The 107410-nt window shown below is 39.7% G+C and overlaps 2 protein-coding genes across 3 annotated transcripts; both read right to left on the minus strand.

Annotated features, from left to right (window-relative positions):
• Positions 1 to 3534: 3534 nt before the first annotated feature.
• Positions 3535 to 85672, minus strand: dnah7 (dynein, axonemal, heavy chain 7). Its single transcript, XM_029458692.1, is given in 67 exon segments — positions 3535 to 3770; positions 6269 to 6372; positions 7117 to 7294; positions 9452 to 9604; positions 14922 to 15152; positions 17221 to 17358; positions 18113 to 18298; positions 19262 to 19423; positions 19627 to 19827; positions 19925 to 20086; positions 20356 to 20532; positions 20621 to 20713; positions 23549 to 23743; positions 24023 to 24149; positions 24944 to 25279; positions 25385 to 25518; positions 28710 to 28900; positions 30577 to 30731; positions 31764 to 31927; positions 33157 to 33342; positions 33697 to 33877; positions 34360 to 34706; positions 35162 to 35492; positions 35714 to 35943; positions 36205 to 36450; positions 36608 to 37234; positions 37928 to 38147; positions 38287 to 38413; positions 39336 to 39504; positions 39727 to 39882; positions 42341 to 42538; positions 43442 to 43549; positions 43551 to 43664; positions 46212 to 46343; positions 46543 to 46719; positions 48821 to 49003; positions 53545 to 53694; positions 56164 to 56412; positions 57071 to 57169; positions 58021 to 58233; positions 58517 to 58644; positions 59251 to 59353; positions 60309 to 60477; positions 61803 to 61912; positions 62003 to 62215; positions 64134 to 64274; positions 64482 to 64680; positions 67366 to 67559; positions 74267 to 74453; positions 75844 to 76211; positions 76361 to 76501; positions 77560 to 77739; positions 78269 to 78415; positions 78676 to 78900; positions 79048 to 79126; positions 79386 to 79513; positions 79834 to 80106; positions 80649 to 80828; positions 80980 to 81163; positions 81998 to 82117; positions 82867 to 82992; positions 83218 to 83290; positions 83375 to 83555; positions 84134 to 84197; positions 84791 to 84974; positions 85137 to 85233; positions 85556 to 85672. Coding segments are annotated over 67 exon segments (12000 nt in total). The 5' UTR covers positions 85625 to 85672; the 3' UTR covers positions 3535 to 3563.
• Positions 85673 to 88007: 2335 nt separating this feature from the next.
• esyt3 (extended synaptotagmin-like protein 3) lies at positions 88008 to 104747 on the minus strand. Of its 2 annotated transcripts, none has more exons than XM_029458340.1 (23): positions 104144 to 104747; positions 102984 to 103025; positions 101698 to 101832; positions 100931 to 101007; positions 100708 to 100777; positions 100525 to 100614; positions 100385 to 100440; positions 100141 to 100261; positions 99442 to 99618; positions 98226 to 98308; positions 97840 to 97888; positions 97466 to 97555; positions 96859 to 96921; positions 96705 to 96764; positions 93473 to 93544; positions 93127 to 93213; positions 92364 to 92513; positions 91817 to 92151; positions 91584 to 91682; positions 90489 to 90620; positions 90227 to 90335; positions 89599 to 89648; positions 88008 to 88231 (listed from the first exon to the last, which is right to left on the minus strand). In XM_029458340.1, exons 1-23 carry the CDS (start codon positions 104486 to 104488, stop codon positions 88192 to 88194), a joined length of 2532 nt encoding a protein of 843 aa, XP_029314200.1. In that variant the 5' UTR covers positions 104489 to 104747; the 3' UTR covers positions 88008 to 88191. The 2 variants fall into 2 exon arrangements, with proteins under 2 accessions (XP_029314200.1, XP_029314201.1); XM_029458341.1 differs by lacking the exon at positions 104144 to 104747 and adding an exon at positions 103362 to 103419.
• Positions 104748 to 107410: the final 2663 nt, after the last annotated feature.

Consider the following 107410-nt stretch of genomic DNA (forward strand, 5'->3'; position numbering starts at 1 on the left):
TGGAATAAACCCTTTTAGAGCTGCAGCTATTTGTTGATTAATAATTGAATATTAGAAAACTATTTTGAGAATCGATTAATCGTTTAAAGTAATTTTTAATGTAAAAATGTCAGAAAATGCTGTTTTCAGCCTCTCAAATATGGAGATTTCCTGCTTTATTCTGTTTTATATCATAATGAATTGAATATCGTTGGGTTTTTAGCTGACCGAACAAGAAATCACCTTGGACTTGAAATGAACGGGGATGGACATTTTTCACTATTTTCTGACATTTTCTTTCGATTAATCTAGAAAGTAATGTGAAAGTTATTTGATAATGAAAATAATAGTTGTTTGCAGCCCTTTAGCTCATGTTCCTTTACCTTCAAAATGTGTCAACAACTATAAGCTGCAGTGTCAAAATAGAAAAGTGTTCCCCCGGCTTAATGTTTTCTGCTGCAACGTTCTCCATATATCACTCCAGAGTTATGTTTTTATTGTTTATTAAAAATAATGAGGGATGATTAAACCTTTTTAGTTCATAGTGTTAGCTAACACAGCTGCCAAAGCCTTTACAAATCAGACCTTTGGTTAGAAACTAGATGTCCAGAGGACACGCATCCTTGTTAGGCCTTAACATTTTTTTTATCTTTCTTTATAAGAATCAGCAGCTTCAAAATGTGAATTAAGAAAAAAGAAACTAGCTCTTCTTGTCTTCATCTACAGGCGTTGTCGTTTACTAGATTTATTTAGGGTGCCTCTTTGAGTTCCTAAAAGGTGATTCGTCCCGTCGGACCACCCTGCAGTGGACATTTAATTACAGTAGGATTTTAAATTGTCACAGTAATGCAGATTTTCTTTTTATGTACTGTAAATACATGGAGTCTTATAGCATCAGTAGTAAAAAAAAAAAAAAAAGAAGCTATTTTTTGTTGCTGCTAAATAACAGTTTTGAAGGTTCTTCTGTCAAGGAATCAATTCCCTTCCTGACGATCTGAGACCGCCCAAGCAGAAGACACAGGAACAGTTTACTGTGTGGCAGCATTCCCTGCACTTGTAATGGATCAATCCATAGGACAAAGATTATTATTATTATTATTATTATTATTTTATAGTTTGTACAAGCATTCCTTACATATGTTTCTGAGGGTGTACATTAAAGTCACTCTGCTGACTGTGCCAAAACTGGCCCAAGTGGATGTTCAGTGGCTGGTGCTTGACACCCCTCTCCCCCTACATTCCATCAGCTGTCCTGCGGCTCACATGCTAAGCTAGCAAGCCTAGCTCCAGCAGCTGGAGCACACAGACTGTGTGTGGCTTCATTTATCCTGTCACTGTGTGACATCCATCATCTTATGTCTCAACTGGCTGTAAATCATCGTTGGTCACATCGAACCCGCATCACGCATGCAGCATGAGTGAAACGGTACAGACATGGTCTTGAGTGTAAATTTGTTTTCATTCTTTGTACTGCAAAGTTAAACTATTGACAACTTTTGTTACTATTTAAATGAACTGTGGCTCATGAGGACATCTTTGTGGCATAGTGTAACCGGTGTTATGAGGAGGTGTGAGAGCAGGTGTGAGAGCACAAAACTTATCTGCTTCACTTCTATCTTTTTTTACAGGCATTGTATTATTTCATCTCGTGTTCACCAGGACCTGAATGTATTTGCATCTGTTCTTACACCCTCAGTCACACCTTCTGTCTTAAAAATAGTTCACTTTAAATGTATTCATTTGTTTACTACAACATTGGGTTTTTTTTCAAAGATTATGGGTACTTTGTTTGAAATATTATTTCTCTTTCGAGTTCCTGTATGTCTCTAATAAATAAAATATAAACGGTACTGTCAAATGTTTATAATAGTCCATAAGACTTGAGACACTATGCCCCAAAGAACAAGTCTCTTCACTGCTTATCGGGTAAAGAATTGTCTGTAAAATGAAGGTCCATGATTTGTTCTCATTTTTGCTTTGTTGTATGTTTGTTTAGTAATCTGCATACAAAATGCAAAGTGTGACATCCTTGCTGTTCGCCTTGTCTGTGCATTCTCCCTGTTACGAAGGAACAATAAACTCTGAAAAGATCTCTGATGGTTCTGCCGTATGTTACAGAGATGACTTGTGCAAAACTACGACAGCGTTGCACATCTATTAGTAACCGCTGTAGCTCCTCTTTCCATTCGCCTCCTGTTCTAGTTAGCATCCTAGATCAGCAGGTTTAGCAAAGCTGATTCTTTAATAAACATGGAGGCTCAGTGAACATACATTTAGAAACAAAATAAACGTGTAAGGTGCTGCTGAGTTTCTGTAGCACCACGGCTGCCATCACGCTCTAACTCGTCTGAAACAAGGACATGGTGAAAGCTGTTATTGGTAATGTGTCTGCATTACTGTTGTGTCTTCAAACACCAACGCTCACATGCTAAGTGCTGACTACGGTATACTTCAAGGTTCTCTACAACCGACTAAATCATCACAATACTTTAATACTTAAAGTCCCCAGACACAGGGCTCCTACATCTCAAAGCAAGTTAGATTCCAGACTTTCTGAATGCCACTTACAATGAAATGTAAGACCAGCTTTACAATAACCAACATTAAAGTAGAAAAACGACATGAGTTAAGGACATTTTTGCCCAATCGTATGTGTAACATAAAACATGACAAGTTGCCAGTTTTCATAGAATTTGCACTTCACCGTGTCGTCGCTAGCTAGCAGACGATGTTGTTGGTTCGGCCGTTAAGGCGAGAGGCATTCGGTAGATTATTTTTAAAATTAATTAAATCATTTTTACATTTTAAATTGCAACGTCAGAATTTTTTTTTAATTAAATCCTACTTCCATTTTTAAGACTTTTGAAAGATTCATTTAAGACACTTTAATGCCAATTAAGGCCTAATTTTTAGATTAATGAATTTAATGCCTTTTAAGACTTTTTGAGGATCCGCCGGAGCCCAGCTGTGATTAATATGTTGTTTAACATAAGTTTCCCACATAAAAAGTAAAAAAATAAACTGAAGAGGGGCTGGAAGCTCATGCTCTCTCTCATTGAGAAACACCATACATATTTACAGATGAGTGTTGTGCTTAAAATCAGGGACTAGAAGATCACAATAGTAAGTGTCGTTAGCATCTTGTATTTGCTTATGATGTTTGTTAGCTTGTAACTGGAAGTAGCTGACAAAGCATTAGTGGATGTCAAAATTTTTCTTCGATGAGGAAGGACGCTCCAGGGTTAGGGTTACATCCAAAAACGGCACACAAAAACATGTTTGCTGTCAAAACGTTCACAATTCTAATGAATTCTAATGTGAACTCCCGCTCTCTGTGCTGACAAATCTCCGTTGGAGGTTTCAGGTTTCTTTGCCGGCACTTGTGTATTAAACAGCTTGCTATCATTGCTATTGTTTTAAAACAGAACTCTAGTCCAAACCATTGACATGGTCACCCAAATATTATTACCTGTCACTGTTATACTGATTTAGACTTGTACGTCCTGCATAAAAGAGAGACTGTGTTTTCTTTTCACTCTTTTTTAATGACCTGTCAGTGCATGTGTGTGTGAGACAAACGGAGACTAGGAGCTGAGCTGGCAGAGCAGTGCTACGCCTCGTCTGATCCAGTGTTCAGCGGGCACGTCGGAGTTGAGCGTCATGGCGATGACATAGTTGGTGGAGTGGCCGGTGGTGGACAGGGTGCCGCGCCGCTCGCTGGTCTTGTAGACGGGCACCACGTAGCACATCCTCTGGGGGATGTCCTGTCGTTTGAGAGGCTTCAACCACATCTGACGCAGAGGGAGGAACGAGGAGACAGACGGGGGTCAAATGATGGGGATTTTAAAATGTAAGATGCAGCTGCCACATTTGCCTACTCTACCTCAATTTGCTACTTTAGCAAACAGTCACTGTCATTTAAGAGATGTTTTACATTCAAAAGTTTTGACTAGTGGAATAATTGAACTGACAAATTAAATGTTCTATGTCTCTGCTGACGGACAACAAATGTAACTCTTCATTCTACGATAGACGCATGATGATGGGAGTGTTTGTTGTCAAAGAAAGAAAAAAGATCAAAGTTCAAAGGTCAGGACATGAAATAGAGTAGAAACTTATCTGAATCTGCATTTCTTATCCAAACATTATCTTACAAATTGAAACTTTGGAGACCAAAACTTATAAAACAATAGCATTAACAAGGAAGAGTCCCCCTTGGGCTATTAAGAAGTCTTGGTTATGCAAAAAGGATAAACTGGGCCACTCAAAAAAACATCTTTAAAAACAAAACAAAAACCAAAACAGTTTGTTGAGTTGCAGCCAGAAAAGTACTCATCAAGTTCCATAACGGGTGCTTCTGTGAAGATTTGCATTTCAAAGCCAGCCTCTGTTATGATTTTCCACCCCACATAATAATAAACACATTTTTAATTAAGTTCCCCTCTTGTCAAAAACTGATTCTGTTAATAACTTGCCCTGAAATGTCTGAATATTAAGAAAGTTGGTCTTGTGCATGATTCATAATCCCTGAATGCATTGAGAAGAAGCGAGAACAGAGGGGGAAGGATAAAAGAGGGGAAACTTGATCAGCTCTCTGCCACTGGCACTCTGTTCCTTCACCCTGTCAGTCTGCTTTCACATCTCATATGAAGCTCTGTTAATAAATAAAAGGATGAGAGAGCAAAGGAGCTACAGTTGGCTTCCTGCAGGCACAATGTAAAAAAAAGAAGCATCATGTCCAGAGAACAAGGAGCTGTGAACGTCCTCCTGGGTGGAGCCGCTGCAACAGGATGGTGCTTGCTGTTCACTTTCTCCTCGGAGACTCACAATATTGAACATTTTTTAAACAGCCGGCTCGTAGGAGTTTACAAACTGAATAATGATGGAATCTGCCCCATTTTCATAATTTGATACGTGAACAGATATCATTTTTTCCCCCTCTCTTGTGATGCCCAGAGTGATTCACAGGAGCAGAATCAATAAAACTCCTCCCCTCAAACTTTATGTAAGAATGTTATGCAACAAGGATTTGTTTTTGTTCGACTGGTTGCCTGCACTGTCATGTGATCTCACATGAATGGCTTCATAGTTTCAGTTGCAGTTTGAACCCATGTTGTTGTTTCTTTATTGTCCCGTTTTGTTTTTTGTCGTTTGTCCTCGTCTTACTTTGTATAAGCTCCCCGTACTTACACATGTTCTGAAATCACTTCATTGAACAATAACAAAGTAATAAAAATAAAAAGCCTTAATAGTTTCCCATACTGAGGTGTTAAACCCTAAAAATATTAAAAACAAAAACCCACACATCTCAACTCTCTGAGTAATAAAAAAAAGTGCACTAATTCCAACTCTATAATAATCATACAAGAGATATTAAAGTATCAAACTGACAATCTTGTCATTTAAGAATACAGAAATACAATCTCAACGGGGGATTCTTAATCCTCAAAGGATAAACATGTACGAACTGTAGATGTCCAAATTAATTGATGCATTAATTGGTCATCTGTATCTCAAATATTTAAATAAATCAGTATGTTTCTGTATTTATTTTGGTTCCGAACCTTTGCAGCAATCTCAGATTTGTTCAGGGATTGAAATAACTCTGGTGTTGTTCCAACTGATGCCTCTACAGTTGCGTAGTGTTCCAGAAATAAAAGTCTCATTCACAACAGCCAATGTTCCATGACTCACAGTTATAGTACTTGTACAGTTGGATCAGCATGAAACTCTGCAGTTGAATTATTAGTGCAAAAGATTAACAACTGCTTTAGATAAAAGGTCGAAATCCAGACCATCCAGTTTTCAGCTTAAACAAATTCACTTTTAATGTCTGGGTCAGTTTTGGATGATTTCAGCAACTATGGTGCTGTGTTTTATTAACAACTGCAGTGAAAAGGTGTTTTGAATTCACTACAGCTGTGATTAACACTCTGACTGTGGACCGTCAACCGAATAGTCCGTCACTTTTCGACTCTATTTCAGGCAGTTGGAGATACAATCAACCAATCAACGCTTCTGCATAGCTTGCTAGGTACATCCATGTAATACTAAAATAGAAAATAGATAAATGGCCACAAAAATAGTAACAAACGTGGATGAGATCATTACTGGCTACGGATTGGTCATTGCACAACAACAAAATAAGAAAAGAAGTTGGCAAACATGCACACAATGTCAGGTTGAATGAATGAAGGTGAACAAAATGGCTAATTTAGTCCGTTTATCAGGCTTTGTGTGAGGATTCTTAAAATCAGTGTTCTAATCAATATCTGTGCTCCTCACTCACCACAGGCATGGGGTCGTGCAGCACTTTGGGGTAGGACTCAGCGAGAAGTTTTGTCTTCCTGTCCCAGCGGGCACCATCCAGAAACAGACCTCTAATATATACACCTGAGTGTCACACACACACACAAACACAGACATAATTGAGAAGGAACAAGAGAAGTTACTATGATATTAATGAGCAACTACGTTCTGCTAACTTTCCATAAGCTCTAGTTATGGAGGAACACTGTGACTTTGATGCTTGTTGGCTTTTCCAGCAACCGTAAAACTTTATGACAATAAATAAAGCATGTGAGCTCTCCTATTAATAGCAATTCTGAGATAACTGACTGTCGGCCTCATGTCTGTATCACACACCCAAATGCACAAACACACTCTCAGATTTGTAGCTTGGCAGTATAGGCTGTGTTGGTGTGACGGGGCCCCAGCTGGGGACTGATTAAGGGTGAGACTCTGATGTAGAATTTCACAGCAGAGCTTGAGGCACAGCGAGGGGCTGACGCAGGCCTGCATGCACGAGAGGCAGGGAGGCTTTGAGTCGACTTACTTTAGCACTTTACACTCTTTTATGTACAGTCAGTTTTTGTTTCTTCTCTTTCACCCACTGCTTATGCTCCTCTTTTCATCCCCATGTACCCTATTAATCTCTTCTCTTCTCCTTCCCTCTTCAAGTGCTCTCTATCTTCCAGGCGTGTTTTCTCTACCTTCATTAAACTAGGAGATGGTGTAGTAGAGACATTTTATTCTATCAAAAGCTATCCCAATATCCTGCTTTTTCTATTAAACTATCATCCTTCTTTCTCCATAAAAACACTGTATCTTCTCCACTATCCCCGGTTAGTATCATACCATCCTCTGGGGGCCGTTTGTATTGATGGTCATCCAAAACCTGAAAGTCGAAGCCGAGCAAGTCAATAGGGATGGTGTGTTTCCTGGCATAGTTCTGCTGGCTGCCTGTGAGGAAGGCCTGGGTGAAGAAGAATCCTGATACCCAGAATACAGCAGGTGTGCCCTTGTCATACCAGTCCTGAAAACACAGCAGAGAAGAGAAGATAAGTGAAGAGAAGAGAAGAGACGACGATAGAAGAGAAGAGATGAGAAGTGAAGACGATAGAAGTGAAGAGAAGTGAAGAGAAGAGAAGAGAAGAGAAGAGAAGAGAAGTGAAGAGAACAGAAGAGACGACGATAGAAGAGAAGAGACGAGAAGTGAAGACGATAGAAGTGAAGAGAAGTGAAGAGAAGAGAAGAGAAGAGAAGTGAAGAGAACAGAAGAGACGACGATAGAAGAGAAGAGACGAGAAGTGAAGACGATAGAAGTGAAGAGAAGTGAAGAGAAGAGAAGTGAAGAGAACAGAAGAGATGACGATAGAAGTGAAGAGAAGTGAAGTGAAGTGAAGAGAAGTGAAGAGAAGTGAAGACGATAGAAGAGAAGAGAAGTGATGACGATAGAAGTGAAGAGAAGAGAAGTGAAGATGATTGAAGTGAAGAGAAGTGAAGAGAGGTGAAGAGAAGACGGTAAGAAGTGAAGAGAAGTGAAGTGAAGAGAATAGAAGTGAAGTGAAGAGAAGTGAAGAGAATAGAAGTGAAGAGAAGTGAAGTGAAGTGAAGTGAAGAGAAGTGAAGAGAAGTGAAGACGATAGAAGAGAAGAGAAGTGATGACGATAGAAGTGAAGAGAAGAGAAGTGAAGATGATTGAAGTGAAGAGAAGTGAAGAGAGGTGAAGAGAAGACGGTAGAAGTGAAGAGAAGTGAAGTGAAGAGAATAGAAGTGAAGTGAAGAGAAGTGAAGAGAATAGAAGTGAAGTGAAGTGAAGAGAAGTGAAGAGAATAGAAGTGAAGTGAAGTGAAGAGAAGAGAAGAAAAGAGAGGAGAAGAGAAGTGAAGAGGGACATTTATAACAAAAACCTGGCTTTTGTAGATTGTTCAGATGGTTGAGTTTGGTTAAGTTTATGTCACCAAATTATTTTTTCAGTTTAGTATTTATACAGGTTAATCCATAAAAATGCACACATGTACTAAATACCATGTTCACCATGTTAGTTTAGCGTGTTAGCATGCTAACATTTGATAATTAGCACTAAACACAAAGTACAGATAAGAATGTGTTTAGTTTTGCAATGTGGTCAAACAGTATTAGACAAACAGCAAGGAAACAAAGGACAAACAGATTTATATTCATAGATGACGACAGTGAATTAGTTAATCACAATCTCTATTATGTCCAGGAGGACTTAATAATTAAATCCCATGACACAGCATGTGGATTTAAGTACCCACAAGCCCAAAACCATGCCAGCTGGAGGCCTTATTTTGTTCAAATGTTTAAGTTTGGAGTGAGTAATGTAACATTCATTATATTGATCACTAAAGCAAGGATGGACCTGTGTAACATACAGCGTTTATACTTCCAGCCTTTGTGTCCTGAACACACTTAGAGGAAACTGATGTTTTTCCTTCTTAACTAATCATTTCCCCTTTCCTATTTCATGTGATACTAGCCCTTCATCACTGAGGCCACATATGGGTTTAGAGACTTGTACTGAAGAGTCTATGAAGTAGTTCTAGAGTGTGTGGTAGCCCAACACCTTACTTTAGGATTGCATTTTTCTATCTATACAGAAGCTATTATAACCAGAATGAGAAATTAGCAAAAGCACTAGCCAAACTGGAGAGTATTTCTTTATTGCAAGAAGAGCAAAGAACGGCACTGAAGGCTTTTCTATATGGGAAATATGTTTTTGCTCTTCTCCCGACTTGCTTCGGGGAGAGTTTGATTTACCAACCGTCAGTGGTTGACAGATGTTCACATTTTAAAAGTTAATTTACGACGTGAATTGTAACATTACCCAAAACAAAGATGGGAATTTGTTTGTGCAGTCGAATACGTAACAGGTTTTGAATGTTTAAGCAGTGTTTCCATGTTGTTGTTTTTTCCGTGTTAGTGACATTGCGATATGTAGGCCCCAATCTGACCCTGCTGTAAGAGATTACAATTACAAAAGATTAAAATGTGTCCTTTTTACAGTGAAAGGACAAATGTAATCACATAAACACATTATTCTATCTTGTTTCTTTCTCCACATTTCTGTTTTAATTGCCACCTTTTTCAATTTACTTTGACTATCTCCAAATTCTCCTTTTGTTTTTCAGCATCTGATTTTGAACAATATGGTACGTTTCTGTACCTGTAAGAACTTGAGTCGCTCCAGAAAGTCATTGACGTAGCTTCCCAACGGTTTGAGGCTAGGGTAGGACTTCTTCATCCACATGCCCGGGATACGACCCGTCAAGATGCTGCTAACAACCTCCTCCAGCTCTGCAGACATCACCACCAGCCCCTACATGTCAACACACACATACAAAGACACACATTCAACTCACAAACACATGATTAACATCTGCAGTACTTGGAAATGTGAAGTTGTTCTTGCCCTTTTCTGTTCCAACACTGACTTGAATATTGAGAGAAATTCAAGCTTGTCACTTAAAAACCTCTCTGTGGAAATAGGTGACAGACAGCCACAAAATGGGAACTCTTATTTTCTCTGTAGGAGGCCTTTGATATAGTATGAATGATGTGCTCATTCCTCTTCCTGACTCTGTATGCTCTTTCCACTTCAATCCCATGAGACTGGTGCATCTCAGGAAGAGAGGAAATGTGAGTGGGGTGTTTATTAAATGGTATAAAAAGACACGTGTATGCTCAGGCATGTTCTTTTTAATTTATTGAATGTGGTGCAATTAGGAGTGCAGTGCTAAACATATTCATGCACATATGTTCAGATGACATTCTGTTTGGTCTTTAGTTCACAACACTATGAACTAAATGATTACAGTCTTCTCAGTCTAATGAGGCTTGGCATGTGCAAAATCTCCAAACCTCTAAGTCAGTGATTATCTATCTATTATATTTCAGTAGATACTCTCACATCTGTAAAGTGTTTCTCTTGGTGGCAATAAAAAGAAAGCACTGATTCAATTATGTTATGGCTTTAAGATATATATTTGGAAGTCTGCTAATTGTCTTATTGTCGAGAGTCTTGGGCTCATCCCGCGCAGCAGTTGCTGCCAACTACTTAGGCACTCTCCCTCTTGCATTTCTTTTGGATCCAATGACTGCATAACAACGCAAGTTTCAAACTATTGCTTCAGAAATGTGACATCATATAATACACATGCTCATATTTTTATCTCTAGGGATGGCAATGGCTGTCAGTCGGTTTGCCACTTTGGTCCAGCCTGAATGTCTCAACACCTATCGGATTGACTCCCACACATCTGGTTCAGACACTCATGGTGCAGAGAGGATAACTGTAGCGATCCTTACGTTCAGCCTCAGCTGCCTTTTTTTGTGTGGTAATATCAATTGTAAATATAGCTACTACGATTAGTCTATCAATAGATGTCTCAACAATACAAATAACTGGGAAATATGTTTGATAATTGATTAATCGTTAAAGTAATTTTTCATGAAAAAGGGCAAAAAATATAAGGGTTTCCTGCTTTTCTCTGTTTTATATCATATTAAATTTAATATCTTTGGCTTTTGGACTGACTAGACCAGGGGTGGGGAACCTCCAGCCTCCGGGCAGACCATTTGGTCCGGCCCTCGAGGTCATTCGTAAAACGCACGCAAAGAAAACCCACTAGAAAAAAACTAGACTGCAATATTTTTAAACGGGCGAATGACTGTTTTTCCTGGCCAAGGTCATGGTCCTTGAACACAACACGAGCGGAACGTGTCATCATGTGGTCACGTCATGTAAAAATATTAAACGAGACTGTCATTAACATTAGTGAACGCAGCGTGGCGAGTGTAAACAAGTGAAAGGTGGATGCGGAATGTCGCACAAACGATTATTTCTTTGTGGAAGTAAAAGGACAATGTGCCTAGTTTGTGTGGACGTATTTGCGGTGATGAAAAATAATCTCGAGCGTCATTACAGCACGAAACATGTCAAACTGCACGAGCTGAAAGGACGAGTGCGTTTGGATAAAGTTAACGCTCTTCGGCGGAGTTTGACCCAACAAGCAGCTCTGCAGAGCGTAACATACAAACATGGAAAGATAGACCACCACACCAAGAACAAATTATTCCACCACTGCCATTTACTCAGTTTATTTTCTATCAACCACTTGGTATTTATATTATTTTTTATTCTATTTGTGCAGTCTGTGGACTAAGCAAAAGGAAATGTTATGAATACATAATGACACTGCACGTTTCTAGCAGCGTGGGCTCAGTTTTTCTCAATGCTACAGAGGATTAGAGAACTTTCTATGAGAAGGTCAAGAGCACTAGTTAATGATTTAGGTGGCTACTTCATCCCTGTCCTTCTAACAGGGTCAACAACATTTCTATCATGTATCCATTTCAGTTGCCTTTACCGAGCGCACACTCAACAGCGCTTGTAAGATACGAAACAGAGTAACATTGTCAAGGTGAGGACTCAAATGCAAGACGAGGACATTAACAAAAAGAGGGCTTTATTCCAAAAAGCTTTACAAAATAACAAAAAAAGGTAAACAGTAAACTGAAAAGACAAACCAGGATGACACAGGGAGCACGAGGAGACACTTAGATGACAACACTGGAAAAAAGAGAGAGATAGATAGATAGAGATAGATAGAGATAGATATAGATATATATAGATATAGATATATATAGATATATATATATAGAGATATATATATATAGAGATATATATATATATAGAGATAGAGATAGATATATATATATAGAGATAGAGATAGAGATAGAGATAGAGATAGAGATAGAGATAGAGATAGAGATAGAAGATAGCTCTATCTCTCTCATCTATCTCTCTCTCATCTCTCTCTCTCGTCTATCTATATATATATATATATATATATATATATATATATATATATATATATATATATATATATATATATATATATAAATAAATAAAAATCAAGACTGACAGAACCCCCCCCCCCCCTCTCAAGGGATAGATCCCAGACATCCCAAAATTCCAAAAACAAGCAGGGTGGGAGGAGGGATGCCGGAGGAGGGTCTAAGGCCCGCAGGAGGCGGGGCAGGAGACCGCTCTGGAGGACGGCGAGGCGGACAGAGAGCCTGGGCTGGATGCGGCTGGAGCCACTCAGGAGGCCGGTGCGGAGGCCGGGCAGGATGCGGGCGGAGCCGCTCGGGAGACCAGGCTGGAGTCCGACGAAGTAGTCGCTCGGGAGGCCGGGCTGGAGTCCGACGGAGTAGTCGCTCGGGAGGCCGGGCTGGAGTCCGACGGAGTAGTCAATGGGAGAACAGGGGCTGGGGTCTCGAGGAACAGAGGGAGCACAGGGGCTGGGGTCTCGAGGAACAGAGGGAGCACAGGGCCTGGTGTCTCGAGGAACGGAGGGAGCACAGGGCCTGGTGTCTCGAGGAACGGAGGGAGCACAGGGCCTGGTGTCTCGAGGAACAGAGGGAGCACAGGGCCTGGTGTCTCATGGGACAACGGGAGCACAGGGGCTGGGGTCTCGGGGGACAACGGGAGCACAGGGGCCTCAAGGAACGGAGGGAGCACAGGGGCTGGGGTCTTGAGGAACGGAGGGAGCACAGGGGCTGGGGTCTCGAGGGGCCGCTGGGGAAAAGCTGGGGTCTTGAGGGGAAGCTGGGGAACAGCTGGGGTCTCGAGGGGCAGCTGGGGAACAGCTGGGGTCTGCAGCGGTCTGGCATCAACTGGAGCGGATGTCTGCAGAGATCCGGGAGCAGATGTCTGCAGAGATCCGGCAGCGGAAACAGGGGGCTGTCGCGGCCCAGCAGCAGAAACAGGGGGCTGTCGTGGCCCGGCAGCAGAAACAGGGGGCTGACGCGGCCCGGCAGCGGAAACAGGGGGCTGACGCGGCCCGGCAGCGGAAACAGGGGGCTGTCGCGGCCTGGCAGCGGAAACAGGGGGCTGACGCGGCCCGACAATAGAAACTGGAGGCTGTCGTGGCCCAAAAGCGGAAACAGGGGAATGCTGCGCGCCGGCAGCAGAAACAGGGGGCTGTCGCGGCCCAACAGCAGGAACAGGAGGCTGTCGCGGCCCGGTAGCAGGAACAGGAGGCTGTCGCTGTCATGGCTGGGCAGCAGGAACTGGAGGCTGTCGCGGCCCAACAGCGGAAACAGGAGGCTGTTGCAGCCCGGCAGCGGAAACTGGAGGCTGTTGCAGCCCGGCAGCGGAAACTGGGGGCTGTCACGGCCCGGCAGCAGAAACAGGGGGCTGTCGCGGCCTGGCAGCGGAAACAGGGGGCTGTCGCGGCCCGGTAGCGGAAACAGGGGTCTGCCGTGGTCTGGGTCTCTTGCGCCGAGACCTAGTAGTCCCCTGGAGACTCCAAGGACCTCCCAGGGCCAGGCGTGTGCCCAGGAATGGCTCAGGGACTGGGGTCTGGTGCAGCCCGACAGTAGTAGGAGGCTGCCGCAGCGCGACTGGAGAAGGGGGTTGCCGCAGCTCGGCAAAAGGAAATTGAGTGGAAGGATCGGCAGGGTTAGGCTGGCAAGGTGGAGTGTCCACAAAATCCTGAAGCCACTCAGGTAAAAGGCTCTTCAACTCTGGCTTCTTAGCAACCTCTTTTCTCACCAATCCAAGCGCAGCCTGTTGTGTCCTCCAACAGGGGTTTCGCTTCCACTCACCAAACATTACAATTAAAATGTACATTAAATCATAGGTCTCCTCGTCCATGACATCTGCTGAGTCTATGTTTCTGGTCAGATACGAAACAGAGTAACATTGTCACGGTAGCGAAAAGGTGAGGACTCAAATGCAAGACGAGGACATTAACAAAGAAAGGGCTTTATTCCAAAAAGCTTTACAAAATAACAAAAAGGTAAACAGTAAACTGAAAAGACAAACCAGGATGACACGGGGAGCACGAGGAAGCACAAGGAGACATCTGCAAGGGTGACACTTAGATGACGACCTGACAAGGAACACTGGGAAAGACAGGAATATATACACACAGACACTAATGAGGGGAACGAGACACAGCTGGGGAGAGAGGCTAAAACACAAGGGCAAGGTGAACGGACACAGTAGGAACAAATCAACAATCACAGGGAAAACACACAGACAGGAAGTACAATTAGACATGACATAAGGGGGAGTGAACACTTCAAAATAAAACAGGATATACAAAAATCAATACTGTGACATACTGTACATAGATTTTCAGTAGGAAGCAGTTATTCTTCCACAAATTGCCCTAAACTTTCACAATTACTCTCCGAGTGTTTCCTTGTAATGGGAAATGATGGTGTTAGATTAGAGCATTTGGATTGTTGTGCTGACTGCCTATAGTATCTGTTTTCTGAGGATGTATCACCGGAGTTTCCCCTGTAATCATTCAGCAGAGGTGTTCTTCCTCTGATGAAATATTGCTTTTGCTGCACAGAAATGTGAAATCAATGACGATGCATCATTTGGCCTAACTGTTTATCCAAAACAAACACATTTAATGTAATTACAGTGCATTTGGTCATGCATCACGCTATAAGTATCCAAATATTAAGGATCCCTGAGAATGAGACCACGATTGGGTTTAAAACTAAACGACTTACTGCCAACATGAATTTGAGGGGATCCGACTTCACATCTCACGTGGATAATGTATTTTGTCATGTTTTTAGATCCAACCCCTTGTCCCCTTGCTGCGTACCTTTATGGCCTTCTGAATGTTGATGCAGGACTCCCGGATGGCGCAGAGCAGGTTGTTGAAGCGGCCCATCTCCTGCGCCAGCACTGTGTTCATGCTCTGATTATAGCTGGTGGGAAAGTGCCGCATCACTGCCTCCAAGTCGAAGTCTGCAGGCAGCTTGCTCAGGATGTCAGCTGCCACATCAAAGACCATGTCATCTGAGGATTTGGCGTCTCCGCCTGACGAGCGGGACTGATCAGAGACAGAGAGCGACAGAGGACGGATGAGAAAAGGGAAGCAGGACTTGTGACTCTGATCGGTTGGACAGTTCATCAGTTTCGGGAGGAAATTATCTTTTGACGTCTTTGACTTGTCAAATTATGTATTCCCTTTGACGGACTTCTTTGACTTGGCGCTATTTTGATCTAGAAAAAGCCCCTGATGTTAAGAGGTTCTGACTTCTGACTTGACATTGCTTATATTTCATCATCTTTGTGCTGGATTGATTTAGATTCATGCTTTCAAATGGACACAAACTGAAGCAGAACATCACAGTCATATGATTTACCTTCTAATTTGACCTTCCCTTCCTTAATTTGTAGACATTTCTCAGGCTAGCTTCAAGCTACCACCATAACACCACGGATGATGAGATCATAAGTATATACTTACTGCAATGCCTCTTTGAACGAACACACACAGAGCCTCAGAACACGGAAGGCTTCACAACATTTTGTCCAATTTCTTCCACACAGTCATTTGACACAATCTTATCAACAATTCTAAAAATCATTCATGCTGATAATTATTCACTCTAATCTGTGATTCTTCCGCTTTCCTCTCATCTCAACTTGCACCATTTACCTATCTGATGCTCAGTCACTAGCCAGCGGTAATGGATAATCATTGGCTAATGGCATCGGGGTTACAGTAGGGTAATGACAAATAGCTGTTTCATTCCATTTGAAGCATCTCCCTGTTTTTCAGTCATTGAGACTGATGGGACCGTATTAGATGGTAATAAAGTCCACACATGACTGGAGCCATTATTAATCTTGTTGAAAGGAGTTTATATGAATAAATGCCAGACTTCATTGAGCTCTAATTTTAACTAAATAATTTTCTATTTGTTTGTAGCAAGCCAGGTCTGTAATATATTTTTGGTGTTTATGACACAACACTATATTAATATCTTGAAAAGAAATATATAGGGTGGGTGCACATACGTTACTCTGGTCCAGTTCCAGATGTAGATCACTTAAACTTAACATCAAGTTTAATTCCCACAGGGTTTTGGCATAGTGAGAAATGTTTGCTAAATGAGAGGCACTACTCTGTATCTTAAAATAAATAGATGGATACACAGTTAAATAAATATCCCTTCACACTTTCCAGGAGAAGCCGTACTTTTGTCATCTTCAAGTAGGTCTCGATGTGAAATCCCTCTAAGATATAATCCTCAACAAGCTAACCAAGTCTAGCTCTACGGAGCTGAGATATAATGATGTGGGATCACACGGCTCTGCCAAAGCCATTTTTGTTTTTGTTCTTTGAGAAGTCTCTACAAACAACTGAAATATTTATTTATAATTTTCTCTGTAATTAATGTTGCATCGTACATTCTAATGTAGGGCAATAAAATATTTAATGCTGGCAAGGACACTTTTAAAAGACGGAGGAAGCTGGGCGGAAGAAAATTGATGTTGTGTGCATTTATTTAAGACAGTATTCCAGTGTCTAGGTACATGTGTTTTAATGAGTGTCCTCCAGTCGAGTTGTTTTGTGTGTGTCGTGTATGTGCTGGGTAAGAGCTGCCTACTATTTGAAAATCTGCCAGCTGAGTAGTGACACTCCAACTGAGCATCTGGGATGTTGGCCAAGAGCGGGCGCATTGGTTTCGGAAGCGACCCAGGGTTGCTTGCACTGAAGATCAGTGAACTATTTATTTTTTTCTTCACCTGTACCCATGCCAGGCCACAGTTTTTGTTTCGTGCCTGATATTTCTTGCCCAGTTTTACAGTCATAATCCTCCAGGTCATTTAACGGTATAATAATGAATTCAGGATCACATTGCAGCATTTTATTCTGGCCCTCTGTCTTCCTTATAATAACAAATAGCATTAAATAAGAAATCTTAGCGGTAAACTTCATATTCAGAAATGACAACGTCTCAAAATAAATACTTTACAAGTGATCTCAAAGCATTACACTGTATGTGTTTGTTTGTGTGTGTGTTTCAGCACTAGTACATGCTTGTTATTTAGCTCCTGACAAACAGTAAATCAATATGATACTCTGTGTTTGGTCCATGTGGATTTACCTGTGTAAGCAAGATGCTGTTAAACAGTAGTTGTGTCTCAGCCTGGTCCTTAGTGATATCTGCGTTGGCGTTCATGCCAAAAATCTCCGGTGACGGGTTGAGTGGCAGCGACTTGGTGTATTCTATGTAGCTGTTGTACTGCAATCAAAGATGCAGCAAAGAGAGGGAGAGGAGCGGAGTGAAGTAAGAGGACACATTTTTAACGAAACATCTCAAGTAATAACACTCATTGAAAAACAAGTCGGGTCCTCAGATTGCTGACATTTATTATAATGAAATGTAAATGTTACTTCATGAATAAAAGATGTGGTTGCAGGGGGGTGCAGCACTCGAGAACAAAATGCCAAATAAAATGGAGCGCGCCATAGATTGCACTTGTGTTAACAAATATATCAACCCTCGCTGATGGTGGTCGCCTGCTGTGCCTTGTTACACACATTTTATCTCCTAATGACTTTTTAAAGGTAGCTTAACGATAGCGCTAAGCAACTGAGTCCTGTAATATGCTTAGTTTATCAACAAACACATTAAAGTGAGTTTAACTTTTCTTGAGTTTTTAAGGCACTATCGGGTACATAAGGAGCTCTTTCAGCTGTGCTGTTCTAACTGAAGGAAAGCCACATTGTTGGAAGACATTTAAAAAACACTTTTGATATTTATATTTAAATAGCCTGCTGCCGTGTACTATATCTCAAAAAGGTTAAATTGTTGTGAATACAACAGCTACCCTACTCACTGTATGCAAATAATCATTGACAGTTAAAGAAAATCTGCATTTCTTAGATAAGGAAAGTTAAAATGAACTATTTTACAGTGAATAAAACCCTTCTTAATTCTAAGACTGGTGTTTGAAAGGAGTTACAGCGATTTTGTGTGATTTTCAGTTTCTCACATCCTCCTCAGCTGGTGCGTAGTAGAGCCCACTAGGATCAAACTTGTAGTCTGGGTCCTTGATGACCTTTGAAGTGTAGAAGATGGAGAGGATCGTGCGCAGGGTCCTTCTGTCCCAGTCATCGGTCACACGGCCTCCATAGTTGCACTCGCCAGTCATGTAGCGGATGGCATCAAACGGCACTTCCTGCAGCAAAGCAGAAATTGTGCATTTTAAAAAGGAACATAAGAATAACCATACGTTAGGATTTCATGATGCAGTAGGAGTCTTGAGAAATGCATGATTTCAACGTGTGTATCTTTCTTCCAAAAGAGAAAACCTGGCTGAAATGCACTTCACGACCTGGACTTGAAATGGAAACTGATGTAATAGTAGGAGGTGAAATGGTGAGGTTGTGGACATTGTGACATTTCCTGGAGTAGGAATTCGTTTACAAATTCAGCAAGCGACACTTGGTTGAAAGATGAAAATGTCACTCCCTTCAAAAAAACATATCCTCAGTAGTATTTCTACTACTTTTTATCAGCTACAGCGGAGGAACTGGGGAATTGTGGAGGGTTGGAGTGCTATCTGTTTGTGGAAAAATGTCAAGAGGGTTTTTGAATATGGCTGATAAAAGAGGACACTTGACTGAAGAGGAAGCCACTTGTAAAAGCCTGCATTTCTATTATGGGCTTAGATATTGCATATACACGTATGAGTGTGGAGTATATGCACCTGGATGTAAAGTCAGAGTTTTACTTGGCAGAGATATACAGTTAATGGGAGTATTTGTAAATTATGTATGAAAAAACAATGCTGTGTCCGTATGCACTAGCCTGCATCCCACACCGTATGCAATATGGGAAACATCTGATATTGTTACTTCAGACTATATAAGAGACCCGGCACTCTAGTTTTTATTTTTCTAGGATGGCAAAGCCATGACCGTACTCTGCGTCTGATGACTCGTTGCCTTGCTTGGTTGGATAGGTTGGGTTTAGGCAACGACAAGTGAGCTTAACAATATCAGGGTAAGCCAATCAGAGGCTTCACTTTTCAGACCTGGAGGTTGCCTCTTGGCTACTTCCATTGAGTAACATGAAAGCAATACTATGATCAATTTATTAAACATAAAAATAATTTGTGCAAAAATAAAAAAATAACTACCTCATACTGTTCAAGGAACATGTGTAGCTGCTGTACAGAAATCCGGAGGTCGGTCTCATTGAACTCATATGGAATGTTCCAGCCTAAAGGACCAAACTTCCTCCTCTCCTGGGTCAGGGCGTGGAAGAAACACAGGCCGTACAGTAGTTTCTTGAACGCAGCCTGAGTGGTGGATGAGCATAAATGGAAGGCGCGGTCTTAGATCAATAATTAGATAAACAGTGGTGGGCGTTTAGTATTTCAACAGGTCATACAAAAACATTCTGCACAGTGGGGGTGACAACAGACACAAAGGAGCTGAGGACACCCACTGATAGATATGCACAGCAAGCCACCTACACATTCACATGCACGCAAACACTGACCGGCTTGCTGCTGCTGCCAAAAAACTCCGGGTCAGAGATGGGGTCCATTAAAAAGCAGCGAGCAATGTTGGCGCGGAGGCCCTTCGGAGCCTCATTGGTCATCTTCACCCCATTCTGAAGCACTGCCACAGGGAAGGTGGGAGACGGGTAGCTCGTCAGCCAGAGCCTGAAGTCTGGGTGGGTAGTGTCTGGGTCCAGCTCCTGCTCACAGCCACAAGTAAAACAAATAATGTATTGGAAGACGTGTATTTGCGCAGTTGCCCTCTGGGGTACAGAAAGCAAGTGTGTGTGTTCCGACCTCACAGACTCTCTCCAGCGTTGACATCCATGACGTGGCCAAGTGGCAGTTCTGAAGAACCACCCAGGTGCCCTCTTTAATGGCCGTCTCGATCATACGCATAGCAATAGGACCCTGGCCTTGGCCCAGAGAGAGGGAAGTCAGCTTGTTACCTGAAAAGCCCTGAGGGATAAGAACAGCCGTGTGCACACACACACACACACACACACACACACACACACACACACACACACACACACACACACACACACACACACACACACATATACGCTTAGGTAGCTGCTTTCAGACCGGTAAGGAGACAAAATAATAATTTGTGCTTTTTAGACCTGTGTGGGAAATCTAGAGGATTCACTTTCCCTCTTTCATTTTCAGTTTGTAGACACAGCAGGCTTCAAAGCTGCTGAAATTTCCCAGGTGTCTCTCAATACCTTTTCATCTCCGAACTTAAGCAACGCGGCCATGGGGTCCGAGCCGGGGGAGAGGATGAAGATTAGGGGGGCACAGCATTGGCTATCAACAAAGGCTTTACTCAGGTTAAAGGGCGGCGCTTCGATGAAAGGACGACCCAAACTGTCCGAAACAAATTCCTGCACCATAGGAACAACCTGGGGGATCATCAATAAATAAATTGAGCTACAATCATAAATCTAGCTACAACAAATAGTATCCTATCAAAACAGCACATGAACTGACCTTGTCTGGTCTGAGACAACGGATCACCAGCATCCTCTGAAACTGGCTCAGCTTCTCTTGCCACTCATCAGGGAAGGGAGTCTGATGGGGGCTCTGCAGATATACACAACACAACCCATATTTAAATCAGACTTCACATAAATATCTAGGAATTACTTTAAATTCCACACTGGAGAGAAGATTGTGCTGTAATTATGTTGCCTAAAACTATTAACAACACTAAAAATGAAAAATAAATGTCTGTTAGGTCACTATTTATTGCCTAATAAGGAAATTGATTTCTCATTAGTGAAAGTGATTGAGTTTTTGCTCCACTGATTAAAGTATTGCAACATTTTTATATTTGCAGTATTACGAACGGAAGAAACTCCATAATAAGTTACTGCTAATGCAAACTAAACAGTTTCTACTGCTGCAGCTTTACATCAAAAGCTTTTAACTGGCCAAACACGAGTTGACTTTTATTATGAAGTAGTCACAATGTGTTTGTCATTCAGCTTGACACTGACCACTATCGTTCATACAAAACAAGACTACGGTTATTTTGGGAATTTTTTTGACAGCTGATTGGTTTGAAACATTACAGGTAGTAATGGCAGGACCAACCACAGTGTATGTTAGAATACAACATGCAGCATAATGTGAGGGAAGTTCTGTGGTGGGGTTGCATTGTATCGAGCTGTTGCAAGATTAAGCTATGTAATTAAGCAAACAGAGGGGTAATCTGTAAAGTGAATGGGGAGGAAAGTAATGAGGGGAGAAAATACATATTTATAAAAAAGCATAGACTGTGGGAAAGAAAAAAGGAGAAAGAGGTGGTGAAACAGAAACGCCACTGGGTAGTGGGTCAGTGCAATACGTTTGATTTATTTGTGGAACAAGTTTACCAGAGGAAGTGGGCAATGGCAGTGGGAACTTTTGGAATTATGTTCCCCCGGCTATTTGTCGGGAGACTTCTGGCTATGTGTGTTGGCAGGTGCTTTGAGACGGATACACCTATTTAGAATCTCCTGGGGATTCTCCGTGTGTACAGGGGTGTGTAAGCGTGTGCAAGTGCCTGTGTGCTTGATTGAACAGCTGTTCTTGCATCAAGATTGAATAAATGTGAATTCTACAACTGGAACAAACTTGATATAATTGGATAGAAGTGTTGTGGCTGATTATGTTGATTATAAATCAAAGATGGTGTGTGTGCGTGTGTGCGTGTGTGTGAATGTGTGAGTGCGTGTGTGTGTGTGACAGCAAAGAGACAAGCATGTGCGTTGCACACAAACATGTGTTGATGAAACAGCTGTTCTTGCGTCTAGATTGCGTAGATGTGACTGGCACAACAGGAACAGAAAAGATTTAATTAGATAAAACCTCAATTTTTAGATTCTTTATAATTCAAAGATAGAGAGGGAGCGTGTGTGCATCATCCACACCTGACAGGCAAATTACTCTCCTCCCACTCTCTTTCTTTCCTGTCCCGAAATAAAAAAAACGTATTCAGTCTGTTATTTAAAAAAGAAAATGAAATAAGAAGTTGAACCTTAAACTTTGGGGGATTTGGATCACCGACTAAGCAAAGAGTTAAAGATGGAGTAAAGACATATAGAATGTGAATTTAAATACAATTTAAACAACTATTACAAAGATTATAATGTAAACAGGTCTGCGTGTTGTGAGCTAACCAGCTGAGCTGCACAAACCCACGGGAAAATAGTTTTAACCTCTTCACTCTGCCCTTGTTTCTCATCCCACCCCGCACCTCCCCAACACTGTTTTAGTTTTTTCTAGATTTTGTTTGTGTTCCAGGTTTTATCAGAAATCTTAACCTAAGTGCAGTCAGAGCGAGAGTCGCCACTAAGTTATGTGCAGTCAGCAGTGAAATGTTACCGAGTACATTTACTCTTTACTTAAATAAAACTTTGAGCTACTTTACTTGAGTGTTTCCATGTTATGCTACTTTATGCTTTATACATTATACTCAATTACATTTGTGTTCCTATGTTATACTTTTTACTCCACAAGATTTATAATAATAAATCATGTATTATTATATATTAAGGTACCCATAGTAAATAAGAAATGAGTGTTTCTTACAGATTAATGCATTACTATTATAATCCAGTGATATATATTATGGGCCATCCTGCATAACGCATACTTTTACTTTTGGCACTTTAAGTATATTTTGATACTTATGTACTTTTATTTAATCAAGATTTTGAATGAAGGACTTTTACTTAACAAAGTATTTCTACCCTCCATATCTAAATCTAGTTAGTCCTATAATCTAATAGGGCACACTTTAAAAAGTCATGTGTAAAAAGAATCATCTGAACTTCGAGCTAAGTAAATCAAAGCTGTACACAACACCTAACACCTACGGAGGCAATGATGAGACATTTGCTCGCATCAATTGCTCAAACTGGTGCTAAGTCATTTTTCCTAAGATTGTGTGTGTTAATATAATAATAGGTCTTAATATCCAGACACTGTATGTTGGCAAAATCACCTGTAAAAACCCTGTATATCTTTAACATTTGCTCTATAAACGTTGGTCCTGTTCACCTCCAGAATCTAAGTGTTCTGGTGGTTATTGGTTTTATTTTATGGTCTAACATTTGTCTAACCCTAAATGTGACCAAGTTTAAACAGCTAACAAGACACCAGCAGCCATATTAATGTGAATGGTGACAACATTCGTATTTTTGGGGAATTTACAGTTTCCTCTCTTTCTAGTTCTCTTTGGTAATTTAATTAATGATTTAATGGTCATTTTCTGTACATGCTGATTTAAAAATGTGGACATTAACCCCAATGATCTGCTATCAGGCATTCAACCATATCGATCATTTCTGAGAGAGGAAGGACAGAAAATCCATACATTTTCCCACTTTGTCTCTTCCGTCACAGAAAGCCAATCAACTTAATGGCACTCACCGGGCTGTCGTAGACCTTCTTCCACTCGTTCCTGAGGCGAGCCATGTCATGACGCAGAGCTTTGAAGCGCTTCATCTCATCCAAGCGGCAAAGCTCATCCCAAGACTTCTTGGGGAGCCAGGTGCAGGGATTTGAGTGGGGGTTGTCCAGGCCCACGCCACCTGTGAGAAGGAAGCGAAACTCCCCCTCATCCACCTACAACAGTAATTAGTCACGCAGATATTAGAGTGTTAACACACGGAGGATTAACCAGAATTTGTGCTTTAAAGGTTGAAGATTTTGGGGATTATCCTTGGATGAAAATGTTACGCAAATTGAAAGAAACAGATAATCTACAGGAGTCATAGTGAGGTCTGATTGTGAATAATGAGGATAACCACTAACTAACAAACTAATTAAACAACAATATTGAAAGTGTTCTTCAAGTGAAGTGTTGTAAATCTGTACATGTGTGCAGTGTGTGTGTATTCCTACCAGCTTGTTGTGCATGAGCAGATTGACACAGAGGCAGAAGGAAAAGAGCAGCTTGTCCTTCTCAAACAGTGAGCGACACACATTGACGTATAGCGCATATGTAAAGTAGTCTTTCAGGATCTGTAGTCTGAAGAAGACACAGGCATTTTAATAATCTTAACAATGAGAACTCACAAACTCATCCACATTCATGCACTACGGACCATTTGCTAAACCCCCCTCCAGAGGACACGGTCCAATCCTATTTTAGCAACCGTTACTAGGCGTAGGAGGCCTGTCAAGCTTTCAGCGGTTTGCATTTGGAACCTGGTCCGACAGCAGATATCCTCAAAGTTGAGAGGGTGGTGTCGTATTTTTCAATTTTCCGAAGCCAAAAAACAAGTATTCGGATATGGATTACCTTGTGGAAGACCTCACACACAGCTGAATCCATCAAAGACTGTCGAACAAATACTTCTTTGTTTGCTCCAAGGTAAGGCGCTAATAACATGGGCTAGCTTAGCACATAAGCAAACAAAGACGATTCAATATGAATTATTATACATTTCTTAGATCCAGTGTATGGATCAAGCCCAAGATGTGCGAGCAATATCCTGGCGTGCTATGAGTAAATGCATTAGCAGGATAACTTAGTTTAATATTAGATAATGATCGGGAGTTACAACTAAACGTTCCTGTTCCTGAGGATCCTGTTTATGATCTTCACATGCAGATAGTAGTCCTTTCTGTTTACTTCAGAATCATTATTCAAGAAATGTGCTATTATTTCCTATGTAATGTCTCTCACTGATGTTGCATATTGACATGCCGGGCGCAAACGCTTGAGAGGCCTAGCACCAATAACCAAGATGGAGAGGAAGCTCCAAGATTCAGTTTCAGTAACCTTGGGAAGTGGCCTTTGCATTTGTCAGCCCTGCTTACCTCTGCTCCAAGTCGTCACTCTTCTCTGAGTTGTCGATGGAGCCGATGAAGAGGTTAATGAACCACGTGAGGGAGTACTGGTACATGGGCTCAATGTTAGCCAGGTCAGCGATGGAGAAGAACAAGATGGCGGAATGCAGAGCGATGGGAGTGTAGCCCATGCGGGTCTCGTCGATCTTCTGCTCCGTCACCTCAGCCACGGCCTGCTTCTCTGTGATCTCATTGGCGAGCACTTTGGAGCAGGAGAGGATCTTGACGGCCGTCTCGTCTTCCAGGATGTTGCCCTCAGAAGAGGAGAGCACCTCTAAGATTTTGTCTTCGATCTCCTTCAGTTGTCTGACAAAAGTGCAAAGGACAATTCAACATGTTTCCACTTTGAAGAGGGATACATTTATATTTGATTAGTTGAATTTGATTTCAGTCTGTTATGTGCAAATGTACCTTTTGTTCTCTGCTCCCTGCAGAATGAGAGCCTGTTTCTCTTCCTCCAGGTCGGGCCTTTCTCGTGCAACCACAATACCAAGCAGCTGGTCCTGGATGCCCTCTGGGGTGATCATGAAGTTCAGAAGGGTGACCTACAGCACAGAGGAAAAATACATTGCAGTGTTCATTCTGGAAGCTATTTTAGATTTAGTCTTAGTCTTACTCTTTAGACGAAAATGCCCCATTAGTTTTAGTCACATTTTAGTCATTTGTATCCTTCATAGTTTTAGTCCAGTTTTGTCGTAGTCCTGTGTAAATGTCCTTTCTTAGTCATATCGAACATTTCAGTTAATCTGGTCAAGCCAAAAACAATTATTTTGGCATTATAGTAAAATGTATTTCACAAAAGGTTTCATCTTATAATTATCTGATGAAAAACACAGTTTGAATGATTAAGGATGCAGCTTTGCTCCGAGGCCTCCTGACTGTGCTCATTAGGGATGCGTGCTGCGGGTCAGTCACACCCAACCGGCCCAACATTCAAAAGATTTGCATTAATCAACAATCTGAACTCAACCCAACCTGCAAACTGCCAACTTCATGCATTATAGTAGTACAGGACTGAGGACAGAGACAAAGATAGACAGAGACGGACTGAGCAACACGTCGTGGTGTGTGGGGTTGTTGATAAACATAACAAAAAAGGTTGTTGATAAACATATTTCCTCATAGATTTACACTGATACATAGACATAGTGTGTGTGTATGTGTGTGTGTGTGTGTGTGTGTGTGTGTGTGTGTGTGTGTGTGTGTGTGTGTGTGTGTGTGTGTGTGTGTGTGTGTGTGTGTGTGTGAGTGTGTGTATGTGTATGTGTGTGTGTGTGTGTGTCTTGCTTTCGGACATTTAAGTGAGGTACTTTCAAGTGCAGTGGTGATCATCTTGACTTCAGAGCTGTTCTCCAAGAACTTCCTATCCAATCAATTCCAATAATGACTCCAGCCTTGGCAAAGCACAGGTAGGATGCTTTAACTTTTCTCTTTTTTTCTGTCAAAAGTGTGGAAGTGTGTCTTTTACCACACAGCCATACTGCTCTGCACTTACCCGGAGGTTAAAAGCCTACATCTGCTATCTACTCTGTGCCCTAATAAACGAGTGCACTTCTCCGGGGCCTAATTCCATTTCTATTGATGCTGCGGACCCACTCAGCTGGTGGTAAAGACTCAGAGCCCACATAAATCTCCCGTTTGTCCTTTTCACACATACACCCTCCTTCTTCTTCTTCTTCCCTTCGTCACTTGAGCTCCTAAAGGGCTGCTTTACTAGATGCTTGCTCTCTTGTATTTCAAAGTATTGCATTTCAAATAGGATTTAATGGATATAATGGAAGCCCCACTTTACTGTAGGCAAAAAATAAAAAGGGAAAAAAAGAAGTCCGTTTTGAAAAATGAGTGGAATCTATCTAATAGCTGGCCATAAAGAGCGGGGCCATGCAAATAGATGCTTCAAATGTGATCTTTAAAGCTTTCCAACCCCTTGCCTCTCTAAAATGTAGTTTCCTTTAATGCTCCTTTTCTTGGAATTCTTCTCTTTTTGTGTTCCATTGGGGAGGTGGTATCAGTGAATGATGATTCACTGTCTTGTTTGGGTAAAAACGTGAGAACCAACATTCATAAGGGCTAAATATCTGCAGGGAAAAAAGTAGTCTTTTGGAACAAAGGTCTAAAATAATTTAGTAGCAGTAGTAGTTTAATAGTTTAGTTCAAATTGAAAACAGACAAAACTAAGAGTCTACAACCAAACTAGCAGCTCTGTGAGGCTGCATTTAAGCACAGCGGTGCTTTGAGCTAACTGCCCCACTACAGTTCCCCACATAGCAGTTACACTGCAGCGAAAAATAACTGTATTATAGAAAGCCAGTTTTATGATTTGGCTTAGTAACAATCACAGGGAATAACAAAGCAAACTAGGTTGACTGTTACTATTAGGTGTGATGGAAATATTACTTTAAAGGCAGAGGAATGCAGATGTCTGTGTTGGGTCCTGTGAGTATTCTATGAACGCCTTCTATCGACTTATGTTTTGGCACAAGCTTTGCTGTGGAAAATACATCTATCCATCGCTGCGGTGGGATTGAAAGGTACCAGCTCCATCTGCATGGAAGGGGTTAGTTAAGGAGACATGGAAGATTGCACATGGCTCATTACATCAACACTGACACCTGCTGCAAACAGCTGAGGCCTGTGGTTACTGCCAGGAAATGCTCTGATTACTGGCATGACTAAAGGTGTGTCTGTCTGTCTGCCTGAGTATGTTTCTTTGTGTGTTAATTTTCTTGACCTGTGGGCATGAAATACCTCGTGGAATAGTGGAATGATCCTGCAGCATTAACATCTAGAACAATCATTAGTTGCTGTTAGAGTGAACTCTAGACAGTCGGACAAATCATGAATTGACTGCCGGTCAAATCTAAAGTGTAAAATCATTTGCTCATCATTAAGCCTATCCATTGGTTCGCATCCCGAGGAGGATGCGTCTATTTTCTTCATATATCGCCATAAACATGGCCATGTTGAGGTCAGAGAGAAGTTGTTTTCCTTACTTTGGTTCCTAAGGGCTTTTGCACAATGGTTTAACTAACTTTAAGGGTTTCCTTAAGTATAAAACCAAGACAAGGAGAAAACCTTAAAGGTATTATTGATAAAAATGTTATGTAGACGAATAATTATTCAAACATAATACACCCACAGAGGTTTTAGAAAGACGCAGAACAAAAGTATTGCTTTTATTATTGAAATATTATGATTGTGAATAAGTTATTTAAAAAATGTTGTTGGGTCCAAAATGAATGTGTTTATCTCTGGGTAAGATATCTGACATATGGTTGCTGCCAGTACCGACACTGTCCAGGAAATTTGGCGGTTGTGCATCGAGACGTGAACGCAATGGAAGGGGGGGGGGGGGGGGGGGGCTGCAGCATCTAGTGGTTGAAAGTTATCAATGTTATCAATTGTACTTTTAAATACTTAAGTGAACATTTAAGGAAAACATTAAAAAGTGGGCCTTTGGCATTGATATGCATTGAGACACTGTGGTACTGACAGCCGTGCTGCTCTACCACTCTGCTCAAACTGTAGCAAGTTGACCAATGAAATTGGTGGCAGGTCATCATACCATTTAACAAATGTTTCCATTTATATACATCAAAAATGCATTCGGTACAGTGTTAGTATTATAACTATTAGAGTCATTGTATTTTCCATGTTAATAATAACACGAGTTTCTACACTGTGAAGTGAGTGAAAGTGTGTACTGGGAGACTAACACATATAACCACTACAATACCTTGACGGAGGTCTCAGGCAGGTAGTGTGGGTTGCGTAGCTTGGTAGTGATGTAGAAGCGAAAGTCTGGAGCATATTCAATGGTGGAGTCTCCCAGGCGCATACACATGGCCCCCCCCTGTTTAAAGGTCTGTCTCAGCAGCAAAGGCTCTAGGATAGGGTCCAACTCTTCCCCCACATTCTCCAGCAGCACTGAAAGAAAATGTTCAATCTTTATCAATATTATTTAATCCGGGGAGGCTGACTCTTTTCAGTACTTTTCTTAATACAAACAATCTCATATGTGAGCTGTCATGTTCAACCACTGTCGTCTGCTATTGACCAACTCCAACACCAACTATTTGCATATTTTCCCACATCCCACATCCCACATCATCCAAATCTTAACATTGTTACACTGGTTCTAAATACAGTTTGAAGTGGTATTAATTACTCACAAGGCCCAATATTGTCTCACAGAAAATTATATATATATATATATATATATATCTTTTAGCTGCCCCAGAAGTCCAGGTTAATAACTAAGGGTGATCTCGCTTTTGCTGTGCTGGCTCCTAGATCTATGAAAGCCTTCCATTTAGCATCATGTCGGCTAATAATGTATCATTACAATAACTTTTCTCAGACACAAACTGATAATTATTATTTTTAAAAGTCTTAATTGTTCTCTTTTACAGATCTCACTTCCTGTCATTGTGTACGTCTTCCTGCCTCTGGGACGCACTCAACAATTAAGGTTGTGAAATCTGTGCAGCACATGCGCAATACCAAGAAGTCAGTGAAGCAAGTAAAACATTACCAGTTACAAGGGCCTTATCCCCATGACATCACTATTAATGTGTTTTCACATTAAGTATGATAATGTTGTTCTTATGTTAGGAACATTAGCCCATCTATAATTGACATTATGCCTGCGGTAATAACAAAGTTTTAATACAGAATTCAGAGCAAGTGACAGCTAAAACTTTCTCTCCAAACATAGTGAACCAAATCAGGTCAAATTGCTTTGGAGCATCATTTTGTTCTGGTACATCACATCTATATTGCCAATATTTCAGCAGATTAAACAGTACTTTGTACCATTTAATAAACATGAGTCGAGCCAATTAAGATATTTGGCAGGGAAACATTTGTTCAACCATGCTAAAATAGACAGTACTGGCACATAATCAGGATTATACTGTAGGCTGCAATACAGACAGCAAGAAACCGTAAAACTATGAAGTAAGAGAACCGACTGTGGAGGATGGAACTAAAGCCTCTGGAGACTATTTTGCTCCCTGCAAGGACAAGCTACTCTCTGAACTGTTAGCCTTGCAACCTGCCAGCAAGCGAAGACCCAGTGGCAGGCTGAGTTGGGTCGTTATTTAGATGTGTTTTTAATGGTTGTATAGCTGTCTCTGTCTGTTTCTAACTCCCTTGCTGTTCCCTCTCAAACCCCCTACAAATCCTACGAGAAGACAAAAGTATGACTAAATACGCTCTGGAACAAACAGCACAGAAGATAGTCACGTCTGCCGACACATGTGAATATGACCCTAATGCTGGGCAGGAAAAATGTTAGTGAAGAAAGCATGATTGATTTCTCTTGCATGACATACATGATATACAGCAGCTTGATATACTAATGGTGCAATAGGCCTGAATAAAGGTTCATTGGAACATCTCACTTAGAAATATTGCTAACATAAATTCCTGCTTTCCAGAACAGAGAACAAAAGAGAAAAACATTCTTTGCACAGCAATAATGAGTCCCTGTGGTAAAGAGAGACCTCAGCAGGCGGTAGCAGGAACTGCAACAATGTGGGTGAGACACACACACAGGCTATGCAGCAACAGTAGAGGCATCAAACCAGAGGAAGACTCACCTGGTGTGCCAAACTGGATGCAGTTCTCCAGAGTGCGTACAAAGTCAGCATCACTCAATTTAATGATATGTAGACTATTGGCCTTCTCCATGTTTTTCACCCACTTGTTGGCCTGGCCCTGGGGATCAATCATCAGAGGCCACCGCCTGGCGTTACTACAAACACACACACACACACACACACACACACCACACAACACACACACACACACACACACACACACACACACACACACACACGGTGATCATATGGTGCTGCCTTGTCAGAGTGAGAGATCCTGTAACTGTTAACCATGAGACATCACAACAGTAGGGGGGATGTTGGAGGACAAGTATTGAGACGTAGAGAGGATCTTATGGGTGAACATTCCCTATGAGCACAGTTAGACAGCTCACAGTTGGGTAGCACACCAGGGGCCATTGTAATGTGATTAAAAAGCAATGTTGCTGCTTCATTTACACAAACAAGCAGATGCCTTGTGACTTTTATTTACTGCAGCTTAAGGTTGGATCAGACAATGCTACTACAAAGTTGTGAGGTACAATGGTCTCTTTTTTCCTCAGGGTAGATGTATTTGTAGTGGGCAATCTTATCTTGAACCTTAAATGAATATTTAACCTATTGTGATGCAGGTACACGAGCTGTCAGAAACACACACTGGAACCGATTCCTTATGCACAGTGAGTGGGTGAAAAATGAAGTAGCATAAAAAATAAATAGCAGCCAGAATTTTCAATGAAGATATTCACACTCAAAGTAAACAGAGGCCCTTTGGGTTTTAAAAAAGAGATAAATTGCTTTACCTCTATTCCAGCAACAATTTGCAAAGGTACCACGCCTCTAAAATGCTTTTATGAAAAGTGCTTTTGAAAGCCAGTTTTCTGTTTGTGTTCATGCCATTATGTAATTTTGAGACGCTGACTAAATCGTGTCCAGACTTTTCTGCCACAACAATTCAAGTACAGCTTTATTATATACTGCACTGTGCAGCTTTATTGTGTAGGAAAATATCAATTTTGCTTCAACATTGGCCGTCGGCAAATGCTCAAAATAAATGACTCAGATCAGAAGCAGCAAAAAAGTTGCTTCCATAGTTGTTGCGTTTAATACAATACAACTCTGAAGGAAACATTTATGCATGTTCCTCTAGAGAGAATGCCATGTCAGAGCAAAGTCTTTATACTCACGAGATTATGATACCGTTGTCTATGGAGAAGCTGTCTGATGGTAGGCCAGCGATGGTCCATGCTCGAATCTTTACTGGATCGCCCAGAGAGTTCATCAGAGACATGTTGGGGGAGCATGGGATCTCTCTGCTCTTGCAAAGTTTCATCCAGTCCTCCGTCTGATCCTGGAGAGGAGTACATTTACTGGTAATGACTTTATTTTCATTTTACTACATGGACAGAATGAAACACAAACACTAACGTGCAAACAAATGAGAGCATCTGCTTGGGAATCATTTAGATTAGCACTTAAAGGATAACTAATTAACTTTCCTCCTTTCTGTTCTCCAGCATCACAATGGCCCTTTGTGTGACAAAGTTTAAAAGATGACCTTTAAGCACTGGCTTGTTCTTGGAGACATATAAGGCTTAGCAAATGGAAAAAGCAAAGTGTCTTGGTGTTTACTGTCCAACAAACTGCTCTCAACCCTGTTGGCTTTTATTGGTCTGAAAATTGTGATGAATTGTGTTTGTTAAAGGCAGAATGAGTAAGATTTTCCTAAAAAACTATGTATGGACTCATATAAAAGTAATTCTTATCAATCATCACTTATGACCCACTTAAAGTGTGTGGGGGTGTCTGTATCTGCAGAGACCCTGCCCTCTACCTGTATTTTCTTGTTTTCCTATTAAGGATATCTCTGTAAAAAGGTATCGAGCAGGTGCATGGGGCGCCAAATGTAAATATTTTCAAGCTGATATTTTATAGTTGGATTAATTAGCTAATTTTCCTCACATTTGAGACATCTTGTACATTTCACATCAAAACAACATGTTATATATAATTGTTAACAATATGTTTGTATGTAAAGAAAATACATCTTTAAATATAAAATATAGATATTAAATATAAATATAAAATATAGATATTAAATATAAATATTAAATTTAGATATTAAATATAAATATTAAATTTAGATATTAAATATAAATATTAAATATAGATATTAAATATAATATTAATATAATATTAAATATAAATATTCTATATTCTATATTCTATATTCTATATACATATTGAATATTAAATACAAATATTAAATGTAATGTTAAGTCTAAATATTGAATCTAAATCTAAATTGAAATGTTAAATCTAAATCGTACTGTTCTGAACAGGCACATTTCTAATGAGCATTGGTAGTACTTTAAACAAAGACTTTATTGAAACAAAGGTAGAAATACCCTTGTGAGAAAATACAGTACTGTACACTCGCCAAGTGTGTACCAAGTCATATTCTCTAATGGTGATACCAAAATCCAGAACAAAACTTTTATGTAGGTGCAGGGGTTTAAGTGATGTGAGTAATACATACTATCCACTTCCAAGTATGCACTACCTACTCCCTCAGTTTACCTGTCTGTAGCTGGAGGTGAAGGCTCCCAGGTAAGCCACGATGCCCGCTGAGATAAGGATGTCCCCAGTCAGGTTGTTGTAGAGCTCTCCGAGATTGATGGCCATTTCGCTCCAGCGTGTCTTCTCTCCACCCAGGCCTCCAATAAGCTGCTCAGCTCGCTCCAGCTTCTTACTGCACAGATCCACCTTGAGGACATCATCGAAGATGGAGGAAAGAAAAAACGTGTTTTCCCAGGTCAGAATAAAGGTCATGCCAAAGCAAGTTTATGTAATTCACTAGTCATTGACTTGGGCTAGCTGTTTGGTCTATCAATGGCCTCAATAGGTTATGAGTAAAACATTTTTGCTTGGCTGCTCTTTCAGTGGAACATTCTCCTCTGTGTTATCACAGTCATTTCTCAGACCTTTATTTGTAACTAGTTGTAACTAGTTACACTGTAGTCACAACTCTTCTTTCATTACATTGCTAGATATGACCACTATTAAGCACAATGCTAAACTATCAACAGTCACACAGACAGATATAAAAAGGCACAACACCTGATTCTCCAGGTCAGCTTTCTTGTTTTTGTTAGCTTCCAAAGTCTCCTGAAGCTTTGCCAGTTTATCTTGGACTTCTTTGAGGGCAGCCTGCTTTTTTTGGAGACTCGCCATGGCCACCTTCAGCTCCCCCTCAGCCTGTGCCAGCTTCTCCTGCTTCGGAGCCACCACCTTGGCCACTCTGAAGAATGATGTGATAAATAAGCATTTACAAGACAAGGAACCTCTCAAAGCACTGCAGATATATATTTGGGCCAACAGTGAAATGTAACAATCTTGGCAACATTGTCAAAACACAGAAACAAACGTAGCGCTTTGTATGAACTTAACAATAAGTGGAAAAGGAATTGTATTGGCATATATTGGGTATACATGACAACCCCTTAGCTTCTATAAATGTGGGTGACATTTAACATTGTCAAAACAATAATTATGTTAACATTTCCATTTAAATGGTCTGCATCTTGTTATATTATCTTGGCTTGTCATATTAATCACTTGGCATATGTTTGCCATATTTGCTCCAGATTAAAAAAAGATTTTTCCTGTGAAGTTACCAATAACCAAGCTTCATGTTACTCACTTAGACGGATGAACAGCTCTCTCACGCTTTGTGAATAAGCATCAATTTTCATAACATAGAAGTAGAAGAGCATTACTTACTTGTCATACTTGTCCATGGCGCAAACCCACTTACACATGCCTTCAGCTGCAGTGGATGCAGTTCGAATCTTCTCTGGTACAAAGTCTGGGTTGGTAATGTACTTGTTTCGGATGATGGCGATGAAATTTGGTGGAATGTTGTCCTTGTCATACTCGTGGAGGCTTTGGAGAAACCTCATGTCTCCAAGAAGCTTTTTGGCCGGGCCCCAAAAGTCCTCCACTTTTTTACCAGTGCCTGAGGGGTCAGGCACACGATCGGGCTTGATGCCTTTGAGAATGCAGATTGCCTCCATCACCAGCTTGACAGCTGGGGGTGGGCTTTTCATGGACTTCACCATTGTGATATCCTGTACATAAAACACACCACATCTATAGGCCTGTCTTTTTTCACCATTCTATTCCAGTACACCTGGCCCTCAGATGTAAGGGCACTAATAAATATTCAGAATTATTTATGACAATAATTACAACACATTATAACACACTTTAGAAGGACTTACAAGGTCAAGTATCATTATATCATTATACTTCATATAATCACTCACTGACATATTGCAGAGGTTATGAGTTCAATAATTAGTATGGCCCTCGAAGGATGTTGTAAAAAATAAAATGGCCCTTGATAGGAAAAAGGTTCCCCACCCCTGTTCTAAAGCATTATGAATACGTATGAGTGATTATACTTATAATTAAACAGTGCTATAAGCACTATAGAGCATTATAAAGCATTATATATATGTTTATAATGCATTATACACACGGGCGTCATAGTAAGTGTTATCAAAACATATTGTCCTTTTACCTGATTGGTGAGAGTATTCAATGCAGAGAGGGCTGACTCCAGGATAGGCATGGCTACAGCCAGTTCAGCATCACAGTCATCCTTGATGGCTTTGGCAGCCATGGCTTGGTCGTTGGCCACGGCCTCATCCACTTTCACCACCTTCTCTGTCTCAGCCACCTCCACAGATTCATGCTCAATCACCACCATCATCTCATCCACCTCCTTGCTGGCCACAAGCAGCTGTGGCTGTAGAGCCTCCAGCTCAACTTGCATAGTGGCCACCTGGTTTGCTGCTGACTCGAGCTTCTCCAGGCCCACCTCATAGCGACGTTTCAGCTTCATCACCTCACTGAGAAAAGGACAGAGAGAGATACGTTTTAAGAAAAGTCCTAATTTTACAAATGGATACTGGGATTTGGCTTTTGTGCCGGGATGTACAGATCAGGTCTTTTTTGGCGCTGTTTTCCATTTAAATCCTTTAAAACTACATGATCAAGAATGACAATATTTCTCTAAAGAAGCATCTAAACTTTAGAGAAATGTACACATACATCATATCTTAAATCTTACGCTCTTTTTGTCTTCAGCAGTGTCTTGAAGGTGGAAATGAGTTCTAGGTATGAGGTTGGAGTGACGTAGTTGTGGCGCTGCAATTCAGTCAAAAATTGAAGGGATAGTTCTATGGTTGAGGTGTGGAAGCTCTTGCACATGTTGATGCAGCCTTCTCGGGACTCATCGGTCATCTCGACGTCCTCCAGGAAGCGACAGGCCACTGCCTGCAGGGCATCCTCTGGCCAGGTCTGATAAGGAAGGAAATATGCTGAAGTGTGTTTTCTTCTCTGCAATGTTTTTGTAGTAATGTTAAAAAACACAAATTTGACTTATTTTTGTCTTAGAATTAGCATCTTCACCCCCTGTGATGAACAGTCAAGCACAGCATATTGTCCGTCTTTTGATTACATACATGAAGCATCTTTTGGTGAGAACAACAGCCTCCCAGAGCTCATGTAACACACTGTACACACACACACACACACACACACACACACACACACACACACCTGGAACCAGTTAATGGTGCAGCAGTTAATGAGGGCGGGGAAACGTCTTAAACGGTTCCTAAAGGCGTCTCCGATGGGACTCATGGCCAACACCACATGCAGCTGTGTGCGGCAGCGCTCTACAAACATGTTGAAAAGGGACAGGGGGCTGCCGTCCGTCTGCTTGTCACGGTCGCGTTGGCGGTCCAAAACGCGCATTAGCTCACAGATTTCCTGCTTCTCGTCAACTGCAAACAGGTTAGGCACCTGGAAACAACGAAAGATAACAGAATGGTCTGTGTTTAGGTAGTGGCCTTGTAAAATACAACACTATCTCTCCATCTCTCAATCTATCTATTCTTTCCTTATCTAGCTTATGTTATCTTTACTACAACTCATCTATCAATCCATCCATCCACTTTACCTCACCAGTGTTGAGTAGGTTGCCAATGTCCTCAAGGAATGACTCCTTTTTGATTTGAGTGTCTGTGAAGAGGAAAACTCCCTGAGCTTCACCCTGTGTGGACTTCCTCATGATAAGCTTCAGGTCATCATGCCATTCAGTGATTCCGTAGGTTTTGGAGATTTCCACCTGAAAAAGTTCTGCCTCTGCCATGTGGGCAGCCAACCGGGTGAGAGACTGCCGCCCGCTCCCGCCCACACCCACCAGCAGGGCGTGGCCGCTCGGCTGCTTGAGGATGCGGGAAATGCGGCACACGTGTTCGATGGCAAAGCGGAAGAGCACCAGATTCATGGGCGCTTTGCTAATGTTGTTGTACTCCTCCAGGTGTGACTCCACCACCTGTCGGAGCTGGTCGAGGTTGTGCACCTCGCGGTAGTTGCGGTCATCGCCCTTAGGGTCATGAAAGTCGCAGAACATGAGGCTGCGCAGGTCGTCCTCAGTGACCTTTCCATCATGGTCCTGGTCCAGATGCTGGAAGAGCTGGTGGAGGTTTTCCTTCATGTGACTCTGAGACACCACCTGTAAATGGCTTACAAGCCAGGACCGATCTGTGTCGTGAACCAGTCGATCATAGTAAACCCTCAGAACCTGAGTATCAACGAGAAAAGAGTGTGAGAGACAGATACAGAGAGAGAGAGATGGCAACACAGGAAATTCCAAAGGAATATTATGTCTAAAGGTGTGTTCAGTTCAAACACAAAACAGATTTTCTTGCGCTACTCGAGGGAATACTCGTGCAAATACGGAGACTGGTGTGTTTTTTGGAGTATTTTGCAACTTACGAGTATTCGCCGTAAACAGTCAATGGGTACTCCTTCCGGAAAGGAAGAGGGACTTACCGCCATAGATACCACATACTTTAGCAACGTTTATTTCCAACCAATAACTTGCACCTGTCCCAGTCTGGGTCCATAACATCATTCAGAGGTGCACAGAGAGCGACAATTTGTTTTTTCTCCATTTCTGATTCTTGGTTACTCCAGGAGAATCTCATTGCTGATAGGCTTTAGCGCCACATGAATTTCTTGCTGAAGTAAAAACATTTGAACTTGTGCATAGGTCTAATGGAGTCGTTGCATAGACGTCGTATTTAACGGATGTGTGAAAATCCGCCTCATGTTTGGTCTGAACACACCTTAACAGGCAGGGTTAGCTTGACTGCAGCTATATGTATTTCCACTTTTAGTATTTTCATTATATATCTATTTTATTTGCATGTTTAGGTTAATTTAGTTACATAGCTGTCAGGTGTTTTCCACTGTTTGTTGTGTACAACAGTACCTCATGCACCCAGAGCCGTTTGATGACGGTTGGGTTATCTGCACTCTCTGGACGCGACAGGCAGATGCCCTGGATGACCCGGGAGACATCGCGCAGGTTGAACAAGTAATGGGACTTTGTGGGGGTTGGGAGCAGGTTCTTGGTGGCCTCTTGGTACACTGACATGGTACTATTAACGATCTGAGAGGTCAGAGCTGCAAATGGCTTGGGGAAAGAAAACCTGTAGATGGAACCGATCGTTAAGATCCTAGTTAGATTATTTCCTACAGTTTAATTAGGAAATGTAATACTTCATTGTTGTAGACTTTAAAAATGAATGAATTATGTATATGATCAAGTTGCACAAGGTACGTAGTTACCGTATGGTGAAATGCCAGTCTGAGATTCTGGAGAAGATTGTATACATGGTCTTCTCATCAAAATCATTAATGGTAATCATGTTAAAGTGGCGCAGGTACCGAGGCGTGATGGGGTTCCTCCCTCCGCCTAAACAAGCAGGACAAAAAAAGAAAAACTGTAATCTTTGACAGAGATAACGCTTACCTTCAAACTCTAACACAGTACCTCGTTTTTTATTTTATGGTTACTTTTAGCTCGAGACAATTTTAGACACTGATTGACAGTAAAGCTCTTTCTGTTCTATTCTATTTTTTATTACTATTATAATATTATTATTTCAGTTTTAAAGTGCATACATGGATTAAAAGATGGCATTTGTCAGATATGACATACACATGCTACATGTTGCTCTCGTGCTCTAAATAATGTAATACTATTTATCAGATAACCTCATTCCACATTTGTGCATGTTTTTGCATGTGTTCTGAAGAGTGCTTACAGACAACAGTTGCTGCTAGCTCTATAGTGTTAACATGTTTGAGATACAAGTTTACATCGGCACATTTGCATTGATAGTTTATTTTAGCCAACTAATATCATAAGGACAGTAAGGCAACTCTGTTCAGTCATTACTGAAGAGGTGTTGTATAATTTAAAATACATAAACAACTAAAAAAGAGCTTCTGCATTGTTTCCCTGGTGTGGGTTGAGTGTGCACCACAGCCATACTGTGCAGCAGCTTAGAAAATCGACATAGCTGTCAGCAGCAAACGCTGTAGCTGTGAGGGCACCCATCCTCTCTCTCTCTCTCTCTTGCAGCTGTTGCAGCCAGCTGCCTCAGTTGACAGGGATGCTTTCGTGTTTACACTGGTAGTTGTAGTAGAGGTAGAAGTGGTAAACACTTGCCATTAGTAAACACCTTAAGGCAGTGAGGGGCTCCACAAAACAGCAGCTAGTGGTTTGTGACATTGACTCAACAGCAGCAGTTTAGAGACCGAGTGGAATAAAAAAAAAGTATCCACCTTAAAAACTGCTTTGATATCATAGCCGTGCTTCTGCTGCTACTCACCAGGTGGTCCCATAGCACAGATGACCTGGATATCCACCAGGTTGATCATGGAGCAGTCCTTCAGGTCATACCAGTTCCAGTGGTCCAGCCACTGGCGCAGCAGCTCCACAGGGGGCTGGGCACCATAAACCTCCCGGGCTGGCATGTTCACATCATCCACAAATATTACCTGATGATCACATATAACATTACATGGAATAAGATTAAATACAGATAATACCACAATGTATTTGATGCTTAACACGGTTTCTATTAAGACACACTTTTTACGAATGCATCTAAAAAAGAAATGTTGTAAAAGGACTACTAAACTACTTTAGTGACTCACTTCACTGATATGAAGGGAAAATCAAGCATAAGAAATCATATGAACATAATAAAAAGGCAGTACCATTTTCTTCCCCAATGGGGGGCCGAACACTCCTTTGCGCCGCTTATCTAGCTTGGACATAATAATGTTTTGGGTCTGGGCAGCTGTGGTCTGGGCTGAAAAGTTGATGAATAATGGGCTGTAGACATCCTTCTTTAGCTGGTTCAGTAGAAAGTCCTGAGCAAGACATATTGTAAATATGAAGATAGATAATCATATATCATAGTATGGCAGTTTGTTGTATATCCTTACCATGGAAATCTATACACATACAACACAATAATGCACATTAATAATAATATTATCAGGAAAAGTGAGTTTGAAAATATGAACTGTATGACAAACAATGTAATATGTGGGTTTACTAATGAAGTGTGCACTCTGTTGTACAGTACACTGTGTGTCCCATACATGTGTGTTTTAATGGGATATTCAGAACACCTACAGTGAATAATGAAGATCTGAGAATGTAATGGACTTAATTCATCAAATGAATCTAATCAAAGTTGTAAATTGGTTGACAATTACATACTTGAAAAAAAAAAGAAATGCTCACCTTGTTGAAAATGTTTTCAAATATTATCACTCTCTATTTTGAATTAGCATGGCAAAGAGCCTGTTCATGTAGAGTACACATTAAATGATCATTTCCAGTTTGATCCTGGCAAATGGTTGTGATAAGCTTTGTAATCTAATTAAATGTGGCATTTAGTGAGTATTTCATTAGATCAAAACTGGATCACAGTTTTAATCCCTGAAAAATGACTTTGAAATGAAGCAGGGAATTAGTTTCCCACCGAGGACACAATCTTAAATCAATGCATTTTTCATTTTGCATGAGGGTTTACAAAGGGCATTTTACTTCAAGCTAAAAGAGCCTTTTATGAAAGGCCATTTTGATAAAATGCCCTTTTGGACAAAGGCCTTCTCTTTTTATATGAGCAGAGAAGATAGAACAGATAACGTAGTTGTGAGTGATCTGATGTCTATTAATAGGATTTGATTTAATTACATGGTGTTTTTGTTATGTACCATGTGTATTAAGAACACATGATCTAGCCCCCCCCCCCCCCCCCCCCCCCCCACCCCACCCCGTGCACATGTGTATAAGCAAACACACAGTGCTCTTGCACATGCTTGTGAAATCATGTGAGTAACGACCTACATAATAAAAAGGGGCTTGTGATGTGGATGATCACAGGGTGCAGCCAAGGTGCATCATCATCCTCTCGTCTGAATTATAAACCAGTGGCACAGATTCCCTCATTTAAGAGTATCATTTTGGAATGATTTGGAATTCAGCCACGGTCTGCTGGTTGCGGCATGGGACGGAGCTGCTCCACCACGAGACAGGCAGAAAGTGGAGAACAAGGCAGGCTCCCCAGTGAGATGATCTCTATTCACCCCAGAGTCTCAAGTTTGAGCACACTAATGAATGCACTAATGAAGCAAAGGGAAGAAGGGGGTGAAAAGTCCTTGATATAAATAGCTGAAGGTCTGCTGAGATACTCAGTATTCTTCCAAGGTGGGCGTTTCACACCTGGTGTGTAGCTCTGTTGCCTCTAAATGATTTCTACGTTCAGAGCTCTTTCTCCAGTTTCCCCGAGGTTGGGACTACACTGCTTAGAAATAAATGCTCACTCATCCTACTGAATGGTCTTATTGGTAGCATCAACAGGGTTTTTGTCTGCATGTGATAGCAATATGTTTTTGCTAAAAAATCCAATCCCCAAATCAGGCAGAGACAAGCTGAGCTTAAAAGGGAAAAAGGCCAAATGCTAAAAGTACTACACAGTGTATGTACATAAATGCAACTCAACAATGGACTTAATTGCTGAATTCACATGTATTAAATACTGTAACAACACTCAGGTAACAACACTTCTGTGTACTTCTTTTTGCCAATCCAATTTATATTTGAGGCCATTTTCAAACTATTGAGCCAAAGAAACAAGCCAGTGTACTTACCAGTGTATCCTACTGTAAACAAAGTTCTAGCGGAATAATTTAGCAAATGCTTATTAAAGGCACCCTGTGGAGCTTTTGACCACATCTAGAACAATGGAGCAATGTTTTGAAGAATGTATACCAGACTCACACACACAAGCATGCAGGCGGGCTAATTCCCTAGCTAGCTAGCTAGCAAATGTACATGTAAACAATAAAGGTTCCAAAATATTTTAAGTCAACTTAATCAGGAAGAAAATGTATTTTGATGAAAAACACAGAGTTAAACATAAATGTATTTCTAAGAAAACTCCACAGAGTACCTTTAATACTTTTCCATACTTTTTGAGGATTTTTAGCACCTTAAAGAACAATCAAAAGTTGTGTTATCCTCATTGATAACAGCAACAAATGTTACCCACTCATCGTAATAATGACAAAGTACAGGAAAGTCTAGTCTAACAGTATTAAAGCTAACTCCTAAAATGAATTGAGCACATATAACCGGGCAACAGCTAAGAGATGTATTGTTCTGTTTGCTCACTTAAAAAAAAGGAAATGTTAGGTAGCTATTGCTGATAAAAGATCTGCTGGAGATGGTGCATCTGCATCATTCTTACTTTAAATTCCTTTCTGCTCAACCCAAAAACACATTAGGGTTTTCCAAGCGTTAAGTTAATAAACTCACTGTAATGTAAACAGTCTTGCCAGTACCAGTGGGGCCGATGAATATAGTGGGCTTCTGGTGGGTGACGAGGAGCTCCATCAGTGCCATGTAGCGTACCGTGTTCTCAGTGGGCACGATGATCTCATTGAACTGCATGTCTTTGCATAAGGGGGGAGCCACATTCAGCGTATCTGTCCACAGCTCCCACCGGCCCGGGCCCTGAGGAGGAATTTGAAAAATAAAAAAACAGATTAAGAGTTGCATTTGAGATATTAAAGACCATTGTGCTCCTACTCAACCAGAACACACCAAGGGGACCATATAACGTTGGACACTTCAAATCTAGTCTTTGACTTTAGGTAATGTATGACAACATGGAGCACATAGATTGAGTTGTCTATAATGTAAGACGTAAACAATACAGATGTTTGTACATCTGTTTGTACATGTCTCTAATCTTATGTAACACAATAGCCTACACAAATATCAAAAATCTAATCCATAGCAGTCTTGTGTAGCCAGACTTCTTTGTTACCATTCCAACTATTTTCCTCTAATCAAGTTGTAAATGAAAATGAACAACTGCTGCTAAACATTGTGTCAATCCTTTCAAGTTTATCTAGTATGCAATATAACCATTATTATTACATATAACAACATATAATGTAAATAAGTACAAACATTGCACACAGTTCAGATGTAAAATACATTTGACTATTTTAATAGAAGAAGAATGTCTGAAATTTGCTTATATGAGGTAACTGCACTATGTATTTTTTTCTTTGCTGTGAAAACATTGCTTTGTTCAACAGCCTCCGTGATAAAATAAGAATCGACTGGTAGAAAAGTGCAAGCGAGTGGAGGCATGTAACAGAGACTGAAGCGCCACACTTTATAAAGGTCACACAATATAGACTGTAGTAGGGGATCTCTGTAGTTTTTGGCAGTTATTGCGGTAATGATGGTGTAAACAAAACATACTGTATAATATAACCATTTGTTTTCTGTACTGTGAAAGAAAGATGCCAAGCTTTTCCATTAGCAGCTCACAAAGAAGTGATTCACTCGTTTTTGAGAAATCACTATAAGTAAAAGCTGCATATTTATCAAAAGCAGCCCTACGTCTTTAATGAAGCGATACTGGTAGACTGATCCCTCGGTGGGCAAGGGCACTGTGAGCTCTTTAGGTGGGGCCTCGACAGTGGCCAGGATGCCGTGGCAGGAGCGGGTCTTCCTCACTTAAAGCGCCGTTCAGCACCTCCCTGACCACAGCATCAAACTTGACCCGGCCTGGATCATCACAGCTGGCACCCACTGACCACACCAGGCAGAACACAAAGATGCCCTGTGTAAAAGGAAAGGAAAACCATCACTAGTTTCTAAAATGTGTATATATAATGTGTGTCAATTGGAGCATGATGGCAATGGTGGAAAAGAGTCCCTCAATTCAGTAGCATTTAAAATGTTATATAGCGTAACTCTTGTTAGTCTCAATGAGTCGATGGTTTGCTATTCCATGCACTTTTGAGTTCCTGCATCATATTTCTGATATATGATATTTATTTATGTAAATAGATACCATCACACTGTAACAAAAGTAAAACATCAAAAACCCCAGTGCAGAGATAAGATTTGCAGTCAAAAATCTCATTGTGCAGACAAAGTTTGCAATTGATTGTGTACGGCGAACATGTAAATACCTCAGTCAATGAACAGATTACTTTAAGAGACAAACACCAGACTCCACAGAGGAGCGATGTATTTGTTGGAAAAAACCAGCAGGAATACTGTAGGAATTGGAAATGGCCTATCATGAGGCTTAGTAGTCTCATGATAGCTCCTGCTGTTAAAAGGCTGATTAATTCAACACTGTGATAATGACTGGCTGAGAAACATGGGAGAGAGTCTTGAAAGGCATTCATCAGAGTGCCACATGGGGATAATAGCAGTGCTTTCAAAAGACAGGATTCAGAGGGAAAAAAATCAATTGGAACTCAGGCAGGGGGCAGAGGAAAGGGCTCATCTGCTCAAACCTTTCCACTCTTTGTAGACCTGTGTGGAGGCAGTATTTGTAAAAGGAAAAAGGAAGGCTCTCTGGTGATTACTGTATCTGAGTTTACTGTTGCTAAAATAAATCGTTTTTTGGATGTGTGTGTTTAAGGAGCAATGCAACGGGTACCGCAATGCCATTCATTCGTTCATTCTTTTGGTTCCAGTTCACAACTAGAGCTATGAGGTTAACAGCAATCTGAATTAATATGAAAATAACACAATCAAGCTACACACAATGGAGTTGTGTCCAGTTTTCCCTTTCAATTATTAGTAATACCGACCATAGTTTGAAACTGTGCTTTCTTTCTATTTAACATAACAGCTAAAAATGATGTATTTTCACAATTTGGGAACTGGTGAATAGGAATAATAGAAGTATGGAAGTGTACCCATACACTTGATTCATGCAGTGTAATTCTGCAGTGTATCTGTAACCATCGGCTCTTGTCAGTCCCTATCATCCTCTTCCACTGACTGCTTCTGTGTGTCTCCTGCTATTCATCCTGGCAAACCAAGGATTTTACTCGATTAGTGCAGTTTGTGCAGAAATGTGAAGCAACACATCAGTTACTCTTGGAGGTCACCAGTGGACTGATAGTCCAATACAAGCACTGAGTAAATATATTGAACAAATCAACAATCAGATGTGCCAGAATTCTCCCAGACAATACTGAGGTACTGATAGGAAAGATTACAAGTCCTCTTCAGCTTCGAACGGCAAAGGAAAAAAACACAGACCAGGCCAGAAAGGTGTAGTCATGGACTCAGATCTGAACTTAAACAACCACATTAAGACAATTACAAAGTCAGCCTACTGTCACCTTAATAATATATCAAGGATTAAAGGATTTATGTCTCAGCAGGATTTGGAGATACTTGTCCGTGCATTTATCTTCAGTAAACTGGACTACTGTAAGTGTCTTTACAGGTGTCACTAAATATTGATTAGAAAGCTGCAGCTGATTCAGAACGCTGCTGCTCACTAAGACCAAGAAAGTGGATCACATCACTCCAGTTCTGAGGTGTTTACACCGGCTTCCTGTCTTTCAAAGAATTGATTTCTTGGTTTATAAAGCACTGAATGGTGTAGGGCCAAAATACTGTTCTAATCTGCTGCTGCATTATGAACCATCCAGAAGTCTGAAGCCGTCTGGGAAACTAAACATGAAGAAGCAGCGTTCAGTTTCTATGTATTATATATCTGGAACAAACTCGCAGGAAACTGCAGGTCTGCTGCAACTCTCAGTTATTTTTAAACCAAAGCTGAAGACTTTACTGTTTGCTGTTGTCTTTTATTGAATCAAACAATAATTCATTTTCTCTTGTAGTTTATACCTGCTCTTTGATGACGTTTTGAGATTGTATTTAAATGTCCTTTTGTGGTGCGTCTCTTTTGTACCTCGTCTCCATGCTTGTGATGTTTTATGTAAAGCACTTTGAAATGACTTATTGCAGAAATGTGCTATATAAATAAATGAGGTATTGGATGTCTGCTTGGTGTTTTGACTGTTTTCTGTTGGTACTGTACCACATTGAATAATTAAAAAAAAAGCTGAATGCTGCATCATACAAGTATACGTTTAACACTCAGATCTTATGGAAATGTATACATTATATATATATATAATGTATGTGGTGCTGCTTTGAGGACAAAGTACTGTCAATCCTTCTCGTAGGGTTGTGGGCTTACAGTAACTCAATAATGTTTTTATAACCCATCATAGTGTTAGAAGCTGTAGCCACTTGTGGACTTACATATTAACGTAATACATTGTTATTGTTTATTATACTATAATAATAATATTTAGTAACCGTAGTGGTAGTGGGTGTTTTCACAAACCTCCAACCAGGAGCAGGTATCTTGTTCACTCATGCTCTTCATCTTTGCTTCCTCGTGAAACTCATCCATCATACAGTCCATCAGATTCATCAGGGACTTGGCTAGATTGGTGTCAGAGGTCGGGGATAGTTCCTGGAAGAAGTCAATAGAACATTAGTATAGTTGACTAAACTAAAAGAGTAAAACTAATTATTTCAAAACCCTAAAACTTTGCTTCTTAAACATGCAGGGAAGATCAAATATCCATGTGACATTTATGCATTTTTGGTAGCTGTAGAGGGGAAAAGTCTCTTTTGAGTAAAAACGGTATTTCCTGAGGATGGCTCAGCACCTTGGTGGCCTTTCGTATGAGCTGTAGGCAGGCTGGCAGTATGCGGTCAAAAAGGGCAGTGATGAGGTCTTTGTGCGCTGCGTTGACTCTGGCGGGCAGCGTGTTGAGCCAGGACAGCATAAGGGGCCGCCAACCAAGCATATGAGGCTCCATGTAGATCATACCACAGCGAGACACCTGCCACCGACAAGTGTCACATCAGAAAACATTTAAACCACTGGGGCTTAACATAAAGGACAATCCATGTATAAGAACATTATTCTAGATGAAGTACATATCTTAACTGACCAGTAGCCAGCCTTAATATAGGATCATTATCAGCAAATTATTGGATGCAGAATTGTAAATAAGGAGCAGCGCAGTGCAGACGAGCATTCTAGAAGCTTTATCTTTTATAGAGTTCATCCAAATAGTTAGACGGTATCCTTTATACTGGTACATTCTGTGAAATGAGTGTGTGCTGATACCATGTCTAATGAATACCTGATGACTATATTACAACCTTTTCCTAAAGAGAAGCTTTTAATGAGATCCCATAGCTCTAAAGGAATAGCTTCAGGAAGGAGTCAGAACAAAGAATAAAAATGAGCAGAGATGGGATAAGACATTATGTATGAGCTGTAGCTAAGAGACGTGCAGATGTGACAGGGCAGAAGAAAGATTTTTAAAAAGAGGGAGGTTTTAAGATAGTGCATAAAGGGAGAAAAACAACTTAGGAAGACAGAAAGAGATGAAAAATGAAGGAAAAAAGGAGTGCACAGAAGAGATCCATCATAAAGTGGAGGGAGTTGACTGTGATCAAAAATGTTGACGCGTCTGTACTCAGCATGATGAAAGGAAGAGATGCAGGCTATAGAGACTAGGAAATAGAAGTCTGTTTATTAAAGACTAGAGCAAGGGAGATTCAAAGGTATCCTCTCAAGGCATCTTTGTATTGCAATCAAGAGCCTTTGTTACTGCCTCACAACAAAGAACCATAAGTTAAAGCTACAAAAACGTGTTTTTTTATTAACTGCAAAAGATCTTTACATGGATTGCCGTTGATTTCAAAGGTGCCTCATCCCTGTGATGTCTGTGATATTATGGATGTTATGCCGTCCTGGAGAATGTAATCATTGGCTATTAAAAAGAAGTAGCTGGTGACACTACAGGCTCAGCCCACTACTCACTCAACCAAAGCCAGGTAGCAATGACAACAACTGCACTGCAAAGGGAACCAATCACTATAAAATCTGAGAACACGGGGGAAATCAACAAAATGATTTAAAAATGTAAGTCTATGTAAATCTTCTATAGCGATTGCAAATGTACATGTTACTTTGCCTCAATTGGGTATGAAAGGAGAGAAACAAAAATGTGTACTGACAGGTGAGATGGGAAGTGTTCTATGTAATATGGAGAACAGCTGGCAGATCATTTCTATAGCCTACATTTTGGAGCTGCACCGCAATTTGGTCATACTAGCAGGAGGTAATAGGTGTAATACAGAGCATGTTTGGTGACAGAACAGACTGGACTGGCAAATATCTATTAAAGATATTAATAGCAGCCAGCAAGAAAGATGTAACACGATGTAAATGGTTACGGACCAAACCACCAACGAAGACTGACTGGATAGATATTGTGACTAATATTCAAAGTATGGAGATAATTACTTTTTTGCTAAATATACGGCTTGATAGATTCTTGCAATACTGTGAAGATGGATTGTGTTTGTTCGGATTGTGGCCTCATATGATGATTACCGATCAATTACTGTAAGAACTGGCATGTATACCGTTTCTCTGAATGCATAGGTTACTAATCGTTTGTTCTACTACTTTTTTAAATGACTCTTCAATGAAGATTAAGCAAAGATTAAATGTGATCTGCAAATACTCAGCCAAGCATGTAAAAGATAAAACTCATAAATAATTTGTAGAGTTGTTCCTTTTGTGACAAACTCTACACTTTTTTGGTAACAGCAAATTAAAGCCAACAGCACCAGAGGTGAATACTAGAGTGTGTGTAATAAAGACAGGCATGAAGGGCATCGTGCTGAAAGCCTTTGTGTAATTGGAAGGATGATGAGATTATGTGAGTTAGGAGAAGAAATGATGTTCATAACCATTGCATAATGTTACAGCAAGAAAATGTCCATCTGTGTGCAAAGATTGTGCGTTTTAAATAAGAACAGTAAGCGATCCTCGACATGTGGAGCTTTACATATGCTATAAAATGGAGAAGCAGGATACACTGTCATGCAACCCCAGCAAATCGAAGTAAAGGTGTTTCTCACCGTGGCTGGAGATGCCACCTCCAGGTCCATGGGCTCAAAGATGAGGCTCATTTGCGGTGACATCTGAATGATCTCACCGCTCATCAGACACAGCTTCTTGTTGTCGTCGAGCACCGTGTTCATATTCTCGATCCACACGGCGTCCACTGGGCCGTCAAAGATAAGCCACTTTCTGTCGGGGCTCTGAGAGAGAGAAGAAAAAGGATTTCTTACACCTTGAAGAAACATGTTCAATTATAGCACAATCACATGTGTCTACGTCAAAAGAAAGGTCACAAACAGACTCAATATTGGCCTATTTATGGAAAGCCGTTTGAGTATTTATTATGCAGTAATGGCCGTGGGGTCAAAAAGCCAAAACGCTCACTAGGCTTTTGACTTTACTAGTTAACTAGTGAAGTGCTGCAACTCTCATGTTAACTAGTAACATGTTATCACATCACTAGTTTATTTTATTTAACAGGTTAAAATAACTTGACACGGATGTGCTGCATGTATGCTTTCTAGCCAAGGCTAATTTGCGACCCCTGTCCCTGGTTTGACTTTTCTACTAAAGAAAACTGTGAAATCATTGTGATTTCATCGTTACCGAAAGTACTAGTTGATCTACTAAAGTCAAAATAGACCCTAACTAGTCTAACTATGTAGTCAGATTTGTTGTGCCTTGACTAGCCACTAGTTAACTACTTGCAAAAGTAAATCCTGAGTCCGAAACAGTTGGTATTATTTATTTTGAACTGGAGAACCAATAAGAAGCCTTAATGCACGCTTCTTCTCCACCTCCTCATTAGCATTCCCTGAACTGATGTCTGATATCAAGGATATGGAATAGATACTCAAGCAGCTTTGGAGTGGCGTTTGACAGATGGAAGGAGGCACTAACAGACAGACAGATGAATGGATAAACATAGGAGAGACTTTTTTATTTCAAGGAGTAGACAGCTAAATGTACAGAAGGTTGGTCCATGCAGTGATGAAATATACAGAATTTCTTAAGTATTCATGGAGCTATAAAGTTTAGAAGCTCAAAAGTACAGAAAAAGTGTTTTTTTATATATCCTTTAAGCATATGCACACACTGTATTTATTTATTTCCCCATCACATAAATCTCTGCCTATACTTTCAAGGTCACAAAAGAACTCTTGTGCATTATTGTCGAAGAATGTTTGTTAATGGAATGAAATTAGCACCTACACTGTCATAATGGAGGTTGACAACAAGCGTCAGTTCTCCAGTTAAATGGGCTGGCAAGAGCTGTGCTTTAAATTGATTTGTTGTAATATAAACAAATGGAAGATGCCTGTGCTGGGGCCATCTGGTGCTTGTGGGGGAAGTGAGTATACTGTAATGTAATGATCTGACAGAGAGCGTTGGCACTGGGGGAAAAAACAAAACACATTGTGTATGCAGAGAGTTTAATACACCACACTGCTGCTGACTCCAGAATAGCACACACAAAATGGTGTTTAGTAAAATGTGATGCAGAAAAAAAAGAGCAACACAAAGACAGACTTTCCCGAAGGAAAATTACTTTTTTTTAAACTTAATTAAAATAAGCCTTGTTCTGTTTTTTTGGGGGGGTTTTTTGCATCGGCATGTACCGCCTCGGCTGTCATAACCACTCCTTACACTCCTTATTCATTGACAAAATTCATTTTTGTAAAATGACAACTAAATACACAGAGCCAATTGTTACAACGACATGTTCATTTGGAAACAATTTGAGAATACAAACAAATGATTTTCCATTATGACATGCCTCCACTGCCATGTGTAAATCATCTGTCCATGTGTCTGTAGAGTGTGTACATTATTACATAGATAGAGCGTTATTAAAGATCTAACTTTAACAAGACAGCAGAGTGTTTCTTTAGTTTACTCTGCAGCCTCTCATTCTTCCAGCTTTAACCCTTTCAATGCCAGTGTGTTTACAAAATGCCCCGGTTGTTTTTTAAGAGAAATAACCCACAAGAAATTAATTATTTTCTTTGTAATAAATGCTAGGGGAAATATTTTTTTCTTTTCGCAGTTTGGGATATGTCAATGATTGGCAACAACATAGCATTGTACGCATTGCTTCAAACACCTAACACAGCAGCAATGTCCATGGTGGAAACAAGTAAAATAGTATGTATTTGCCTCATAGGGCAAACATTTGAGATTGAAAGCCTGATATATTAGAATGCAGGATTTCATGCTGTAATGGCCGTGGGATCAAACATTGTTGTTGACATAGGTTTCAATGTGGACACTTTTGTATGAGTGTCTGTATTTTGGATACACAGTGTATTATAGGAGCTGAGGTTCAAACTAAAAAATGTATACCCTTGCCAAATATTTTTATTTTTTTTATGTATCTCGGAATAAAAACACATGGAAAACCTTTCGACTCACCAATAGACCCACAGGGAAAATGATGGTGATGTCAAAATAAGTGCTATGTTGAGGAAAATGTTTTTGTTAAGGAAAGTACAAATGCAGCAATCAAGTAGTAAGGATTGTCACACCTGAGCAGACAAAAGAAATGTGAAGAGAAAGTTTCACAAGCCGATACAGAAGCTCCAAGATCTACTGAATGTTTGACACATTACTTACATCCAACTGTGATCCAGCTGAACCTGAACAGCAGCCGGAGCTATGATAGACACTACACTCATGTACCTCGGAGATACAACATCATTAAATAATGTTTACGTCTCCCCTTCAGCCAAAGAAGGGAATCTACCTGTCTGAAGTCAATTTCTACGTGTCCATATACAAATTGTTTTATTAATTAGCGGTTATACAATAACAACAAAGACAAATGCTAATTGTCATGTTTAATCTTATTTTAAGGAAATGAACCTGGAGTTTCGCCAACATCCTCTAACGACACCCAACTAAACTCCTGTTTCCAGGATAATTGAAATGCTCATTTGTTCTTCAGCTCATAAACTTTGTCTATACCCGCCGCCATTTTCTCGTTGGTACCAGATCGTTACTGCGCGTGTGCAACTCTCAATAGAGATGAGAAGGAAGCCAGATGGCACACTCTTTAGTTACTTCCATTATCAGCTCTGGAATAAACAATATGTTTAATTCTTTCCAGTCCTGTCAGCTTCCTTTTTTTTTAGTTGATAGTGACTACGTAAAGTATTTGGCAATGTTGTACATGACCAACATTTCAGATCTCAGAGGAGCTCTGTGTGTATTTTTGGCAGCCTGTATAAACATATAGTAGTTTCCCAGACACAGACTTGATCAATGACCTTGAGAAATAGTATCAATAGTAAAGCACAATCATAGCTTTCTACTCAGCCATGTCCTCGTTCAATAGGACGTGTGGCATCTCCACCAGGCTAAATGATGTGGATTTTCGCCCCTTCCATCATAACTGAGGGAGCAACTCCAGTACACATCAAAAAGGTTTTCAACTTCTGAGTTTCACAATAACAAACCCAGTGGGTTGTTTCAATTTGTTTTATACCAAGTCAACAGAAAATACCTGTTCCTGATTGACTGGCAGGAGACAGTTGAAATACTTCATCTGAGCTCCTCAAACATGCCGTGCAGACATGGATAGTTTACTGAATGGCACTACTGGGCACATGCCCAGGGACTCCCCTGGACTTAACCTACAAATGGTTACTCAAAGGGACACATACCAACAGGGAAGAGATTCAAAATGAGCACAAAGAGACTCACAGTGACGATGAAAAGGGCCGAATAAACAGCAAGAGACACAATGTGTCCACAAAGAGACACCGAACAACAACACGTGTTTTACAATATTCTGTCTTTGTCGCTGTTGTAACTGAGCAGGGACCTCACATGGGAACTCTTCCAGTCCTGGCGTTTCATTTGCGCTCACCATGATGTGACTGACTAGCACGCCAATCACCTTGTTGTGCTAACAACAGCATGTTGCTAGGGGCGTGAAGCTGAATGTTCACCCCCCCCCCCATTTCAATATTCATCGGATCTGCACGAATCATGCAGATGACCTATTTTGGATTCAAAAAAGCTAATTTCACCAAAAGGTGTCAAGTTTGCATGCCTGAATACTCAATCTGGCCACCCGAGTGCACCACTACCACATGTTCTAAATAGGACTAAAAGCATTCATGTTTTCTTCTAGATGAGTTTTAAGAAAGACATGACAGTAATGTGACATAACTTGCTAAAACACAATATACGTACCTTGTGTTTAGAGTGCATGTAGACATTTTAACTCACACGAATGCTTTCAGTCCTATTTAGAGGAAGGGGTAGTGGTGCACTCTGTACGACAACAACAAACACAACTAAAAAAGGTTTTCACCTGCTACATTTCTTTTTTGTTTTGTTTTTCTTTTGCGTTGTTTGGTGTCTATTTTTTGGATTCCTGAAATTATTTTTGCTACAGTATTAAACACATGGAAAGCCGTTGGAGCCAAGAGGGAGATGTTACTAAATTGTCACTTTATCAGAGTTTGTGCCACAGGAAATATAATATGAATATGTCAATTTTGACACATTTTGCAATTATACTGGAATAGAAGTGCTCTGTATACAAAAGAGGAACAGCTGGTGTGCAACTAACCCAGCACGGCTTCCAAGTGATAAGATGTTCATCTGTATGAGGGTCTGAAGGAGTGTTGCTGACTCAACATGTTGCTTCACAAGTTAGACAATACTGTGTGTTTGTTTGCTTGTTTGATTGTGTCTCAACCTAAAACTGTTAAACTCTGAGCAACCATTTTACCTGGGAGGAAGCGAAGGATTTGTAGCTGACGGCAAGGATGCCATCAGACCACTCGTGAGAGATGGGGTCAAAGTTGCCGTACAGCTGGCCCATGGTGATGGATTTGGGATTGATAACTGTGATCTGCACCTGGTTCTCCTCCATCAAACCCTGGTGTAACAACCACATACATACAAACACACAACAGAAATACAGATTAGTTCTATACATAAAGATATCAACTCAAGAAAAAGGGATGGATAGACAAATACAAATTAGATATAATATGAATTTACACACACATATGCAACGGCATATTAAGGCCATTTTAGGTTAAGAAAACAAAATGAAGGAGCCCGGGAGAGGGGTAATGTTTGAGAGATAAGAGATTAAGTTGTACATTTACGAGAAAAACTCAGAAATTCTCTGAGATTTAAAGCCACAAATTTACAATAAAATAACTATTTTTTTGTCAAGGAATCATCTTGCTTCACTTTGCTTGGTTGGGTCAACCTCATCACACCAGAGGATACCGCCTGCCGTGTGTTACGCCTGCAGTGGATGACCTCATCAAATTAGACTCTAGATTGAGCAAAAAGGAAATGCTTGTGTTTTTAGCCATTTAGAATCACCATATTTTTGTATCATATCAGATCATAACCTCCCATCATGAGGACACATTATGTAAGTCAGTCCTCAAATCGTCTTTGGTGAAAGTGTTTCATAAGTTTTGCGCACCCTCACGTTGGTGTGAGCTACAGAGACACATTAGATGAAGAAAGAAGCAGTGAAGAAGGAGCAATGAGCATGAGCCACTCATTGTCTCCGCCAAGACTCACAAATTGCTTAGAAGCTTACTGTCTGTATGACAGCACTTCTGCTAACGGAGGAAAAGAAACAAAAAGTGCAACAAACGGCTTTTCAGACAATGTGTCACTTTGAGTTAAAAACAATGAGAAAAGCAAGCTGCTGAAAAAAAGAACAACAAAACAGGAGAAAAAAGGGGAGGAGGGGTTGGACATGATCAGTGGATGCGCGGCAACAAGGATGACGATGATAAATGTGGCATTCACAGGCGTTCCATCAGCAGGCCTTCATCTGTCTCCTCGGTGGGATGCCTCTCAGCCCTCTCAGCCATGTAAATACAACAAGCCAGTTCTTCTCTTCTCTGTGAGATCGATAACTGCTAAACAAAGACTACAGCTCTGACAAATTGGATGGATGTGTTTACTTGTGTAGCTCAGATAAGCCTTGGATTGTTGAGTGTAACACATATTTTTACTTGATATAAAAGTTTATGTGATTATTTTTACCGATCGAGGAAGTTCATGTCCCAAGGACTCCGGAAACACCATCAAAATTTGTAATAAAATACAATCAAAGAATGCATGGTTAACCATCTGAAAATAAGGCTTTTTTTTCTAAATATTTTGACAAATTGACCAGGTTAATACCTGACAGGAACATAATGAATAAGTTGGACCTCAAGGACAACTACGGGAAATGCAACCAAGAAAATAAATGGGTTAAAATAAAAAAATAAAGTCGCTATTGATCAAGACTTAGTGCCACGTAAGGAATCATGAAATTTTGTAAACTGAACTTGGATCCTAACGTGCCACTTTTCTCCACTTCTGTTGCCATTATCTTAATTCACAATTCCTTCCCAATTTCTTCAGCCACAGCAGTTAGGATATCCAGCTATTATTGTATTCATTCTTATTGTCAACAGATGAAGAGCACAGCTTCCACCTTCCTCTACAGCCAGCGTGATAGATTTAAAGGGAAACTTCTGTATTTTTCAACATGCACCCTATTCGCCTATGTTTTTGTGTCTAAGTGACTAATGAGGACAACAAAATTGGTCCAGAGTTGAGCAAGAGAGCTGCAGCCGGCAGCCGCAAAATGTGGTGTAATGTAACGCTTCGCATCTTCAATGTATGTCCCACAGAAGTGCTTGTTATTGCCAGCAGGGTTGTTATTAAGTGTCTGACAGCATTATGGAAATGACCCTACAGAGAAACAATTAAAATGTTTGTTTTTCCTTTCACTTGATCCAGTTTGTTTGTTGTTGTGTCTAAGTCTCGCTCAAGGAGAAGTCTCATTCTGAAATCTTGCGAGAGGTGACAACAGTAGATACGTTAGTGAGAGTTGGAGAGAGGAGTGCCGTGTTTGTGGTGTTGGAGTACAGAAAGCGTAGCTCAGTGTTGTCAATGTCATGGCTGAATATTTAGCTGATTTCTACAATGTGGATGAGGCCGAACCCTCTCGCGAGATTACAGAACGAGACTTCTCATTGAGCGAGACTTGGTTAGACACAATAACAAACAGACCAGATCAAGCAAAAGGTTATAGATAATAACTTTATTTCTCTGTAGGATCCTCTCCATAATGCTGTCAGACACTTGTAATAACAATCTGAGCTTGTCAGTGGCAAAAACGAGCATTTTTAGAGGACGTACATTGACGTTGCGCAGTTGCCTAAAGGATTACATTGCAGCCTTTTTTGCGGCTTCGGTATTTATGCTCAATAATGGACCAATTACATTTGTCTCCACTACTCCCTTAAACACAAAACAATGGGAAAATATGGTTAAGTTTGAAAAACACAGAAATTACCTTTTAAACAGGACATCATACCTTTTCAAAGACGTCATGAAGTGCTGCTGCCAGCACACGATAGGCGTTGGTCTTTCCTCCAAAGGGCTCGCCCACCACCATGAAACCATGCCTCACTATCATCATCTCAAAGATCTGCAGGATTTTCTCAGCAAAGAAATCGGTGACTTGCAGGTTCATGCGCTGGCAGTTTTCCTCGATGGCCTCCAGCAGCATCTGGTAGTCTCGTTTTGGAAGCTTGACCCCCGGGAAGAGGTCAGACGTGATACCCTGAGGGGGAAAGGTAAAGCAGTTGAGGAACAGGGAGGGAAGAATCTTGGAGTTGAATGAGGAAACGCACATACTTAAACAGTTTTAAACAACATACAATGGAAACACTCAAGCGCAACCACATGCCCACACACGATCACCTTGAGATGCGTGGTAGGACTGTGCATTGGCAAGAATCTGGCAATACGATATGTATCATGATACAGGGGTTACCATTCAATAGATTGCGATGCTGTAAGCAAAACAAATGTTTTATCTAATTTTAAGAAAACTGTCATAGCATAAGAACACACCAGCATATCCATCACAACTAAGTCAAAAATCTGAACCGTTGGATCCGCATTTACATTTATCACATCCAACATCATAGCACATTGACTGAGTTTATCTGTGCACGTAGACTATTCATTTAAAATCAATACAGTGTTATTGAGAATCAAAAACATAATATTGCAAAACGATACTGTATCAATACTCTCTTACACCCCTAATTAGTAGGGAGAGGGCACACACACACACTCTGTGTGTTCTGCCTCAGACACAAATTGTCCTTGTGCATCGTGGCTCCAAATGAACTGACTGGAATTAACATGGGCTGACATCACTTGATGCGTATCGCTCCATTAATCAAGACAGGAGGAGCTCCACTCTGTCGCACCTCAAACAGCTTCAGATCGTGAGACAGGAACTTGGGCAGATTGACATCAATAATGGATCTCAGCAGCAGGGTGTCTTCATTCTCCTCTGGAAAAGTGAGCTACAGAGCCACAAACCCAGAAGAAGAGGAGAAAAGCAGAAGAACGACATGTAATGAGTAGCAGTTGAGTTGCGGAGCTTTATGAAGTGTCACTGGAAAAGTCTGTGTGAGCAACATGACAATCATAAACAATCAATATCAAGAAGCTACGTCAGCTAGCAGGTAAGTGTCTGTTTTCCAAAAGCAAAGTATACAAAGGGCTTAGTGTCCCTGGTAAGTCTACTGTATATAGAACTGGATGAAATAAATAGTTTGTCTGAGTTCTTTTCTTCCTCTCTCACACATCACCGCACAAAACAGTTTATCATGTAGTGTTTGGAATATGAGGAGGCCAATTCTTGAGATTCCTCACTGTGTCTGAAAGATTACTACTGCGTAGAGTGTCTTAAGGAAAATGTTCAATTGTGCACACGAACCGAATAGTATATCACATAACTACCTAAATGTAACCCAACCCTACTTAGAATAAACCTGATTCTTCTCCATTAAAAATGTAAATAAGTCTATTTTGAGGATGAGGCAAGACATTACACTCGGCTATGTGCATGTTTGTCCTTTTAAGTTGCTCAGCACTTTGATCAACACAGACTGAGCAAGGGTTGCATATTTGTTGCACCTAAATTAGAGACTATTTTTATATTTGTCTTTTAGTTACAAGCTCAAAGATTGTTCTACTTTATTAAAATGTGTATAAAAATAAATTGCCATTAAAATGCCTCTCTAGGAGGCATTACAAAAAAGCAAACCCTCATGCTGATAGTAGTACTATGGTTTTGTGTAACTGACACATATTTTGTGGGAAAATGAACAAAAAATGTAATCATATTAAAAATAGATCTGTGTTGAGGTACCTTGAGGTTTCCAGCAGCAGTAAGGACAGACTTGACCGCCCTCATGCCATAGTCGTAGTGATGCTGTGAGGACAGCTGCTCCGAACAGAGTCGATAGGTGGCCACGATTTTCACCGACAGGGGCCGCGCGGTCACAAAGCCGCACGAGTAGAGCACAATCTCTGCGATCATTGCGTAGTCCGGTACCATCATAGCCACGGTCCTGAACAGAGCCTGGTGTAGAGAATGGAAATACGTTTTTCATTTCAAAACATTTTTTTAGTGCATTTTTCTCATGTTTTTTAGGCTAATTTTAGTCGTTTTTACATCCGTAACGCTTGGACACAAAACAGGCCTACTGTATATTTCAAAAAACACACCATGCTAATTTTCCAACTCTAACTCCAACTCCTAAATTATGTATGTGAATATGCCTCAAAACTTGCGTTCCAAAACTCCCAGCTCGGACATTTAAAATAGTAAAATAGAAGGAAAGGCTGAGAAACTGAAGCTGGACCTTGAGATTGTCTGGTAGCTCAGAGCGTCCAGCGTAGCCAGGATTCATAGTGATGAACACCGCACACGAGGGGTCCAGTTTAAGCTCCGTTCCTTCAAACATCAGCATCTCAGCATGGGCAGTAATTCCTGGACACATAGATAAAGTAAGATGCATTATGTATTTACTTGTTAGTTTTTATCATTAAGTCAAACTCTTCCCGTCTTTCCTGTCTTTTTTAGTCATCAGATTATATTGAACATTTCAGTCAATCTAGTCTAGTTTAGAGGCTTTAAAATGTGTCACAACCTACAGCTTAGGTCAGACAAGTCAAGTCAAGTCAATTTATTAGGCCCAAAATTATTTATTAGCTTGAGAATTCATGCCAACCTGTAAAACATACAACGCCCTCTATCCATGATTTGGATCAGGAATAAAAACTCCAGATTTAAAGACAACTTTGAAAATACTTATACGTTTCTGTTGCTTAACTGCTGCTGAAACTATTTTTGAAACTTTAGTTTTGGATAAAAAGATCTGTAAACCTCTTTACAGCACACATAGGACACGCTGCTGTGCTGCGTTGAACAAAGCTGTGCTTGAAGTTTCTGCTGGCCAGTCTGCACAAATTGCCTCGGCTCCGTGTTGCAGCTCTTTGTAGTCCTAAAACCAGTTTTAGTTTTTTTGCTTGTGTTTCTGGTATACTGTCAGCTTATGCATGTAAAAAAAACAACTAAAAAAAACACAGCACAAACCTCTCTGTATGGTGAGAATCTGTTGAGCCACCACAGACAGCACCTCCAAGTCTATGCGGTTAAACTCATCAAAGCAGGCCCAAGCTCCGCAGGACAAAAGACCCTGGTCACACATACACACACAATTTATAAATGATACATATTATATTAGTACGTATGAGCAATTTCTGCATGAGTATGTGAGAGCTATTTCAGTATGGCAAGTGGGAGGACATGTCAGTAGGGCGTAAGTCATTTCAGTGTAAACTAAAATGGGATTTGCAATCATCGAAACACAAAAATCCCATGACACTGATCAACTGCAGCACTACTCCTTTCTATTTTAGAAAGAACAAATCTTAATGTTCTACAAGTTCTTTCAACAGGAAATTGTGATAGAAGCAACGAACGTTTGACTTTTTATATTCTTATTTGCATAATAGTAGAACTGCACTACAACGCTGCATTATACTGTACTTGTGAGGACAGGTTGCAGTGGTGTATAGACACTGACGTGTAACGTTTGTATGGCATTCTGCTACATTGCATCATCTTGTCACCTTCTGGGGTGGATGGATGGGTCAAACAAACACGGTGTTCGTGTCCCATGTGAAACCAAAAGTCAACATTCATTTTTTTTTTTTTTTTATGTCCTTGAGTTATATAACATAACAAACTTATTTATTTCAAGCCAAATCATCTTCTTCATCTTTTACTATTTATGACCAAGTAGTTTTGTTTTGTTTTAGTTTAGTTTAGTTTTAATCCACATCGTTAACCATGTGTTAAAAACTGTGACCGTAATCTGGGAGACAACATGTGTCCCTCGAAATGTAATTGAGTATGCAGTCCAGCTGTATGGGAAGGTAACTTTGCAGAGAGAGAGGTAAACTCCAAGCTAGAAGTATCTGTTTTGGCACACTTTCATCTGAAAAACGAGGGCAACAGCACCTCGGAATATCTTCTGATTAACTACTATAATTAGTTTCACTAGTTTGTCGGAAAGAGGCTTCTTAGTATCACTTCTGACACCGAGTGTAGCTCGTCATTTTAACATATGGTGAGAGAATTGTACTCACTTTGAAGAACTTTCCCAAAGCAATGTAGTCCAGTCCGTCAGAGCAGTTGAAGACCACACACTGCTTGGCCACAGCTTTGGCCAAGTCTTTGGTTGTCTCTGTTTTTCCTGTGCCAGCCGGGCCCTCAGGGGCCCCCCCCAAATGGAGATGGAGGGCACCAAACAAAGTGCTGAAGTAGGAGGAACAGACAGGAGAAAGCTCAGGTAACACCTTATGGTCTATCAGTGATTAATGCCATCAAGTGAACTGTACTATGTGTTTATGTTTTTATCGACAGACACGTCAAAATAGCTCGCTGACAAATCATTTAGTAAAATGTTGAAGTTACTGCAGGGAAGCTGTTCTGTGGGAGGGGGCAGCTTTTGAGTGCTAGGCTTTCAGACACACCAAAATCTAATTTCTCTATATACTGTCATTGTTTGGCACTAAAATGCAGGGACATTTATTAATGAACTGATGATTGTTTGTCAACGTTGTTGTTTCTGCAAGGTGCAGCATACTATAATGTATACATGTCATTGTCCCAAATGTTACAGTATAAAAGTGTTTGCTTCTATTTAAACCTTATTTCTTTAATATTTTCAACATTTCTTGAACAAAAATGTTGTGTAAAAAATGGTTTTGTTCTGTTCTGTAATCTATTGATGGAATCGGTTCAAGAATAAATAATTAATAATAGGTTTAAGATATGTTTTGATTGACTTGTGGTATAACAGTTCATGATGTATTATTGCGCCACAAAATGTCATATAGTTTATAATGTGAATTAATATAATATGTATCCAGAGAGGGGGTAGATTAGTGGAGAGTGTGAGGTGGGTTATGGGTTAAAGGCTTTGTGTTCTTTGATATGTAGGCAAGAAGCATTTTGAAGGTGAAGTTATTCAAGTAACTTTTTTATTATTATTATTAATTATTGTTATCACTATGTTATTAATTCATTAATTCTATGTATTTATTTATTTTCTTCCTTCCACCAGGAAGCATGGAAGTGCCATGTTTGGAAAAAACATTTGAAAACAACAACAATATCATATTAATTCAAAGTATTACAATGTCATCATTGTTTTTGTAACCCTACGCAATAATCAATGAACACATGGAGTCAGCCAAGTTCTAGCAGTAATCTTTAAGAAGTTGGCAAACTGCCGTGGGGCTACCGGGGAGCATCGTGCACTAACCGACAGGTTTGATAAACATTATTTCCAGGAACGCAGTAAGGAAGAACTCTCAGCAAGTAGATCAGCAAGAATATATTGTCTTTGTAAGCTGAGACTTAAAGAGGATGGACGAGAACAGGAATTTAGCATCCAAAAAGGGATAAGAAGAGTTCTAGTAGACTGAATAACAAGCTGAGTGTTTGATTAATAGTGTAGGAATATACGTAGCTATCTCCAATTTGGGCTTTGTAACATCATTAGACAGACGTTTAGCTGCAAACACACACGCTTTAGAAGAAAACTAACTGTTAAAGATGTTGTACAGTAACTTTACCGGTAGCAGCGGTCAGTGAGTGGGGTAATGACCAGGCGTGGAGTGTTGCCCAGGTACTCATAACCGTAAGGCAAACCGGCATTGATCATCTTGGTCTGGAGGTGGTTCTCCTGCATAGGGTGTGATGAAGAGTTCACAAGGCAATCCCTGAGTATGTATTATGAGTTCAAATTCATCCCCAAATTGCTTCTTTTACATACCACCCAGTAGTAACGCAATTGGCTTAGCCACTCAAAGTCATTCTCGTCTCTTATTCCCTTTTGCACCAGTGTAGCGAGCACATCCCTGCCGTGGACGTCTAGCACAACAAGAGCTCCAAGGGTCACCCGGTTCTGCTTAGATAGCTTGCCACGTACAAGTGCCACAATGTCGTCAATCTGTCTGTTGTTCCGCTCCAGGTAGGCATCTAAGGCCTAAGGGGAGAGAGGTGTGATTAAATAGAGAGCAGAGCATGCTGGAGAGGACGCTATCAAGACTCCATCTATTAACTGAAGGTCACAAGTTTGATCCCTCAACAACTACCAGGTCCATCACTGTCAAGATGTTCACGGGAACAAATCCACTCTTCACTCTCCTCCTTTTATAAGTGCATCGCTGGCTGACCATGATCTTGTGTTTTTGAGGATATTAAAAGAAAAATATAACCTGTGATACAAAGATTATAACTTCATAAACAGCATTGACTGGCTACTGCTGGCTACATCTACTAAATTAGACGTGTCAGCTAATGAGATACAGGCGCTCTTCTTATGATGAGACAAGTTTACAGTTTGTAATTCTTATTCAGACCAACTGTTCCCATATCCACCTCAGTGTCTGTGTTTAACTTGAAGCCACCATGTAAGTCATCACTGTAAGTAAAGCATGTGTTGAATGCGGGTGGTGTAGTGATCAGGCTTCCAAATACAACAGCAGAAGGTTGTGAGTTTAATACTGCCACCATTGTACCCCTGAGCAAGGCACTTAACCCTGAGTTACTCCAGAGACTGTCCCTGTAGTTAGTTCACTGTAAGTCGCTCTGGATAAGAGCATCTGGTCAATGTAATGTTGAAAGGTAATCTGTTGAAAAAATTAAATGTATCACTTTGTTGACCTCATTTTGAGAACATTGCAGTAAGCTACTTTTCAGATTCTGATAATTAAAACAAATATAAATCAATCAATAAATTGTGATATATTATTATAGATTAAACCACCCATGGAAGTTTCTGAGCAGTTTTCAGAAGTGTTCGCCATCCAATTGCCAAAACATGCATTTGTTACAGAAATCTCCAAATGTCAAATGTTTTAGATACCAAATCACAGCATGGATTCTTCTATGATGTTCTTCAAGGTCTTGGTGTATCAATCTGGCATTTGGGAGGGATTTTTAACTTTTTAATAAATTCTGGACTTTTTATTTATTTAGCACCAAACAAGACAATTTATGAGACATAATTATATAATTAATAAGTATCAGAATGGCCAGCATATACAATAATGATAATGTTCTAAGTCCTTATACACTCTCACCATTTATTGTAATTAATTAAATCATTGTATTCTTCATTTGTGCTTTATGACTTATGACAGTGTTGAGCTGCATCTCAAATAATCTTCAGCTCCCAGTTTTCAGATGATATACGTGCGGTATATACTGTTGACTTTCTTATCTACCCCTGAACATCCCCTGTCCCCCACTTACTACTACTAAGTACAAGATCTGAGTACCGGTACTTCTTCCACCTCTGGAACCTTGTACATCTTTTGATTATGCTGTTTCTCGTGCTCTGTCTCTTGTGACATACTTCACAATGTATGTTGCCATGGTGACATCAACTTTCATACAGACATGCAATTTCAGAGCGTACTGTAGATTACACATCTCAAATACTAGCTGTTACCATGGCTACAGCTTTGATACAGGCATCACAGAACTTCAGAGCATATTGTAGATTATGAGCTCCAGTAAAAAACAAGCTGGTCTGATTGCTTTTTAACTAAATTAAGTATGGGAGTTAAGTCTATCTGAAATAACTCAATATTTCTGCTGCACAGAAGAAATATGACTTGAACCAAAATGTTTAAATAGTGCGTGCAGCTATTTTTCTATCTAAATGGTTACAAGAGTCTTTGAGGATTCTTGAAAAACCATTGAAAACCCCAGTAAGCCTTTCCAACAAGATTTCAAACGTTTTTTTTGAAAAACATGTTCAGCTCTGGGACTCAAATGTAATAACAATACTGCTCATGAGAGGCACAAACTGGGTCTAGCTGGAAGTGAGCTTCTGTATGGAAGAGCAAAGGCAACAATATAAAGTGCCTTATAGTATGAAAAGGAACAATGATCACCTTCTGTCCTGAATTAATGGCCTCATGAATATCCTTCGTCCAGTAGACCTGTGAGACGCAGAGCACGGTCTGGCCTGGCCATGCACGCACCCAGTTGATCCTCAACTCATTGGGGTACGCCTCAATTGCCTCCCCAATGACCTACAATGGACCACATGAGGGACAGAAGCGTTAACTCGCTGCTGGTACCGGTATCATGCAATATATTAGGATCAATTTGGGATGTTAAACATTGAGTCAAATGTTTTAAGATATCTTTTAAACATCACAAGAAAAATATATGCATTCATTATTTTGCGTATTTCAGTGAAGTTCAAAAAAATAGTGCAATAACGATCCACACAACACCTTATGCAGGGATGCAATCATGCCATTCTCCAGTTCCAGTAGCCACTTCTCCACCTGGCCCCTGGCTTTGGAGGTGGAAATGATATCCAGCAGCCGCACCACTTCACCCTCACTGCTCTTCATGTGTGTGATGTCCAGCACATCGGTAAACACCACACTAGCGATGCCTTCAAAGCACTTCTTCAGATGGGGCTGCACTCTGGAGCAGAGCAAGGCAAGAAAATCACTTTAGTCTTGTCTAATGTGCAAATGAATAATTCCTACACTGGCCCTCCACACTGAAGAGTGAGTGACATCATGTAGACATTTTATGTGCTTACCAATATGAACATATACTATGCTATATTAGTGGAATTGTAGGTAATGAAATAAATAAATAAATAAAACAAAAATACAGAGCCAGGGAGGGGGGTCATTATTTGTGAAAGAAATCTGAATTTCACAGATTAAAGTTGTAAATTTAGGAGAAATAAATCACAACTTTATGAGAATAAACTTGAATATTCTCTGAGATTATTAAATCACAAATTAATATTTTTTTGGCCAAGGAATAACATTGCTTTACTTTGAAAGGTTGGATTAACTAATCAAATCACAGACGCCGTCACTTGCTGTGTGTAATGCCTGCAGTGGATGAACCTAATGAAATTATACTTTTTCATTAGAGTTTAATTTCTTTTACACTTAATTTTCACCCAGAATCCCCAGATTAACATTAGCATTGGACCTATTCAGAAGAAAACAACCTACTGGTTTTGGATACGGGGATAGCTTTTGTTCATCGGGAACTACAACACAATGGACAGATGTATGGACATCGCCATGTTCCATTCTCTTCCTCACTAACGTGTACAATGTGTGGCATTTCCTGTTTACCTGTGATGAGGTAGATCAAACCTTGCAAAGGGAAGCAATGCGGTGCCTTGACAGAGTTTTTCTCTCATAAATGTGTGACTTTAATCTCAGAGAATTTCTCATGTTTCTCTCATAAATGTATAACTTTATAATCTAAGAGAATGTTCAAGTTTTTTTTCTCATAAATTTGTGAAGTTATTTCCACAAATCTTTTCAGTTTAATCTTTGAGTTCTGAAGCATGACATGAAAAACTGTGTCTAAAAGCAAAACAAACGGCACATTTTTACTGTCTTCCTTTTCAAAAACCAGGTTCCATGTTATAAGACATTTGCCTTTGAGCGTGGCTGCATCTCCATCTGAACACCAGCGGCGGATTTTTAGCCACTAAAGTTCAAACTAAGCCAGTTTAATGAGATAACCACAGTACTTGAACATGTGTGCTCATATGTTGATGACTGCCCTGTCGTATTTCATCACTACAAAGCACAAACAGGGGGAACAAAAGCTAGCAAGTGGACATTGAGTCAAAGGTTAAAGGTTGCTAATTCATTTTAAAAGTAATTTTTAGTGTGGAGTTATTCTTTAAAATGTCATTGAAACACTTAGAGTTGCTCACTCTCAGTTTTTTTACATTGTGATAATGACTTTCTGTAGCAGGAGTTTATTTATTAGAATATGTCTGAGTTTTGTGATACAATCCAGCTGAACCCCTAAAAACCTCCTCCACACCAATATTTCATTCACGTTCACAACTTATCCTGTGACTGTTGTCGTTGCAAAACCCGTTCTTGTCTTTGGTCCTAAGTAATGCTACTGCAAGTGGAATCTTTGCTGAAGTCCATAATGTTACTAACTCTTCTTGAATGTCACACAGTGAACTTATTTATACGGCTTCATATCTCCATGTTTCTGTTGCTTGTTCTCGCCGTGGACAAAAACCTTCAGGGAAAATAGCAACAAGTGTTAACTAATGTTAAAGCATTAAAACTTTGGTATTTGGTTACATCGCTTTCTCTATATCGCTGCCATTGTGTCAGTCTAGACTAATATGACCAGTGACTGAAATTCTCTTCAAATCTAAATGAGCACTTTCCCAACATCTCATTGCCATTGCCAACCTACTAACACCCCCACTACTGCATGAATCCCTTCTTTACAGAGGTCTGATAGGACACACCTGTGTGCATCTGTAATTATGTGATGACAATTCCCAGAAGCTAAAGTGAGAATAAGGGGATAGTAGAGTGAAAATGAAAAGAGAAATAGAAAGGGAAAGAAGAGAGCGTGAGGCTAGAACATCCTTTGTCAGGAATCACATTCATTATTAACCAAACGCCCTGGGTGAAATAAGACAAGGGTAGGTTATCAGTAAGGACTGTGGGGGCTGAATATGAGTTGTAGTTATCTGAATATTTTGTAGCCCTAACATCAGTTTTTCAAAGGCCACCACTCTTGTAAATTGTTTTCTATTTACTGTTCTATAATAGTTCCTTACACATGCTGAATATATAATTTTAGTCTTTTCTTCTATGGAAAAAGATCTATGGTGTCAGTCTTTTCTTAGCTACATATTGTGGTACAGTAGCTGCTTTAGATTTACGTTTCTGTATCATTGTCTGCATACTAGTTTTAACAAGGTGTGCTACAGATGGACAGTCATGTCAGGACCTCATTATGTTGTAATTATGCCAAATAACTGCACCCTTCCCCATCTCATCTCATCTTATTCTTCATTTTTTCTATATATATTATATTTGTATAAAACATTTTTGCACTATTTGTAAAAGTTATACTGTCTCCTACTGTGTATTGCAACTGTTGCACAACAATGTCCCTCAGGATAAATAAAGTTCTATCTATCTATGCATCTCTGTATTTGTTTAGGGGACAGGCAGGGTGCTGCTCCTCATGACCACTAGGGGTAGTCCAACGATACACAACCACAGATGCTCTTAATTGTAATCATGGATAATGCTTAATGTAATTAGAATATCATTATGATTGTGTTCACATGTTTTAGCTGTTTACCTTGTGGGGTCTTTGGTCTCTGAGAGGATTTCCAGCAGCTCCTCATTAGACAGGAAGAAGAACCGTGGAAAATAGAGACGCTTCTTCTCCAGGTAGCTATTAAGACCTTTGAGGATCATCTCCAGAAGCTCATTGGACTGTTTTTGCCTCTCTAGCATCTTTTCAATGGCTATTACTGCCAACACGTGCTTGTCCTAACACAGACAGGAGAATAAAACAAATATTACTCTTTGGTTAAGTACTTTTCATTTTCTGTGGTCGAGCACCAACATGGGCCATTTATTTTCATCACAACACGTAGTTGGGATCAGCATCAGAAAATAAGGGGGGGGAGGCAAAAGCGCTCCAAGAAAATAAAATTCCAACCGTGAGAAATTGCGCAGAAATTGCCCCCAAGTTAAAAACAAATTATATTTAGCAACCAATGTCCTAATACTACATTCAGCAATTTCACATTAAAACCATCAACCTGATGCAGTAATTACTATCTTTTGTGTAAAGTGCACCAAATATATATATTTATTTTCCTACACTGGTAAGGATAAACATTCAAAACACATCAATAGACATGTTTTACCGCTTTGTACAATTTCAGTCATTTCAAGTTCACACTTTCTGACCACAAATATACGAACACACTATCAGTTCTGTCACATGGTTGTCTATGTTGTATTTTTACTATGGTTGTTTATTCTGTGCACACGTCATCTAGGGATCCCTCCTCAGTTGCTCTCGCTGAGGTTTCTTCCATTTTTCCCCCTTTAATTGTGGGGACTCTTTTGGGGAGTTTTTAGGGTGTCGTATGCTGTACAGTCTGTAAAGTCCCCAGAGACAAACATGTAATTTGTGATATTGGGCGATATACATTAATTTGATTTGATTTTGATCTGACCACAAACAGCGGATAACTACCCATTACCCGTTGTTTTCTCTGAGTTTCACATATGCACTAATGAAATATGTTTCCATGGTCTCTTTAAACAGCTGGAGGAGATCAGGCAGACTAGCTCTGTTTCTTCTTTCAAATCTCTTTTAAAAACGCACTTTTTCAGAATTCCTTTCTCTTATTCTTCTGTGTTTATTGTGCTTTTAATGTTTTAGTCATTCATATCTTGCCTGTCATTATTACAGTATCAATTCAATTTTGTATCTGTTCATTTCTCTTGTTTTGTATGTCTTTGTAAAGCTTTTTCTTGAAAAGTGCTATATAAATAAATACAGTTGATGTTAAGTAAAGCTTTTTCTATTGGGGCACTCAAGGCCGCTATGCGAGAAAGCAGCAAATGTTATCACGCAAAGTATATAAAGAATATGTGATTAGTGCACATTGTCACTGCAGTCCTGAAAGTAACACTGAAACACTGCAATACCTTCCTTGAGTAACATCCATGTTCTGCAGTGAGGCCCTCTCGTCACGCAGAGCCCTAAAAGAATCTATGATGAAATATTTCAACTGTGATATCATCTCATCTGTACTCTAACTCAATATCCTCTGGCATTGTCACCCCATGAAGTGTCTATTTAATCTTCAAGGTTGGACAGTGAATGCCGAAACCTGCTCACAAGAAAATGCTGGCAATTCTAATATGAAGTGCATATATTCCTCTGAATGGAATAAAATGCAGTAATGAGCAACATTCAGAGCTAGTGGAGCTCCTCATGTCAATAAACAGAAAACCATCTTTGTTTTGTTGCTCAGTTTTGAAACGATCATTAACCCAGTCTTCCTTTTTAACTTCTTTCAGACAATTTCCCCTTGTAAGAAATAACACCACTCTCCTGGAAGATGCAACACTTGCAAATGGAAACAATATAAACTGTGAAATTTTCACACAAAACCATCTGCAAATCAATAATTTGTCATTTGAGACATTACAAAAAAGTTATAGTGTGGCAATAACAAAAATGTTGAGAAGAAAGAAAGAAAGTGTACACCATTAAAAGGAGGCTCAGCCACTGGAAGATACTTTTAATCAAATTCTGTTTGAAAAACCACAACCGCAAAGAGCATCTAAAATGAGACAATAATTATTTTTCATCCCTCATGATTTGCTATTGATTTCTTATGATGACTCAAGTGGAAGCAGCGGCTGCTGACTCATGCCAAACTTGTCCCCCCCCCCTGGGCACAACATATAGTAGTAAAAACTAGGAATGAAAGATTAAAACCATTCAGATGAGGGTTTGTTTTATTCAGGTAATTGAGCTACAGTATTTGAAACTCACTTTAAAGGCTAAATCAAACGTTCAAGTTTTGAATGTGTAGGACATACAATTATACTGACAAACGGTGTCTGATAGATGAAGTGTGATTCTAGCTTTTCACAGATTTCATCAGGACAATGTAATAACAGCGCTATTTGTTTATTTGCCAGGGGCACGCTATTTATGAGCACACTGAAGGGATAACAATGCTCTAATGCCTGTATTATGCGTGATAATGTGCTTTTCATGCACCAAACAGATGGCTTCAATAGGGGGACAGCAACTGTCTCGAGCTGATATGGAAGGTCTGCAATCTGTGTGGCGAAAAAACATAATCTAAAGAGATTACTTTGTTCAAATCTGACACACACACACACAAATAATGCCCTATATGTTCAAGGTTTTATATCAGCATGATAGTGTAATAGTAAGTGAGCTATTCTTTTGCTGACTATTATTGTGTTATTATTATTGGGTGAATCTATCAGCAAATAATATGTCAGTTATCGTCTCCATGGGCTCAGATGGTCAACTGTTTCTCCTTGCCTCAGCTCATCAGAGGGGGCAAATGTGTGATGTGCAGCAAAGTTTAAAGAAAGCAGGTTCATAGAAATAAGTCTTTTAAATTCATTTATCTCAGTTTTTTCCCTCTGCAGTAGTGCATGCAGTAGTGGATAAATGACATATTAAAGCAGGCAGCAAAAAAAAAAAAGTGGAGGAAAATGAAGTTAAGATGTGAAAGCTGTGAGGTGCTGGAAGATCAGTGGATCTTGAGCAGCTCCCAGTGGTTGATCTGATGGTAACAGTCTGGGCCAAACCCTGAAGTGATTTGTGGTGAGGAGAGCCTCACTGTTGCTGCCTGCCTTTTTGCTCACACTGTCCTGTGGTAGTATAGAGTTGAGATGATTCCAATTTCATGCACTGCTGATCAATGCCATGGACGAGATGAAGGGATGTGTTCTTTGTCAAGATTTTGATGCTGTATGCGCCTATGCGGAAAGGTGTTTTTCCTATTACTGGCCTACATGGTATGGGGAATTAGAATCATTAGCTTTTAACATGGCGAGGAACTGGGGATTGAAGAACAAGATAATAGTAAATCTAGAGTTCTCAACCTTTTTCCTGACAACCTCTGACTAGGTCACACGTTTTATGGATACTGCATAATTGTATTCAATGCATAACCATAACAGTGCAGAAACACTGAGAAACTGTACAATTAACCCAAACAGTGAACACAGTAACTGCAGGAAGTTTGTTTTAAATGAGTGATTTGGATTTGAGCAGATTACTTCCTGTGAATATTGCATCAGAGATGAGTTTCCCTCTTATTATGTTAGATACAGTTCTTTGTCTGTATTCTGTTTTTGTTTTTTTTAAACAATCATACATACTTGACAGGCTTCTTTTTCGACGAATTCCGTGTTTTCTTCTTCCTGATGCCTGGCCATATTCTATTAGATCTCTGGCTGTTTTAACCGCGTGCTTTTCTAATGCAGGGCGAGGCTGTTTAGCATCGAGGGACGGCTGTGTAGATATAGCAGCCTGTGTTCAGCCTTCACCGTGTCCTGATGCTGGGAGGTTTTTCTTCTTCACAAAAAGGAATGAGATGCTGAGACATAGGCCAAAAACAAAAGTTGTATTAAACCCCTTAAAATCAAGAAGGCCTCGAGACCCCCATGAAGCTTTAGCGACCCATAGTGATGGTCGGGACCCCCAGTGGTGTAAATCCTAACTTTGCTTTTCATAATTATTATTTCATAAATTATTATTATCATAACCTGCAGTCTTAAATACTTCCCATTATTAGTTGAAAATATTTCAATGGTAGCTAGAAGATGCAAAAGGTATATGCCTTGGGGAGCAACTAGATTAGGGACGCCCACTATTATCATGTGGGATCATACCTAGTGATATCTTATCGTAAAAGGTACTTTTCTCTAACAATTTTATGAAGAGAATATTCTACTGTCATCCCTGGTGGCTCTGTGCATTCCAGTTAGTCATGTCCACGTTAGTAGCCATTCAGTGGATTCCAGAAATGACTACGTCTGAAATGAAATGACACTTGCAGTACAAGGTAGCCACTTCTCTAGTTTCTGAACTTGGTTTACCCACAAACATTGTACTGCCTTGTAAAAAATATTTATGATTTATTTCTTCTCTCAAACAGACTTTAAATTATTCTTGTGACATTTCAAGAGATGGATAGGAACCAACTCAATTCAAGTCAGGCAAAATAAGAAACTAAAATCAAATAAATGTCTTGTGTTTGAAGTGAATTATCCCTCTCGGCCAATTTTTTAATGATCGGAAGCAGGTTTCCCGAATAAATGGCTGAAAATGGCTTTTAATGAATCTCTAACTGTGTCTGTCCAAATGCCCACTGTGGATACTTGAGGAGAATAGCAACCTACTGTAGGTGGAACAATGTACTGTATATTGTGTTTTCAGAACACTTCTCCACTTTGCAGCAATAATTCCCAGCATGCATACAGTTCTTACTGAGTAAACTTGTCTGAACTTAACACAATCTTGATACACTTAAGAAATGGGGCGCTATTTTCCTGAAGCTGGATAAGCACTAATGTAAGTGTAAAAAGTACTGTAGTAATATTTGTGCCCACATGCTCCTTAACACCGTGCACATAAATCACAGTAGACTGGACAGTATGCGTGCACATCTGTGTGTGGAGCCTCCCTATCCCTCGGTGACCTCATTTTCTTTGTGGCTCAGTACGGCCCTGCCCCTTCCAGACAAAATCCATAATTTCTATTTGATGGTGCAGTCAGGCTGGGCTTTCTGGAGGACACTGCCTGAAATTGATGTGTCTCATTTCAGGTCTACTGAGGACGCCAATTACCCTTTGGAAACTCTTTGAGGATGCTGGTGCAACACTCACTTTTTATCCTCCCTCTGTTGTTTCTGTCTTGCTCTCTGCACACTCTCTGCAGTCCTTCCCTACATATCTTAGTCTAAATGCTGCTTCTACGGTATACTTCTGTGCCTCTTGTTTTCCTCTGTATTTCATTCCCACCCTCTGCTGTCACTCTCACGGTTGTGAATGTTTGTGTGTATATGTTTTTGTTTTGCCCCACATGGTTAGGTATATTCTGTCCTACAAGTCAGAGCTGTGTGTTGAATTTGGTCTAATTATAGTAAGCAACCTTATATTTGAATGGTTACGCTACCTGATAATATGCCAAGCCTGAGCTGTGTATGTCATACTTGAATTTGGATCTGCATTTGGAGTTCAAGCCACAGGATTCCTGATTGTGATACAAGTCATGAGAAAAAAGAGAGTCCTTTTCAGCTTCCCTTATTTGCTGCCTCTGAACATTAAAAACAGCTTTCTGCTGAAGAGACCAGTAAACTTTCAGCATGTCACTATTGGTTATTGTTTTTCATTACTGAAATGTGTGGTGCAGTAACAGAGGATCATTATCACTCCAGTTGAATAGAAATGATTGATGATACCGCAACTATTCTGTAGGAAATGGGTCTGTACGGTCAATACACCAATCGGATGGTTTAAATTGTTCCTGTTCGACCGAGATTTAATTGGCTGACACTATTCTTTTCCTTTTCTTCTTGTGAAGTATGTCACTGTGTGCTCCTCCAACTATCCATTCTGTTACTGCTAAAATAATTTACTTGAGTTTGTGAACATTTTTTAAAATATTTTTGATTTAGACCTTATATACAGTAGCTTATTGTATAAACGTAACTGTATATATTGCTTTATTTTATTTTTATTTTATTCTAATTTAAATATTGGTATCTATGTTCAATGTGTGTGTATGTAGCGTACAGGGGCTACATTTCATTGTGTTTTACAATAAATAATAATTACAAGTAAATGAACCTTGTATAGTCTGTTTAATAAGAGTGACAGGTCCAGTCTGTAATGATAGGGACAATTACTGTGTACAGCACATGTGTATTACTTTATTTTATATTTTAATTATGTTATATTTTATCCCTATACTTTAACTTGCACTATTTATTTTAGATTATTTTCTTTTTTAACCGATGTGTAATAAGAATTGTGCTCTAAGATTTTCATTGCCAACAACAGGAACTGGAACTTGAAAATGTAGATAACAGCATTACAACAGACATAGGGTTGCCGTTGTATAGCCCTGACCCACAGCAACAAAGCTAAATATTACTTTTTTCTGACCATTAACTTTTAGTCAAATAACATTTTCCTTGGTAAAGGGCAGTTGTGTTGTTCTGGCCTCCACCTATTGGCCAAGCGATCTTACAACCTGCAGCATTCAGTAAGGTCAGCCAATAGGAGAGGGCCAGTGCAGTACTCTTCTTACAACAGCAGATGGCTACACAGACATTTGGGTTGAGTTGTTTTCCTCTATAATAGATGTTTAGATGAGTTAATGTACTGTTCAAAATGATGGACTGCACAAAAATGTACTTTATTGCAAACCTACTGCCATTCCTAGTCATCTTTGAGATATATGTTGTATATGCTGTAGTTCCACTTACATTTGTAATTGTGGTCCTGACAGTAATTAGATACAATGCTCTTATCTTGGCCATATCTGCCCTGAAAAAACCTCCAGATTCCTCCTTTTGGATAGTGATCCACATAAGGATCATGCCTTTGCGGCAATAATACGATATAAACGAAACAAAATCAAACGTAACAAAGCGAAATGTAATCAAGCAACTTACCAGGGAAACTTGTTTCATGGTTTCCCTCCAGGTTTTGTCAACAGATGTGAAACGGCGTCCCTCCTCAGGCATCTGAGTCATGATGTCTGGGGAGCTGAATATGGGCTCCAGGTAGAGCCAAGTGGACTGCACCTTTAACCATTCATCCATGATCTCTTGGAGGAGCAGCAATTTGACCTCCCATTCCCTACAGAAGAAAATAAGTACATGTAAGTGGGAATATACACATTTAGTCATTAATATCACTTCACAGGTTTACAAAATCATTCTCAACTTTTTGTGCAAACACAAGAAGCCATTAATGAACCAGTAAAAATGATCACAACTCAAAAAGGTAAAAGGGTTTTTGGAATCCTGGATGTGTATTTATATTATCTTGCATTTAATTCTAGGTATCCTCTGATCTGTAGTTAGTACAATCAGTATAAAGGGTAGTACAAGACGGTCCATTTGGCTTTTTAGTCCGAATCAGAGTCAAATTGATACTTTTAGTAGTACTTCAGTTTTTTTATTTAGTCTGGTTTCACATTGCACAAATGAAAGGGAACCAAATATAAAACATTATTTGCTGAAGGATGTGTACGAAGGTGGAGGGCCAGAAATGTCTTTCTTGCCAGTGGAACATGTAAACACGGAAATCAACAAGCACAATGAAAACACCAAACGACCAACATGGAGCAGAGCGTGAATCCTTTCTCCTCCAGTTTATCTCAAATTACTTTATAGAAATCACTATTTTTGTGGACTTTATTTAACATATTCTGTATGTTCTTTTTGGCCACGATGTCAAGCAAACATTGGACTTCTGCAGAAGTCCAAATCAGTCCTCTCCCACTCATGTTAACCTGTCATTTACCTGTGTCCAGCTTCAGCCCATAATCCTGCGTTTTTGTTCACTTCCTGCAATTGGGTCAGTACATGTTTTTCACTTCAATTGACCGCACTAGGGTTCGCTTTGTTTGGGTCCGCACCAGTGTAAGATTACTGCGTTCGAAACTGCCCAAACGAAATGCACCAGAGTTTGATTAAAAATGACTAATGTTGGCTTGTAAAAGTGCCCTAGGAGTTGTACTGATTTCTTTATCAGTGATATCATATTCTCTCACCCACAAAGCTAGATAATGGAATTATAAAGTTCTCATGGGATATAAAAAAAAATTCATAAAAAGCTTTACAGTAGCTGCTTTAGCATCCTGCAAAATATGGCAAAATACATTTTTAAAAGCTGCAGGGAACCCTGTGTCAAACTGTGCCTGGCAGCAACATAATATTGCAATAATTTGGGTAAGTTCATCATGAACTCAGATACATAACTGAGTAATGAATGTATTATTCAGTATGCTCAATTGAAATGGTTGTGTACCAAGTTTCACAAAGCATACATTAACTATAATGGTACTTTAGTTCCAGATAGAAGAATGTATATTTCTCATATGATATGTCAGTCCGTGTCCTGTCCAAAAATAAAAGCCCTGGATTACCAAAAAATAAAACTTAAAGTATCCTTGTTTAACTAGCCGTACCATGTGTACTTACTTCATAACTTTAATTATCAAGCAAAACCTCTCATCTCTTACCGTATCTCCACCTCGAATGGCTTAATGAAGGGTGAGCCCCTCATGGTTTGTGTCTTCACAATGTGATCGTCCAACAGCATCTGCACTTCATCCACAGATGACAGGATGGAGGTGCCCGTCTCTCGGTAGGCCAGGAGGTTGAACTCCATGTCGCCCCACTCAATGGACATTTTCTCCATGGCCTTCTCGAGGGAGTACTCCTTGCTGGCCGCATCACTGATGCCCTCAAAGCTGCCCAGGTGCTGTTCCAGGTGCATGGATAAGAACTGAGCCACACAGGCCTGGTCATCAGCTGGCTGCAAGGAGATGCCAGACACCTCCGACATGGCCTCCCAGTGGCGATCACGCAGCCCTGGGTTGCACAGTACCTATGAAGGAGGAGTAGTACAAAACAAAGACTTATGCTATATGTATATTACTATATTAGCGTATTATACTTAAACTATGATTTCAAAGTAGTCGAAATTAAAGTTCTCTTGACTTCTACAGCTATGAAATCTTTCTGTTAGGGTCTTACCTGCACCAAAGGAATGTGGTCTTTGAAGTCCTCCACCTTAGTCTTCATAGTGGTGGCTATGCTCAGGGCATTGGGAACATCACTGAAGCCTTTCTCCAGCTTGTACAGAGTACGCCAGTAGTTACCAACATCCCCTTCTACCTACGTGTGTGGGGTTTTGCATTACAAAGACAACAGAAACAAATAGAATGATTAAGCATTAATAATTGTCAACTTAAGTAATGTAACTCACTATATGCATCATCTTCTTATTCTCTCAAAATAGAATATTGGTGTATCAGATCATTTTGCTACTTCAATAACTGAAGCAGCTTAAACATTATTAACAAATGAATCATTAATAACTGATCGTCTGCTTTCTTTGTCTATTTAGAAATATCTGATCCAGGGCCTCACCTACAGTATGTAACAGCTGACTGGCTTCATGAGAACTGAGTCATTGTTAATGTTATTAGTATCACCTGTAACACACTGCATTGTAATTGCACTGTATTCTATTCTCCTCTTTAATCAGTTTTATTCACTTTTAACTCATTTTCAGCTTTTATTTCATTTTACTTTTACTTTAAAAAAAGGAATCCTATTTAAGTGTCTTTTTACATCGCCTTATGTTTCTTTTATATCGTGTCCTAACGTCTGTTTATGTGTTATACAAAGCTCTTTGACTTGCCTTGTTGTTGAAAGAGGCAATACAAATAAAAGACTTGCTTTGCCTAGCGGCTGCTATAAATTGGGCCAATAAGAGTTGTCTTGCTCTAACACATCAGTATGGACAGAAACAGAGATGACAATCCAACAGTGGGGAGCAGGATGCTGAGGCAGATGAGGGTGTTTGTGAACTTACAGCTACACGTCTCTATCTCAAACATGCGATAGCACATTTCAAATAAATTCTATGTGTATGAAAGAGTGGCAGCTTTTAAAATCGTGTAGCGTTATTGTGAATGAAACCTTAATAGCTGAAATGAGGAATAGCGGGAGAGATTTCAAAGCTTTCAAATAATATAATAACCATGAGTGCACCACCTCTAATAGAATGTTCTTAAAGTGTAACATCACTGCAACATCCCAGTACGCACAGTTCAGGGCATTTATGATAGCATTCTAAACAGAATTGAAACTGTAATGGATATAAAATGATGTCCTTGCTCATTGTCAAGTGATTGATAGTTAAATAATTAAACTAAACATTCTGGTACCTTGTCTGGGTTCACACCCAAGAGCGATCCATGGAGCCACTGCTCATACTGGTTTAGGAATTCAGTGGCTGTCTCATAGAGGCGCAGGAAGGGCATGAGCTTGTCGTTGATCTTCTTACGCTGTGGGTACTGGGAAACAGACCAGCCATAGGCTTCCTCCTCCAGATTGAAATCATTTATCTTTTGAGAGTGGCAGAAAGTTTGAAAGAGAAGTATGGATGGATGAATAGATGAGTGTCAATGTATGGATGACAAAAACCTCATAGAGCCTCTCACAACTCCTGTGACAGAGGAATCTTTTTTTTTACAGCCAATGCTGCCCTCTACAGGTTAAATATTTAAAAGCACATACTGTTATTCAACTTCAATCACTATGCAATAATCCACTGTACAATGAATGTATATTTTTCAATCAGAAGCATGAATATTTAATTTAATTTGTGAAGTACTTCTAACTTGACTTATACCGCAAGAGCAGATCTTACACGCCTGAGTAAGGTGCCCTTGTATTGTTACATAAAAAGACACTTTCTGTTACATGTGTCGTCATGGTTTGGGTATCAGTATAACTAAACTTTGTCAGCCTGATTTACTACAATATTGGCTTACTGTCACTCTCCGTAGCTTTTATTTGACAGAGTTGGTGCTACAGATTAAGAGTTCTCTATTCCTATGTTTTATTTTTAAGCACTGAAATCCTCAAATGTACCTTTTCCATGGCTAACTCCAGTTTAGCATTGAGGGCTTGGGATTTCTTCAAGTACTTGCTGAGATCCGCCAGCTCACCAAAGGTGGTGAAATCCTCCACCTGTATGCTGTAGCTCTCCAGTTCTTCCACAAAGCAGTTGCGGCACAACTGGAAAGCACATACAGAAATGTTCTTTAGCAATTAAGATAAGATAATATAAGATATAACTTTATTTATCCAGAGGGAAAATGTAGTGCAACAGTTGCAATACACAGTAGGAACAGTAAGATTTACAAAACAAAAATGTACCATAATTTACGTTTTACATTAACATTAACAATTTAGCCCTACGGTACTGAAGCAAAAAACGAAATCCAGAATCTAGCCAACAGAATCAATAGTTTGATAGATAGAGTAGAAACACAGACCTTTAGGCCACTCTGATATTGTTCTGTCTTTTCAGTAATGATCTGTCGGTGTTCCTTAAAGATGGATGGCATACGCTTAAGCCACTGGGCGGTCTGTGTGTTGAGCTGCATGTCCAATGGTGAGAGGGTTACAAAGTCCATGAGGAAACACATGTGTGTGTTGGAGTCTGCCAATCTTTGCTGCAGCAGAGGCATCTCTGTGGTCTCCACCTTCCTCATGAAGTTCTGGATGGGGTTACAGGGCAACAACACTAACACTGGTATAGTACTTCAGGCCTAACTGCTTTGTGAACAGAGGTGTGAGCGGCAATTGTACACACTTTAAAAAACTGCACCAAGCTGGTGTGTGTGACAAGAATTTGGTTTTGTTACCTTAAGCTCCATCAGTTTCTGCGTGTCAGTTGGTGTGCTCAGTGCCTTCTCAGCAATCTTCTCAAATTCATTACAGAGCCTGTGAGAGATGGAGCATTCATTTGGTGAGATAAGAAGGGATTCACAGACTTACCATCTCATTATGACACAGCTTGGATATAAGAGGCACCACTGGAATAGAGGCCAAGACAGCAGCTAACTCTGGGTTTAAAATCAAAAAGGTACTTTTACTTTAACTACTATGCATTCCTTTTGACCGGCACAATGTTTATTTCGAGGCACCAGAGTGAAGAACTAAGAACTCTGAAGCTTCTCTATGCATAGTGAAAACAACTGACGTCTTGTTGATTTCCTGATGGTCCTGCAGCATCCGAGTGACCAGTTTCTGCTGTAGCTCCTGAGCACGCTTGACGAGAGAGCTGATAAGCTTCTGAGATTGAACCTCAAACATGCCAAGACGCACCACCTAGAGACCAAAGTATTGGTCAGTTACACAATTAACATAAAGTCAAAAAGACAGTCGTTTAAGTTTGTTTAGAAATCACCATATAGCCATCCCATTAGTCAGGTTTCCATTTAAATTTATTGTGCATTTGAACCAAATTTTTAGAAAATCGGCAAAATAAAAAGCTTGTACTACAGTTTGTTGCAATTATTAGGAGTTGGTTTATCGAGATAAGCAGTAGGGTATGTAAAGGCAGTAAGCAGGGCGCAACTAGATGATGCAATTAAAAGAGCACCAGTTTTATTTTAATGCTGGTGACTTCCACCTTGCTGATCACGTACCTTGCATGGTGTGTACTGGATCTGGTCAGCAAGCTGTTGGTAGTGTACAACCTCTGACATGATTTCCTGGAAGGACTGCTGCTCACTGAGTAACTGTTCCACATCCTCCTCTGCCTGCCTGGATACCAGTGTGGCATATTTATCATACTCATGGACATACTCCTTGGGCTTGACACACTCAGCCCAGAACACACGGCGCACCTCCTCCTGCTGGGCCTCAAGGATCTCTGGCAGGATGATGGGCTTTAGGGTGCTTCCACACTGGGAGCCTGACTAGGAACATACAAAGTAAAGTATGAACCCAAGCAGAACATTACATTTGGGATTCCATGAGTAGCTACTGTGATTTTAAGATAAAGAATAGGGCACCCTGACAACATGACTGGAGGAAAGAACAACCACTACCAACGTTCAGATCATTCTCAATGCGTTGCTAACTCCTGAGGCATTACTGATATAACACTGAGTTTTTGTTGTTTTAGAGAAGTGTTGATTCAACTTCATCAGCACTTTGGAGGCAACAGTTTGTGGTGATGTTGAACTGTAGTGCATTATACTGACAGGTGTTTCTATTTTGTTCACCCTATTTATATCAATGAGGACAAGCTAAAAAAGAGAAACACCTCCCTGTAATCATCCTCCAAAATGATCATGAAGCACTCAGCACCTCTCTAAAACAACAAAAACTGAACTTTATAACTTCAAAGGTATGACTTATTGCAGGACTGTTGTGTTATACTGTGTTAGTTTTAGCTTGGTCTACCTAATAAACTGGCACCTGAGTGCATATACCACACACACACTTGTCCTCTTACCCACTCAAAGTACAGTTTGGTTTCCACACGAGGTACCATGCTGATAGGCCTGAGCATTAGATCATAGACGTGAAGGAGGACCTCCTCATACAATTTGAGGTTAGGCTCGAATTTGATCTCCCTGTCCTCCAGGATCAGATGCAGCACAAAGCCTGGGTGCTCATAGGCTCGCTCTGACTGCTAAGATGGTGGAGAGCAAACCAAAACAAGGCAGAATAAGAGCATTTAGTGTAGGTCAAAATCTAAACATTTATTAAGAAGGATTTCTTTTCCCAGTACGTTCTACTTTTACTCAAATATATCGGCCTGAAGTTTTTTAACTTTCTCCTACCGGGTCTTGGGAAATTAGGTGTGTATAGTCCCTCATTGAGTCGATAGCAAGGTTCTGCAGCTGGGACGTCATCAGTGTTGCCGCACAGTTGAAGAAGGAATGCAGTTTGGCCATGTTGCTGGATGCAGGCAGCAGCTTGAACCTGCACCCCTGGTAGTAAATGTTGTGCACTTGAGGAACCCATCTGTCGTAGAAAACAGCAAATTCAAGATTCAGAGAATGTGTTATTATGTATTTAATACATAGTACTGTATATTGATATATTATATTATAGATAATATATATATATATACAATATATTATATATATATATATATATAATATATAATATTATAACTAGCGTTGAGTATCCGGTTCAGATTCTGTCCAGAGAGAGCGCCAATGTGTGTGTTTGGGAACCGATAAGCAGAACCGAATGTTATTTGTATTTATCTTTTTGGATTTGGTTTTTACTTGGCACCAAGTTTCGGTTCCCAACCCTAAAAATAACTTGCACTTTAATGATACCAATGGGGATCCTGGGGCAGAGGAGACCACTGTTATAAGTGGCTTGTTGGTTTGAAGGTGGAATCTTTACACAGAATTACCACAACCACTGGACTAGTGTTGCTTATATAGTATAAAAAGATAGTGCATCATTTCATAAGGTGGGGTAGATATACATCATATTGTTGTGATGTACAGCTGGAGTACTAATAAGCAGGAAAGTACTCAAATCTAGGATTTACAAAAACAGTTGGGGAAGAGATGCATGTATTCCTCGATGTAAAAGCTTTCTATGACTACTACTCATTGTTACTACAAAATACTAATATTTTACAGACGGCAACTAAAAAGATATCTTTGTTCACAACAGCTTATAGTCCTGAACCACAGAATTACAAAGTGTCAATTTAAAAAAATTATATTGCTCTTCAAAGATGATCATTTGTTTCTTTGCATTCAAAAGTACTCCTGGTTGTTATTTAACTGACTTTAATCTTTCACATTTAAAATGTAAGTAATAATGTGGACTTACTTTGTGAGGAGGATTCCTCTGGCATTATCAACATGTCTGGTGACAATTTTCTGAAACACAGAGAGCTCCATGGACTCCTCTCTGCTGTGGAACTCCTCTACATCTATCAGACGGAGATTTCTGCAAGCAGGTGCAATGATAGGAAAACATGGATTTACTACTGCAATTGTATTTCTAGGGGTGTGTGACATGGGATAATAATAGCCTAGTTTAGAAACACACAAAACAATCTTAGATGGTCCATCTAACTCCATGTTCTATTACTAAACACTTTGTTGTGGTTCTTTGAACAATCTGTCCATGTTGTTAATAAAGCAGCAGCAAATATTTACAAAAACTGCTTACTGTAGAAGGTCTGGAGAGAAATACCCATAAAACTTAGAAAACAGGAAAACTATTTCTCATGAAAAATGAAATTATTTATACAAGGTATAAAGTCATGTTAATTATTTGCTGTGTAAATATCTTCCTTTTCAGCAGAAAATGTGCTTCCATTAGCGTAATAATATACCCACACAAAGTTACCATATTTGATGAGTAGAATTTTGAGTAACATTCAATAATGCATAATAGCCTGCTATGATGAGTGAGAAAAAGTGTATTGTCTTCACACTATGTGGGTCACATACTACTGTCTACTTTTAAATCAAGTATCATATAATAAAAGATGGCAAAAATATTGAAAACGGTACATTGTTTTCTTTTTTTATATTAATTAAGTGCAACTTTTAAAAAAGCTATTTTGACCAACATTTATCAAACTCACTCAACACCTACATTTTGATTTCAATTTCATTTTAAATAGTAAAAATAAATGAACCCAAGGTGTAGTTTTGAGAAAAGTGAAACATGTATCATAGCATACTTACTTGTAGAAGGCATGCCAAATGTGCAGCACCTGCAGCATAGTGGGGTTGATAGAGTGAAGCTTATTACTCATCCTCTTTCGCGCATGGACAAAGGCTTTGTTCCATGGTTTTGGCAATACCTCCACTCTGACAGTGAAAGATTACACAGAGACTGTGAAGAACAGACTTTTATTTCCCCCCCTCTCGCAAAATGTGTGATTTATAATTCTAAGAGCTTCCAGTCACTGCTTATTAAAACGCAGGTTTTCCATGTACAATGGAAAGCCATGCTGCACTGTGATTAAGTAGAATCACTTTATACTTCTCACAAGATACACGTGTAACATTGTCCGTCACGTCCTGCTGACTTACTCAAGTCTGTGAGGGGGCAGATCTTTCACTTTGTCATCGTCATTTTCCCCTGAATCTTTGAATGCATATTTCACTGCAATCACAAACAAAATACATTAAAACAGGTTTTGGGTCACACTGTTAACAAAATAGTAAGACTTTAAGTGTAATTAAATACAGATCGCTGTCTTGACGCTGAGCAGGTAGTCTTCCTTAATCTCATCAACCAGCAGCTCCAATGATGTGCTCGGGCTCTGCAGGTAGCAGGGTACCATTTCCTGAATGTTCTCAAGCCAAGAGTCCTCCAGAGGAGCCACATTCTCCAGGTCGATCCCCTTCTGGATGTAGTAGTTATATCTCTGACAGGACAGAATATTACAAAGCAACATTTGAAACAAATAATGCCTGATATCAATTTTGATTTGAGATTTGTTTTGGTGACAGTGCTGATTACAGAATGATTGGAACATACAGTATCTACATCCAGGACCTCATTGAGAGTAACCGTCAATTTTTGTGTGTAAATATACATTTTCCAATGGCCAATACAGACTTCATTTTCCCCTTTTTTCCCGTGAAACTGAGCAAAAGCTTTATTTTCATTGAGTGTTCACTTATATAGGTGTCAACTATAACACTGCACATAAAAATACTAAAATAAAAATGTATGTACATAGTTTCCTTAGTACAAGTAAGAATTTAAAATACATTAAATACGTATTTTTTTAAGTAAAGAAAAAAGCCTGTACTAAAAAAGAAACTTACCTAGCAACTACAACCACTGAGGTCAACAAAACAAAACAGGGATTAAAAGGCTACCCTATCAAGTGTCTTGAAAAGATTATTTAAAATAAATGCACAATGTCTTCATTATGGGCACATACACAACAAAAGATGGCCTGTGCTATAGTATATGTTATCAAGTATTGAATTTCACCATTTCGCGATTATTCTTTTCTGAGCCACATGGTGGAGAGTTTCCGTCCTCCTCCTCTTGCTGGCTACAAAGACAAGAATGGAAAAATGGCAGTCACAACAATTACCACTTTTTTGATATAAACAGTATTTCCTATCCTAAGCAGTGTAATACACTAGTGGTGGTATACAGTACAAACCTTCCTGTCCTTCCAAATCATATAGGAGGACACACTGATGGTAGAGATGGTTAAATACATAAAGGGAAACGTCATTACCGATAATTAAGTTTTATAAACTTTCAGCAACAGACTTGTACCACCAAGATGCACTACAGAACTCCACAGAAAGTCCTTTCTCCATGTAACTTTACAACGCATCCACCTCATCTCGTGAGAGGGACAGAGGAGACACAGTGACCTGAGGTCCTCTCTCTCTCTCTCTCTCTCTTTCTCCTTTCCCTCTTCATTCTTAGTTTGATTTGGTCATTTGTATCTTGTGATTTTGCCAAATACTGCACCTTACCCCACCTCATCTCAAAAATGTTTTATACATATATATATATATATATATATATATATTTGTATAAAACATTTTTGCACGATTTGTAATTTTTTGTTTTGTAAATATTATACTGTCTCCTACTGTGTATTGCAACTGTTGCACAACAACAACTCACCATATGAATTTAACCAGAGTTTCACGGAGATTCTTGTGCTTTTGATTACGGAGTTGTGTTCGGGTACTGCTGCAATGCTTGGAGGCCCCATGGATCTGCGCTGCCTTTCTGCTCTGGAGCAGGTTCTGACCTCTGCCATGACTTTGACTTGGTCTACTGTCCGCCCCTTCAATCAGCCCATCTCCTGCAGGCAGCACACACAGGGCAAACATAAATAGTCCTTATGAAATACAGCAGTATCTAAGAACTTGTGATCATAACTCTGATGTTTGAGTTGGCATACAGTCCATATCTTTTATCGAACTGAAAAGTATTACAAACTCAACATTTTGAACATTGAACTCACTTTTCACAGCTGCTTCAGTTCCTATAGGTTTCTGCGTGAGTGGTGGATACAGCGAAAATGAAGGTTTTGTACCCATCCAAGGCTGTTTTCTGTGGACCTGGACAATGGAGTTTACCTTTAGGTTGGTCTTGTTTCACACATATAAATTGAGGTGTTCGGAAAAGAAAAAGCGTGCAACCAAACAACTTGGAAAATGGCAATGTAAAAGCAACATAAAATACTAAACTTGTTTAGTTATTTATTGTCAAGGGTCCACATGTGACTATATAATATAACTGAAAAAGGTTAGCTTGAGTTCACGACCAGTTAAGCTAACTTAGTGGCAATTAAAGTTAATGACGTTGTTCAGTTAAAAGTTGCAGCGTTAAAACACTGAAACACTTTGAAACGACAATTAACTTAATGTTCTCTGAATTTACCTGTGATGGACTTTGAGGTAAGAATGCTACACTATCAGTTATAGTTGTCTTCTTCTTGGCTGAGCTCATGTTAGTACTTGTGCAAAGTTATCATAAGCTAACGCTAGCTCTTTAACGAAACCTGGTGCTGTTGCTAGGGCCGTTGCTAAGCAAGCAACAGTACACACGCGCAGACTCGCGTGAATTCTTCAGCACCAGCAGGATACAGATCATACACATATGTATTACAGATTTTTAGATTTGTGCTTCGTAAATAATGTTAGCACAACGTAAGCAAGACCTTTACATACAGTGATACGATGATAAAGTTACGTAATATAATAGTTCATGATATGGTGATGGAATAGTCCATTAATGTGTAGTGTGCAGGGAGAGGGGGCACTGATAGAGATACACTAGGTGGAGGGAATTTTGTAAATTGTTGGAGTCTGAGAGCATATATGCTAGAATAGAAACATCCTTTTTATATGATTATTCTATACATTGTATCGGGTTTAGCGTATATACCCACTTATCCTGTAAAAAGACCTGGGTGGAGTTCACCGTCAGACCCTGCCTTCTCGCGAGCTGCAGCCAGGACTGCTTGGGGTCGCAGGGGTGCTGGTACGTGGTACACACTATATCACAGGGTTTACACACCATATACATATATAGTCTTTGATATATACAGCAACTTTATTTGGGAAAATATTTAGAATGCACCCTATATGTATTTATTAACTAGAATCCTCCTTTAAAATGATACACAGATATTACCCAGCTAATCATTATCTTGTCAAGATGAAAAACTCCCAGAAACACTTTATTTGTTTTAGCACTGTACCCAGGAGTTGAGTTGGTTTATTATTGATAATATTTTGTTGGGTTTCAAAATAGCAATAAGATCAAATATTATATTATAAACCTAATAATTCTATTTATTAGCAACATCTCATATCCACAAATCCAATTTACTCTCAACCCTCATTTATTATATTTGAAAAATGAAACCATATCCATACCATTACATGAAAACAATGCATGTGTGTACCTCCTTTAATGGATTTGCATGCATTAATAATGCCCATGTATATTGTCCCATTTATGTTTTGTTCTCAAGGGTATCACTTGTATGTCTTCTATATTCGTGTTTCTATAATAAAGAAATTGTATTATATGTATACACTGTATGTAATAATAAGACAACCCCCCCCCCACACACACACACAATTTTAAGTGAAAACTTTTATTTCCTTGAAGATGTTTATTTGCCATCAAGGTTAGCTGAAAACAAATGTCACAGTCATGTAGGCTACAGTGTCAAAAACAAGAAACTTCTGAATAATTTAAATGGACAACAGATAGAATAGCTCACCATTAGCCAATACAAAATTCTTGGCTAAACTTTTTACATACTGTAAAGCAGTAAACACATTTTTAGCATAGATGGCTACCACAGGTGTATAGCAGTTTAGGCCTATAAAATGCATTGGGATGTTAGTTGTAACTAATGTAAGTAGAATGTGTCCATGTCTCAATGGATTGGCATGGTTTTTAAAGTAAAATTCTGTGAAGAAAGCCATTTTATTAGTGCTCTCTTTAAATATTGAAATTGAAAATCACTTAAATACTAGGCAGGAAATCTGAGAGAGTTAGGTTTAAAAGATGTAGTCACTCCTTCATTGCCCTTTAGCAAAGAACTATATTTCTGAGTGCCTTGCTTGGGTGCCGTTTTACCCTTTTAATAAACTGACTGCTTAAGCAGAACTGCTCAGCTGCACACACAAAACTGTGCAACTGTGAATATATAGACTGTATGTATATTACAGCATGTAACCCTTCCACAATAGGCAGTGACTCTCCTGGATTTCTGTACCAAACACATTTGCTTTTTCCTTTATATTTACCCTACTATAAAATATTACATAAAAACTATTAATACAAATAACTACACGAAAATAGAAAAAGGATAACTTTGGCTCAGATCAACTCAAAAGCAAACCAAAAATCGAAATTACAGAAATGATATACTTTTTCCATCCTCTGATGAATTCCATTCTATTTACATACAGGAAAAAAAATGCTTAGCAAAATCATTATTATTCAGAATCATGAAAAAATAAAAGGTCTGGAGTGCTCGGAAGTTGGTAAGGAACACAAAAGTTCAAATAAGAAGAAAGATCCAAGGCACTCTTCTGGCAAAATGTTAAAAGGCCTTTAATCAAGAAGGCTGTTTGTGCCACTACGCGTAGGTTGTTAACCAGCTCTATTTTAGCATGTACAAGCACTGTTTATGTTTTTAGTATTTCACCATGAAATAGCCATCTGAATAAAGCCATTTTAAGTTATTGCTATAAGAGTGCCTTGACCTTTCTTCTTTTTTATAATCCGGCATACATTTTTGATTGCTGACATTATCTGGGAAGTCTTATATGCAGCTATAGGTCTGCTCAAAATATTTTTTTATATCATCTGTAACACTTATTCCAAGTTAGTCTTTAAGTAGGGGTGTGGTTTTGGAATAATACTGTATGTGCCTGTGAGCGTACAGCCTTTAAAATACAGTAGCAAAACTTCCAGTATCTGAGATGAATTTGTTGCTGTAATTGGAAAACCCAACTCTGGTCCACCCAAACAGAAGTTTTACAGCACATCCGCTAACTGATGTTCTTCAACCCCGGCAGCATGAGCTCATACCTTAAGAGGAAAGAGAAATTAAATATTCATATAATTATACCTCAACTACATTAGCCATTTGTTTTCCATCATACATTTCTATAAATTATTATTATATACCAGGTAATGTACGCAATGACGGTAGGAAGTAATGGTGCTTAAGGCCCTGTCACACATATCCGTATGGCAGAAACGTATGCTGGCGTATATGAAAATATGTCAGAGTCCAAATACGTCCAACTTTTCATCGGATCGGAAAAGTGAACATATACAGATACGCATGTCTAACCTATTGATAGAGTATCACTTACTTATACAAAATGTATCAGACGAATACTCAACAAATGCATAAGATATACAAAAATATGGCGTATACAAAATATCGGCAACACGCTGGTGTACGTTGATATAAGGTAAGGTATAAGTAGTATTCGTTAAGAGCAGGCGGTGTTACGCTGGGGTGCGTTGTTGAACGCTGATGTGTTGAGCATGTTCAAAATTACCGGACGTACCCGACGTGTGCTTCATAAGATATGCAGACGTTACGTTATGTTAGACATACGTGAATACGGAAATACGTACGTGAATACTTACCTACGTAAATACAGTATGTGAATAAGTTAGAGGTACATTAGATAAAAGGCTACGTCGGCTGACGGTGAATCCTACAGCCAATTTATTGATAACGAGTGGATACCCTATTCCGACCCTATGTTAAGATGATGCCTGACGACGGAGTAACTTATTAAACGTGTTTCTACAGTACAGCTAGCGTTCAGCTAGCGTTTTAGGAGCTTATTGGGGTTTGAATATAGTATATAGGGTCCCTGTGAGTAGCTCATCCTCACTTCTTCACAGCACGTCTTGATGAATACATCAACCCATCATCAGAGAGCATGGAGGATGCTGAGAGTACATTCTAGCCGTTCTCCAGCATCAGCATGACGTGAACCAGATGGCACTTTTCCAGCTGCGTTGGCCAGACGCTCTGATACGTTTTGTATAAGTAAGTGATACGCTATCAAAATGTTGGACATACGTATAATAATTAGTTATGTATTTGTTATGTATACGTCAGCTACAACACCGCTGTGGAAAAGTTGGACGTATTTGGACTCTATCATCGCTAATTTTCATATATGGCGGCATGTTTCTGCCATACGGAACTGTGTGACAGGGCCGTACGTCTGGCGTGTTCAGGTGTGTCATCTGCGTCCTTCAAACGATTACAACTTACCCTTAATTTATATCAACCTATTGCCAATATTTCGTATGCGCCGGCATACGTTTCTGCCATACGGATATGTGTGACAGGGCCTTTAAATTCAGAATGCTTCAGCTAATGTTTCACCAAAATTATGGAAAAGTAAAAAAGCTGTGACCCATACCATTCTGTGATGCCTTTGGTTAAATCCAACTGTGAAAGATCGATCATCACCTGTGAACAGGAGCAGAACTTGAAAATGAGTTGGTCTGTTATCCAGACCAGGGCTGCACAATATAAAAATACAGAATAAAATGTAACTATCATTCTTTTCTTTTTGTTATTGGTGCCTTTTGTGTTCAGTTCCACATTCAATAAAATAATGTTGGAAATAATTCCCTTTCCTTTTTTTTTTATTTAACAAGCAATTTGTTGTATGTTAGCAGTATACTCAAAGCAGCACAAAAGGCAGAGATAAGTTCACTTTAATATCACTTCATTTATAGCAAGTAATATTGTTTTTATCGTGATATTCAAAAACTTTATTTCATATTTTCCTTATATTATGCAGCCCTAATCCAGACTGTGTTGCAAACTACAAAAGTTGACAACCATAGCAGCCAAGACAATGGTTTTGCAATAAACCATGTATGTATGAAATAAAAAACTTTTACAACATTGAACCAGTATGAGCTAAAGCCGGAAATTAAGAGGCTGTATATTTGTCAGGCCAATGACACCATCTAACAGCATAAAGCATTTTGAAATCTTGGGTCAGGAATGAAAAGTCTATTACAAGTAGTATTACCCACCATGCCAATGTCCTTGCTGTCCCGTGTGTGGTAGAACATTTTGCCATTTTTCACTGCAACATCCAACTTCCTGTTTTTTGCTTCTTCAAGTGTCACATCAAATTCAAACCTGTGATAAAAGAGTTAGCACAAAAAAACAAGTTCCAGACAACCACTGAGCGTTAAACATACAGCAACTACTTCAACTTGGTACTAAGAAATTAAAGAATTGCTTTTTTTTTTCATACAGATGTGTGATGCAGGATGAATCCAGTAAACTCACTTGTGATTGAAGACAGGATTGACTGTCCTCTTCTTGACTTGTGTCCTCTTGCGGTGTATCCAGGATTGGTCAGGGAGAAAATACATGCGGACATAAGAGTCTGTGCCATTCTCACTGAAGCGGAATAGGTTCCTGTAGGCAACAGGTACACACAATGGGTTACCATAGCTGGGGTTAGCCAAATCAATTTGAAGAGAAAACCATTTTTGTGTTCAGTTACAGCAATTTCATCTCTTGCTATGTTGGATTCAGTCACAGCCTTTAAGTGGAGACACTTAAAAAACCTCTGTAAAAACCTTCAGAATATAGATAGGAATGAAATGGTAAAGTTTGGTGTATGTAAGTGCTACTGAGGTACAGACCTTTCGCTCACAGTATGAGAACAAACTAATTTTGAGAAAATGGCCTTTAAAGATACATACATTTACATACTTGTAAAATGACATATATTTTGCAAGAATCTACCTATGGGAATAGGCTAAAAATGTGTAACTAATAGATATCACTATGAAACTTGCCACGTTGATTACTTACATTAAGGCAATTATGTTTTGTATTAGAGGTTTTCTTGAATCTTATGTTTAAATATGCAAATAAGACATTATCTAATGCTAACTTTTGGTGAATTTAGGAGAAATCTACAGACACAAATAGACAAAGTGAAGTAAAATAAACTCCTAAATGTGTATTTTGGATGTTTTCTTCACTTGTCTGAAAGAAGACATGTTATGAAAGCAAAAAAGCCAAAATTCTCCAAGTTGACCAATCTCACCTTAAACCAAGGAAATACTGACTATAAATCAGTATTCTCAACAGAAAAAACCGGTTTATGATCTACCGAGGTCTGAAAATATAATTATGCTAACTGGATTTTCCCTTCATACCAGGCAAAAGCTGATGACTTGATAGTAAAGATAAAGTATATGCACAGGATTTCAACAAAGGACCTGCTAAAATAAGTTTTTAATGTTATAACACAGAAACTGAAAATGTGTGATTCTGTGTTCTGAGATCTAAAATGTGTCCAGAGCTGAGAGTAGCATATATGGGTATATTCCTGGCCAATGCTGCTGGGTGACACTAGTGAGGCCGTACCTGCAGGCGTTAACCAGGACGATGAGTTTGTTCCTCAGGGTGGCATATCGTACAGTCAGATGGATCTCCCCAAATGAACCCTGATGTTTCCTGATGGCCCTGTAGTGATATAACATTTGTAAATGTCAACTTTTTGCTAAAGTCCATATCGTTTAGTTTATGAAATTCAAAGAAAGGTTAGAGGTCAGTGCATTAGAGGTCTGAAAAAGACGTGGACATAGAACAATGCTCACTCTGGATACGAGGCCCCCTCTGAAAGGTCGTATCGTGACGAAGCGATGGAGTTCTCTGACAGCAGGCTTTGGGAGTCATACCGACGCATGTTTGATGTTGTTGAAGGCGGCCGCCATGTTTCATCGGAGCCTTTCTGGGTATTGGCTACCCAGGGCGCAGATGAGGCTTGGGAAATGGGGATGGTGTTGGGGGAAAGCGCTGGAGAGGAGGATGTAGCTCCGGAGGGAATGGAGTCTGGAGCGTTACCTCCTTGGTTAGTCTGTGGTATTTGTTGTGTGTCTTTTGGAGGCGGGTTGAGGATAATCTTGGGTGGAGGCTTTTCCACAGCAAGAATCTATCGAGGGATTGAGGACATGGCTAATGTCAGTGAGATGTAAAAACATCAACATGTCATAGAGCTCATGTGCAAATTCTGAAGCAGCTGGATGTTGTTTTGGTATATGAGACTATCTTTGCACTGAATGTGTGATGTGCTTGATTGGTCTGTGTGTAATGTGAGTTTCTACATACTAAATATGTGTGTGCATGCCAATGTTGTATACTCACCCTGAGAGTGGCTTTCAGCTGGATCTGGCTGTTGGCTCCGGAGCGCTCCAGCACGAAGCGCTGGTCCAGGGTCATGTTGGAGGTTTCGAGGAGACGACTCAGGGGCAAGTTGAGAACACCGAGCTGAGTCTTCTTCTCGTGCTCTTTGACCTGTACCACGACAACACAAATAAAACCATTCAAGCAGTGGTTGGAAAACCTCCTGAGGATATTTGACTGACTGAAAGAGGTCTAGTTTTACAACATTGCTGTTTTCTTAAGTTCCATTGTGATAAAATGACAAGGAAGTCGAGGTAGCTGTACATATTGACACATACAGGTTCATGGGGTTGAATACAAACATAGACAATATTTAGATTTCCCTTAAAACGTATCGCTAGTTTTAACCGAATTTTGAGGAAATTGACAAAAGTACTGCGAATCAACGTTTGTTTCCATGCATGTGTTATTCTTAGTCGGACATCAAACGGTGCATTTGATTCATGTATTGTGAGGAAGGTTACATTAGATCTGTGTGGAGTGAAGATGAGAATATTTTTCGGATCTTCAGCGGAGCAAAAGCTTCAGTGGACATAGAAGTCACATGCTTCATGTACATCATCATGTATTCGTTATATGTTTGCATTGCTTTTGTTGCATTTTGCGTGTAAAAACCTTTTTGCAATATAAAAAAAAAAAGAACTGTCCAGCCACGTACATATTGTGGCATTTGCCAATTTGCTGTCAAAGCAGAAAAATGTAGCAGAAACCTTAAATGACAAACCTGAATCATGAGCTGCTGTGTTTTGACATTATGCACAAAGAAGGTGAAGCCCTCCTCCCACTTCGGGTCTTTAGTTGCGTACACAACCTGTGGAAAGAGAAGACAGTGACGAGTAATAACTACAGCTGAATGGTTTCATTGCAAAAAGCTAGAAGTTTTATCACAGCAACATTTTTACACAACAGACATGTCAATTTGAAATGAAACTTTTTAGTTTGACAGTGACGAGTTCTGCCATTTTGTACAGTGCTAAAATACATCAAAACAAGTATAAGCATGAATTAAGAGATATGGTAATAATTTAATGAGTGAATGGTGTATTAATGGGACAGAGTGAGAGCCGTACCTTGCTTTTCTGAACATCCTTATCAATGCAAAATTCCACAAAGGAGTTTGGGCAGGCAGTTCTCTTTGTGAGCTGAAGACAAAGAAAATCTGTGAGAACATGCATGATTGTTTTTGGCTAAATGTTTTTATACTCTATGTGTCAATAACACTGACACAGAAAAGCTCAGTAACAATGAGGAATGTAAGTTAGCAACTATATCAACAATATATATTTGCAACTACTTGACACCTGATATCTAAAGGCCCTGTCACACATATCCATATGACAGAAACGTATGCCGGCACATACGAATATTTGTCCAAATACGTCCAACCTTTCATCGGATCGGAAAAGTGAACATATACAGATACGCATGTCTAACCTATTGATAGAGTATCACTTACTTATACAAAATGTATCAGACGAATACTCAACAAATGCATAAGATATACAAAAATATGGCGTATACAAAATATCGGCAACACGCTGGTTTACGTTGATATAAGGTAAGGTATAAGTAGTATTCGTTAAGAGCTCGCTGTGTTAGGCTGGGGTGCGTTGTTGAACGCTGATGTGATCTGATTTGAGCATGTTTAAAATTACTGGACGTACCCAACGTGTGCTTCATAAGATATGCAGACGTTACGTTACGTTAGACATACGTGAATACGGAATACGTACGTGAATATTTACCTACGTAAATACAGTACGTGAATACTTACCTACGTAAATATAGTACGTGAATATGATACGTGAATACCTACATGACTACGTTAGAGGTACGTTAGATAAAGTTTACGTCGGCTGACGGTGAATCCTACAGCCAATGTATTGATAACGAGTGGATACCCTATTCCTACCCTAAAGATTATGCCTGACGACGGAGTAACTTATTAAACGTGTTTCTACAGTACAGCTAGCGTTCAGCCTTCTAGCCGTTCTCCAGCATCAGCATGACGTGAACCAGATGGCACTTTTCCAGCTCCGTTGGCCAGAGGCTCTGATACGTTTTGTATAAGTAAGTGATACGCTATCAATGTTTGACATACGTATAATTATTAGTTATGTATACGTCAGCTACAACACCGCTGTGGAAAAGTTGGACGTATTTGGACTGACACATTTTGAGCTAATTTTCATATACGCCGGCATGAGGCCATACAGAACTGTGTGACAGGGCTGCTTAAGTGTTTGCTTTCAGTGTTTGTTTCCCATATGACACGCTAACAAGCTAGCTTTAGGGAGTTTGTCTACAAGCAGCCTGCTGCCTTCCAGGTTGGGCAGGTCATGCATTCCACTCCCTAATACATTGCAGACACACGATCTGGGACATGTAAAACAGGTGTTTAGGCTGGCAAAAAAAACCCAGAGAAGTATTTTTACTTGAGAATAATATGAATGCTACTGGAGCTACCACAGCTAGCATGCTGGCATGAGCATGCTGACAACAATTCAAGGGGGGAAAGACTGCAGACACATTAGAGCCTTTAATTTAAAAACTCGACATGTTGGCGGAGACTGTCTACTGTACAAAAACATCACTGTTATCTTCTGGAAAAATGTGTTTGCTTGCTATGACACATAGCTCAGCATAATGAAATCCAGTGGTAGAATATAACTAAGTACATTTAGATTTACATGCAAGTAGGCCTACTGCCCTTAAGTACAGTTATAAGGTACTTGTACTTTACTTGAGTATTTCCATTTTGTGCTACTTTATATTTCTAATTCAATACTTTTTACTTCACTACATTTGTTTGACAGTTTTAGTAACTTTGTAGATTTATATTAATACAAAATAAAGATCAAATAACAAATGATTATGTATTATATGTTAAGCTTTGCAGCAATATATAAAGTTAACAATAGCTCCACCTTAAACATACATTATTAGAAATAGGCTATTCGCTTTTACTTTTTGTTAATATTTGTATGCTTAAGTATTGCTACTTTTATAAAAGTAAAATATCTAAATACTTCTTCCACCACTGATGAAATGTTAACTTCAGAATACAGTGTTGATTCTTACACTTCTCTTTCCCGAATGTTCACACAGTGACCATCAGAAGGCATTCAGAGGCAATAGCTGACACCGACAGTTCAACTGAGGTGAGCCTGTATTTACATAGATTTTATAAACAGGTCTAGGTCAAAAAGTGTCCTTGAATAATTCTTACAATGTGATCATAATTGTCTTAATTAGCAGCTGGATGGGGTTTATAACATGGTCAAAAGTTGTGGGTGAAATGTTTGTCATAGAAACTGTAAAAGTAAACTGTGACCTCAATGGCATTTATTGTAGAATAGGTCTACTTAAAATCCTGAAAAATATCAACAGATTTAGTGATTGTTTAATGTGCTCAACAAAGTCCTCACTACAAAAAGTGTTTTATCTAGCAAATCTAGCAACATGGACACCACTTGGTAATAACACACCCACATGATAAAATGACAGGCATGTACCGGACGAACAGGAAATACCAGCTATGCACAGGGACAAGTACACTTGGAGCACTCCCAGAAAACATTTGATCTGACTGAGGCTTTGTCTGACATCAAGATAAAAAAAGAACAGTAAAGTTAAAGAGAAGCTCGATTCATGTTAGGCGACCATGGTTATTTGACAACCCCTAAAATAAAAGGCTTTATGCAGATCCATAGTCTATTAAATGGCTGCGAGATTAAAAGTGCCTCTCTTTCACCCCTTATGGTTAACATCCAGCAATAAAATCTTTGTATGAACAGGTTCTGTTGGTTCTATTTATGTATTTTATAGGCCCATGTAGGAAAGGGAAATGTAAATTATCTTAGGCTGTAAATGCTGTGGTGGGTGGTTGGTTTATGCTACATACTTGTCCCTGTACAAATAAACATTAAATAATAATTAATGCCTGCTTTTTCTAATCTCAACACTAAGGAAGCATGTTTTTTTAAAGACTTTAAAGTTTAAGTTTTTTTTATATATATAAATATATTTAAAAAAAACATATATATATATATATATATCTATCCTGTATTTATTTTGTCTTTGGTATAGTGATGACTAGTTTCAGCAACACATTGACCCTCCTTCTCAAGGGCAAAAATGACCTATTGGTATTTAGTGGTGACTATTCACCAACAAAATTAATCAATCAATCAAACTACAACAAACCAACAGAGACACAATGAAAACGGTGCATTAGGGGCCTCAGGGTCTGGGGGATCAGCTCCTTCTTATAGAAACTGCTGGGGAGGGAGGGCAGCTTACCCGAGCTTCTTTTGTGGCCTTCTTGTGTTTCTGATGCGTCGTGATCTCACTGTGGTCTTTCTGTAGACAAACACAAGTATACATCAGCACACTCATCTATACATGTTGCATCATCTGCTCTCAACAACAACAGTCTCCATAAGAAGCCACTTACTGGTAGGTTTGAGGCATTGTCCAGATACACTGCAAGCATAGCACAAGCATGACCGTCTGCAGACTGGAAGAGAGGGATGTCACAGAGTAATACAGGAATTACACAACTAACTGCTGGCCCAATGACTAAAGGAATAGTTTGGATTGTTTGAAGGGGGGTTGTATGAGGTACTTAGTGTCCACAGTCAGTGTATTATCTACAGTAGATGGCAGTCGGCACAGCCCCAGTTTGGAGAAACAGACAGGAGTTACGGCACAGAAGCAAAGAAATGTACAGCTGTGAAAGGGGGCAACATATTTTGGCCCACCTAAAAATATTAATATCAGATGAAGTGCACGCTACATTTAGAATATTTTCAGCGCCTTACTTTGACGTCAGACATCCCTTTCTGACGGGAAACTGAAGCCTGTGAATTATGGCTACAGAATGACTTCAACTATGGATAAGTACCTCATGCAATCCCACTTTTAAAAAAGCTGAACGATCCCTTTAAGAGCTAGGCAAATGTGTGGCCAGAAGGTAGGCAAGTAAAATAAGAACCTCATGATATTGAATATAAATGTTAATGAAATTTGGATGGAAGAAATGTCAGTAATAATGAGGCTACCTCCCTCAGCAAGCTGGGGTCAGTCTTAAGAGAAAACCACTGGAGCTTGAGATGAACTTCTCCATTCGGGACCCCTTCCAGTGGAAACCACTACAACAGCAAGGAAGAGCCATTTATCAACATGACATTCATACATAAGACAGCATTTAAATAGAAAACGGGTGAAAATGGTTAGAAATGCATTAGCATTTAAACGTTTCTTTACATTTACATCTATACATTTTCCAGATATTTCATAAGGAATTAAAACAGTAGGAAACAGGACACTGTAATGTCCTGTAGTGCTGGCATTTTGTAAAGCAGAGGAAAATACTGTATTCATTAAGCACAAATCACTTTCTTCTGTGTATCCACAACATTAAATAAAAGCTCACCTGATCCATTTCTATGTTCTTCTTCACTTCTCCAAAATCAAGGTTAAACCTATGGTGATAATGAAAAAATTAGAACGATGGCGAGTGAAAACTTTATAGCACTAACATTTCAATTATATTTTCACCACTAATACCATATGTAGGCTACTCATATTTTTCCACATTCTCCACTGTGTCTAAAAACCTTGTTCGTACAAGCTACTGTGCTGTATGTTTATTAATCAAGTAACCATATTTAGTGTTGTTTAGTGCCATTATGGGATATGGTAATTAGTAATGCTTGAGAAACTCTCTCTCAGATGACTTGTATATAGGGAAGTGAATACAATACATGTGACTCAAACAGCATTCATTCTTGTGTGTGCTGTTATTAGATAGTTTCTTACGTTCCAAGTAAGTCATCTTTATCTGTGTCCTCATCATACAGCTCCAACTCCAACTCTTGTCCTGGGGCTTCATGGACAACAAACTGTACACAGATAAAGGAAAGGTGGATGTTATTAAATGTATTTCAGATGAGAAAGTCAAGAGAAAGGCTTTAGCAGATTACAGATAAACACGGGATATTAAGGTCAGCTGAATTAAATGTAATGTAATAATATTAGATGATACAACTTAAAATGCAGTTAGTACAGCAAAAAAGTGAACAAAAATTGTATGAAATTGTCACATGTTGGAGACAACCTCAGGAGACATGTTTACAGCTTGGCTAATTTCCCCATTCACGACAACTGTACGGGGGTGAATTTTACAACTCACCCATTTTAATTATATTAAGGCTTAAAGTAATGCATAATTAAGGGCATGGTCACTTTGAGTGACAGATGAGTGCCGTCACAGCCCTCAACTGTCTGCTTGGCGTCACCTCAGCTAATTTGAGTTTCTGGACTTGACCTCTCGGTCGTGTTTGTGGGTTAATTGTACGGACCGTCCAAGATGTCTGTGCTCCAGTTTTTTCATTGAGTGAAAGATTAGTATAATTTGATTTATATTTAAGCACTACTAAGCAGGTATCAGAGTCTGCGCTCAACATATCTGGCGTGTTATCTGAGCTTGTTGTACTAAAAGACACTAAGGAGTCGGTTGTTTATTTTTTCGGTAAGTACATTACGAAGAATCTTCCAGTTAACGTGAAACTAGGATGCCACATGTTAACCAAGCTAGCTAGCTAGCTGGTAACTTAGCATTTGTTATGCTACAGTACCTGCCCCCCGCCGGGCCTCACTCTTCCCCAGCACCACCCTCTCATCCAAATGTAGTCACTTCTGTCTCCAAAAAACCAAGATGGCCACGGCCAAAATGCCAAACTCAAAGGCTTCAAATGGTATTCCACAAACAAATGGGTGACGCCACAGTGACTACATCCACCTCTAACAGTAGCCTATATAGGCCTACAGTCTATGGTTGCTAACAGTGATTTGAGTAGCTCTTCCATTTTTGCTAGTTTTGCATACCAGGATATACACAGTATTACAGTGTAAGAAAAATGATTATGCTCATGCATTTTTAAGCCCAAAATAGATAAATAAAAGAGTAACCATATCATTGAAACCAAAGCATGATAATAATACTAAAATGAAGTTTTCTCTTGATTATTGTTACCTCGTACACCTCCTTCCATGTGGGGTGCAAATTCTCTTTGACGGTCTTGCTTTTATAATGTCGGTTGCCCACTCGGAGTGTCGCATAGGGGTCAGATTTGCCTTTCACTAAACCCATCATGTATGTGTCCTTTGCCACCAGGTCTCTGGCCTCCAGCAAGTGGACCCTCACCACACCCTGAGGAGCAGACAACGAGATATTCAAACTAACAATATTGTCTCACATAAAAATAAAAGAAAAACCTCACCTACTTAAAACATTTTTAAAAGAGAAACCTACAATTGTCAAAACATCATCCAAATTAGTAAGGCTGCATGATATGAGAAAAATATGCGATTACGTTGTCGAATATCGTGATAATAACAATATTGCTTACAACAAATAAACAGATATTAAAGTGTCATCAGTGCTGCTTTCAGTATACTGCTAATATACAACACATTTCTCTTATCAAACATTCTTTTATTGAAAATTGAAATGAACACAGAAGGCATCACAAAAAAAAAAAGAATGATAGTTACATTTTAAAGTGCACTTTCTTACTGATACTCTTACTAAAAAGTGCAATATCGATGTGTTGACATCAAGATGACGATAAAAAAACGAAGTATTGTGCAGACCCCTGGGGGTTTAAAAAAATGCAAGTGACAGCAGGTGCTAAGATGAAGATTTGTAAAATGGAAAGTATGTCTTACATACTCGAGGTAGTGGGAACCTCATCTGGTCCACTTTGACTTGGTCTATGAGGGGCACACACATGCGGTTGGGCAACACCATGAGCGAGGCAATGATGTCCATTATGGTCCCCTCAGACAACGAGCTGGAAGAGGACACAAACATGAGAGAGCTTTATAGTGAGACAACTTAACAGCAACATTTTGGGGTGACCATTAAGACTCTAACAAGAGAGGATGGGCATAATAAGTTTTCTGTGAAATCCAACCTGAAGCCAGGGCTGTCCAAAAGGTTGGTCATGCCAGTCCAGTTAATTTCTAGGGTCTGGAAAAAGTAATGTTGTTTTAAATTGGGCTAATCACACAGCTTAAGCTTAGAGTACATTAAGGTCATGAAAATGTCACTCACAGGGCGGCGGATGAAAAAAAAGGTGACTCCTCCCACCAGTGGTGCTTGACCAATAAGAGGCTCCAAAATGACCCTCAGCATCCCCTGGAGCTGGAAGATTCAGGAGAGTTTACAACATTGGTAAACACATGTGATGATTCTAAAAGTAATGCAGAGAATACAGAAACAAATGTAGGTGCCCACTTTAAGTCCTTTGACGCCAGCTGTGATTGGCGACTGCACATCAGCGTCGATGTCCACGTCACTGTCATAACTGCAAAGTGAACAGTGTTGGTGAGATGTAAAAATGACTGTAAGGGAACATGCACACCCACTAAGCTCTGGTTCAGAGTGGACAAAAACTCATTCAACAAACCCAAATAACATGTAAGAAGCAGCTCTGACGTAAGAAATGTGTCTGACCAACCATATGTTCAAGTCCAGAACCACCTCTCTGCGATCCACTTCATGCGTGTATGCTTTCATTCCAGTGATTCTGAGAGGCTGGAATTAGAGAAACATATTAAAAGGAACCTCCTCAGCCATCTTAAATGAGACAATGCACTCTCAGGGGCAAATTCACAAAGAATGGATTGCAACCGCTGATAGCACCATGATATGCACATCTTTTACACCCACTATCTGTCCAGTCTCAAGGTCCAACTCACAAAAGATATTGCACTAATGAATTATGGCCTGGAGGTTTTGAAGTAATTTGCCTTTTTTTTTTGCATTTGATTGCAATTATCCATGTGGCAAAGTATGAATGCGCCAATGTCAATGAGTCTGTTGTGAGGGCTGAGAGTCAGCCTGAGTCCAGAGGACTAGTCCGGAGAGGCATCTTTTCCTGTTCCTGGCTATTTGCTTGGCACCACAGTTAGGGCTGTATTTCACCATTTGCGTGTGCTTTGAGAATTACATGGTTTCTTTTTATCTTATTTGCACAGGTTCAGTGGCCGTAAAAGCCGCTCGATACTTTTGCAAACTCGACCCTCAGTTCATTAGGTACATATGTGATGGAATCATTTCTAACTACAGAAAATCACAGGGGTGTGCTTTGCTTTATAAAACATGTAGCCGGTAAAAGATTTGGTTACCGTTTTACTGAATATTGTAATATTCAGGAGGATTTAAATGGCTTTAATAATATGGATCAAGTGTCAAAGGAATAATGGAGGAGAAACGCAAACTTACTGTGTGTCCAAAATGGACCTTGGTAAAGGTGAACATTTTGAGCGCAGCGCTGGAGAGCCTGATGGCCGGCTGGATGTTTTCTTTAAGGAGCTTCTCCATGTACATCCCAAAGAAAGGCCAGGCCTGCTCCAACACCTTAACATGCAAAGCAAAACAGGGCATGTGAAAACACCTTGATTCCACACCTTAATCTAACAGCACAGTTATTTCAATTGCATTTAAAAAGAGGGATGGGATAGTTTGGATGTTTTCAAGCGGGGTACTTATCTAAAGTCAGAGTATTACCTACAGTAGATGCCGGTTGTCGCGCCCCCAGTTTGGAGAAACATAATGAGTACCGGCATGGAAGCTAAGCAATGTACTGCTGTGGACGGGGACTGCAGCAAAACAGATTTTAAACACTTTAAAAATATATATATATCAATATTAGTTTAAGTGTATGCTATATTTAGAATATTTTCACCCCTTTACCTTGACGACAGCCCTTACCCACGGGGAACTGAAGCATTTATCTTTGCTCTCTTTAAAGCCACCAAACTCCATTAACAAAAACAGTAATTTTATGTTGCAGAACACAGGAGTCTACCGCTGCCTCGACCGGCTAGTAAGTTTGTTATTGTGTGACTTTGGTGAATACCAACTAATCCTTTAAAACACCAAAGTCACACAATAACACAAACAAAGTAACCGATTCAGGTAGCACTGGACCAGCAGTCCCTGTGTTCTGCCAGGTAAAATTAGTGTTTTGTCAACCGGCTTCAGTTCCCCATCAGGAAAGAACTTTCTGACAGCAAAGTAAAGTGTTAAAGGTATTCTCAGTATAGTGTACACTTAAAGTGATTACATTTTTTTAATAGGTGGGCCTTTTTTTAGGAGGCTAAAACAAGTCTTGCTGCTGCCCCCGTCCACAGCAGCACATGTTGATCATCTGTGCTGGTACTCCTGTCTGTTTCTCCAAACTGGGAGCATGCAGTCATCTACTGTAGGTAATACACTGACTATGGTTAAGAACCTCATACAAACCCACTTAAAAAACAAAACTATTCCTTTAACACAATGTCCACCCCAATTGCATTTTGACAGCAACCTATGCTTTTTGAGTACATTGAATGCATTCAAATGCAGGCCATGTGACCTACAATCATGATGGCAAAGGTTGGGGTGGAAAGTGTCCCATTGAGATCTGGGCCTTTAAACTAGAGCCAAAAAACAAAAGGCACCAACTTTATTTAGCAGGTTCCAGAATCAGAAAGAGGGAAGAAGATATATTTATGTTGGTACTGTACCTTGTTAACCCATTCAACTTTCTCAAAATCTGGAAAATGGACCTTTAAAAAACAAAAACAATGTAAGATAGTGAAGTTAGAAATGGGTTTGTTAGTATTTGTCCAATCCAAACAACACAGTGGCATGCATGATGGTAGTGATGGAAAACATAAGTGTGTCAATAATTATCCATCATGCAAATTCTAAGATGGTAAAATTAGTCAAAATAAAAATACAGTATAAAAAAAAAGTGCCTACGATAAGACTGGTGAATCCAACTCAGATACATTCTGCACATTACCTCCCAATTCTGATATTTTGACAGTATTCCTTAGTAAAAAACAAAACAACAACATTGACATGAAGAAGCACAGTAGTATTTGTTATTTAGGGCTTACCAAAGTTCCTTTGCAGCATCAAAACTGTGGACTGTAACAGAGGTTTGGAATCATGTTCTAATACAGAGCATGTGTCCAAATAAAGTAAAATAAAGTTCTATCAGTGTCTAAGCAGAGGGAAAGCTGACCCGAAACTCAAAATACATTGTGTAAGACCTATAAACAGGGTAAAATAAGATCCATTTGACATTACAGTTTTACACTGGGTGGAAATCAGAAATACGCATATTTTAAAATGGAATTCTGTGTTGTATTGTATTAAAAACGGCGTGAGCATGAGCTACAAGACACCAACTAAAAAAGTAATCTGATCTGTTGTGTACCTTGCATTCCTGTGACATTAGAAAAAAATGTCCCTCCCTTCTGAGTTCCCATGAGTCACTGTTTCATTGGGTGTGGTGTGGTGTAACCATATGCAGAAAGATGAAACTTAATTTGGCTGGCTCAACCCAATTCTGAGTCTGGGAGGCTCAGCCCCAGTCTTACAGGTCATGCAAATAAAGTGTAGTGTAGTCAAGGCAACAGTGAGCATGACATGTCCTACAGTATGGGACTTGTTTCAGGATGTTTTACACAAGTGTTGCCTTGTTTGACTGCAAAAACACAGCAGACAAAAGTTTGACATCTAGGGTTGGACCTTTTTCAATTACTGGAAAACTGATGAGTTGAGTCTCTTTGCTGAAGAGCCCATAAACAAGTCACTTAAATTAGCCCCAGTAAAGCTGCTCAGTGACAACCAGTAAACTAGTCCTATTAGTCTACTGTATGAGCACACTACATACCCATGATGCCATTTGTAAGGCACTTTTCAGCTCCTTGTGGACCACACACGTTTCATTGTCCACAAAGTCTAGGGCGGATCCGATCCGGACGTCTTTCCACTGGCGATTCTTCTTCCACCAAGTGACCATCACCATGCACAGCACCACCCAGCTGATACTGAGGCCCATATATCCTGTCAGATACACGGGGTAGAAGACCAAGACGGCTCTGCCGAAGTACTTCAGGACATCCATCAGGATGCGATTGACGGCGGAGGAGCTCAGCTTCTCCGTGCTGCCTTGGATCGACAGGCTGTCCCCGAGCCCCGCTCCCTCCTTCGGGTACATCTGTCCGGCGGATGACATTGTGGCTCGGACTCCCGCTGGAACCTGGATCCTGAAGCCCAAACTAGTTGTTTACGCTTACTGCCTAAACAGATTATTATTTTTGCGTGTTTCGGTTCAACTATGCAAGGCTTTCTGAAGAAAAACAAACCAGGGAAGCCAAGCAACTGCACACCCCATAGGAGCTGTGGTAAAATGAGTTGCGACAGTCCTCAAACTTCCGTGTTTGAAACTCCCAAAAGGCAGGTAGACACACCTGCTCCCATGGGGGAGGAATGGGCACAACAAAAAGGAATTCCACCCTAAAACTGAATGCAGAGAAAGCAACCTATATGGACTTAATTTTATTTGTATAGTGCATTATTTTAAACTCACTTTACATCATTGTATACGTCATGCATGTATAGAAATCTGCACAAATGTTTACACTCCAACTGCGAATTAGCATACTCCTTTGTGCGTATTTATTCCCAACAATATTACTTTTTTTAATATAGAGCCACGACAATTTAGCAATTGTACAATATCTCAACAATTGAACTGTTTAAATAGGACACAGCAAATAATTATTTTTAAATATATGGGTCAATGGGACGTTTTATTTGTTGTGTGCCATGTTTTGTGCAACCCTGTGACACATACTCATTAACCAGAAAAAGGTATTTTTAAAAACATTCTTCAATAAAACTCTTTACTATTAAGTAAAGAAAGTCACATTTATATTAAATACTCATGTAGTTTTGGATAAAACTGGTTTAACATTAATTTAAGTAGCTTTTTAAATCGATCTTGCCCAACTTTCAGTATTTAATTTGAAATATTTGCTCAAAAACATTATGCATATAATTAATCAAGCAACAGGGTTGAAATCAGAGTAACAGGGTTGAATGGCTACATTACTTTTGGTTGTAGACCATGACATAAATGTGACAAATAAATACTCAGGACCACAGAAATGTTGTTTGATAATATTCTATATATATTTTCCAATGAAGGATTAACAGGAAGAGTATCAATGGATGTCATCAAATATACACTGGACAAATATAAAACATGGAGGTCACTGAGGTAGTCAAACAACTCCACAGTGGAAAGGCCCCAGGGGTTGATGAGATGCGTCCAGAAATGCTGAAGGCTTTGGGTGTGGAGGTGCTGTCTTGGTTGACACACCTCGTCAACATTGCGTGGAAGTCTGGGAGAGTGCCTAGGGGGTGGCAGACCGGGGTGGTGGTTCCCCGATTTTGAAAAAGGGGGACCAGAGAGTGTGTGCCAACTACAGGGGTATCACACTTCTCAGCCTCCCTGGTAAAGTCTACTCCAAGGTACTGGAAAGGAGGCTTCGGCCGATAGTCGAATCTCTGATTGAAAAGGAACAATGCGGATTCCGTGCTGGTTGTGGAACAACGGACCAACTCTTCACTCTCGCAAGGATCCTGGAGGGGGCCTGGGAGTAATAAATGTGTTTTGTGGATCTGGAGAAGGCGTCCCACGGAAGATACTTTGGGAGGTGCTGCGGGAATATGGGGTGGGGGTCACTTATGAGGGCCATCCAATCCCTGTACGCCCAAAGCGAGAGTTGTGTCTGGATACTCGGCAGTAAGTCGGACTCGTTCCCAGTGGATGTTGCGGGTACAAGCGGCCAAAATGGGTTTTCTCAGACGGGTGGCTGGCATCTCCCTTAGAGATAGGGTGAGAAGCTCAGCCATCCGTGAGAGACTCGGAGTAGAGCCGCTGCTCCTTTGCGTTGAAAGGAGCCAGTTGAGGTGGTTCGGTCATCTAGTAAGGATTCCACCTGGGCGCCTCCTTAGGGAGGTGTTCCAGGCACATCCAGCTGGGAGGAGACCCCGCGCAAGACCCAGGACTCGGTGGAGAGATTATATCTCCTCACTGGCCTGGGAACGCCTCGGGATCCCCCAGTCGGAGCTGGTGGATGTGGCCCGGAAAAGGGGTTTGGGGTTCCCTACTGTAGCTGCTGTCCTCGCGACCCGACCCCGAATAAGCGGTAGACGATGGATAGATGGAAAATACACTAATACATTTAAAACATTATATTATGCTAAATTATACAAACACATGACATTTTATTATAAATAATAGAGTAAACTGAAGGAAATGCAACCCTGTTACTTTAATTAAGTATTAATTATAGTAACAGGGTTGCAAATCAATGTTAATTTTAGCTTTTACCTCAGGAATTAATGCTAGCTGCACAATGTAATGCTACTGTCAAGGAATGGACACACTTAGATACCTAACTAAAGAAAGATATGTTTGAAATTAATTTGTTTGTCTCATAATGTGAGTAACAGGGTTGCGTTTGTGTGAGTGCAACACTCCATCAAGAGTGAAAAGTGAAATATATTAAAAATGAAGGAAGGACTTACCTTTGATCTACCCATGGTAGTTGCACATGACTTGCTGATGTAATTTCCTGTGTGTCATGTGACTAACAGTTTTTTCACTTCCTCTGCCAAGCTAAAAAGGTTTCGGTAACAGGATAAGCGCGCATGTTGTGGGACACACTTTCAGTGTAAAATTACTGTTACTTGTTCTGCAACTTTATATACATTTTGTCTCAAGACAAGTATATTTAACACAAGTGCATGGTTTAGCCTTTTAGGCATGGATTAATAGATTTTTTATATGTGGGACATGAAATGTCCTCCAATTCTGGAATGACCCATATATAATTTAATTTAAATTAATGCTTGATATGTGTGAATGCACCGTATCAGGATTGCCACGTATTTCGTTGTATTTTGTGCAATGGCAATAAAGGAATTCCATTCTATTTTTTATTATTGTGTTGACGTCTGCAGTTTTTATAGGATTTTGTTACAGGAATTTCTTTTGAGACTTCGCCAATCTTCAAAAAAATCATCGTCATATGGCCAATACAACCAGAGCAAATGCAAAGTTCCAATAAATCGCAACCTTTATATC

The sequence above is a fragment of the Cottoperca gobio genome, chromosome 21 (genome assembly GCF_900634415.1).
Source record: "Cottoperca gobio chromosome 21, fCotGob3.1, whole genome shotgun sequence".
In the NCBI taxonomy this organism is placed as follows: Eukaryota; Metazoa; Chordata; class Actinopteri; order Perciformes; family Bovichtidae; genus Cottoperca; species Cottoperca gobio.

Bases quoted from the DNA above. Each gene is read 5' to 3' on its own strand.
- esyt3 (XM_029458340.1), bottom strand. From the start codon at position 104,488: ATGTCATCCGCCGGACAGATGTACCCGAAGGAGGGAGCGGGGCTCGGG. The intron at 93,545-96,704 runs GTAAGCTGCCCT...CTTTGTCTTCAG, and splicing joins AGGCCACAAAAGAAGCTCGG to CTCACAAAGAGAACTGCCTG. The intron at 89,649-90,226 runs GTGGGTAATACT...TCCTGTTCACAG, and splicing joins ACAGCAAGGACATTGGCATG to GTGATGATCGATCTTTCACA.